Here is a 144,179-nt window from a genome sequence, read left to right as displayed (position 1 = left end):
ATCATTGACCAAAAGGAGAAAACTCCCAACACATCCACAACACTGAAGTACAATGCATCTGAAGTCAAAAAGGATAACCACACCCAGAACAAATAAAGAAGGAGAGACCGTTCAGTAATACAGAAACATGGGACACAGATGACAAGGCAGAAAAGCCAGATAGAGAGAGAACAGGAGATAGGAAAGAAGAAGGGGATATAGATGAAGAGGAAAAAGAAAAGAGTAAGCAGATCAAGACATAGAGGCCTGATCAGAGAAGAGAACAGCAACCAAGACAACAGGGGCGTAGGTACACCAAAGAGGGGACACATCCCCACGGGCTGCCAATGAAAGGACATATACATAAAGAAAAACATAAAAAGATGAAAAAGCGGAATCACAGAAAAGGAGGCAGAAACTAGGAGAAAAATTAAATAGAGACTAAAGTGGAGACAAGAAATGCTACAATGAAGACCATAGGAAGGGAGACACTAATTAGCAGTGTCCATGTTGGAAGAAGAGACACTCTGTAGAAACGTGTGCAGCTTTTGTGGATCATCAAAGGAGCTGGTACGGCCATTGTGCGTTATTTTGCAGAAGCACGGATGCAGAATTCCATATTGAATGTTCAACTGTCTCATCAGAGGACGAAGATTAAAAAATTCCTTACGTCGGGAATTCGTGGCAGACGAAAGATCCTGTGAGATAAAGATGTTGTGACCGGACCATTGGAGACGCCGTTTAAGCCTAGCTGCCTTCAAGACAGACATTAACTCTGTAAACTCAAGGAAAAGCATAATAATACCCCGAGGCTTGGAAGAGTTGGAATTCAAACGACCTAAACGGTGAGCTCTCTGTATGTTTAGGGGATGACTAGGAGGCTGGAGATCCAAAAGTTCCTGTAGGAATTTACGTATGAAAGACACCATGTCTGGACCCTCAACATTCTCCAGAATACCATAAACGCGTCGATTGTTCCTACGGTTACGATTTTCAAGGTCCTCAGTGTGCAGTTTCAATATGTGGATCTCTTGTTCCAACAAAGGAATTTTAACAGAGGCATCCTGGATATCGCTCACTCGCTGCTCCAAATTCAACACCTTGCCCTCCATAACAACCCAGCGCTCCTCAATCTGCTTAAGCTTTTCATTTGTGGCAGACATGAACGGTTGGAGACCACGAACCTCTTCCAAAATGGAGTCTAGGACAGGGTTAGAAGAAGGCTGAATGGGGGAGGGTGGGTCATTCTTGGGTCTCTTCGGTTTGGTGCCAGTATGAGACAGTTTTGGAGTAGGTGAGACGTTTGCCATTTTGCTATCAAGGTAATGTGCCAGGAAAAAAGTACAGTAATGGTAGATACTGTGTGATGTGCACTGCCCAAACACCACCGGAAACTATACTGCTTGAGTAGTCTTCACATCCGCGGAGAGACTAATACAGCAATAGGAGCACAAGACCCCAGCACAAGAAGTAGTGAGAAATGATGTAACTGCACGCAAAAAACACTTGAATGAATGTGAGAGCACGGGGTCGAGATATTTGGATTATTCGTCACAACATCTGTCGAAGAGGGACTAAAGAACCTTCAAGAGAGTCTCCTCCATAAGTCAAAACAATTTAAATGCACAACTTTGTAGTAAAATCCACATTTATCTTCATTGTAAAAGCATTGACAGGCTTAGAGCAAACAGTCTCGTCAGGTAAAGCATATCTAAAATGGCGGCTGTGTTGCTTCACATAGAGTCAGAGAGAGCTGCTTAAAACTTAATATCATCTTGAAACTAGCAGACAACAGCATTGGCTGTGGCACAAGAGGAAATATCAGCATCGCTACCAGTCTATGAAGCAATAGAGGCTGGAAGACGAAGCGGTAAAGCGCAAGGCAGGCTGAATGAGAGACGCGGGTACGGCGGCTCAAAATGGCGGCCACCCGCGTCTCCAGAGACAAAGAAATTACCGCTACTAATAAAAGGCGATGTACGGCATGGAATCAGCCACCGATAGTCTCAACATAATCCTCACACCTTCCAACGACGCTGTAGAGTTGAAGGCCGCTCAGAAATGCGACGAGAAAGGTTTTCAAGGCATCCGCGGGTCCGGTCCACCACGGAGCTCCTGGGGATTCCGTCCTCGCTCTCCGGCGCGGAAGCCACGCCCTCCCATTCCTCACACATTAGCCTGAAAATTCAGAGCCCAACTGTGTATACCAACATAGGCGTTTAGGCGCTAAACAGTGCATTGCGAAAAGGTACCATCTTTTAGAGTTTGCAGTGAGGCTGACTAAAAATTTTACATCTGGAGACATGCCAGGTCTGGTGGGTTAGTGGACTAATGTGTTTCACCTCATAGTCACAGATTCAAATCCTGGTGGGTCCACTCAGCATTTTATCCTTCTGAGGTCGATGAGTACCATCGAATTAGGTAACAATAAACATGTTATTCAGCACCAAGATACCTGTCATGGTGAAAGTGCGCTTTACAAATACACATGCTATGTTATGTTCACTCTTATGTGTTACAACCTGAAAAAAATATAATGCTCAAACCATATGTAACCCCTTGAAAACTCTCTTCCCACACTGTCCAAAAGGTAGGCTGCAGCTAAGCCTGTGCAAGGGATGATAAGTGACTTTAGAAAGTTGACTGAAAACACACTTTCATCTTTGTACTCAACTGCACGTTTACTTCACACAATTTGTATATCTCAGCAACTAGAAACAGGAGTTTAACACAAGGAAATGTGACCACTGAAAACATTCAAAATGAAGCCTGGAGGAAGGCATACAAATACTGAAATATTACAGATTGCTATTTTGCTACCCCTTTCGGTAAAATGAACAAAAAAACAGACATCGCTCATGGGTACAGCTTTGACATGTGTACTTTTGGGTTCAAGAAAGTAGTCCAGGAGGAACCTGCACAAGTAACTGAATTTCACTCCAATATGAAGATACGGCAAAGAGTGAAAAAGGCCTCAAGAGAATGGAAAAATGTCAAAAAAAAAGGAAATTCAACAGACACAACACAGTAGATGCTATTGTACAGCTACAACAACTCTTTGCCTAGCATAATAAACCACGTCAAGAACAAGAATACTTGTATTTGCTGACAGTGGTACTACACCCTGTCCTCTTTTCATAGCAGAAACATGTGCAACATGTTTTGTTCTTGTTAGTGCAGTACTGGGAGCATGTATATTCTTATAGGAGGGTAAGCTTAAGGACAATTGCGAGTTGAGTAAGTCATTCGGATATACCTACAGATTGTTGTGGTTTACTGAAAGGAGGAAGGCTTTAAACTGCAAACACATTAACAGGCTTAAGTTGTTGAGGTATCCGTTATTTGTATGATTGAAGAGTAAAAACAATAACACATCCAAAGTAAAAGGTATTATCATTTTTTTGCTAAGTAAATGAATACTGCTGTACAACTGAAGATCTGACAATGGAGCTTCCGCAGGAAAAAACTTGGCAAATTGATGTTTTGCCTTTTGGTACGGCGATAGTACAGCTGTACCATTAAACGTCACAATAAAATAAAAAAATATGAAACTGAACCATTTTTGAATAAATAAAGAACATTAAATATGGTAATTTGCCAACAACATACAGCAGTAAACAAATAAAATATAAGTCCTTCCTGCATTCAAAAGTGAAATCCAGAATCCACATCTCTACCACCTTCACTGGTAGTTTGTTTCTCATAGAAGTCTTTTTAAAGTATTATGTCTCTGTTATGAAGTGAGGTATAATGCTCAAGCTAACCATATATGTCCTCGCTATTTTAAAGGTACTCTTTATTTTTTGCCCTATGTTCCAACTCTCAATATTTGTTTACACTCCCTTAATACAAAATAAAACCAGAATGGGATCAACCTTTTTCACATCTAGATTCTTGAACTCTATACCCATGTCTTTACATGATTAATACAATCTTGACGCCATCAGGAAACAACTAAAGCCCTATTTGTGCAAAGTGACTGTCTAGTTGTTTTTAGTGCACATATTTTCCTTCTCTGTTCAGTTTGATTTGTCAGCTCCAGGACACTGCCTAACATTATTTTCAGGATATTTTTCAGTTTCATGATCATAATGTTTCCGCCTATCTATGTAAAATAATGAAAAATGTTAAGGTTGTTATCATTATATGGTTTCAAAGGTTTGTATGAGATTATATCAACATATGAATTTCTATACTCATGCAGATTCATTTTCAAATAGTATGCATTCCCATTTACAGCATAGAGGCAGAAATTGGTTGCATTGGTATCCACAGCAACCATGGTACAGTAGACAGTAACTTTATTATTCACGGAACACTGAACAGAGGTTACAGCAATTTCCACCAATTTTTGTTGTTCACAGTAATTTTAAAAAACAAAGCTTTACTCTCATTTGGTAATGGGCCATAAGTCTCAAGACATAACCCTTGTAAGATAAGTTCAACTCTGACAGGATTGATGGTGTATGAGTTCACTTCTTTTTTTTTTTTACATATTTTTATAAAGTTTTTCTTTACACAAAAGCCTCCCCCACCCCTACAGCACCCCCACACATTTTGAGCAAGTTCAAACAAAAAGACACATTTTTCATAATTACAATAAGATACATTGAGAATGTAAGAAAAACACAAACAAAACAAAAAGAAAACAAAAAAACATGAGGAGCGATTACAGACATCCATAATTTAGTACCCTTACATCAGAAGTTGCTCAAATCATATAATACAGACGACTTTCCCTCCCCCTATTCTCAACTATACATCCTAAGCATGATTATTCATCCAATGCAACAGGGGATCCCACATCATCATCTCTCTTCTGCAGTTATTTTGCCCTTTTCTTTTGTATATAGCCACCTCTGGACTACAGGTTGCTAGCAAACGGGCCCTCCATTGCTGGAATGCCGGTGGATTCGGATCCAACCAGACTGAGGCTATGCATAGCCTAGGAACGGCCATGGCCACAAAGATAAACCCTTGCATATAGTTTGGGCGATTACAATCCGCTATCCCCAGCACTATTTCCTCAGTTGAGATATTAACCGCTGTTCCTAGGATTTCTGATAAAAAGTTGGAGATCTCCCTTATTAAGCTCGTTAATACATTACATGAGGCAAATATATGTACACTATCAGCATCTAATAGTGAGCACCTTGGACATGTTGTACCCTTTCCGGTCCCCCATTTTGCTTCTTATTCGGGGTGTAATACAATGAAAAAAAGGTCTTATAATATTGGACTTGTAATTTAACTGACATAAAGCAAGTCTGTGACAAATCAAAGGAACGCAAAGGAGTTTGGGGCAATACAGCTAGTTTAGCCTGCCACCTCACTACCTGTTTCTCAATATCATCGGGACATAGGGAATTAAAAAATTCATAGATTTCCCCAATAGTTAAAATAGATTTTTTACAAATATTATCTATAATTTGAATCGCTTGGAATTTTACCCACCCCACCCCCACACTTTCTTTGTCAAGAAGTCTCTAACCTGTAGGAATTTAAAGAAATCCCTGTGGCTAAGATCAAATTCTGTATGGAATTCCTCAAAGGTCTGCAATCCGTTCCTTGTATAAAAGCAGCCCAACTGTAAGATCCCTGCCTGTATCCAACGGTCCATACACCTATCCCCAAATATCTCTGGAAGATTGTCATTGTTAAATAGGGGCGTATAATGGGAGTAGCGTCCAAGTCCGATAAATTTACGAGCATTACCCCAAAGCTTAAATATACCATAAATCGTCTTGATTTTCACTTTCTTAAAGTAGCTGTCATTAATATGTCGCCAGAGGCAGCCTTCTGCGTCTCTTCCCAAACTTAATTTCTGAGGAGTAGGTATGTTATTGCCGCTAGGCCCGGGAGATATAAGTGTTGAACAGTATCTTAATACTGTAGCCCAGTAATCCAACTTGAAGTTAGGCAGTGCTAATTCCCCTCTTTCCTTAGGTAGTGATAGAAATCTCAAAGCCCTACGGGGCTTTATATACCCCCATATAAATCTAGTGAACATGGAATCTATAGATCTAAACAATTGAGGTGGAAATTCCAGACAAATAGTCCTAAAAAAATATAGAAATCTAGGAAGGTAAAGCATTTTAATCACGTTACATCTTCCACCTATCGTTAAATGTAAATTATTTAGGCGGACTAGTTCTTTTTTTGTTTGTTGAATCAAGGGTTCCAGATTGTTACCAACTTTACTGTCCACCCTTGCCGATACACTAACCCCCAGATAGATGGCTTTGTCTGTAACTCTAATATCACTCATCTTAATCTGATCATTAAGAATGATTTGCGTTTTGCTTTGATTTAATTTACAGCCAGAGACTGCTGCAAAAATCAATGCCTCCTCTTCTATTGCTTCAATTGCGGAAAGAGGATCACTAGTGACTACTGCAATATCATCTGCGTAGGCTAGTGTTTTGGTGTCGTATTCTCGTGCCCATATTGGTAGAATTAATATATTTTTATCTAGCCTACGGATGAACGGGTCAATGTAAAGTGCAAATAGGAGAGGAGAGCACGGACAGCCCTGCCTTGTCCCCCTTTTAATGATTATTTCATTTGATAACACCCCATTTATTGATATACTAGCTATCTGATTCACATATAGCATTTGTATAGATTTAATACATCTCTGATTAATCCTACTATTTGCCATTGTGGCCCATAGGTAATCCCAGGAGACCCTATTGAAGGCTTTTTCAGCGTCGAGTAATAAAGTCCACATTTGTAAAGCGCACAATCACCCGTAAGGGTCTCTAGGCGCTGGGGGGCCGTCGGGAAGATTAAGCGAGCTATTGCCCAGAGTCACATGGTGCTGGGCTAACCTGCCGCCGGAGCCGGGGATCGAACCGTGGTCCCTAGATTCCAGCGTCAGTCGCCCTGGCCGCGGCGCCACACCTCTCCCGAGTAATATAAGTGCCATAGGGTCTCCTGTCACCTCGGTAAAATCAAAAAGGGAAAATACCCTTTGAACATGATCGATTGTAGATCTCCCGGGGATAAACCCGTGCTGGCGTCTGGATACGATCTTATGAATAATCGGTGCCAATCGATTTGCTAATAATTTAGAGTAGATCTTGGAATCTCCATTTATCAATGTAATTGGTCGATAAGACCCGAGTTCTGGTGGATCTTTATTTTTTGGGGGAAAAACTACAATTTTGGCAGATGACCATGAGGCTGGCGGCCTACCTCCCTGAAAAATGTGGATAAACAATTCCTGCATTATTTCTCTTAGTTGTGCTGAGACTTTTACATAGAACTCCATTGGGATTCCATCTGTGCCAGCAGCTTTCTCTACGGGGAGATTATTCATAGATAAAAGAATTTCCTCCCAGAATGGAATACTATCTAAGCTTTCTTAGTCCGTGTTCTCGAGTCGTACTGGGGTATTTAATTGTAGGTAGCCCTCGGGTCTGTCCTGGTGATTCTCTACTGTATCATAGAGATTCTGATAAAATCTCGGAAAAACAGTTCTGATTTCAGAGGCCTCGGTCTTCTTGAGGCTAGATTCTGGGTCCTTAATATCTTTGAGTAAATTAGTTAAATAATCTTCTCTAGTGCGTACTGCCATTCATAATTTTTTTCTTTCTGAGTTGTTGCTTTTGCCACTGCCTAGTTCTCCGTTAGAATGTCAATTATCTGGTTTTTAGTCACCGCCACTCGACTTCGTTCATTCCCCAATAATGCTCTTTCAAATGTCCATATCTTAGACTTGGATTTATTTAACCCATACTCCAGACTTAATACTAGGGGATTATGGTCCGATAAAATTCTTGGACTTTTATCTATTGTACTAGCAGACCTCAGGGTACTGGACATGAATATATAGTCCAAACATACATGTCGGGCATGTGGGTATGAATAAAACGTGAATCCCGGGTCCCCAGAATGCCCCGGTTGGCAACCATCAATTAACCCATGTAGAGCGCACATATTTTTCAGAGCCTGAAAAACTTTCGGTTTTCGCCCTAGATATTTAAAGACTGGATCTGAGAGCCACTCCACTGGTAGAGGTACATTAAGATCCCCACAAACAATTAGAGGAAGTGGCCAATGAGAGAGTTTGTTAGACATACTCAATAAGACCTAGGGGTCATCGCTGACATTACCATATAGTATGGATAGTCATTCTACTATCCCCAGAATCGTATTGACATTCTGCGATAGCCCAGAGCCCAAATCTATCAGCTTATGTGCGTGTAAATTGAACATCTCCCCCTTTTGCCAGAATAGCCACACCTCTTACCCTCACCCCCTGTGTTGAAGCAGTAATTTATCGATACCCTAATGTTTTCAACAAAAAATGTTGTGACCCCTCCACATGTGTCTCTTGAAGACATATGATGTTTGCCCCCATCGTTTGTAGCCCTACTGTTACTCTCTGTTTTTTCTTGATGTCATTAAGGCCACAGATATTAATAGTCTCAATTTTCAACTTAGCCATGATGCTGTTTGTTTACCGGGGCTATATTTAGCAGAGTAGTAACCCCTATTTTGAAACATACTGGCCCTACGTTAATATTTTTATCTTTAAGAAAACCGCTCCTCCCTACACCCATTGCATACTCCTTGTGTCTAAAGATTTGCCTGATTTCCCCCCTCCCACAAACCCACCACCATTGTTTAAGCCACCAGGCTCAATCCTGAGCCTGTGTGATAGCATCTGAACTGATCTCACCCACTCTCCACACCCCTCCAAGCCCCCTAGCTTTACAAACTTTCTCTCTTTTTGTCCCCTTTTTTTTATTTCCCCCCTCCTTTTATTTTCCTCTCCCCGCTCTATATGAAAAAAAACACCCTGCTAACAAAGAATCCTCCAATACAAAATGAAATAGCCTCAAGCATACGAGTGGAAAATAAATACTATTGATTGCTCTGATTGCTCTGAGCACGTCCCAACTTTCCTGTAACAATTTCCTTTAATGCCTGCTCGGCTTGAATTTCTGATGTAAAGAACCAGGTTCGTCCTTATGAGCCCACTTTCATTTTGCTGGGCCTTGGAGAAAGGCGGTTGCACCTGCATTTTGGAACGGCGTGATCAGCTGACGAAGCCGCCAACATCTCTCCACTGTGGCGTGTGCAAAATCCGGTTTAGCAAAGAAGGAAAAGCTATCCCAGGTCCGTTTTTTGTTAGGCCTGGCCAAATCATATACCGCCTGCCGGAGCAAACAATTTTCAAATTAAATCAAAATCACTCTGAGATATGATTGATTACCTTTCGGACGTTTAGTCATTGTCATTGGAAACCTATGCACACGTTGGATCTCTTTGTCCCAATCCCATTGTGCTAATTCTGGGAATGTGTTCTTAAACAGGTTGATAGAGAAGGCACGAATATCACTTCCTTCACTATTTTCCGGGATTCCTAAGGACCGAAGGTTATTTCGTTGTTGGCGATTTTCTGCCTCCTCAAGCTTCCACATGATGTCCTTCACTGTGGTCTCTTGTGAGGTTACCTGCGTTTTTAATACGTCAACAGTGTTTTCCAGCAGTTCTGTCCGGTTTTCTACCATACTCATCCTTTCTGCAATTTCTTTGCAAGTCTTACCAATTTTACGCACTGCCCCCTGTAGCTCTTTTGCAGCCACACGGGCATATTGGTTTTCTGTCTTGACCTCATTTTGAAAACTACTCAATGATTGTAAGATTGTAGCTAATGTAGGCTCCTGAAGCTGCTCCGCTATTCTAAGCTCCTCCTTACCTCTTTGAGCTCTCTTGTCGGTATTCATTGTTACAGGCAGGCCAACCAGGGAGTTTGGCTGTGTGTCTGAATAATCCCATCTGAGTTCGCCATCTTCCTCCATTCCATCCAACTTGCGGGTTTTCTTTTTTCATTCTGCCAACTTCTTTGATTTCCTGGGCATCTTTCTACCCCCTTGCTGGCTGCCATCACTCGATGAGGTGTCCGCACACCCATCGTCGCTACTACCATTTTGTGATTCCATGATTTCCGAGTCCCCAGACTCTTCATTTAAATAAAATAAATTCTCCATAATGTCAGGTGATAGATAGCCCATTTCTGTATTCTCTGCAAGGCTTTCTTCCTCAACATCCATCCCTGCATGTGGAACTTGTTTTCATTCCTGACCGATATTTACATCTTCCTCATTGTTTTCAGTAGCTGGAGGGGGGGCTGTGCGGGGGGCTGTGCGGAGGGCTTTTCCTTGCTACCCTCGTAATCTTGCTGGGTTGTCCCGGAAGATTCAGCCATATACAGTACAGTAGTCTCAGTGCTTGACCCCAAGGAGGCACGAGTATTATTAGCGTTTGCTGAGTCTTCTTGAGCCCGCATTTGTGTTTCACCAGTTTTATCAATATTATCGTCATTAGTGCCACCCTGGATTAGTTTGGTCTTCTGCCCTCTCTCCTTGCTCATTTTCTTTTTGGCAAATAAACTGGCAATTACCGTCTGTGTTTTGTCACCCGATCTCCCGACCAGTGCATTGCCCACAGTACATGATTTAGAAATTTTCCAGCAAGTAGATTTACTGCTCTTACCCGCAGTCGCAACTTGACTGCGCTTCTTAATCTCGGGATTCGCTTTTGAATCAGGGTTTTTTCCGGTAATGCGGAGCGCGTTTTACTGCGAGCTGCTCTCGCCGCCATTGCTTTCAACTTCCAAGACGCTTCCATGGAGTCCGCGTCCTCGTTGCTAGGCGACTCTGATCTCAACTTCGGCAAACGCCGAACAGGATTCCCCCAGCCTGGGTCACTGTCAGAAGAAGTCTGGCGAGTGTCTCCCAACGTTAACAACAATGCCTGTCGCCTACCCGCCTCACATTTGGCACCCGCACACCTTCCTGCCAGCGCGGCCAAACTCAAAAGCCAGGATGCATCGACTGGTAACGGTGTTCGTCTCCCGGGTATGCAGAGATGCAGAGGTGAGTTTCTGAGACCTCTCACTCAGCCGCCATCTTGGCTTCTTTCACATCTGTATAAGTTCACTTCTTCTGCATAGTCTGATCCTCAAAGCTGACATTACAATTTGGTGTGTTATATAGGTCTTCATTATCCCTATTTGTACCAACAGCTTCTATTACAAGTAAGAAAACCTATAGCAATACTGAAGAATATATGTGTGTTGTGAAGAGACAAGTACTATTGCATCATTATAAAATACAGGTATACATTTAAATGTATTTGGAGTTTAGTCACGCAAAAGGGTTGAGGCAACACAGATCTGAACCTGTTAACATCAGTGGCTAGTTATTCTTGTGATGGTGCTTGTGAAACCGGGGAATACAACCCTATCTATTCCCTCTTGGGCAAGCCCAAATTGCAAGACAAGTTAAATATGGAATCAGCACCCATCAAGAAAAATATCATAATCAGTCTTTTTTATGTTGAGTAAATCAGAAGAGAGTTTTCATAATGAACAGGTCCGGACTTTAGTGATGATCGTATTCAATTCTTTATTAGTCAATCCAAAACAGATAAAATCCAAATGTACATGTCATTTCTCTTTTAGCCAACGCGTTTCGTCTCGTAAACGAGACTTCTTCAGGGCAAAAATAAAAATTAGACTAATTACACACCCGGAGTATATATACACAAAACTATTTACAACATTAAAAACAAACACATCTCTCAATGTCATAGGGCATTTCCAGCCAGTCCAAGTTAGGTTGCATTTAAATTTCATTAAAAAAAATTCATTACAAGTTTATAAGAAAAAACAGAGCTGCATTTAGAGCGATTTAGGAGGAAGGCATACTTCTGCGAGTGAATTATCGGCATGTAGTAAGCATCATGAAAGAAAATCTCTAAAAAGGATTCCTTCTGGAAGCTATCACGATTCATTGTAACAACTGCTTGTAGAAACACTTGAACAGATATTTATACATATAAGTTTCATATTCTAAACATGGTAATTTACGTGATATAATGAACTGTGACACATACCTCAGTAAACTGTTCATGTTTTTTCTAGAATACTAAGAACTGTAAACCCATGTCACTGACACAAGAGTAACTATATCGTATTCAAACTAGTACAGACAGTTTACTGAGGACACAACACCATGTTATGTTATGTTATGTTATGTTATAACCCATTTGTAAAGCGCACGTAGACCAAGGTTTCATGGCGCTGTTCAGAGTAGGATGCGGGCAGGACTAATTTACTCATATGCCTGTGTGAACAGCCAGGTCTTAAGCTGCTTTCTGAATCGGAGTAACTCAGAGCAGGAGCCGATCTCTAATGGAAGTGTGTTCCAGAGTTGTGGTGCCAGGAACCCGAAGCGACGGCCGCCATGTCGCTTCCGTTTGAACCTGGCACTCACTAACAGATTTTGATATTTGGAATGGAGATCGCGAGTGGGAGTGTGCCTTAATATCAGGTTATTAATAAAGATGGGGCTATAGCAATTTAAGGACTTGAATGTTAGGCAAGCTGTTTTAAAAATGGACCGTTGGAGCAGTGGAAGCCAATGTAGCTTCTTTATTAGGGGTCTTACCGATTGCCATTTAGGCTGCTGATAGATCAATCTCGCAGCCTGGTTCTGTACCAGCTGGAGCCTCTTGATGTGATACAAAGGGAGTCCTAGATAGATTGAATTTGCATAGTCTAGGTGAGACAGGACCAATCCTATCACAACTTGTATCAGTGCTGCCTGGGTGAGCAGGTGGTGTATCTTCTGGATCTTTCGCAATTGAAAGAAGCATTTAGATATTACTGTACCCACCTGAGTATTCAGAGAGAGATCTCTATCAATAGTTACCCCTAGACTTTTTACAGAGGAGGAGGGTTTGGGAAAAGGCCCTAATTCTGTAGGCCAATAGTGGGGGCCCCAGGAGATGCAGCTGTCTGCTATCAATAGCACCTCCGTCTTCCCGGGGTTGAGCTTCAATTGATTATGATCCATTCAATGAGGGATAAACACCATAGTTTCCTGAAAATTAGTGATAGACTCAGTTGAATTATCTATGGTGAAAGAGAGCTGCAAGTCGTCCGCATAATTAAATGTGGATACTTTCCTCTGTTTTAAAGCTTTAATCAGGGGGAGAAGGTAGATATTGAACAAATGTGGGGACAAAGAAGATCCCTGTGGGACCCCACATGTGGTGTTTGACCTAGAAACAGTGAAATTTGCTAAGCGAACTGCCTGCGTACGATCTTCCAAAAAGGAGGCGATCCATTTCAAGGCCTTGCCCTGAAAGCCTGCCCATCCGACACGGTCCACCAAGATCTTGCGGTCCACCGTGTCGAACGCAGAAGACAGATCTAAAAGGACCGGCGCTTGGGGGATTCCAGCATCAGCCTTCCTTCGGAGCTCGCCCAGGACTGCCAAGATAACCACCTCCGTGGAGTGACCTGGCCGGAAGCCGGCTTGGTGGGAGTCCAGATATCCAGTGTGTTCCATAAAGTTGGACATACATTTTGCCACGTGTGCCTCCAGCACCTTAGCCAGGTAAGGGAGCAAGGAGATGGGGCAATAATTGGAAGGTTCCGAAGGATCGGCGCCGACCTTTTTTAACAGAGGAACCACTATGGCATCTTTAAACGATTTAGGGACACAGCCTTGAGTTAATGAGGAGTTGAGCAAGGACAAGGCAGGCTGAGGAGTGATGGAAAAAAACTCCCTCAGTATGTGCGGTGGACAACAATCCCGGGGGGAACCTGATTTTACTTTAGACAGTAGAGGAGAGAGTGATTCAGCATTAATTATAGGGAAGATGTCCATTGTAGAAGTATTCATGATAGTATCAGTCGGAGGCTCAGTTAATGGAGAGCATACAATGCTAGCTTTAATAGCTACAATCTTTTCCAGAAAGAAAGTGTTCAGCTTGTCGCATAGCTCCAATGAAGGAGTTGGTTTAAGTGACAGTCTACCTGGGTTAGATAGCTCATCCACAATCGAGAAGATCTCTCTCGATTTGTTGGAAGAGGTAAGGATCCTCGAGGAAAAGTGTTCTACCTTAGCTGTTTTAATGGCTTTATTATATTTTACCTGCTCTTGTTTATAAAGCATCCTGTCCCCTAAGTCATAACGAGCTCTCCATTTTCTCTCCCTCTGGCGGAGTAACAGTTTCATTTCTTTTAATTCCTTGGTAAACCACTTATGAGCTTCTGCCTTTCGATTAATCCTCATCTTTTTTAGTGGTGCAGAGTGGTCGCTCGCTGTTGTTAGCCACAGCGAGATCTGAGAATCGTAAATGTCCACATTCTGCACAGGACGTGGCATAGAGCTAGTTAGAATGTTCATAAATTCTGGCTTGTCAATAGTATTCCAGCATCTCACTGAGCCACCCTCAACTAGGGGGGGCTTGACTCTTATGGGCAGAGTTAGTTGGAATGTGACCAAAAAATGGTCAGACCATATGCATGAGAGTACCCTCAGGGCAGAAATAATCGGGTTTGTCGTCCAGAACTGGTCCAGTATATGGCCTTTCTGATGCGTTGGCGTTAAGAGATGTTGTGTAAGATTAAAATTTGTTAAGAGGTTAGTGAATTCGAGAGAATGAGGGCCGCCTAACGGATCGCCGAACCAGTAGTTAAAATCACCAATGAGCAAAATATTTGAGTATTTAGTTGCTAAGTTTGCTATCTGCTCGCTCAAGGTGAGGGGGAAGAGGGGCATAGGCTGAGGGGGCCTGTAGACAATGATGCAGATCAGAGAGGTGAGATCAAAATCTAACTTGATCACTACATTGTCTGCAGCAACCAAATTAAGGGGCGTAATAGTCGTAAAAGTATGTTTACGCTGAATAATAGCAGCCACTCCACCACCCGCTTTTCCTGGAGAGCGATCAGTGGGGAGTATATAGTAATCTGTAGGGAGAGCGGTCAGTATATCTGGAATGGAATCAGGAGTCAGCCATGTTTCGGTAAGAAACAGAATGTCCGGTGATTCATTCGAGAGTAGTGTAAAAATCTCCAGTTTATGTTTCACTAATGAGCGTGTGTTTAAGTAGGAGATCCGAAGAGTCACCTGTTTTGAGGGGATAGTTGTGGAGTTTTTCCCCTGGACACGCAATATGTCCCCCCAGTATCTTGGAGCCCGATAGTTCGGTTGTCATGATAGCAATAAGGAATGGCAGCGGTGCCACGGCATGCATGTCCATCGTGACTACATTCTCCCTTTCCAACAGCCTTTTCATGGCATGGTCCCTGCAATGAAATGTTATTCTGAAAGGGTGGAAGGGACCCCAAACAGGGCCTCCAGGTGTCAGAGGCAGGAAAAATGTGCTGGGGGCCCTCCTCCATGGCATGGTCTTGCATGCACTGTGTGCCATTCACGACATGGTGCATGGCATGCAGTGCACTGATATGCTGGAGGCACTGCCTCAGCTTTGGGATATGCTACAGGTTCTTCATATGAGCCTAGCATTACCCTGCTGTGGCACTGCCACTGCAAGACCCCCACAGCGACAGTCATGTCAAAATATGGTAGTCTTGCAGCACCTATTTTGTCATCCATAGAGTGGGCCTAGAAAACATTACTTCAGGCTTACCATGTGAAGCCTGACAGCATCAGCTTGAGGCCTGCTACCTAAACCTGTCAAAATCACCCTTTTAAAAGTTAGGAAACATGATTTCAAATATGAAATGTCACCCAAAACACACCTTAAGGCCCACAAGGTAGAATACAAAATATTCAAAAGAAAAACATATGTGACATTAGAAATGGACTGCTCCCCCAGGGAATCACCCCTAAATGACATTGTCACTTGTCAAGCTGTACAATCTTTAATCATTAACTTTGACCTGTACAAGCTACAGATTTCATTAAAATAAACATCTGATGTAATTGAGAAGTTAGATACTCATTAAATGTATGGGAAATGTAACTTTTGAAAAGTTACATTCACCAGGCTTGACGATGCTGAGGGCTAATTTGCTCTCCAACCACTGGTCAGTTGGCACTTGACTTGAATGAGGTACCAAAGAATTGTGAAAACTTCTCCCAGAGCAAAGGTAATGGCCTTGAAGTGGGGAGATGTTTTTTTCACCTGGCAGGAAGATTTTTTACGGTGGGATAAGGAGCTTAATTTACTTCAAAGGAGACCTGCACTGTCACAAGTAAATGTTAGTTTACACCTTGAAAGGCCATAGCCAATATGCTGCTATTAAGGCTAACAACAAATTCAATCCAAACAAAGCTATCCTCAGTACTAGTTTTGAGTGACTACAAAGATCACCTGCTTGTTATATGACTATACTTCTGGGTGGCCACATAAGTGCTGCACAATGAAATAAGGGTTTCCCATCTTGGAATGTTAGATCTAGGGGCACAGTGGTATTGTTTGCAATGGAGCAAATAAGACCATCTGGAAAAGTAGGTAGGGTTGCTCGGACAATGTTTACAAACTGGATAGGAAGTGCACATGGTCACCCCTACCCTCGAGCTGGTGCCAAGAATAAATATGAATCACATGGCACCACCCTTAGAATACTTTCTCAATCTACGGAAGATCAGAAGAGAACTGGGGCTGCTGTCTCTGATATTTAAGGAGCCCTGAAAGACTCGACCAGGTGCCTCTTGGACCCAGGACAAACACTTGGACACCCAGGGTCAGCTGGATAAACTCCTGTATGCCTACAGGGGCACAACAAGATGCAAGAAGTATCTTTCCTGAAGTACCCAGCTGACCAGTGGTAACTGAACCTAGACTGGACTTTGCTCTTGTCCTCTGCCTGATACCTTGAGAGTCTTCTAGTGCCTTCTCACAAGGTCTTGGAGCTCTAAGAAGTGTACTGGTTTGGTTGTTTCACCACAAGAAGAAAGTTTGTAAACTTTTGAAAACTTTACCTCCAGAACTTTACGGTGATCCGCCAGTAAAAAGTATCAGGCCGGCAGCCCCACAACACATTCATTTTTTTCCCCACCTTTCATTCCTGCAGTTTTCTCGACTATGTTAATCTTGCTCTTATTGGTTCATCTCCTCTGCGTTCTGATCACTACTTTATCCTACATTTTTCCCGAATATGATGTTATTGTTGTTATTGCTCTGCTATGTGCATACCTGTAAAGGGCTCTGATACCCGGAAAGGTCATGTTCGCTCTATTTAAAAAATAAAACATTCTCAAAGGTTCCTGAACCTATAAAAGAAGGCAAAGGGCCTGATTATGATCTTGGCAGATGGGATACCCCATCACAAATGTGACGGATAGCCCATCTGCCATATCACGAGTTTCAATATATTCTATGTAACTTGTAATATGGGAGACGTGATGTTTGTGAGACAGAATCCCATCCGCAAAGATTGTAATCAGGCAAATCCTTGCTTCTGGTCTCCAGTCTTCAGTTACATTGTGGCAGCATTGAGGAGGATTTTTCTTCTTAAAAAGTGACAGAGTCTTTTTCTGAAGTGGTACATAGAACTTTTTTTGGGATCTTTTTGATTTCCAGACTTTCACCGGGTCAAATATACTTGTGTTCAAACAGGGCTCTATCGCAGTCAGACTCAAATTGACTCTAGGTCCCTGTCAACCACTTCCATGACCATCATTACAATTTTGTGTTTTTTTGGGCTGTGGGAAATCACACTGCACTTAATTTTTTGTAGTAGTAGATATAATATGGAATGCTTTTATTAGCTTACTGAATTTTGTTCAACTAAGATATCACTGATGATAATGGTGTCAAACTTAAGTTAGTTAGAACATGTCCAATGTAGGTCCAAATTTATGGTGTATGCTCAGTCCTCTGTTTCCCACTTTTTCATTCATTTCCAAAATATTACTTTAACTCTTCTCTCTTCCCCTCCTTTCTATTTTCCCGTCCCTTCTAAAATCGTCTTCCCTTCCTTTCGTTTGTGGAAGTTAGATGCTTGTATGGCATTCTGAGACTGACATATACAACCAAGCTATTCTGTATGGTCAAGACGCTAAGCAGTAAAGGACAATATATTTAAACAATATGCTTATTAAATAGTGTACATCATACATTTTAATATGGAATGTTTCTGATTAGAAAACTTTGTATTTTACATTTAGAATATCACAGATAATAATATTATATTAAATAAAATAATTCTCTATACTTCCCATCTCTCTGCCTCTCCTGTGTTGTACTCGCCTCTCTTCTCCTGTCCTCTCTTCTTCCATCCTATTCTTTCCTCTCTTCCCTTCCCCTTTAAAATCCTGTGCTGTCCTCTTCTCTGCTCTCTTCTCTTTTACCCTTTAATTCCCTCAAGCCTTGTCTCTTCTCTTTGTTTCTGTCATCTCCAGTACTATGCTCTTTTCTAATCTTCTGTGCACTACACACTCCTGTTATCTGCCTCAATTCCTAATGGGTACCCTTCTCAAAATACCTTACATTCCTTTTGAAAACCATATGTCCTTGCATACCATTACCCTTGATTTCCTTCCCTTTCCTTTCTTTGTTTTCTTTTCTGTTTCCTTCTATACAATATCTATGTGTCCCTTCATATCTCCCCTGTTACCTTCCATGCCTTACAAGTATGCTCTGTGGAGCAAAAATCTTACTTGGATCTTCACTCAACGTTCTCATGTCCTTCGCTATAGATTTTCTCACTAGCAGGCTTTGATACTATACCTCAATTCAATATTGCTTCTGTTGGAAAATGGATTATTAGTAGCGATAAGTAGTGTCATACCACTAGTATTAAGGCCAGGATTACAATAAAAGATTCATTTAGGGTTTCAATAAATGAATCCCTCGCTCAACCTTGGTAGCTAGCAACAAGCAGGCAGACTTACGTTAGGAGACAGATGTGTAAAGCATTTAAAAACACCAATACATTAAATAAATAAGACAAAACACACAATAAAAATCCAACTCGAATGTATGAAATAGACGATATTTGTATGACCAAATAGACACCAAAATGACAAAAATCCAATGTAGGGAACTGGATATATGAATTTTTGAACAATAAACATTTTCTAGTGTTTAAAAACATATAGCGCCACTTTCGCACATCTGGTCGTGCTTGACCGGTACAAAGTCAAAGTTTGAGGCTGACAGGGATGGAACCCAGGTTGGATACACTAAGAGGGAGGTCTCGGTCCAAATTTTACCTTCACACTTTGCGTTTTTCTGGAGCTTTTTTCATGATGTTGAGCAATGGCACATCGTCAGGCCACATTTCGTTCTGGTTCATGGGATTGACTTTCTGTGAGGCCCTGGTCAAATCCTGGAAGCCTTCCCTGGTACATACATGTTAGGGGAGATAAACTTGCCACTCACTATAGAACATTCACTGAGATGTCCACAAACTCCTTCCAGGACTGTAGATGGCTCCTATCAATATTTGTATTTAAATAAAATATTGTAATAGCCAATGGAACCATTCACTACAATGGGTAAAAACAGAACTGGCAGTTTTTCCCTTACCAGGGCTTATAAAACATATTTTATAATGTCTCTGCTTATCGTTACCAGGCACCCTACCCATCGCGCACCTAGGGGGGACCTTAGAGGTGACTTATACGTAAGAATAAGGTAGATTAATACTTTGGAAATACCTTTAAATCCAAAATCCAATTAGCTTATATTTTCAAATAAAAATCAGCCTGCAAGGTAGGGCTTGCTTTAAAATGACAGCAGGCACCACCGTAGCGCAAATTCCAATGCAGGAAATCTACTGGGCCTCTAACCTTCCCTGCCCTATTATATAACAGTGACACATAGGTAGTTTGAATACCCCTTGCCTTATTATATACTAGGGATATTTAGGGATCTGTCATTGTCAATTGTAATTATACCAAATTACCATGTCATTTATTCACAGAGCAGAGGCCCTGGGTCTGGTCTGCAAAGACCAGGGCACAGTCAGAATGAGACAAGCAGCATCGAGTGGTCAAAATGGGGCAAAAAAGTAGGAGACACTGCAAACAGGTCCTGAAATATCACAGCTCCTGTCTCACATCTATTACCTTTTTTAGAGTACTACTTACCAAAATGTATGGTGTTGCAGCGCTTTATTTCAGTCACAAATGTGTTACAGAGACAATGTATAATAGAGGTATGTGAATCAATCAACAGAACATTTTACATAAGAGACCGAGGGCTAAAATGTTGGAGTCACATATCAGGTATACTGGTCAGCATTATATGTTAAGATTGGTTAGCCTGGCGAACTAGCAACCTAAGATTTGAAAATAACTGTGACTGGATGTATATAAAGTAGTAAGAGTTTATTACTGCTGAAAAACCTTCCTAGTAACTTTACAATCACAAAAGATTTTCAAATTGAAGAGTATAATGTTATAAATGCATGGCTTGAAGTTTGCATCGGAGGGATATGTCAGAAATATTGTAATGTATGGACTACAAGTAAATGAAAGAAAATATCTTTGAAATAAAAAGAGTACTATGCCTTTTCTCCTTTTAAAAATTAAAAAAAGTTAATAGGTAACTCACTCGTAATTTCTAATACTTCCATCTGAAGACCTATGGATGAACCCAGCAGACCCATAGAGGTTTAAGAGCCTAAACAGCACATTATTAAAAGACACTATAAATCGCTTATCAGCCAGTCTGTAAATTCAACATCTCGGCAAATGTTTATGTTCCTCTCATATATACAAGCAAATCCAAATACAGCAAATCACACCTCCAATGTGCTCAAAACCCCCTTCACATACTCACTGAAAATTAGGCTGTGCTTATACCCTCCAAAAAGTGAAAATCAGGTTCATAAGGTGACCTAAAAACTACCTGCCAGCATAGTTGTGTACGTGAAAACACTATGGAACAATCTTTACATTTCAGAAAATAGCTACAAGGCTTTAACACAGATAACACTACCTTCTGTGGAGAAGTGGGGCTCACTGGTTAGAGGAGGCAGACCTGGAAGCAGAGGTCAGCCCGGGACCAGGGTTCAATTCCCGGCTCGGCGGGGTCTTGAGTCCTAAAATGTCCATGGACTCAACAATTCTCGCTTCGGTGCCTACTCCATTCACGGGTTCACACTCTGCGACTCTGGGCAATAGCTTGCTTAATCTCCACAACGGCCCCTCGCGGCGGGATGCCTGGCTTTCACCTTGCGGATACCCTGCCGGGGTTATCTCACAGGGGAATACCAGGACGGGTTCCCTAAGCAAGCGCTTAGAAACCGCTTGGTGATTTGCGCTATAGAAATTCCTGTACATTTACATTTACATTTAACACTACATGCACTAGACTGCCACTCATAACTAAAAACATGCAAAGTGGAGCATCAAAGTAAGCCTGAAAAATACCTAAAAGTGAGTTTTTTGCGCAGTCCTTTAAGACACTCTTTATCTGAAGCAAACACAACATATCAGTCATACGTATGTGTTTCTCATGTCTGCAACTGTAAAAATAGAGCGAACAAGCAGTAACAGACTGCAATTTCACTCCAAAATTATGCATTGTGCTAGGAGCAACAGTAGGGCTCAATTGAGTTGAAACATGTTTGAGCATGTAATCCCACACCGAATTCAAGCAAAAAGCACACCTGCATCTAGATAAATTAAATGCCTCTGAATTCTAATGCAGTGCAAGACCTGAAGCAGAGTAGCAACTAGGAAAGAAGGTGGTATACACAGTAATCATTCAATGATAAAACTGGTTAACTCCTAAATTTAATGGTGAAGCTGCTCTTTCTAACACTGTCCTCTTTTTCACAGTAACATTTCTGCTGTGATCTTTTGCAGATATTCGCATGCGTGACAATTTTTGATTAGTTTCTCTGAAACTACTTCTGTTTAAACATCTGGCTTCGCATACAATTATCACAAGGCCTCGAACACCAAGTACAAGGCCTTTATGCACAAATGTTGTTCTATCTTCATATCCATAACATTGCTAATCTGTACGTACTTCACAAGGATGCTTTTTATTATAAATAATCAGCATCTCATGGGATTTTCAAAGGAGGCGCTTCAGCTGACAACTGAGACTTCACCACGCAGTGGTCTGACGTCTCCGTGAGGGCTGCCCAGTTCTTGACCAAGAAGGAGTCCTACATTTTCTCCCACCAGGTAACAGGTTTGGATTGTTCCTTGGGGGAATTCTTGGCTTCAGACCTACACACACTCGAGGTACACAAAGAGTAGGGTTACATAGTAGGAGTACACCTGATTTTTATCTTGAATACATGCCTGCACAGATACACTGATTTAGCACCATGGTTGAACTATGTATACTTTTTACTCTTTTGGTGCTTGTAATCACTTTCATCTGCTTCTGTCTACTGATTATCGCAGCACATGTGTTTTATACAAGAATAACGTTGTTTTAATAAATATATTGAAAATGTCCCAGTGTGTATTCTTTGTTTATTTCTCTGAGTGCACGTGAACACGAGTGAATGAGCGGGACGCATCTGATCTGTTAACCAAGATCCCTGAGGGGTCAGGTTTGTCATGTTCAGATGTTGCCAGAGCTATTCACCCCCTGGTTATGTTAGGAGGATTTATGTTGGCACTGTGAGCTAGATGGTCACTAGGCCAACATATCCTGTGAGGGTGCTCGGAATCAGTCTAGGTACCTCACCCAACATTTAGGTTGTCAAACAAACGTGCTGAACCTATGGATTAGTGGGAGCCACACGAAAATAGCACTGTGGAAGCAGTATTTATTTAATAATGGAAGGATGTGTTTAGAGATGTTATCCATCTTTTTTTTTTTTTAAATGTAATAGTTATCAAACAATATTCTTATATTTCATACCATTTTTCATTATATTCTCTCATCCATTTTGCTGCAGGTCCACAAGTTATTCAAGGCACTATACCTGCAAATCTAAAGAAAACAATAAGGAATGCCATCATTGTTTTAAAGGAAATCCTGCATGCATAATAGTCAAATATTTAGATAAAAGGGTAGATTAAGAAGATGTCATGGGAAAAGAAATAGAACATTTATAACAAATGTAGTGGATAAAAGAAAACTAAGAAATGAAGTTGATGGTGAGAAACAACTGAAAACAAAATCAGAAACACATTGAAATAAATAGATTTGAGACATCTAAGAATGTATCTAAATGTAGAAATGAGAACAGCAGCGTAATTAGGAAGACATTCAGTGAGCTTCACAATAATGAAATCAATGGAACAGACAAAGAGATGAATTGCTGGATGTAAACAGAACCAGTTTGTTGAACATCTTGTAAAATGCAATTTACTTTGTAAAGGAAGCTGTTCATTCTCATTATAAATAAAATAAAATCTTTAGGTAGGCTAGTTAGCTCATTATGAAAATAATGCGGACAAATGGCAAATATAAACAATTCCAGATTTTGTGCCATGACCAAGAAACACTGAAAACATGCTTCCAGCAGAGAATGGGACTGGAGAAAGTTACAGTCCCAAACGAGAAATTAGTGCCATTAAAAAAGAAGAAATATTTATAGATCAGATTTTTTAAGATTCCTCCAGCTCCTGTCCATAACTAGAATTACAGTATTTTTTGTAGCAGAAGACAACAGTCGGTTGATTAACTGAAATGTTTCTTAAACAAATACTGTTGCTGAATAGATGTACTTTGCTAAAATTAAAGGCATTGATATTCAAAACATTTTGGCCAACATATGTTTCTTGTCTAAGAAATTAATCGGTAGTTGTTGCTTCTGTAGGACCACATCATGATTAAGTTCATCTTGACTAATAAGTCCGATTGATTTGTTTTTTGAGGAACCGTGTATAATAAATTCAAAACACCTATTGTAAACCTTAACAACTTATTGATCAAGTCTTTCCAAAGAATGTTATATCTCAGTAAAGATTAATCATTATATTTGAGCTGCAAAGAAGCATGATAACGTATAGCAATACAGCTTCTGCTCTACAGCTATGGAAAAGTTTGAAAAAAAAATGTACATTCTCTTTAGTTGAAACCTCTTGACCTCAACATTCAGAACATCTACATTAAAATATACAGTGTCAAATGGTAAACAGTTTTTCCTTGAGGTACCCTCAGGATTAAATATAGTCATTTTCCCTAATTCTTTAATTGTGTTTACAGTAATATAACATTTAAGAAGAAACTTAGACTTTTACAAAAATCTGTGCAGAGTAAGGAAACTGTCATGTTTGAAGCGACATTCTTTAGTTTGTATGTCACAAAATGTGTGCAGCAGTACTTTCCAACACATCTCAAAGCTGTAAGTTCACCACAGTATGATACACAACCTAGTGAGGCGATTCTACTATGAGAAAGTCTCACTCTTCTTCAAGGAGAACTTAATAGTGCACTTCTATCTTTGAAACGATTCCTGATGTAACAAAATATTGTCATACAAAATTCAAATGAAATGATTTGGACTAGAGAAAGAGAGGAGAATGAAGTTAAAGTACAGGTGCTCAATGAAACAATAACTCCAAAGAATGAATTAGAGTGTTTTAGAAAAGAAATTGCTGAACCCGCAACTACCTCTGCAGGAATTCCTAAAAAGGTATGTGATTATTGTCGTGTGTGAACTATGAGGCACAGACTAAAAAGGTAGACATGAACCTAAAGACTGAAGGCAGAGATTTTTACTTATTAGATAAGAAACATTTTAATTTATTTCAAAATAAATGTATCTGCAAATTCTCTGTTATGAAACTGAATGATAATAGCATTCCTGCTAGAGGTATTTATAACTATTTAGAGATCACCCTGATTGCTGATGAACTCCAGCAGGTGAATGTTTATGATAATATTGTCATCCAATTTGTTTGTCCTTTACTTGCTATACATCTTCTGCAGCCAAAAAGTTCAAATTTACCTCTGAGTGAATTATTGAAGGACCTGAAAGGAAAAGATATTTATCCTCCTTTAGATTGGAAGGAGAATATTGGAACTCTTGTTGTAGATTGAGAAAGTGAAGAACCACTATTGGTTTTAGTGAATGGTATTATAAAAGCATTCTGTAAATATTGCGTGGTTGGTTGAATTGGAGGTGAACCCTGTTTCAACAACAGCCACAATCCCTGTCAGGGTCAACCACAAAAGTCACTACATTAATCAGTCCTTAATTGCGGAAGCTTGGCACAAAAAGCAGTCAAGCATAACCTAGAGTCAATGGTTAAAGTATTTATGCAGCACACAAATAGTAATACATTGAAAAATACACAACAAACATCCCACACCAATTTAGGAAAATTAAGTACATTTGAATAAATTATCTGATACCAAAACAACAACCATCCAATCAGTAGAATCGGAGTTATGAATTTTAAATTTAGGGTAAAAGCTAGTGCCCAAAAAATTGAAGCATCAACAGAGGATATCTAGTCGCCGGAGAATTAAAGTAAAAAAATGATGGCCTACTCCAACGGAGCATGGGTCGAATACAAGAAGTGGGCAGGACCTGGTCGGCACTTAATTTTGTAGAAAGTTTTCTGAGATGACAATTCAGAAGGACAAATCTGCAGATGGTGCCTGAGGAGTGAGCACCATCGTCAAGGAGCTGCTGGATGACGTAGTAGTCAAGATTTCTATGTTCATACAAAATCACATTTTTAAAAGTTGAAAACCTTCAGTGGGACACAGCTGGAGCCTGTATCTGACAAGAGCTCCATGAGGCTGGATACCCTCTAGCAACGGGACCGCTCAGCAGGACTTGCTACTGCAGAGAAGCATTTAGTGGGAACTAACTGCGACGTCAGGCCGACCAGCGATACATATGAGCAGGTTGGTCCTTGTCTTCCTTCAGTTCTCAGAGAAGTTTTTAGTCTGCATACCTTTAAAACTACAACCAAGAGTCCAGGACTGGAGGTGCACCATTTGGGGAGTCCAGACTCACTCAGGGTGGATACAGGTATGGATTCAAGATGGTGGGAGCATTTTATGTCCCTGCCTAAGGCTCTGATCAGGCCCTTAGAGTCACTGTGGTAGTCCTGGATTCAAGTGATGAAGCAGGGCTCAAGCAGAACAGCAACCCTCTAAGGGTTCAAGACAGGCTCAAGGAAGCAAAGCAGTCCATCCAGGTGTGGCAAAACAGTCTTGTGAAGTACACAGCAGGCCACAGAAGAAGGGAGTCCTGCAAAAGTCATTTCACAGGTCCTGAAAGGGTTCTGAAGAGTGGGTCTGAGGGTCTTATTTTAATACTTGGTAACTTATTTGACGAAGTAGATGTTTCTAGAGGTTTTCCTTCAAGCACTTAGAATATGTTTTGACTCTCCTGCCTCCAAGCTGGCTGTGGGGACAATGCACTGGTGACAAGTCATTTGTGTGAAGGCAGAGCACAGTATATTTAATTGCAATTGGGGCTGTACCTAGTTCTGCCCACCCATTCTGTCATTAAATTGCCCATTCAGGCCCAGTAAAGGACAGAAAATTGGCAACTTTCTAAAAGTGGCATTTTCAAAATTTTAATTTAAAATCTATCTTTACCATTAAAAATGATTTTTGAATAACATTTTACAGATGCCAAACATGAAATACTTATTTGTTCCCAATCAAAATTTAGCACTTAATCTGTAATATGTCAACCCTACACTATCCCATGGGCCAGGTAGGCCTCAAAGTAGTGAAACACAGATTTAGTAGTTTTTCACATCCAGAACATGTAAAATGTAAATGTACATGTCCAACCTTTTAATTATAATGCATCCTGCCCTATTGGCTACTTAGGGCTTAGCTCAGGGGGCCTAAATGCAATAAAAAGGTGAGTTAAGGCTTGGAGGGGGGTTATATTGTGAAGTCCAATTGGCAGTTTAAAACTGCAATCAGGTTACAATGGCAGATGGGACATGTTTTAGAAGGCTGTTTTAGTGGGGGGGGGGGGGACCATATGTGCTACAGGCTCTCTAGTAGCATTTAATTTACTGGCCCTGGATACATGGTATCCCACTTTACTAGGGATTTAACAGAAAATGATATATTCAAATTAGATGAAAGGCAATTGTATTATGTCTTACGGAGTGAGAAAAAGCACGTTAGCACTGGTTAGCAGTGGTAAAGTACACTGTCCTAAGGCCAACAAAAACGAATTCAACAAAAAATAGGAGTAGTGATAGCAAAAGGTTTATGGGTTACACTGCACAGAGGGCCAAGTCTATTATGACCTCCTCCAGCCAAAAGCCTTGGGAGGCTAATCAATAGTTTGATGGGCATCCATGCTTAGGCAATAGAACATGGACAATGATGAGCTACTGCAGAGGCCCTTGTTCGTTTAGGCCCCTCTGAATTTGGTTGGATCCCTCTGTCTACACTCACTTGAACCACTGAACTGACCCAAGGGGAACCCCTGTCCTGACATCTGTACAGCACCTAAACTTAGGTTTCTCACAGATGAAGGCAGATTGTACCACCATGAGAAACAAAGTGATGTGGCCCATTCCACCCCTTGGATCAGACTTTTGTACCCAACACAAGTTAAATCCGCAAATGAGGACAGTAACCAACACAAGTCACTCACAGCCAGCAGTTTCAAGATCCAGACCCCAGACAATCCAGGGATCTCAGACCTATGAGGTTTCTTAGAGTGGGGGGGCAACAGCAGCAGCTGTTAGGAACCCTTTGTATAATCTCCCTGCCACCAGTCCAGGGGTAGTAGGTTGAGACTGGTCATCCAGCCCATGAAATGTGCCCTCAGGCTGAACAGGGGCCATGGGTGAGTCCTTCATCCTCCTATCCTTCCATCATTGGCCTCTGTACCCTTGTATGGGAGTGAGACCACCATCTGATCTTTTAGTGTACCCTGTGTAGTTGCTACTCCAGAGGTGGCTGCCTCAGAACAGGGGTGGTGGGCAGAGGGGAATCGATAAGTATATGTAATAAACTTCCCTTTCCTTCACTGCAGCGACCCCCGCCACATGCCTCTCCTCTATCCTCTTCATCTGAACTGGCAGAACGGAAGAAAACTTTCCCAGCCAATCACAATGCTGCATGAGCAGCATCATGATTGGTGTGAGCGGCCTGTTTGACTGCTCAGGCAGTGACTAAGAGCCTGGGCATGTTCTCCATTGGTCTGTGCAACACAGCCAGGTGGAGAACATGCTAAGTGCACATGACTGTTTGGCCGACCCAACAGGGCTGGCCAAACAGTAATGCGACTTAGGGTGAGCAAACCACTCCTTACTCTGCTCTGGAAAGCTCAGCCTTGCCCCACCCTGACCTGTCTCCAGTCCCGCACAGAAACATAAAATGATAAAAATGTCTTATTATTATCATTTTATTTTTATTTTTGCACTGCTCAAATAGCAGTGGGGCGACACTCCTCAACCTTAGCACAGGAGCCACCACTGTGCCATTCCCAACTCTCCTGACTCTGCTGACAATTCATTTTCCAGAATGCAGTCAATGGACATCTCGGTTATACCAAGAATGCAAGGGACATAGGGTGGAAATGGTTCTGCACCTCTGCCTGAGTTACCCCACATACTTGAACGGTTTACTGCTCTAGGGAAGCCAGCCTTTCCAAAACCATGGTCTGGCTGGCAGTGATAGGGATGCCATTCACTTCAACCTGGTGGAGGGGACAACATTCTCCCTCAGTGATCACAAGGCACCCTCCCAATACCAACACCATGAAAAGGCGCTGGGCTAAACTCAACTCAGAGATATGGCGGAACATCTTAACCAATACAAATATATCTGACACTGAGACTCCGGCAATGGTGGAGGAAGCATACTCCAGATGGGAGACCTGGATTACTCAATCATTGGATGAAGTAACCCCTGAGGTTACCCCCAAACCAAAAGCTGGACCCAGGGCGGGCGGATGGTTTAATCCCCAACTCTTGCCGCTAAAGAAAAATTGCAAAAAAATCAAAAGGGACTGGCGAAAAATGTATGATCCAAAACTCAAAACCATGTATAAATCAGCCATCAGAAACTACCACAACAGTATCAAAATAACTCAGGCAACGTTCTTTGAGAAGAAAATTAGTGTGGCCCAGAACTCCTCAGGGGAACTGTTTGCGATAGTCAAGGCTTTAACTACTCCAGACTAGGACAGGACACCCTTCCAACAGAAGAGAGGTGTAATGAATTAGCCATCCTCTTTCTTTTGAAATTAACAGATATATAAAGCTCATTAAAGGTAAATGGGGAACTAACTTCACAGTGGGAAAGGGGTCAGGAAAAAGTTTCCCTACTAAACACCATCACCAATCTCCCACCAATGGAAGCAGAAGATGGAGAAGCTCTGCTGGCCAATGTGAAGACTGGCTCCCCTCTAAATCCATCCCCACTGCATGTCCTCAAAACAGTTATACGTGTCATCCTTCCTTTCCTAACTAAGGTCATGAACCAGTCTCTGGAGATGGGCATTGTCACAACCTCATGGAAACATGCCATTGTTAAACCTCTGCTAAAAAAGGGTAACGCAGATCCATTGCAACTGGGAAATTACCACCCTATCTCCCTGTTGCCTTTGTGTGGGCAAGCTACTGGAAAAGCATGTAAATAGATCACTGTCTGAATCCCTGTTGGTGTTGGTGGAGCAACTCACATCATCGCTAGAACGTCGAAACTCAGCTGCCCTGCTCCTCTTGGACCCGAGTGCTGCCTTCAACACTGTAGATCACCAGACATTATGAAGGAGACTATCAGCCATCGGGGTAGAATGTACCATGCTCAAGTGGTTCACGTAGTTTTTGGAGGGAAGAACATTCCAAGTATTGGAAGATACTACCATCTCGAAAACTGTGTCACTAAGATGTGGGATACCACAGGGGTCCTCATTAAGCCCCACACTATTTAACATATATATGGAACTACTCGCTAAGACTGTCCTAGAGTTCGATATCTCAATGACGTCCTATGTGGACGATACTCAGCTGGTGATTTCTTTGGACCCAAATAACAGTGAGCAATCAAGTAGTGGATGACAAAAATCTGCTTAAAATTAAATGGGCATAATTCAGATTAATGATCCTCGGGAACAAGATCAGTTCATGCCCTCCACAAGCTGGCCCGAAAGTTTGGGCAGCTGACCCATACCTAAAGAAATCATCAGGAATCTGGGGTTTTGGCTAGAAAAAGATCTCTCCATGGCCACACAGGCTGAGAAAGTCAAAGCCACCTGTTTTGAACTGCTTAGAAGTCTCAGAGAAATCCAAGATAGGACACCAATTCAGCTTAGAAAGACAGTAGTCCATTCCCTGGTGGCCTCGCGGCTGCTGAACAGGAGTTGCTGCTGCTAAGAAGAACATAGCTGGAGCTACAATGAATTCAAGTCAACCAGTGAAACACCCTGGGCTGATCAACAAGCAGGGTGGTGCCCGGTCTTCCTTTGATTCTCAGTGGAGTTTTTATCAAAATCCATTGAAGTCCAAGGTTTTCATTTTGGCTATCTTGCCTCCTTAAACACCACAACCAAGTGCCAATGATTGGAGGTGCACCACCTGTTGAGCACACCAGAAGGCAGTCCTCCGAGAGTCAAGCAGGCAGAGAAAAAGGGAGGGGTCCCATTATAGATTTTCCCCATGCAATTTCCATTGGGATGTTGATCATGCCTACAGCCCAGACCACTGAATGGATGACACCAAATGTGGCAGAATGCTAGCTTTTGGTCTAATAAATCTCCTATTGTAATATGGTGTAAATCCATTCAGTAGCTTTGGAGTTTTTGACGAAAGAAGATTTATAGATCTCTAGGGACACAAATCCTCAGTGAATTGGACAGATCTCATGGTGTGATCTGGCTGGCTGCCAATACTTCAACCAAGAAGTGTTGTTAGCCATCTTGGGACATGGGACTCAGCCAGAGTCCACAAAATAATCACCAAAAAAAACAAAAGGGGACAGAGGAGGAATAACCTCCCCCCCTTGGCCTGATGGTGTGATCCCACAGGGACCATGCTGGTGGCATAAAACATAATGTTTTTATTTAACTGCAAATTCATGGAGGAGCGGTAGATTTGTTGCAATTTTTTTTTTTTAAAACAGCACTGTCTCCCATGCTTGTTTTGTAACTGGCCCCAGGTGGGCCAGCTCCCTGGGGAAAATCTTTTGGGTGGGAGGGGGTGCACATGGTCCCCTTCATAGTGCCGCTTTCGGCCCCAGGGACTGTAAGCCACCGGGCCCTGGCAATAAGAAATAAGGGGAAGGTGGGCCATGTGGATCCCTTCCTCTGGCCGTTTTTGGCCCCGGGTACCACCACACCCAAGGCCCGTCCATCTCTTAATATATTGAGAGGGGGCATGTGGCCTCCCTCCCAGGCAGATTTTGGTCCCAGGGACTACCACCCCCCGGCCTGGCCATAACAATTAAGGGAGAAGGGGGCCATGCCACCCCTCTTCCTAAGCCATTAATTGCCCTAGTGACCCTATCCACCAAGGCTGGCTCCAGCTATGATCAGGGATGCCCACTCCCTGGACATAGTGGTTTCCCTGCTTGCACAAGTGCAGTCGAGGAAACCTGTATTGGCACTCGCTTGGCAGGAGCAATATCAAAGCTACCTCCAAGCAAGACCAAACTCATAGTGAGGGGAAGCATAAAAAATGCCCTACCCACTCGGAGAGGACTTTTCATCAGTTTCCCGGCTCACTATGAAGCAGGCAGGAAAACACATGGAAATCACAATAAGGCTAGGTCCCTGGAGCCAAAATACGACCCAGAGAGGGGGGCCACATGCCCCTACCATATGTGGCTATGCCTTAGGAGATTGGGTCCCCGTGGCCAGAGACCAGCCTGGAAAGGGGGGTGCATGCCCCCTCCCCATTTACAGTATGGTCGGTACCCAGGAGATGGAGTCCTTGGGGTCAAAATAAGGCCCATGGTCGGGTACTACATACCACCTCCCTAAAATAAATGTGGGGACCTCGTAGAACAGCTTGGCTGCCTTTGGGCGATTGGCCACAGGGACTGGCCGCAGGGCTGGTTGGGCTGGCTGAGTGCAGGAAGCTGGCCTTTGGCAAACACCCACTACATTAAAAAAATAGAAATTCACTGAAAAAACAAAGGTTACAGGGACATTATAGTTAGGAAATAAATTACAAACACTAGAAATTCACAAAAAAAAAAAAAGGTTACAGGGACATTAGTGTTAGGTTCAGAATTCACACACACACACAACCATAGAAATTCGGCAGTTATAGTTAGAGTTATCTCATAAAACTCCAACTCATGCCCTAATGTAATAACAGTACTGCAACATTTGCAGTAAAATTATTGATTTGAAACTATGCTTTAGTTTAAGAAAAGAACCTTTGGAATTCAATTTAAAAAAACTAATGGTTAACATATTGTTATGGTAGGATGAATGCTGTCAATGACAACAGTAAGGTTTTAAACTAAAAAAATACAGGAATTCACCAGTTATAGTTTGCAAAGCTAACTGTAACTTGTGCCCCACGTCCACAATGCACTGCTTATGACCTCACATATGACATCACTCATGACATCTTGAATGACATAATTTATGACATCACTGATGCCATCTCAAATGACATAATTGATGACATTACTGATGACACAATCTAATGAGTGTGTTAGTTTGAATACACATTATTCTCCCACAATGTAGCAAAATGGAGGGCACTTCACTGCAACTTATAACTTATACTTCGGAGTATGTTTACTACTTTTGACAATTTCCAAAGGGCCTGATTTACAAATGTAGCTTACACTGTTGGGTAATTCACAGATTTCACTATGTTTATTATGTTTTGCTTATTTTCGAAATTTGAACGTGAAAAAATGATTATAAATTCCCCCACCATACATGTCTACAACATCATCCCATAGAATAAATAGAGGTAGGGAATCACTGTGGAGTCTCCCTATAACGTAGGGTAGTGAAAAGTTAAAAAAAATATATCACAAAAAGAAATATGAAAAATATATGTATGTTCAATATTGATGAAATCAATTTTATATATGTTATTTAAACATAGAACAAAAAGAAATGGTTCAGCACTGTTAACCTAATTTTGAAATAAATCTTAAATTATTAGGAAATGCATTAAATTACATTTTATTTTCTTTCTTAAGTTTAAGTTAAAAAATTCCTGTTGAAGCAAAATAAATATTTACTATTATAAGTGATGTACATAATTAATTAATATTAATTTACTTATATTCAAGTGGCAATTGTTACATTATTCTAAAATCCACAATAGTGTATTCAAATATTTTACCACTAAATCTGTGCACTATTTCTATACATTTTTGTAACAAAAATTTATTTATATTTGTTACTATGCACATAATTTAATAGAATGTAACCCTTTTTCCTATTTTGTTTTATTTTAATTATCTACCTCTTCTATTTTTGACAGGACAGTGTTGCAGTATCAGTTGTTGTCCATGCAGTAGGTGCACTCTGATTTTGTGAATAAGCAAAAAGTAACACCCTTACTCAAAAGTGTACATTACTCAAAAGTGTTTCACCTTTGTGAATAAGGCCCATTGTTAGCAGACAACACATTTACCTTAAGGCATCTGGGAGAAAAATGTGCTGGTCTGTCAACCACTGCGCCCCATTCCCGTCCTCTAGCTGAAGATGCTGCTTCTGACCTCATGTCAATAAAGGGGCAAGCACACGTGGCGAGATGTTGTAATCTCATGCATAAACTGTGCTATTCTTTATACTTTATCAAGTGAAGTATTTGTCCTTTGCTGTGAGGCGGTTTAGGGGAGATTCATCACGTTACTGGATTAATTGATTGTATTTTTATTTATTGCTCATTTAAGGATCTTGGCATGTTGCAATTTATTACTTTAATACATTAAATACTGCTAAGATTCTCCCACTTTGATACATTTTTGGGGGAACGCTGTTACTACGTGGTCAGTTGTTGCAATGGCTTTATTAATCTGGTAAAAACGATTTTCACCTTCTCTTTCTTTCATTGTACATCACTAATGTAATTCATCAAGTCACGTTCCTTGCTGCAACAAAATAGTTATTTTACTAATTCAATTAATACAGCTGTTGGAGTTAAAACATCATAAGTAAAATCATCAAGAAACAATATAATTAAAGTCATTAAGAAAACAACTGTTTTGTGGTGATTGATGATACTTCAGTATAATCATGTTCTATTATTAAATTTTACTAGAAGTATGGCATAGAACTGACAGCATTTTGTGCTGTGTGAAAGAGAACTGGATTTTTTGCATTGCCTTTGGGAATAAAAAATGTTTTGCTAATTTAATTGAGGAAAGAAGCGCACACATTTTTCATGTAATACATAGTCATCTTGAATGCTTCATATGTTGTGCTGAAAATGTAAAATAGTAACGAAAATGTGCATCATTCAAACTGAGTTAACATCTTTCACATCATTTTCAATGAAATGCTCATTTAGAGGGTCTTCTGGTATTCTGCAGTTATAAAGTATTTGATTAATTTTATATAGAAATAATGATCTAATTAAAAATCTGAATAAGACTCTGACAAATGCCAAGACCGTAAAATGCAGTATTTTCTTGGTGTCCTACTACTGTAGCGTTACAAGATGTTCACTATGGAATGCTAGACTACCATTTAAACCAGTGTTTCCACGTCAAATTTCGCTTTCAATTCCCACATTCATGGTTGAGTCCAGTAAAACTTCATGCTGTAATAACACATATGTCGGAATAATAATATGGGTGAAAACCCCTGTTTCCATCTAAATAAGTAATTTGACGCTACCTAAAAGAGGGCCTAATTGAAAAAATAAGGACCAAATATCAGTCACGTGGAGTGGTATATTGGTATGGCATATCACCTTTCCAGATAAGGGGTGACCAAGTGCATTCTCACACTCTGTTAACTTGATTTCTTTTTATGCCTAGAATTGTCTTCCTCTGAAAGCAGAAGGAGTAATTGGCTGTGCAGAAGCAGGTTTGAATCACAGACTTCCTCTTCTATCTATTCATTGACTCGAAAGCCATCATACTCCTCAGCAAACTCAACTTCCACTTAGAAGACAGCACCAGCCCCTGCTAAAGCCTGAACAATAATGGAGTAACCCAGCTCATTACAGAACCAACACACATCACAGGACAGACACTGGACCCCATCTTCATGCCCATCAACTGCATGAAGTACAAGTTACTTCTCCGCTCACATGAACTGACTACTCCACCATCGACTTCCTAATCAACACACCATGAGTAAACCCTCCTACCAACATCAGGGGGCAAAATCTCTCAACCGGAGTGGCTCAACAGCCTCAGCATGGATCAACCTAAGCCCACAGATAACCTCAACAATAAAATAACCAACTTCAACAACTAGATCAAGAACTGTTTGGACACTGTTGCATCCATCAACACCAACCACCGAAGAAGAACCAAAAAACAGGGCAGCTGATACTCAGAGGCCCTTTGAGACTCCAAATGACACTGCAAGCAGCTAGAAAGAAAAAAAAAATCAGCAGCCGCTAAACCAATGATAGAACCACCTACAAGGTGGCACTCAGATGCTACCATCAGCTACTAAGGGACACCAAGACATGAGTGCTAGCTGAATGCATTGGCGGGAGCTCTATCAGATGCAAGGAGATGTTCTTGATTCTCAAGGACTTCGCCACACCCTGGCCTCTGCCAAGAGCATCACCTCCTCCTAAGTACTCTGCGATCACCTGTCAAAATAAGCAAAACTGCTAACATCTACAGCAACTTCATTCACCAACCAGACCCCAGCGATGTCATGGCAAAACTTCCTACCACAAACCAAGACGGCCACCTGAGTGAATTAAAAATATGCAAACATTCGTGACAATAATTTTCAATTCTATTAAGGACACGAAGGCGAGGATTATGCTTTCTCGATTTCTTTACTACCAACAGCAGCCAATAGGAACATAGTAAAGAAAAAAGCTAACTACAACTCCCATGAGCCCTTAGGCAACCATAGAGACTACATGCTATATAAACCACCATAGAGGACAACACTTCCTCTTTCTTTGTCCAGGAAATCATAACAGTCAAAAGTCATTGAAGAAAAATACCGCCGACCATCCTGAAGGAAGAAGACCGAAAGCAACTGCAAAGTGGGCCAACAGGAGACAGGCAACCAACCAAAGGCGAAGAGGCCGCAGCAGGAAATACAGCAGATCCAATATCCAAAGTGGCGGAAAACACTGCAGGAGAGACCATGATGAAGGATCACTTCTGGTCAGAACCTGAAAGAAAAAACAGAGCCGTAATACACAACCCCAAAACCTTGGAAAGGTAGCATCACATAGGGTGGGGAAAAAATAATCAACGCAAGAAACATTGCAGATCATAGCAAAGCAAAGATGCAACATAAACAATGCAGTAGAATACAAATGGGTGGGATAATCCTCGCCTCCGTGTCCTTAATAGAATTGAAAATTCTTGTCACGAATGTTTGCAAATTTTTAATTCTATGGCAGGACAGGAGGCTCAGATTATGCTTGTTCAAAGCTTGTCCACCACAACAGAGGCAATATCCACAATGGGTTTGAAATAATACGTCTTAAACACAGTATCAGAAGACCAATCAGCCGTCTTCACAATGTCTTGCAAACTTACACCAACATGGAAAGCCTTAGAGGCCATGGCACCCCTAGCGGAATGAGCTCCAAAAATGGAGACATCAATACCTGCCTCAGACATAAGCCAGCGCACCCAACGAGCAAGAGTAGCTGGCGCCACAGGCTTAAAAGGCTTTTGCAAAGCAATCAACAACTGTCCAGACAAATCTTGACGAAAAGGAGCAGTACTCACCTCATAATCTTTTATGCACCGGACCACACATAATTGTGGGTTCTGAGGAAAAGCTGGATAAGTAACAGTAGACAGATTAGTCTTTGTACGTCTGGAAACCGTAAAAGTAACGCCTTCCGGGGAAAAAGAACGGCCCGCGAGATCCAACGGGCGTACATCCAAGATACGCTTACAAGAATCCAAGCATAAAAGCATTGTCAATTTTTTAGACAATTATTTACGAGACAGAGAAGCGTTGGGAGGCCAAGCCTCCAGAAAACGTAAGACAACGGAGACATCCCAAAGAGCTACATACTTCGGACATGGCGGCTTAGCCATCCGAACACCACGAAGCAATTTAGAGATTAGATGATGTTCTCCAATAGGTTTCCCGTAGACAAAATCATGGCCCGCAGAGAGAGCGGAGCGAAAAGAGTTGACAGTCCTGTAAGCAGAGCCAGAAGAAGCGACGGAAGCAAGAAAATTAACCACTAAAGAGACATCAGCTGAAGCGGGATCCAGGTCTCGTTCAGAACACCAATCACGCCATCGTCGCCAAGCTGACGCAAAACGCTTGCGCGTGTTGGGGGCCCAAGCTTCAGTGATAAATCTCTCAGCGTCTCCAGATAAGCCAGGGACTTTCCAGCGTTCCCCGAAAGACGCCACGCCACCAGACGGAGCTGGCCCGACAGAATTAGAGGATGTGGATGGAGCAGAGGATCCAACAGCAGGTTCCACTTCGTTGGAAGCAGAAACGGAGTCGAGCAACTCATTTCCAGAAGGTCCGGAAACCACGCTTGAGCCCTCCAAAGAGGAGCTATCAGAATGATCTCCGATTGAAACTGCTTCGTCCTGGCCAAGACTCGCGGGATCATTGCGAACTGGGGAAAAGCATAGCAAAGATGAGGAGGCCAAGTCTGGAGAAAGGCATCCGTGGCAAGAGCCTCCGGATCCGGACGCCAGCTGTAAAACCTGGGCAGTTGAGCATTGAGGCGAGAGGCGAAGAGATCGATCCAAGGTCGACCCCAAAGGCGAGACAGAGTCCGAAAGACACGGGGGTGAAGCCGCCAGTCGCTGAAGTCCAGCAGATGGCGAGAATTCCAGTCGGCCACCTGATTCTGGCGACCTGGGAGATACTCTGCAATAAGAGTGATCTTCCTCCGAAGGCAGAAATGCCAGAAATCCTTCGCAATCTCCGCCAACAGTCTCAACCGTGTTCCCCCCAGTTTGTTCACATACCTCACCGCTGAGACGTTGTCCATGCGGAGCAAAATGCAACAGCTGGTGGCCTGAGGAGCAAGGCTGCGGATCGCAAAAGATCCCGCCAGAAGTTCCAGGCAGTTGATGTGAAGGGCTAGTTCGTCCTGAGACCAACGGTCGCCCGTCGTCATGTCTCCGCAACGGGCTCCCCAGCCCCACAGACTCGCATCCGATTCCAACACCAAATCCGGAGTCGAACCGAACAGGGCTTTCCCGTTCCAGGCTTCCATGTGATGGAGCCACCACAACATCTCCGACTTCGCGTCCTGTGACAGAGGAACGAGGTCGGAATAACGAAGACCTTTCTGCAAGTGTCGGATCTTGAGCCGTTGCAGGGCCCGATAATGCAAGGGACCTGGAAAGATCGCCTGAATGGAAGAGGCTAATAGTCCGACGATCCGAGCGATCGACCGCAAAGATACGTTCGGAGCGGACAACAGTAACTTCAATTCCCTCTTGATAGACCTGACCTTCTGGGCAGGCAAGAGAAGCTGGCAAGATATCGAGTCCACAAGGAAACCCAGAAACTCTATCGACTGAGTGGGTTGTAAATGAGATTTCTGAGGATTCACTAGAAATCCGAGAGACCGAAGCAGATCGATTGTCCACGATAAATGGGAACGTAGTTGCAGCGGGCACTGAGCCATCAAAAGAATGTCGTCCAGATACACGATTAGCCGCACCCCGCGTGCTCGCAGCGATTCCATAACTGGTCTCAGGAGCTTCGTGAAGCACCATGGAGCGGACGATAGGCCGAACGGGAGAACCGTGTACTCAAACCACTCCCCCGACCATTGGAACTGAAGAAAGCGGCGATGAGGCGGAAAGATGGGAACGGACAAGTAAGCGTCCTTCAAATCCAGGCGAACCATCCAATCGCCCTTGCGAAGAAGATCCCTGAGAAGATGGATGCCCTCCATCTTGAAGTGTCGATAGACCACCCCGTTGTTGAACTCCTTGAGATTGAGCACAAGGCGAGAACCTCCCCCTTTCTTCTCCACCAGAAACACATTGCTGACGAACCCCTGTGAATGCTGGGTTGTTCGCACAATGGCCCCTTTGAGAAGAAGAGAATCGATTTCCTTGGAGATCACCTCTCGATCTCGTTGGGAAAAAACAAGGGGAAAAGGGACGGGACCTTGAAGGGGTGGGTGATAAAATTCGATGTGGTACCCTTGAACTGTCTGCAATATCCATGCATCGTTTGAGATCGTGCGCCAATTCTCTAGAAAAAATTGCACCCTGCCCCCCAGAACAACACTGTCGTAAGGAATCAAGCTCACCTGTGGAGGAGAAATCTTGGCGAACTCCCTGGTTTCCACCGTAGCCTCCTTTGTTGCCTTGACCACGACCTTTACGGGAGGGGTAGAAGGTCGTCTTGGAACCTGAATAGGAAGACTGTTGTTGTTGACGTTGTCCGCCTCCTCCCTGGTGGGACTGTTGGCCACGCTGCTGACCAGAACCTCGGCCGAACGAACGTCCCCCAGAACGTCCGGCCCTGGCAAAAACCGGGCGGAACGCCCTGCGCAAGGAAGACTGCACCTTGTCAAGGCCACTAAAGGTCGCAACGAATTTAGTTAATTCCTTCAAAAATGGTTGGCCAAACAGGAGACCCTGAGCCTGGGGGCCCGACTCAGACGTTGCCAGTTCAGACAACCGGGGATCCATTTTCAACAGGATGGAATGTCTACGTTCGGTGGAAAGGGCACAGTTCGCGTTTCCCAGGAAACAGATAGCCCGCTGGGCCCAACCAATAAGCTCATCCGGGTCGATGCCAGATGCCGACCCTTGTGCCTGATAACCTAAATCCAAGATCTTCGTCAGGGGGCCAAGAAGATCAAGCAACTTATCCTGACACAGGCGCCAAGAGCGATCAATCCCCTTCTTTGGATCTTTAGTGAATTTTTTGAGGTATGTCAAAATAGTCGGATCGACCTCCGGGGTGTCAGCCAACTTATCTTCCAACTCCGGGCAAGGGCACTCGGCGCGTAACCGAGAGCGCACCTCCTGATCAAAGGATTCACGGATGTGAGCCTGTATGTAATCAGCAACCTCTGGTGCAGGGGACCAAGTTTTGGAGTTGGGATGGATGATATCCGTAGGCTCAAAGGTCAGGCCCGGAGGATGGGAAGAGGCGTCAACAAAATGTTCTTTGCGTGATTTCTTAGCAGGGGGAAGACCCGAGGGACCTGAAGACGAAGAGGAGGAGGTGTCCTCCGTGTCCGGGGGAGGGAATGGGATATTTTAGACACAGTAGGGGCAGACAAAGATTTAGCTAATTTCATAAAGTCAGACTTATGAGGATTCTTAGGCGACTTAGAGGAGTGCCTGGTAGAAGAGGACGGAATCCAGCCCTGCTGCTGAGCGTAATCTGTCAAATGGCGCTTCAGAGGTCCTATTGCGCGGACTAGCGCTGTATTAACTGACTGCTGGACCCCTTGGTCAAGGGCATCGACCAAGTCGTATTCAAAGGACTCCTCGGGCTCCTCACCGTAATAATATTCCTCAGTGTCCTCATATTCAGTCATGGTGGAAGAAAAGTGAATACACACCACTGAGGAAAGATATATATAAAAAATATATATATATACCAAGAAGCCCACTAAAATAATAAAGAAAGGTCTAGGCGTAAACCAAGCGACCCAGTCAGGGGGAGTGACAGCCCCAAGCAAGCCTAACAGGCAGAGCAACAAACTCGACCAAAGAAAGACAAAATTGAAAGTGGAGGGACAGGCTTGCAAATATAGTCACCCTAGGCAACGCCTCTACAGATTATTCAGCCCTAAACCCTATGCTGAGGTAAAGGGCGTCTTGAGGGGCTCTCCGGCAGGCAGTGGGCTGAGGCACAACAAAGCAACGCCGCCTCTGAGCGTGTCCGGGCTCCGTGTCACACACGGAACGTAAAGAAAGCCAATGCGCATGCGCGGAGGCTTGCCTGACACTCCGGAAGAGGAGCGACGCGCGACACCAGCGCGCGAGCCCCTGTCCCGCTCCACAAAGAAGAAAACACACGGGCACAAAGCGCCCGTAGTACATGAGAGGCGACACGCGCTCTCAGAAGCGAACAAGAAACAAACCACAATACGCCGAAGCAACGGACGCCAGAGGCGACAAACACACGGCAAAGCGGCAATAAGCAAAGGAATCAGCCGCAAAGCGGCGTACAACGTTTGAGGAAATGCACAATGCAATATACAATGCACTAAACAAACATGCAAGTAGTAACAAGTAAGAGAAAAGGACTTAACTGGCTGCGAAGCAGCAAAGAAAGAGGAAGTGTTGTCCTCTATGGTGGTTTATATAGCATGTAGTCTCTATGGTTGCCAAAGGGCTCATGGGAGTTGTAGTTTGCTTTTTTCTTTACTATGTTCCTATTGGCTGCTGTTGGTAGTAAAGAAATCGAGAAAGCATAATCTGAGCCTCCTGTCCTGCCATAGAATTGAGAACTATCACCAGCAAAGATACAGTGACCATCATGTAGACCATCTACTCAGGAACCTCAACCGACCTATCCCCCACCACGTCTACAACCTTGGAGTATCATCCTTCCGCATTGCCCTCCCGCAATTGATCAACACCTCCGTCACATCCGCCACATTCCTGGAAAACTGGCATGCAGCAGTCAATACCCTCCTCAAGAAGCTGTTAGTCGACCCAAGCCTTTGAGCAAATTATGTCCTACTTTCCTGCTCCTCTACCCAGCCAAAGTGATAGAGATGGTTATCTTCAAGCAACCCACAACCTACCTAGAACAACATCTCCAACTATACAACACTCAATCTGGATTTAGAAAGAATCACAGCACCGAAACAACACTCATCGCAGCCACCAACAACATCTGGACTGTCCTGGACTGAAGGGAAACAGCGACCTTTCTGCGGCTTTGGCAGGGTCTCCCAAAAATACAGTAATAAGAAGACTCTTAAAGGTTGGCACAAAAGTGCCAGCACTCAACTGGATGAGCTCCTTTCTCATGTGAAGAAACCAAAAAATCAGACTGCCATCATTTACATTGTATATCAATAGCCTGATTTGCAGAGTTTCCCAGGGATGATCTCTCAGCCCTTCGCTGTGCAACATCCACAAGACTCTGCTCACCAATATCATCCAATCTCAAGGCATCACCCTCATGTCTTACACCGATGACACCCAACTCATCCTCTCCCTGATGGGCAAGACAACCACCACCAGAATAATCATCACCAATTTCACAGCCAGAGTAGTAAAATGTCTGAGAACCAATTATTTTAAGCTCATCTCCAACAAGACGCAAGGACTGGCCTTTAGAAACAGAAGCTCCCTGTGGTACACCTCCTGATGGCTGAAAGAGCTAGAAACAACACCTACAAACATTCTCCATTTCATAAATCTGGGCTCATCCTAGATGACTAGCTCAACATGATGGCACTAGTCAATGCGGTGAGTGCTCCCTGATTCCACATCTTACATATGCTACGAAGAACTTCAGATTTCTGCCACAGAAAACCAGACACACCACCATAAAAGCACTATCCACAAGCAGATTCGACTGTAGCAACACACTTTAGGCTGAAATCTCCAAGTGGCGCCTACATAGACCTCAGACCATCCAGAATGCTGCCCCAAGACTCGTACTCATCCTCCCACACCAACCCACACCCACATCTCATCCCATTCAAGAGAGTTCCACTGGCTTGCCATGTATATACCGTGCCATTTCGAACTCCTCAGATATAGACACAGAGTCTTGCACAACACTGAGCCAGCATACCTGAAAGGCCACATACACTTTCGCCAGACTGCTAGATACCCATGTCCAGCCTCACTCTCACTAGCAAACACCCCCTGAAATTCACAGAAGCAGAGCAGGAGGTTGGTTGTTCTCTATATCACACCCATATCATGGAACAGCCTCCTGCATGACATCAGGGCCTCCTCCTCACTTCTGGAGTTCCGCAAGAAGTTGAAGACCTGACACTATGAATACCTCTAAGGGGGCCACATACCTACACACCTGCTCAAGCACCTGAATATCCTCATGGGTGACTAGTGAGCTATACAAACCGACATAACATAAGAAACCAAGCTAAACGCCAAGACTGGTAGGAGAGGTTGCTCGTTTGTGGACAATTAATGCATTATGATGCTGTGTTCTATAAAGAGGTACATCTTCTAACTGTTTTCTAAATTTGAGCAGAACTTGGATGGTCCTGATGGATATGGGGATACTGTTCTTGATCCTGGGTGCAGAGATTGAAAAGGTAGTAAGAGGTCAGACGGAATGTAGAATCTCCCTGAAGAGCCAGTTGTAAGAAGTGAGCCATGACACATCTTTGTTTCAAGCATTCCTCTCATCAATTTTGTGTGTTTGATCTTTGCCCTACGTAGCAAGTGAATAACCTTAAGTGGGACCTGTACTCAAAGTGCCACTGGATCCAAGCTATACCCGCATAAGGAGCCTTAAGCAGGGCAAAACCTGGATTGAATTACTCGTGTCCAGGTTCAGAGAGAGCCTAGTCTGGCATTTTGGGCTGGACTGTTCCTATTGGAGCAGGGTCAAGCCTGATTTGCATTTGGCTGCGTCCAAACTGAAATGGCATGGTGAGCAAAAGAATGATTGGTTGAGATACCACCCCAGAGGTTGCGAGTGGTTAGACAAATTACAGGCATTCTCCCATCATCTTTTTGTGTTTGATGTATGACCTAAGTGGCATGGGTATGCCCAAACATGGGGTCAGTGCTCACTGTTCCACTTGAACCAAGCTATACCCGACTCTAGAGCCCCAACCAGTGCAAAGCTGGTCTTTAGTTGTGTGTATTACTGTTCAGGGAGGATCTGGTCTGACAGTTCGGGATTGACTGTCCCTATTAGAGCAATGTAAAGACTGATTGCATATGGCTGTGTCCAAACTTAAATGGTGTCATGAGAAAAAAAAGATGTTGTGGGATGCTGACCGAGTGAATGCCAGTGCTTAGAAAAATGTACAAGAATTCCTCTCAACACCTTTTGTAAGTTTGATGTGCACCCTAAATGGCAAGGGTGTGCCCAGACATGGATCCGAGCTCCCTGTGCCATTGGAAACATGCAATTCCTGATTTGTGAGCTCAAATCAGAGTGAAACAGGCAGTGCTTAATTTGTAAAACGTAAGTGCCAGGAGGCCACTGCAGCCTACACCACACATTGTCCCTGACAGTGCTGCCAATGACAGTACCAAACCCGCTATTATCCATCACACACCTACAAGTGAGGCAATTCAGATTATTCTAGGCCCCCAAACCTATAAGATGAGCATGGGGAGTATGTAATAGCCATTTTTAACATTCATTGATATAGTAAATAACTGTTGTTGTTCTCACTCAAAATCAGACAATTTGGCAGACTATCATAACCACCGATGCTGCTTTTAAGTGCAGGTGGCGAGCACGGAAACCACTGGCTCAAATTAAGTACTGGAAACAGGGATCGGTTGTTTGTGTTCTGGTTCATATATGAACTGGCCTGGCAGTGCAGGCTTGCCTGCTCCTTCTGGGGCAGAGTCAAGACAGATTTGCATATGGGTGGGTTAAAATTGAAATAGCATGGTGAGCAAAAGATGGGTTGCGATGCTTCCCCGAGTGATTGCTATCGGTTAGACAAATTGCAAGCATTCCTCCGATCACTTTTTGAGCGTTTTTGAGTAAACCAACCTATGAGCTAGACATCCATAATTGGCTGGGGCCTGAGGGTTAGGCCCTTGAAAGTGATTTGCGTTTCACAGATGACTTGAATCTAGCGTTCCTTTGCAGAGGTTTTACAGTTGGTCTCCAATGAGAGGTTGGGCTACTATCAACGGTTTGTCACATTTCGACTTGCAGATTATCAGAATGTCTATCCAAATAAACTATCATTCTCTCAATACTACCTTTCAAAATGCAATTTGAAACTACTGCTTAATCGTTTGCAGTCCGTGTACCTGCTTACTAGAAACACTGCGAGGCTGGATCATTTCTATCTGGTATGATTGACAGTTATGAACTAAATTCAACCAACAGCTTGACAGTCACTGTGAACTTGAACAATGTGGGAGGCAGTCACATGAATGCACACACATTCTGAAGTGTTGCGTGTTGCTGCCATTGTTTGTAGCACAGTATGTGCAAGGAAGGGAAAGCTACTTGAACAGGCAACATTAATCAACTCCTGGTGACTCTAATATATGTTTCCAGTACGCATGTGTTTTAGACAATGTCCCTGTTGTGATTTGGTGCTTTATTCAAGGAGCTAAATACAATAGGCCTCGTCCTTAATGGAGAAAATCATAAATCAATGCTTGCCGTTTGATTTTATTGTAGCAGACATAAGGAGTAAACATAAATGAATGAATTGAAGCTATGCTCCCCACCTGTGTCCCCTGCATTTTTTTGTTTTGCTTTTGTCTTCATGTCATCACCGTTTGTCACCAATCGACTCACCCTTCGTAAGGGCCCGGAATCGGCTCTAAATCAATCAGATTTACTGGGTTATATCTAAACTCAACAGACATTATTATTATTATTATTATTATTATGCGTTCTTATATACCGCTCGATTACCCGTAGGCATCTCGGCGCTTGCCTTGGGAACCCGTCCTGGCTTTTCCCTGTGAGATACCCGTACTGGGTATCCCCCAAGGTTAAAGCCAGGCATCCCGCCGCGGGAGGGCCGTAGTGGAGATTAAGCAAGCTAATGCCCAGAGCTGCAGAGTGTGAACCCGTGATTCGAGTAGGCACCAAAACGAGAATTATCGAGTCCGTGGATATTTGGGCTCAAGACCCTGCCGCGTCGGGAATTGAACCCTGGTCCCCGGTCTGACCTCTGCTTCAGGTCTGCCTCCTCTAACCAGTGAGCCACACTTCTGCAGACATGCCAGTTTTGCTGAATTGAGAGGGTGTAATCATTGGACAAAAAGATCATCAGATCTTTAGCAAGTCCTAGAACCTACCCCTACTTCTATCAAGCTCCTTAAAGCATCCCACAGATCTCTTCCATCCCTGCCACAAAAGAGCCACTGCCTGAGTCCAAAGTTTACAGATTTCTTTCCTTGATAGTTATATTAAACAAAAGATCAAATGGTGAAAGTTTACCTGCAGGTCATGTATGTCTTTAACCAGCTGAGATTTCCCAAACATAAATAAATCAGTGCTTACCTCTATGTTGACTCCCACAGAGTGAGATATAGTCTTATCCACTGCTGACCAAAATGCTTCTAACTTTGGGCAAGTGGTAAAAATATGCACATCATCTGCCGCTCCGCTGCCACACTGTTTACACATTAGGTCAACACTTCCCCATAGGTTTTCCAGCTTTTTGGGGGTCCAGTAGATGCTAAGCAAGGTGCACACATTATTTTTTCTTAATGTAGCAGGTTTAACCACCAAATAAAGTATAGCACAAGATACTTGCCATAACTCTGCCAGCTCCGCTTCCGGCAAGTATCCATCTCATGCACTATATGGTGTTTTCATTTCAGTCAACTCTGCTGCCAGTAGATATTGATACCAGTTTGCCACTTCTCTTTTCCTTGCCGATGTATCCTGAAGTTCCAGCTCCATTTGTCCAGAATCTACATCCAACCAGTTTTGGCCCTTAAGCCATGCATTAACCTGATACATTTTAAATCTAGAGATAGTCCCGTTCGTCTTATTGTACCAGAAGCTCCATATTAGCTTTTGTCAATCATCCACCAACTGTCCCCATGCCTAACATCATGCTGTTTCAAAGGTTTTGCCAACATTGGTTAAACATTCTGGAGTACCTGGAGAGTTCCATATAGGGAAAACCTGCTATAGTAAGGTATACCCGGAATTAATCCTATCTTGTACCAAGTCCTTGCCGCTGTCTGGATACATTTCAGTCTGACCTATTTGAAAAGTTTTGGGGCCCCATATTTGTAAGAGAATCCTTCCTCAGGTATACCCGCCAAAATGGTTTTGAACATAACTCCTATTAGGGACTCACTGGGACGTTGAAGAAGCATTTTATTGTTTTTAAGTTGGAACGCTCAAAAGTAAAGCTGAAGCTCTGGGAGACCCAAACCTCCACATCCTGATTTCCGTCTCAACCTTTTGCATGGGAAACATATTCCTCTGCTAGCCCAGATAATGGATGTTATCTTCCCTTGCAATTTCAGGAGTGTTTTTTTTCAAAGCCTAATGGGATGTTATCAAAAAGAAAGGTAAGTTTGGGCAGGATAGACATTTTCACTATATGAATCTGGCCATGAATCAGGAGTGGAAGGTTCTGCCATTGGATAATAACCCATCTATCTCTTTTCCTACCCTCTCAAGATTAACAGCATCTATCTTCCCAAGGTCTTTAGTTATTTTTATCCCCAAGTATCTCAATTCCTCAACACAGTTTATCTCTCCACCATCTTGGTTCCAGATCATTATCTCAATTGTTTCTTCATTTGCTGCATATCCTGCCAGTGCACCCAATTTCCTCACCTCCGCCATGAGGTGTGGAAGGGCTGATACTAAATCCGTAGTGTAAACCATTAAGTCATCAGCATATAGTGAAATCTTCCTTGTGTATGATCCAATTTTTAAAGACGAACAGCCTGATTCATGTAGGTAAATTGCACTCGCAAAGGGCCAGATTCTGAGAATCTGGCCCTTTGCGAGTGCGATTTTTGCATTTGGTATTCACAATCCCAAATGCAAAAATCGCTATGTAAGAATTCGCATATTTGCGTGGAATGGCATTTAAGGAATCTCTAATAGAGATTCCTCAAATGCTATTCATGACACAAAACAAAATAGCGATTTTGGACTTTTGGGGCCGCTATTTACCGAGAGGTCAGACCTGTCGGTAAATAGCAGAAACTCAGAAAAATGCTTTTAAAAGCATTTTTCTAAGTTGCATGTTGCACACACACATGTCCTTTGGACACGTGTGCGCGCAACACCTGTTCAAATGTGCATTTTAGGGGTGCTACAGGGCGTCCTTTGGACACCCCTGGCACCCTTAAAATCGCTATCTCATTTGCGAGTAGCAAATTGCTACTCGCAAATGAGGGATACTCCCCATTCATTCCTATGGGCCTCTTGGCCCATAGGAATGAATGGGGAGTATTTGCGAGTCGCAAATTGCTACTCGCAAATAAAGAACATGTAGGAATCTCTATTTAAGTAGCAATTCCTACATGAATGCCGTTTTGCGTGTCCTCAATAGCGAATCGCTATGATTCGCTATTAGGGCCACGCAAATCGGATTGTACATGAATCAGGCTGTTACAGCCTGATTCATGTAGGTAAATTGCACTCGCAAAGGGCCAGATTCTGAGAATCTGGCCCTTTGCGAGTGCGATTTTTGCATTTGGTATTCACAATCCCAAATGCAAAAATCGCTATGTAAGAATTCGCATATTTGCGTGGAATGGCATTTAAGGAATCTCTAATAGAGATTCCTCAAATGCTATTCATGACACAAAACAAAATAGTGATTTTTGACTTTTGGGGCCGCTATTTACCGAGAGGTCAGACCTGTCGTAAATAGCAGAAACTCAGAAAAATGCTTTTAAAAGCATTTTTCTAAGTTGCATGTTGCACACACACATGTCCTTTGGACATGTGTGCGCGCAACACCTGTTCAAATGTGCATTTTAGGGGTGCTACAGGGCGTCCTTTGGACACCCCTGGCACCCTTAAAATCACTATCTCATTTGCGAGTAGCAAATTGCTACTCGCAAATGAGGGATACTCCCCATTCATTCCTATGGGCCTCTTGGCCCATAGGAATGAATGGGGAGTATTTGCGAGTAGCAAATTGCTACTCGCAAATAAAGAACATGTAGGAATCACTATTTAAGTAGCAATTCCTACATGAATGCCGTTTTGCGTGTCCTCAATAGCGAATCGCTATGATTCGCTATTAGGGCCACGCAAAACGGATTGTACATGAATCAGGCTGGAAATCCCTTCATCTAATCTCAAACTTTGAGCGAAAGGCTCCATACAAAGATCAACAAAAACTTGGGAGAGAGGGCATCCTTGTCTTGTCCCTCTCTCTATTCTTACTGGAGAAGACAGTCTATCATGCATCAAGATTGTTGCTGTTGAAGCCCTGTAGATTTCAAACATTGTATCTATCATGCTTTTCCTAGACCAAAATGTTCTAGTGTAGTCTTAAAATACCTCCAATTAGCACCGTTGAATGTTTTTGCTGCATCCAAGTAACAATCGCCTCCAACGATGTAGCTAGGTCTATAGAGCCTATCTAGGTGTGGCTAAACTCTTTCAGCTTCCTACCTGGAAGTAAACCCTTTCGGTTTTGATGTATCAGCTGCCCCACCCCCTTATTCAGATGGGCCACAAGAATGCTGCTGAAGATCTTATAATCACAAATAACTAAGGAGATTGGGTGAAATGGTTGACAATATACCGGGTTATTGCCTGGCTTCAGGATTAGGGGAAATTACTGCCTCATTCCATGATAAGGGAATTGACCCACCTCCTATCAAAATGGAGTTAAATAGCCTAACCTAAATGGGATTGATCTCTTCCTGTAATACAGAGTACAATTCACTGGGGATCCCACCTGGGTCTGCAGCTTTCCCTTTTTTTTTGCTTTTTCAGTATGTCAGTATGTAGATCTCCCTGCCACTAATTTATTGCCCTAGATAGAGTGATGGGTTCCTGTAAGGTTGGGGTGCTGTTTTTCTAGGAACCAATCTTGTATTTCTTGCTCTGTAACCTCTAAATCTTCTAAATAGAGCTCATGAAAAAAGTTGGTAAATGCGGCTCTGATTTTGTTGCTCTCCTCCACTATCAACTCTGACTTCCCTTCTATGATCTTCCCATTATAATTTTGGTTCCTATCCAACCTTGATTTCCAAGCCAAAAGTTCCCCACAACATCCCCCTTGTAAAATGTCTCTAGCTCTACTAACCTCCCATTGATGTATCACTTTCTCTTCCGTTTTTGTTCTAAACTTCAATTGCAGGTCTTCCAGCTTATCTGCCACCTCTTTTAATTCTATTTTCCTGTTGTATATTGCCTTTTAATAAACTCTCCGCATTACATATCTCCTCCTTTAGACTGGTGAGGTATTTTTCTCTTCTCTTACCCAATTCACTGTCAAATGTTTAATAATTCCCCTTAACCAGACCTTATATCCATCTCAAACCGATTTTAGGGGGGTTTTCTCCAAATTCCAGGAAATAAGTTACTCTCTCTGTATTACAGTGTATCTGGTCCATTATCTTGATCTGCCATGTTGTCCTTCTATCACCGTCCACCTCCTAATGCTATAGGTGTCCCTCCTATTGATTTTTAGAAGTAATGCTGCATGATCTGACAGATGTATAGGCAGATGGTCTATCCCCACTACCTGCTCCACTTCTTTCCTATCCATTAACATGTATCTATTCTAGAAACGTGCCCATTCTTCTTACAATGGAAATTATCATCTCTTTCTGTTCACGCTACGAAAAACATCACAGATGTTAAAGTTCTCTCTTGTATCCAGTAGGTATGCCCTCATCTTGGAGGAGGTGATCTGGGTCCTGACTGAGGATCTATCAAGATCATTATTCAATACAACATTAAAATCCCTACTAAGAGTAATGGGGTATTAAAAGTCTACGAGGTTAGAGAAGAGCTGAGTCAGAGGAGGTACATCATCTATATTTGGACCATAGAAGCTGGCTAATGTATGTGTTGTAGGATTTATTTTAATTTCGGCATTTATCCAACGACCACCCTCAACTGCTCTGTACCTAAGTAGCTTTATCCCTGCCTTTGCTTTTAATAGTATAGCTATTCCTTTGGTACAGTGCATTTGGTCTGTATAGACCATGGGCCCGATGTAGGTAATCTCAATTTACCGATTCTTAAATACTGATTTTTACCGATTCGGTATTCAGGAATCGGTAAATAGGATGTAGGTAAAAAAAATCGGTAAAATTGACCGATTCTGTAATATTCCTTATTACCGAACCGATAATACTGATTCAGTAATAAGGAATATCTTTCATTCATTTCTATGGGCCTGGAGGACATAGGAATGAATGGGAAGCCATTCACTATTACCGATTCGGTGTTACCGAATCGGTAATAGTGGGAGCATATTCAAGGGTGGCAGGGTGTCACATTGACACCCTGTTGCACCCCTGAATCGTGAATGTGTGCACATGTGGTGCACATATATGCCCTAAGGGCATGTATGTTTGCCACATGGCACTTTGAAAAAAGCTAATAATTGCTTTTTTAAAGGTATACGGTATTTACCACCAACTTGTAGTTGGTGATAAATAACGAATCCTTGAAGCAAAAATGCACTCACTTAAGTGCTACCTACATAGATTTTAAGGATTCGGTAATTTACAGATTGCTTAAAATAAGGAATCAGCATTTTACCGATTCCTTAAAATAAGGAATCGGTAAATTACCGAATCCTTATTTACAGCCTCCTACATTGGGAAGGGCTAAATACCGGTCGGTAACGGGAAATTCACAGATTTTTGGCCTTTACCAACCGATATTTAGCTACCTACATCTGGCCCCAAATTTCCTATCCATCTTTGTTTTAAGAAGAATTCCTTACATTCTTGTCTCAGGAGATGCGCCTCCTGAAGCATAAATATTTAGGCATTCTGATTTTTTAAATATTGTGCTATTACTGTCTGCCTTATTTTTACACGTAGCCCATTCACATACCATTATAGAATCGTCATTTTTTTCTTATTCATACTCCTTCATCTTCCTCTTTCAGCACTCCATTAATTTGACTGTCTTGTTTGGTGATTTCTGTCTAGCGTTTCTTCCTTAAATTGAGGACAACATATTGATTTTTTCCCCCATGCCCCCCCCCCCCACTAGTGCACCCTCCCATGGAAACCCACCCAGAAAATGTATTAGGCATCACTACTGCCTAATGAGCTCATGTCGGGGAGTGCATATATTGCCTTCCCTGCTCCGGTTCTCAGTTATCTGTTGCCTAGTTTTGCCTACACAATAAATGTATCCACCTCACCAGGGTCTGAGAAGTTATGCATCTTGTTCTGCCACATCACCTTTAGAAAGGCAGGGAATCACATTTGTACAGATGCTCCCAGTTTTTATTTAGCTCATCCATTCTGTTTCCCAATTACTGTCTACCCGATGTTTCCTTGGAAATATCTAATCTAATTCTGCAGGAGGCTACCAACGCTCCCAGAGACTTTTCTTTTAGAGCTAACCCCACAATTTTTTCTTTCACAGAGTATGTGAAAAGTTTACCAGGATCTTTCATGTTTTTTTTTTTACCAGGATGTAATTTAAAGGGGTCTCTGTGTATTCGCTGGATTTCTGTGTCTAGGTTTAACGATGAAAACTCCTGCATGAAGGAGTTTTTCAGCATGCTTATCACAAATGTGTTGATGTCTGAACCTTCCAACTCCTTGGCCACACCCAGGATGCTAGATTATTCCTCCTGGCATTATTTTTCAACATTTCAAGTCTTTACGATAGTACCCTTTCTCTCTACTTCAACTGTTCCACCTCTTGGGTATTCGTTTGAGCTTTAACCTGTAAATCCTGTACTCCACGCTCCAACTCTTGTTTTTGCAAGGTATTTTCTCTTCTAGGTTGAGCATGTTTCCTGAATTTCCTTTTGATTTGCCTCAGATGTATTAAAGCGTTCTTTAATTGCTCAGGATAGTTGGCTCAGCATCTCCTGCACCACATCCTTGTTGTTTGAGTTCCTGGTGCCCAGACCTGCTCCTTCAGAACTTGGTGATCTGTCAGCCCCATAATACTGCTCCATAGTGATTCCTCCTTCTCCTACTACCTCAGGGTTTACTTCCTCCATGTTCAGTCCCAAAAATCTGTTTTGTGTTGTAACCCCTGGGTGGACTAGGGAAGTTCCAGAGTCTACAGTCCTCACTTCAGTCATTACATTTGCTCAACTCTCCGAACATTCCTGGTCTGGGGAAAGCCCTTTACCTTCCATACTTTCCTCTGCACTTCTTACGTAGGTCCTGACTTTGAACTATGATCTGAGTGAAGGGGGAAATTACTTTGTTTCCCCTTTAGCGATGTTAGATTTGCCAGGTTTGTTTTGGTCTTTTTTTGAGGTGGATCTCTATTAGCACCAGTATTTGCTTACGTTTTTTTCTGTCTAACCTGCAATTTCACTGGGTATTAGGGAAAATTTTTACCAATACCTCCACCCTCTTCCAGCACCCACGAAGAACAGTTATGGAATCTTAACATATAGAGTTTATTGGGTCAGGTCTGTATTTTTCCTATATTTTCTGGCTCCAAGGGGTCTATTACTATAGCGGGCGGATCGCCACCGATCCGCCCGCCATTCCTGCCCGCCAGCCTACCATTTCCCTCCGCCATATTACGATGACGGGGGGACCTCGGCGGACGGAACGGAAAGACCGCCCGCCGGTTTTCCACCCGTCGACAAGTCAACCTGGGAGAAAAGGGGTATAATATGGATGCGGTGTCTGCAAGACACCGCCATCCATATTAAAATGCAGGTGGGGCTGTGCCTTTCTATGGCGGCGTTGCCGCCATGGAAAGGCATGCAGTGTCTGCATGTGGGGGCCCGTTGGGTGCTGGGGGGTGGGGAGTGCACATGAGGGGTACCCCCGCATTTGCATGCACAACGTGGCAGGCACCGCGCGGTGCCTGCCATGTTGTGCATGCAAATGCACAACATGCCTTTTTTACATTGCCACGTGTGCTGCCGACAGCACCAACTTTGTCTGCCGTCATCTTAAATGACCCCTTAGTTGCTTACACCCCTGTTGGAACTCCCACTGTGAACCTAACTGCTGGCCGTTAGGTTCCGTGTGAGCACTGTGGCTACCATCCTCTTCATGGCTCTGTTCTTTAGAAAACACAGCTTGCTGCTCACCTATGGCTACTGTCCCTGTTTCCACCAGCTCAGCCAGACTTGCCAGATCCTTCTCTGGGAACAGGCTGCTTGCGCTCACTCTGCGCCCTCCATTCATGTCTGCCCCTTGCAGCTGCAATACTCGCTGAGCAGCGTGGAGCTCTCTCAGTGTCCACGTTGCCGCGACCCAGGGTGGTGAAATTGGAGCCACCATTCACCATGCAAGGACTGCTACATCTGTACCGGCAAAAACAATGAGAATAGGGAGCAAACGGCAATAGCGGTGAATGTATTTTACATGGTTTAATGGCACTCCCCTGCTAAGCTCCCGACCAGCGTCTTCAGCCGGCCATCATGTTTCCCCCTGTCCCCTGCACTTTCACTACAACACAGCAGCCAAACCGTTGGGTGAATGTCCCGTCCAAAATGAGGAAATACTTGGTGAGATCAGAGGGTCCAAATCATATTGAGCCAAAAGTTTTTCACCCTCATAAGCACTGGTACCGCCAGGATTAGGTACTTCGAGGAAGGGCTACATTGAGGCATTTTCTTTGTCCAATCATGACTAAGGCCTATGTCTATTTCTGGGTTTCCTTCCAGATTTCCTTTAGGCTTAATTCCAATTAGACTGTAACTGCCTGTGTCAAAGATTAGGTTAGACCTTACCCATGCAACATGGATCTCTCCTCCCATTTGTTACTAAGTTGAAATCCCCTTCAGTGATCAAGTGATCATGTCCCTTTTGTGTAATTGATCCGCATAACATGCTTAACTCTAAAGCAGCCATTCAACCCGTGGATGATCTTGGTGCTAAATAACAGAAGCCTATTTCCACTCAGTGCAATGGTAATCCTTTTATTGGCCTCAGAAAGATGAAAAGCTGAGCAGACGCACCAGAATTCTAACCTGTGACCCTGAGGTTAAATGTTGTGCTCTAGTGTTTGACGCCAGCGGCGCTACTTACGCATAGCGTGGCACCATGTGATCCCTGTCAATAAATAGGGTCCAGCAACGGACGTATGCCAGTTGGCGGCGGCGTGCGGACCAGCAAAGTAGTCATCTGGTGTTCGAGTATTCATTGCCTATAGTGCATGCTGCCATGTGCTAGGCCCATAGTGTATGCTGTCCCCACTGCCCAGCCTACCTGTTCAGTGGTCACCTTTACCCCAACGACACAACAGCTGGCGACGAGGGTGGGCGTGCCCTCACTGTGTGTTGCACCTTTCCTCGTCGGGGCGGCCGCAAACTCGCCCATCTGCTCGCGGTGCTCGTGCCCCAGGGGTCTGCTCGCTGAGAAACTACGACCGTGCGAGCCCGGCTGGGAGTCCGATTCGGCAGCAGCGTCACTTGGAGGTGAGCCGCTCTGCCCCGGGACCTCGCAGGTCCCAACTGCATGCACGCACACACGCGTGCTGAGCCTCGTGCAGGGAGGGGCACTCTAAGCACGTATGCGAGCGGAAGATCGGCGGGCTTTCAGGGTTTGAGCCGAGCGCATGGAAGAGCTCCGCTCGTGTGCATAGCCACGCCCCCTTTTGCTCCGCGGCCACGTCCCCTTTTCATTGTGTGTGCCGCGAAGGGGGACAATATACTTGTGAGACTGGCAGACACTCATCCCCAGGCCCAAAAAAAAATGTGGTCATCCCCAGGCCCAAAAACACACGTGGCCAAGTGGAAACGCCCAGTGCTGGGCCAGGAGGACACTGAGTGCTCGCAGAGGAGCAAGTGGGTTGTGTGCCAGCCCCATATCATGACAAGGAGGCACTGGGATCATCCCTGCAAGTACACTATAATGAACAGGGCCCACAACACAGCGCCTTGAGAGCCAGGGACTCCTATCACAGGCCACCGCCCATCAACAAGCAGCGGCACAACCTACTGGTAGGCTAGCCAAGGGAGCAGAGAGAATCTCCCACGGGCACAGCTACGCCCATCGGAGCACAGGGACAGAGCATGGCCACCATACCCCCAATTGAGCCGTTCCTCGTGGAAGGGTCCCCTTCATCACTAGCTCCGAAGTGGAAGGACTAGGTGGATCGCCTCCTAATTTTCTTCGAGGCGACCAAAGTGCACAAAGATCAAAAACGCGCCATGGTCCTTCATCTAGGAGGAAAAGATGTCCACAACATAGCCAAAACGTTAGTGGAAGTACCCCCTAAAAATCACATCTCGCTGATCAATGCCCTGAATGCGCACTTTGAGCCCATGGCCAACCGGGACTACGAGAGATTCATATTCCGACAGGCCAACAGCTACCGGAGGAATCGCTAGACGCGTATCACGCCAGATTAAAGAATTTAGCGTTGACCTGCGGATTCGCGGATACCACGGAAGAAATACGTGGTCAAATTATCCAGGGCTGTGCCTCCGCCAAACTCAGGGAATGCATCCTGGAGGAATCGGGCAAGCCGCTAGCAGACATTTTGACCCTAGGACGCACCAAAGAGCTCTCGAAGGCCCAAGCAGCTCATATGGAAGCGGCGCTTCAGGCGTCGGTCAAAGCTGAACCGGTCAACAAGCTGACGGTGAGATCCCCGACAAAATGGAACAAGAAGAGTGCAGGAGCCACTGCGGGAACCACGCCAAAGACATGCGGATACTGCAGGGGACAACCTCATACTACTCCGACGGAATGCCCTGCCAGAGGAAAGCGGTGTTCCGGGTGTGGGCACATCAACCGCTTCAAGAAGGTCTGTCGCTGCAAAAAGTTTCGAAAACCCAGACAGGTGGTGAACACCGTGCCAGATGGGGACCCCGGACAGAGTGACATGGACGATGACGAGGAGGAGGAGAGGACTGTGCACAGAGTGCACATGATTGGTACCGCCATCTGAAGAGCCAGGCGGCTGTCCCAGTGTGGCATCCGGGTAGGTGCACAAGAAGTCATGGCTGTAGTGGACACCGGAGCAACCATCGCCCTCATGGCCTCCACCCTGCACCAAACACTGGATCCACTGCCGGTACTCAGCCCCTCTGCCATCACCTTGTTCGCATATGGACAGGACACGCCTCTCAAGATTCGAGGGAAGTTCAAAACATCCATCTCGCATGGGGACAAGTCCATCACCACCAACGTCTTTGTCTCGGAGGAGGGGCAAGGCATGCTGCTAGGGTGCCGAGCAGCGGAGGACCTGGGCGTGGTCTCATTCGCCTTCTGGGTGCACCAAGAGTCCATCCAACAACTGATAATGGAGTATGCCGACGTGTTCAAAGGAATCGGGAGGTTCACAGAGAAGCAAGTACACCTACACATTGATCCGACTGTTCAACCGGTGGCCCTGAGGCATCGTCGAATTGCATTCCACCTGAGGCCCTCCGTCGAAGAAGAACTCAAGAAACTGGAGGCGGCTGGAATAATAGAAAAGGTGACTGGCCCAATCCCATTGGTGTCCCCCATAGTGGTCACGAGGAAACCAAAGCAGCCAGGAGCAGTGCGGATCAGCGTCGATATGCGACTTCCCTACGCCGCTATCAAGCGAGAACGCCACATAACACCCACTATTGATGACCTAATAGGGGCAATGGCCGGAGCCAGCTGGTTCTCCAAACTAGACTTGCGGTCCGGGTACCACCAGCTGGTGCTTGATGAGGAGTCGCACAATATTGCGACATTCTCGACGCACGTGGGACTCCGCAGATACACCCGTCTCAGTTTTGGAGTGTCCAGTGCGGCAGAAGTTTTTCAAAATGTCATCCAAGAGCTCATCGCAGACATACCAGGCGTGGTCAACGTCAGTGATGATATCATGATCCATGCACAAACAATTCCTGAACACAACAACAGACTAACCCAGGTGCTTCGAAGACTGCGGGAGGCCGGCCTCACGCTGCATAGAGAGAAGTGCTAGTTCCTAAAATGGAAGCTACAATTCTTTGGATACACATTCTCAGTGGAGGGTGTCAATCCAGATCTGGAAAAGGTGAAGGACATCAAGGAGGCTGCGGCCCCCACCACCGTCACGGAAGTCCGAAGTTTTCTCGGAATGGTGAATTACTGTGGGAGATTCATCCAAAACCTGGCCAACCTGACGTTACCCCTGAGAGAACTTACCAAAGATGCCACGCCATGGCAATGGGGCCCCAGGCAGGCCAAAGCCTTCTGAGCAAACATGGAAGCCCTCTCCGATGCCACCACGCTGGCCTTCTTCGACCCCAGGAAACTGACGCTTGTGGCTGTGGATGCAGGTCCCGTGGGACTGGGGGCTGTACTGATGCAAAGACAGCGGGCCGATGAAGACTGGACCCCCGTAGCATTTGCCAGCCGGTCCCTCGCGGAAACTGAACAAAGATACTCTCAAATTGAAAAAGAGGCGATAGCCATCCATTGGGGGTGCCGACACTTCCACTTATATGTGTACGGAAAGCCCTTTGTAGTAATTACCGATCACAAGCCGTTGGTTGCCCTATTCTCGGGAACCTCCACGAAGCCTCCGCCATGCATTGAGAAATGGATGCTCCCACTCCAAGACTACAACTGCAGGGTTGAGTACCAGCCTGGGTCTAGAAACCCAGCCGACTACCTGTCTCGCCATCCGAGAGCGGCCACTCTGGAAGAAATGGAGGACGCGGCGGACACGGAGGCCTATGTGAGATGCGTCACTGCCAGATCATGTCCAATGCCCTTATACCTAGAGTCAATTGCCGGAGCCACTCGAGAAGATGACTGCCTGCAAAGGGCCCGGACCGCACTTCGGAGTCGGAACTGGCACAAGGCCAAGGAGGAATGGAAAGTGTTGACCCCGGAAGCGCAACACATAATCGAGAGTCTTCACCATGTACGAGAAGAACTTAACAAAGACGACACAGGGTGTCCACTACGAGGGCACCGGCTGGTGATACCATCCTCCCTAGTGTCTCAAGTGGTATAACTGGCTCATGTGGGCCAGCAAGGAATGGTTAAAACAAAATCCAGACTACGCACCAAAGTCTGGTTCCCACTAATGGATGACCTCGTGGAGGCCGCGGTGAAAACCTGTGCCGCCTGTCAGGTTGCGGGGGAAGGACCGCGAGCAGCACCATTCATAGTGGAGCCCCACCACAATCCCCCTGGTAGTGCGTCAGCCTTGACTTTGGCAGCCTCCCGGATGGTCGACACACCATGGTAGCCATTGATGACCACTTCCAATATCCGGAAGTCGAAATATTATCCACCACAAGTGCAAGTGAAGTATTCCCCAAACTGGAGAAGATTGTGGCTGCGCATGGGCTGATGCGTGAATTGAGGACGGACAATGGCCCTCCTTTCCAAGGACAAGAATTATCTAACTATCTCAGTGCGTTGGGCATCCAGCACTGCCGAATAACCCCCCGATGGTCACAAGCCAATGGCGAGGTGGAGCGATTCATGCGGACAATGAATAAAGTTATTCGGATCGCATAGAGGAAGGATGATGCACCAAAGAAAGTCCGTAGCAATGAAGTGATTTGAAAAAAGTTCCTTTATTATTAGAAATTGTTAAAAGGCCTCAGCCAACGCGTTTCGTCCCAAAAGGGACTTCGTCAGGGCTGAAAGGACAGAGATAAAAACACTTGAGCAAACAAATACATGAATATACAAAATATATACAACAAATATGACCAAAAATTTGACAGAAAAAAATGACAATAAAAATCACTAATGATTGAGTACATAAACACGACACAACCATACAAATCGGGAATAACAAGAAAACCACTAAACCATATTGGTGTTGTATTGACATGGGAAATGACAACACAACAACAGCCAAAGGAAAAATAATACAGACTAGACAAATTATTACAAAATTTGAAATACACCGTAATCACTGTAACAGTAATAAAAGAGCATGTAATCTAAATAACATTAGAGAAAAAATTAATCCACATATGTGTATCAGCAAAGAGTGTCAGAGAAAATGTCAGAAAAAAATGTCACAAAAAATAACCGAGAAAAGGTAAAAATATAAAAAAGGAAATTAAGACTAGATATAAAAATGGGTGAAGAGAAAGAAGCTAGTAAGAATAAGACATAGCTAGGCAAAATGAAAAGTATAAGTAAAGAAAAAGAAGAAGAAGGCAGGAGAGTCTGAATCAAAGAATAAATAACATCAAAAATCTAGCAAGGAGTAGCCATCTGTGGATATGGGCTCACAAAATAACATAATTCCAAGGAGGAGTATGACACAATTGAAAGAAACCGTAACGGCACTCACCAAAAACAGCAAGTATTTAGAGGTGTGCCCAGGACATGCTAATCCCAAATATTAGGCGTCCACATAATTTGACCACAAACTCAGTCTGTAGTGAGAAGAAAAATAATCTGGGTGACAGAAGAAGGTACATAAGAATAGGACATGCCTATTGTACACAGAAACCATGTATGAATACTAAATGGACCGGAAAAAAGAGAGAGAGGGGGAAGAGTGGTCACTCCTATAGATAGTACAACCGAAAAATTAGCTTACCTAATAAACATCACAATGTACGAATGTTCAGAAGTAGCAAGGTTAAATAATCATTCCTGTAATAGCGACTCGATCTATCTGTACTGTGCAAAAAATAATGATCTGAAAAGCAAAAATCAAAAAAAAAAAAATGAATTACACATTTTGTATTTAATTATTTGTTTGCGTACTGTCGCCGGCATTATATTGGTTTAGCTCTTGGTGGGGCCATACTATTGTCTACTTTATTTATGCCTTCAATTACTGGTTTTACAGTCCACTGTTTTTGTCCTTTCTATCCACCAGCATATTCCCTTATCATGGGGAGAATAATACTTAAGCCATGAACAGGATTGATACAAGCCCTATCACTTGCTGTCTTTTATATTCATTATAGGTATGTTTCTATGAGCGACTTTCTATACGTGGCGTCATTTTCAAAATGTGCTCTTTAAACACGGGTAAAACTGTGACAGTCATGCATTTCTTTTTATCTGACCTTTTGAATTTCTCTATTTTTATATCAGTTCCTGAATTCGGTTGCGCTGTGCGGTTGTTGGTATTTACAATATTGATCAAGTCTTGGCGTGACATCATTTTCACTAACCAGGTTGGTTGTTTACTGTATAAATTACGGGGGTATGTTCTGATTACCAATTACCACAAAGTGTATTATTAGGTGTGCAGTCTAAATATCGAGTTTTTATTTTCGACTGGACATAATATCGACTCCAGAATATCGAGATGGCATTAATGTCGAGGTAAGTAATATCGATGTATTTTTTATCGATTTTCATGTATGTTAAAAAATATCGATTGAAAAAATATCGAGTAAGTGATATCGACAGTAAAAAATATCGTTATTTCTAGTAGTTTAAAAATATCGAAAGTCAGAAAATCGGTTTTAAGAATATCGAAAGTTGTGTTATCGACAGTCATGATTAAATATGTTTTTTTAAATTTATTTATATTGAAAATAAATTTATGAAAAATTAATAAATATAAAGATGAATTCAAATAGTATAATAATTTCTAGGAGCGGGTAGTGGGTTTTTAGGGGAATAGGGTGGGAATTAATGTAATTATAATTAATTAAATATGTACATTTATTAATTGGTAGTAATATTTAATTAATTGTTAATTAAATAATATTTTTTATTTATATAAAATTTAATTGGTAATTAATTTAATTTAATGGATTAATTGCTAATTATGCTAATTTAAATAATTTATGTCATGTAGCGGGTTGTGGGTTTATAGGGGAATAGGGTGGGAAGTAATTTAATTATAATAAATAAAATATGTAAATTTATGATTTGGTAGTAAGATTTAATTAATTGTTAATTAAATAATATTTTTTAATTATATAAAAATTAATTTGTAAATAATTTAATTAAATTGATTAATTGGTAATTATGTTAATTTAAATAATTTATGTCATGTAGCGGGTTGTGGGTTTATAGGGGAATAGGGTGGGAAGTAATTTAATTGTAATTCATTAAATATGTAAATTTATTAATTGTTAGTAATATTTAATTAATTGTTAATTAAAAAATATTTGTTGATTATTTAAAATTTCATTGGTAATTAATTTAATTTAATTGATTACTTGCTAATTATGTTAAATTACATTTTTTATTTCCTGTAGCGGGTTGTGTGTTTATAGGGGAATAGAGTGGGAAGTAATTTAATAATAAAGAAGGAAATAATAATATTTATTAAAGGTATACAACGTTTACCACGCAACTTTTACAACGCACTACCATTACAACGAAACTTTTACAACGCAAATACCATTATAACGCATGTATTTACAACGAATGTTTTTACAACGCAGGTACTTTTACAACGCATACCATTACAACGTAAGTATTTGTAAGTATATAATTATATTTAAAATGTTATAGGTTTGGGTTTTTGGGTAAAGGGGTATTTTTAGGGTTCAGGGTCAGTTTTGGGTTTTTGGGTAAAGGGGTATTTTTAGGGTTCAGGGTCAGTTTTGGGTTTTTGGGTAAAGGGTAATTTTTAGGGTTCAGGGTCAGTTTTCAGATTTTGGGTAAAGGGGTATTTTTAGGGTTCAGGGTCAGTTTTCAGTTTTTGGGTAAAGGGGTATTTTTAGGGTTCAGGGTCAGTTTTCAGTTTTTGGGTAAAGGGGTATTTTTAGGGTTCAGGGTCAGTTTTCAGTTTTTGGGTAATTAGGTATTTTTAGGGTTCAGGGTCAGTTTTCAGTTTTTGGGTAAAGGGGTATTTTTAGGGTTCAGGGTCAGTTTTCAGTTTTTGGGTAAAGGGGTATTTTTAGGGTTCAGGGTCAGTTTTCAGTTTTTGGGTAAAGGGGTATTTTTAGGGTTCAGGGTCAGTTTTCAGTTTTTGGGTAAAGGGGTATTTTTAGGGTTCAGGGTCAGTTTTCAGTTTTTGGGTAATGGGGTATTTTTAGGGTTCAGGGTCAGTTTTCAGTTTTTGGATAAAGGGGTATTTTTAGGGTTCAGGGTCAGTTTTCAGTTTTTGGGTAAAGGGGTATTTTTAGGGTTCAGGTTCAGTTTTCAGTTTTTGGGTAAAGAGGTATTTTTAGGGTTCAGGGTAAGTTTTCAGTTTTTGGGTAAAGGGGTATTTTTAGAGTTCAGGGTCAGTTTGGGGTTTTTGGGTACAGGGGTACAGGGTAAAAATTACGTTTATACTTGGTGGAGTTGGAATAGTAATTTGTATGGGTTCAGTGTCCAGCTCCTTCCCTGATGTTATACTTGGTGGAGTGGGAAGAGCAATTAGTATGGGTTCAGTGTCCAGCACCTTCCATGAGTTTTCAATGTATCTATTTTTAGCTAGTTTCTATTTAGTTACCTATCTATTAAATGTCGAAGTTACATTTAAATTATATACTTACTTATTTATATTTAACTTTTGATGTCCAGGTGTTGTCTAGGTCTTCTGTATTTTCTTTTTGTCTGTAGGATAAATAGTAAAAAAAAACATATTTTAGGTATTTGGCTTTTAAACATAGGTGTGAGGTTTGAGAGTTACATTTTCGACGGAAAATAATGTAGTAGTACTTACTTTATATAGGTGTAGCTGTCTTTATGTTGAAGTCAATACGTTTTCTTTCAGAAATCCTGCAGAGTTTCGTCTTCCTTTAGTTAGGAGATTTAGGCTGCATTTTTTGTTTGCTGTAATCTTGTTTATATAGTATTAGTCTAATAGTTTCTGAAGTAGGATTGGTTGTTTTAAAATTGATAGTCTGTTTTAATTCGTGGATTTGAATTTTTTAACCTGTTATGCTAATTGCTTTCCTTATATGGGTGATGCCAATTAACGTTTATTTAATGTGTAAGGCCTTATTTTGTATAGGTAATGTTATCTTTATATTTTTAAAGTGGAGGAATATATATAATTTGCAGTAAGAAATGTTTAGTTGTTTGAAACATTGTTTATGTATTATAAAATGTATGTTTGTATTTATTTTGTGTTATAAATGTTAGGAAAATATATAGTATGTTTTTTAGCTTTTTAGAAACAATTAGTGAATAAATATGAATAGTATGACTAAATTTTAAGATAATACAGTGATTTATTCAAGGATGTAGTAATTTCGATATTTTAAAAAAACCATCAATTTGCAATCTATATTTTTGTATTCGATATTTTGTCAGTTTTTCATTTAAAGATGTGATAATCGATGTTTTAGAAATCGATAATGTTGTTAGTCGATATTGTTGTAGTCATTGTTTTTTTTAGTCGATAATGTGGTTTCGATATTTTTGTGTTTTGTTGTTTAAGTATAGGCAATCGATAATTTTGTAGTCGATAATTTTTCATCGATATTTTGTACAGTCGATATTCGGTCAGTCGAGGTTATGTCAGTGATCCGTATTATTAGTATTTTATTCTGTTTTTTCTCGGTCCATACAGGGATTGGTTTATTTAAATCTATGCCCCGATCTACTTATCTTCCATCTGCTTGACACGAGGACCGAGTTCCTAGGTGAGTAAGGTTCTGGGGTATTCCTAAGGAATTTAGGGTGCTTGGTACTCTTATTTTAGGAGATACTGGACGAGGAAGAGTGTTTACTCTTAGATGGTACACTGGGGGCTTTTTTGTCCCCTTTTCAGCCTTTAAATTTCATTGGCTTTATTACATCTGCCAGTGTTGAAGCATTTTTGGGCCTTCGGGCGCTGCGTTTGGTTAATATTGTGTTTAATCTGACCACTCACTCTCTACGTTTTCCAACCCCAATTTGACCTGGGCATTTTTCGTTTGTGTTTCACCCCCTTTTTTTAATTTTCCCCTGGATTAATTCATTTTTAAAATTATTTTATTTTTTATTTTTGCTTTTCAGATCTTTATTTTCTGCACAGTGCAGATAGATCGAGTCGCTATTACAGGATGAATATTTAACCTTGCTACTTCTGAACATTCGTACATTGTGACGTTTATTAGGTAAGCTAATTTTTCGGTTGTACTATCTATAGGAGTGACCAGTCTTCCCCCTCTCTCTCTTTTTTCCGTCCATACTTCCCACTTCTGACTTTTATGTTCTGCATTTAGTATTCATACATGGTTTCTGTGTACAATAGACATGTCCTATTATTATGTACCTTCTTCTGTCACCCAGATTATTTTTCTTCTCACTACAGACTGAGTTTGTCGTCAAATTATGTGGACGCCTAATGTTTGGGATTAGCATGTCCTGGGCACACCTCTAAAACCTGTCAAATTTTTGGTCATATTTGTTGTATATATTTTGTATATTCATGTATTTGTTTGCTCAAGTGTTTTTATCTCTGTCCTTTCAGCCCTGACAAAGTCCCTTTTGGGACGAAACGCGTTGGCTGAGGCCTTTTAACGATTTCTAATAATAAAGGAACTTTTTTCAAATCACTTCATTGCTACGGACTTTCTTTAGTGCACCATCCTTCATCTATGCAACGTGGTATCTGCCCAGACAGTGGAGCTTCTGTGCGGCTAGCTCCGGATGAGATTTGCACAACCATTTGAACTTTTTCCACTATGAAACTTGAGTGCGAACCTTGGTCAGCCGCATTTTTCTTTTCTTTTCAAAGTTATTAGGATCGCCCATGAGAAGGAACAGTCACTAGAAATGGCCATATTCACATTCTTGAGGAGCTATCGACAGACACCACACACCACAACTGGTGTAGCTCCGGGACACGTTCTCATGGGACGAGTATTCTCGGACTCCATACCTCACCACCCCCGGTGGCTGCCGAATTCATCCAATGAAGATCAGATTGAAACTCAACGTCAGAAATCCTATGCCCAGGTCAGCCAGCGTAGGAGGTCCCGAGTGTCACAGATCGTCAGAGGAGACCGTGTTTTACTCAAGAATCATGCGACTAGCGGTAAATTCTGTTTGCCCTATGAAACACGCCCATGGACGGTGATTAGTGTAAAAGGGACCTGAATCATCGCAGCTCGGGGCAGAGAAACGGTGACTCGCAACGTGTCCCATTTCAAGAAATACCATGACGACAAAGTTGCAGCCTATGCCCCCACATCTCCAGAAGTCCATGGGTCCCGAGGCCCAGAGCCAGGGTCATCAGCGTCCCCACCAAGAGCCCGGCCACAAGGTGATCAGGACCTGAACTCTGCCAGTGAGGATGGCCGCGGTCCAGACGGACCTGAAGGCACTGGCTTGGAGTGCAGCGAGAGCGATCCTGAGCCTCCCACCAGTGACGCAGCATCCCCGGCTGGGGGTGGCTGCACGCCGAGACGAGGGGCATCCCAGTATCAACTGAGAAGAAATCCGGTGCCATCCTGTCGTCTTCGAGATCATTTCCCCTAAGACTGTTCTGGTGTGTGTGCCATGATGTCTGCCACCCTAGCTGGCACTGAGCTGAAAGACTGGAATTGACTGTTTGATAGAAACCATTTTCCGTTGTGCTTATTGTTGTTTTCTTCTAGTTGGGGAGGAATGTTGTGTTCTAGTGTTTGACGCCAGCGGCGCCACTTACGCATAGCGTGGCACCACGTGATCCCTGTCAATAAACAGGGTCCAGCCACGGACGTACGCCAGTTGGCGGCGGCGTGCGGACCAGCAAAGTAGTCATCTGGTGTCCGAGTATTCATTGCCTATAGTGCATGCTGCCACGTGCTAGGCCCATAGTGTATGCTGTCCCCACTGCCCAGCCTACCTGTTCAGCGGTCACCTTTACTCCCACGACACAACAGTTAAACACTGATGCGTTGAGTGAATGCATTAGTCCACTGAGTCACAAGATCCTGCACAGAATGTTTTAATATTTTTGTTCTACATTTGAGGTATGTTCAAGTGCTATAGTCACACTTTATTTTATATTCTCACACATCATATTCTTCCCTCGTTTGTCTGCTTCAATCCTCAACACCTCAACATCAGAACCTGTAGATATCGATGTTGCCACCACATTTTCTAGCCTGCCTTAGTGAAAACTATTGTGAACAATGTGCCAGTCTTTTGAGTGGCATTAATTATTCATAAGTACATGACTTACCAGAAACAAACAGATATCTCCACAGTTATCTTTAATTAATTTGCGAATGTTGTTTGTCATTGATTCCTTCGCTTTGTATTGAGTTTATCATGGTAATGTACTCTTCCTCCACTCTTTAATAAAAGCTTTTCCTGCTCTTTCATTCTGAGACTTACGTTTTTCGTAGCAGTGATATTTCTGCCCACAGCCTAAGCGACCTTCAGATTCCCTGTGCACCTTACATGCTCACTTCATTCTCACAGAGATATGTATGCTTGATTGCGATTAGTGGGTGGACAGTACACTAGGTGAAATTGCCCGTTCTCCTAGCTCTGTAAGCAATCACCTGGGAAAGGAGCCCAGGTTACATTCAATTGCAATGTTAATTCCCTTCTGGGCCACTGAACACAAACTCCTGTCTCTACCTGGTCACATTCCATGATGCCTTTCATTTTTCTGCCCACCCATCAATGGTACAACTGTTCTGTTTCATACTCCTGAGCAACTGTCAGATTCATATTGCTTTCCTCGTGGTGTCTCCACACGCCCATATACCCCAGGCAGCCCTCTCTTCTCCACTCTATGCATGTTCCTTAACAACAAGGGGATGGTGCGAGAGTCTCCTTAGGGGGAAACCTCTCCTGCAATATTGTTCCAGTCTTCTATGATCTAGAGACTCAGGGGCATATTATCAAGGGGGTTTATCTCCGCTTTTTTGGCTTTAAAAGCCAAGAAAGCGGAGATAAAATTATCTCCCTATTACCTAGCTGTCGCTAACGCTAGTTAGCGACCGCTAGTAGGAGATAGTGACCATCTTGGGCCCCACTTTGCATGTCAGTGATATTTATCACTAATGACATGCAAAGTGGGCGTGCCAAGATGTTAGCGACTGGAAACAGTCGCTAACATCGCTATCTCCTATTACCAACTTTTGGGGATATTCGCGCTAAGCGCGAATATCTCCAAAAACTAACACCTGCCCTGAGCAGTTCTTAGCCATGTTATCCAATGGGAGGTGGATAACATGGCTAAGAGCATTAGCTCGGTAATGCATGAATATCGCTGACTTTTCAGCGATATTCATGCATTGCGGCCGTTTTTTATCGCATTTGCGATAAACCTTGATAATAGCAAGGTTTGTCTGCAATAATTTCTGACGATGCTTAGCGGTAAAAAATTTGTTGCTAAGCATCGTTAGCGATAAATATCGCTTAACGTTGGTAATATGCCCCTCAATTCCGTCCGTGATAAGTAGGCCCTTGGAGGACTGTGTATCTGTGGTATGGTTGTCTTTGCAGTCTCTCGAATACCTCTTGCCTGTCAGCACACTTATTGGCGGGCGCCCAGTTAGATAGCTATTCACATCTGTGTTCTTACCCGGTGTGGCGCCGCGGCCAGGGCGACTGACGCTGGAATCTGGGGACCACGGTTCGATCCCCGGCTCCGGCGCCAGGTTAGCCCAGCACCATGTGACTCTGGGCAATAGCTCGCTTAATCTTCCCGACGGCCCCCAGCGCCTAGAGACCCTTACGGGTGATTGTGCGCTTTACAAATGTGGACTTTTTTTTTTTTTTTTTACATGGGAGCACTTTTCTGCTGCTGTTGGATACAACTCCCGCTGATAAAGGCTAGTCTAATACCACATGTTTTGTAGCATTCTCAGTACCTACCTACCTACCTTCATGCACCTCAGTTTTCAGAACCATTCCTCCTACCTTTTGGTGGTATCCATGGCTTTGCAATAGTGATGTCTGCTTAAAAGTACTTTAATGTTCAGGCCGAATCGAACCTCTTGGATTCTACTCTCTACTCCACACTCAGACTCACTATTGCCTTTGATGAAACCTTATCAAGGAGATCCACATAGCTGGACCAAATCCTGCTCTCCTGCACATCAGTCATTCTTTATTTTGCAGTACCCACATTGTCTGTACTATTCTTCAATATCACCAAATATACATTACTGTGCAGTCTTCAAGTAGAAGTGAATAAATGCACTTCTCCACAACAAATATTGGGGTATATAACAATACTGTCACTGAGCTTGTCCACTCTTCTCTCCTCTCTTATCCCCCCTTCCATTCTGAATGCAACTTTATATCCCTTTTAACTGTTTTTCGCCTTTTTGTAAGTTTACCTTTCTTTTATTCCCCCCTTTTAAATGACGTATTGCAATACTGTATCACGTTGCTAATTTTGCACCTATTGTTATCCTATATTTTGTTGTTCTACCTCTGTTGTAAAGCGCTCTGATACTCGAGGGTCCAGCAGCGCTATATAAAACCCTCGAAATAAATAAATAAATAAAAATCTGAATGCACTTTGGCACAGGAGAAGCCTTTTCCCTTTTGCTCAGGACTGCATTAGCCACTACTGACCTTTCTGAAACAAGAACGTCTCCTGACACTATTCTCTCTGAGTGTAGCGACTTATTTTCTAATGTTTTACTAGGTGTACTCAATCTTTTAAATTGTTTAGGGGCATATTATCAAGACAGGCGATAAAATTATCGCCGTTTTAGCGGCAGAAAACTGCCGCTAAAACAGCGATAATGGGCTTGATAATATGCTCTATGGAATTCCAATTGAAGCCCATGTTAGATGTGAAGGACATCTAACATGGGCTTCAATTGGAAATCTATAGAGCATATTATCAAGCCCATTATCGACGTTTTAGCGGCAGTTTTCTGCTGCTAAAACTGCAATAATTTTATCGCCTGTCTTGATAATATGCCCCTTAGTGCTTTACCAACTTCTTTGGTGATGCATTTTTAATAAATCCGCAAAGAGAATTTAACAAGACTCTCTGGGAGCCTCCGATGTCCCACCTCTGCGCAGAAACTTTGGGGCATATTATCAAGCAGGGCGTTAAAATTATCGCCGTTTTAGCGGCAGAAAACTGCCGCTAAAGCGGCGATAATGGGCTTGATAATATGCCCTGGAAAATTCCAATAGAAGCCCATGTTCACACCAGAACATAGGTTTCTATCGGAATTAAAAAAATTTCTGCCGCTAAAACGGCGATAATTTTTAATGCCCTGCTTGATAACATGCCCCTTTTATTTGCAATGTAGATGACGATGGCCTACTCCATGTGCTTTTGATGTTAAAACCTAATGAATACTGCACACTTTCACCTTATGCCCCTACATCCGGAGTAAACAGCAAGGGGCATATTATCAAGAATGGCAATACAATTATCGCCGCTTTAGCCGCAGGAAACTGCCGCTAAAGCGGCGATAATGGGTTTGATAATATGCCCTTGTGAATTCCCATAGAAGCCCAGGCTAACACCAGAACCTGGGCTGCTATGGGAATTCACAAGGACATATTATCAAGCCCATTATCGCCGCTTTAGTGGCAGTTTCCTATCGCTAATCGCCGATTCTTGATAATATGCCCCCAAATTCTTATTTTACTAGCCCAGGCCTGTTGAAAAATACACAGCATAGTTGTCTTCAGGAGAGTCATTACATTTGTTTGCTTCAGTGTGATGCAAGGACATTCAGATTAAAAGTCGATCCCATTTGCTTTTGTTAAATTAATAGTTAGAATTTTGGAAGAACGACTCTGTATATATCATTCTTTATTAGCATTTTTATGTCTTAAGATATTTAAAGTAATAACGTTTAAAAACAATAGACTTCCCAGTTATGCAAGATATCTCAATAAAACCCATTACAACAATCCCAATTGGAATGGGGTATAGTTATTCAGTAGATGTAGTTAGGGCTCTCTGTGGCCTTCTTGTGATGAACCATGCTCCCATAATATAAGTGGACATAGGCTTGTGGATGGTGGCTAGTTCTTATCTGGTGCAAAGTGCAAGTGCTTCTGTGCAAGATGAGATTGAAAATTGTTCAAACAGTATGGAAGTGCTTAGTCTTGGTGCAAAATAGAATAAAGTGCGTTGTTGACTCCTTGCCACCCATTTTGCACTTGCAGAGCTCTGACCTGGTGCAACTGTTAGAGAATTTAGCAGTATACTTTTTAATGGGCAAAGTGCATAGGCGGAATTTTAGGTATAAAGTGCGATGTGCATCGGGGCTAATGTCGTTCAAATATTGCTCAATGCACAGGGTGTGCTTTGTGTCCAGGTAGTAGCAGGTTAAGATGTACGAGCATTGTTAGATTTGGGGGTCTCTAGTTGGCACAGGTAGGTACTTGTGACAAATAGGGACCCTTGCATCTAGTCAGGGTAAGGGGGTACACTATCAGCTACAGCGGTGACATCCAAGATGCAACGGCAGCAGCAGCAATGGCTACACGCTTCTTCCTCTTGAGTCGCGCTTCCAGCTCCGTGTGACACGCAGTCCCTCAGAAGGCCCAAAACAGCAGCAGGAAATTCCCAAGGAACTCTGGGGAGCTGGGGGTTGAAGTCTGTTGTCCCTGAGACTTCAGCAGGAGGCATGTTCTGTTCTTAAGCCCTTGGAGATCCTTACAAGTTGATGAAAGTACACAAAGTCCCTGTCTCCTTAATTTGGCAGTCAGGCAACCACTGCAGGCCAATCCCCCAATCAGCAGCACTTCAGCTTAGGGATAGTCTCTCCTCAGTTTCTTCAGGTTCCTCTCCTCAGCAAATGTTTCTTCTTGTTTGTCCAAAAGTGATCTAGTTTCTTGGGATCAGGATCCCAATACTTATACCCCAAAATCATTTGTCCTCTGAGGGCAGAGAGGCCTTTATTTATTTATTTATTTTTGAGATTTACAAAGCGTGCAAATACCCGTGGGTGTCTCGGCGCTAAGGACAGTGGACATGTGCCATATGACAGAGAGCTTACTGATTGAACAACCAGGTTTTTGTCTTTCTTCTAAAGACCAATAAAGACTGACTGGATCTAATCTCAGCTGGATGGGTTTTCCAGAGTTTTGCTGTGGCCACGGTAAAACGCCTATCACCCCAAGAAACAGTTCTTGTGCGAGGGACCATGAGAAGATTTGCTGTAGAGGAACGGAGGGCTCTAGAGGGAGCATAAGCTTCTAAAGCCTTGTTGAGGAAGAGAGGTCCAGATTTGCAAGATGTCTTATAGGCAATGCATAGAGCCTTAAACTTTATGTGGTTTCTCACAGGAAGCCAGTGATAATGTCGAATAATGTGAGAAATGGATTTTTGTTTTGAGGTTCCGGATAGCATTCTAGCTGCGGAGTTTTGAACAAGCTGAAGTCTACTAATTACTTTGTTTTGGGCATTCGTAAGAAGACCATTACAGTAGTCAATGGTAGACATTACTAGATTGCTAACTAATGTTTTCCCCGCATTTAGCGGTAAGAATGGTAGTAGTTTTTTTATTATTCGCAGCTTGTGGAATGAAGATGATACCACGGCATTGGCGTGGGGTACAAAAGACAGCCTGTCTTCAAACATGACGCCCATGTTTCTGAGCTTAGTAACTGGAACTGGTGGAGGACCCTGCGAGGAAGGCCACCAACTCGGAGACCATATTGGCAGTAATTTACCGAGTATCATTACCTCTGTTTTCTCAGAGATCAATTTGAGACAGTTTGTTGTCATCCAGCTACTGATGGTGAGCATGGCCTTCTGAAATTTAGCTGCTACTATGTCGCCATCATTGTGTACAGAGAACGCCAATTGGGTATCATCGGCATAGGATGTAAGGCCCTTCCCCTGTGATTTGATGACTTTGGCTACGTCCGACACATAGATGTTAAAAAGGGTCGGACTTAAGGATGATCCTTGAAGGACACCACGCGGGAGGGCCAATTGAGATGAATTGAAGGGGCCGATGTTTACTGATTGTGTACTGTCAGTTAGAAAGGATTACAGTAAGGCTAGATGGCGGCTGCTTAGGACGGCCGTGAGCAGCGAAGCAGTGGGGATGCGGTCAGAGCCCTGATCACGGATCGAATGCACCACAAAAGACGCCACACATCCAACTGAAAAGATAGTGTAATCGGTATATCGAATTTAACCGGCAGAGCAGAGGAACGGCGAGGAGAGATTCATGTTTCTGCCCCTTACCTGTCGCGGACCCATTGGACGGCTACTGCGCGAGCTAACGCTGGCCGTCAGAGCTCGTACGGAGGGGAGGAGTTCGGAGTCGCGGAGTCCGTGGAGTTTGAGGAGTAAGCCTGAGCTCTCAGCTGAACCAGGAAGAGCGGTTCGAGATGTTCGAGGCTCACGGAATTGGTGGCACAGCAACAGGGAAAGGAGGAGGGGGGCCATGGCTCCCAAAGTGAATGCAAGCTCCAAAGCTGCATCAAAGAGGAAAGAGCCGAAGCTGAGGAGGAGGGCAACCGGCAGAGGAAACAGACGCCCCCGGGAAGGAAACAGCACCAGCTGGCGGTTAAAGTTAAGCAGGTCGGCACTCCAATTGCCGATATTTTTGCTAAAATGGGCAAAGAAAAGGGTACAAAAACTAACGCTTTGCCAGAGGAGGGGGGCCAGGAAGAAGAAGCTGAAGGGGCCGCAGCAGTAGGAGGGGTTGAAGGGGGGGGCCTGTAGGAGCACCCTCTCCCTTGCCGGGATCAGCTGTTGACCCCCTCCAGAGCACTGGAGAGATTGATGGGCAATCCAACGGCACGAAAAAAAACTGTTGCAAGGAGTGGTAGTGACACAAGGAGGGGCAGCGAAAAACACAGAGCCAGCAAATGTCGTGGATACAGTAACATCAGGTCCAGAAGAACTAATGAACGATATGTACCAATCTAGGCAACAGAAACAGTAAACATAGGAAGGGACTGAGCTACAACATTAGTTTTTGGTAAAAAATATACAGTTTTATTCAAAGTTATCAACACATATATAATTTCAAGTTATACAATCAATATCAATGGTGGCAAATATAACACAATAAAAGTAAAAATTCAGAGTATCATTAAAAAAATCACATTCAATTAAGTATATGAATATACATGAGATAGAAACAGAGTAAAAAGGAAAATGTGGCAAGTTATATCTCTACGCGCGTTTCGGCGGACCAGCGCCTTCTTCTGGAGCAGCCACGATAATTTTTAAAAAATTGGAGTATAATGTGAGTGGATGGATCTGGTTCTTATATAAAAAATCTTTTCTCTCTTGATTTCTGACGTTAGTACTATTTTGATTTAGATCCAGGGATGGGTTTCCAAATGCAATCTATGCTGTCAGATGATTCCAGGTCTTAGTCTTTTTGGTTGTATATTTCCTGAGAGGTGTAAAAGAGTTTCATTTAAGCCCGCCAGAAGAACTATCCAATGCAGAGCTGGAACCAGCAGTAGCACAGGAGCTTGTGTTGGCGAATAATGATGCAAACCCTGACTCTGATAGACTGAGAGATAAAGAAAAGGCCCCAAGTGAGTGTTTTTTTTCTGTATCAGAAGGCGGCGAGTGGTCGGAGGAGGACGACAGCTCTGTACAGGAAGGGAGTAACTTGGACTCAGAAAGCGAACCAGAGCACGAGCATGAGTCACTAATAACTACGGCAAAACCGCCTGTTGGAATCAAAGCGCAGAAGCTCAGCTGGGATCACTCCTCAGCTATGCCACTACTTGGGAGCCCACACGGGGAAGCTGCACAGATGTCACTCCTAGAGGTGATCCACCAGGAGATCATCGCACACAGAGAAGAGACTCGACAGGACAGTCGTAAGCACAGGCCGCTGTTAGAAAGATGCAGGGTGCTGTGAGGAAACTGTCCAAAGTGTGTGTTAACTTGGGGGATCGAGTATCTAATCTCGAGGAGAGAGTAGTCTCAACAGAGACGGAGGCAGCTACTGCAACAAGAGCTTGAGGACGATATGGAAAAAACGGAAACTACCTTGGCTCAGAAAATTGGCGATCCTAGATCTCGCATTAGTTCTGAATAAAAAACTCTTTCGGTCCTCAAACCTGAGGGCTCAGCACTACAAGACCCTTTTTAATTTGTACTTTACTCCCTCCACACACTGTTTACTTGGGGCTTAAGAGATAATGACAGCTGCCCTAGGTGTAATATGAGTCCAGTAGATTTACTTCATATGTTTTATCACTGCCCGAATTTGACCCCAGTCCTTAGGGAGATACAGCTGTTTCTGGAGGGGCTGCTCGAACAAAACATAGTTCTATCCCCTACTGTGGTCTTATTAGGTACTGACGGCAAGCTGAAGGCAGAAGGGGGTGCGGAAGCCCTTGTTTTTATCTCAGTAGCTGTATTGCGCATACTAATCTCTGCTGGCTGGAGGGACACTACAGCACCCACATTCCAGCTGTGGCTCACTAGGCTTTTAGGATGCATAATATTGAGGAGTGCCTTTATGATTTTAAGGGAAAGAAAACACGGGAAATGGGCAGAAACATCTGGGACCCCCTCAGGAAATGGAGGGAATCTAGACGTTGAAAATGTAAGGTGAAGTGTGTATAGAGATAACTTGTTCCCATGTATATATTGATTGATCTGTCCTGGTATGAATTCTTAAAGTTATCTGACCTTCTATATCTGTTATTTATTGTTGTTAATGTATTCATTCTGATTGTGTAACTGTATTATATATATGCTGATTCTCGTTTTATACCTCAATTCATCGCAACATCTCAATAAAGAAATTATAAAAAAAAAAGAAAAAAAGGAAAACAGTAAGGCTCCGGCTGTCTGTTGAATGCCCATGTGTGAGACACGGTAGATCAAGATGGTGTGATTGACTGTGTCAAACGCTGCTGAAAGATCTAGCAGTATAAGGACAGCCGTTCCTCCCTGATCGAGGATGATTCTTATGTCCTCTGCTGCTTTAATTAGCACTGTTTCTGTGCCGTGGCCTTTACAGAAGCCAAACTGAGAATCATACAAAAGTTGGTGATCGTCGATATATTTGGAGAGCTGGGTATTAATCACTTTCTCAAAGATTTTGCCTGGGAAGGGAAGATTAGCTTTTGGTCTATACTTCTTTGGTTCGTTCAGGTCTAGATTAGGTTTGTTCAGTAGAGGTTTAATATTGGGTTTTTTCCACATCTTGGGGTATATACCAGATGAAAACATTGCATTACAGATGTTAGACAATGCTGGCGCGACAAAGTCAGCTAGTGGTTTAAGTACTGATGGGGGACAAGGGCCAGTGGCAGAGCCTGATTTAATAATAGTGATTACATTTGAGATCTGCTCAGGTGTAGTACTCTCGAATTTTGCTAAAGAGTGAGTGCATTCAGAGAGGTCCAGATTTAAAGGCTGGTTATCCCTTTGCGTTTGAGATGAGAAATTGGTGTAGATGTTGTTAACCTTTTCAAAGAAATAATCCACAAGGGAGTCGCATAGTGCCTGAGAGGGAACTGGATTACAGTTTGAGACTTGTCCTGATAATTTAGCAACTACCTGATACAGCTGTTTACTGGAGTTTTGTGCAGTCTCAATCTGAGCGATGTAGTATTTACTTTTCTCCTGAGTAATCATCAGTTTATATTTATTGAGTGACTCTTTATAGCAAATTTTTTCTTGAGTGTTATAATTTTTACGCCCTTGCCTTTCACAGTTTCTGCACACTTTCTTCTTTGCCCTCAGGGTTTCAGCAAACCAGGGGTCGATGGGGTGCAATGATTTTTCAAAAATGTCTTCTTTGGCACCAGCAAATCAAATGCATTAATTAACCATTTAGAGTAGTTTGATGCTGCTAAGACAGGATCTGAGGAGGCTTCTGGTTGAGTCAGAATTAGATGTACTTTAAGAAGCTCTGGATCTGTACTCTTCCAAGCTTTGGTGGGTATATGGGGATTTGGAAAAGTACTAGATATTGGTTTTCTAATAATACAAATATTGAATATGATAGAATAATGGTCTGTCCAGACCAGGGGAAGAATACTCTTTAAAGAGATTGTTTGAGAATTGGAAAAAAGGCCATCTAACATATGTCCAGCTATGTGTGTAGGGTCCTAGTCTAAACTAGTTCTGGAGAAGTCTATTGACAAGACTGCTTATTTCCTTTCACAGTACAGGAAACATCAGATGCCCCACTGGAGGTGGAGCCAGCATTGTGGAGGGAAAGCACAGCCCTGGAGCACTTTGTTGACATGATTCCTTCTCTTCTTTCACAGTGCAGGGCAGAGACATCAGTCGCACCACAGGAGGTGGAGCCAGCATTGTGGAAGGCAGGCAGAGCCCTATTCAGGTCCCAGGTGCAACTCCTCCCACCCATCTAGATGCAGATCTCTCTATTCACCACTGGGCTGACTCATTCTGTCTCCTGGAATCCCCCAGCCCTGTCACTCAAACTCCAGACAAGGAATAAACAACCTAGCAGAGGCAGGCTTGGATAGTTAGACAAGAAAATACCTACTTTCTAAAAGTGGTATTTTCAAACACAGAATGTTAAAACCAACTTCACTAAAAGATCTATATTATCATTCTGAGTTCAGGCATACTAAACTCGAAGTTCTACCTTGTTCCCTGAGTCAGTTAGGATTATAAGATGTAATAATCTTTCTGCACATTCTGGCCTATGGAGACCAGGTAGCCTTACAATAGCGAAAAACGAAAATGGCTGTAATTCACTATTAGGACATGCCACACACATCAGGGCTTGTCCTACCTTATACTTACAATGCACCCTGCCCTTGGGCCTACCATAGGGGTGTCTGATATGAAGAAAAGGGAAGGTTTAGGGACTGGCAAGTGGGTGCACATGCTCATTCAACATGGAAGTACAAGACATAGGCTCTGCAATGGCAGACCTTAGACACATTTTACAAGGCTGCTTCTGTGGGTGGAACAACCAGTGCTGCAAACCCACCAGCAGCATTCGGTTTACAAGCCCTGGGTACTCCTGGTGCACTGTACTAGGGTCTGACAGGTAAACCAAACCAACCAATCATGGAATCACTAATTCATACATTAATTCTTAATAGGGAGAGCATATGCACTTTAGCACTGATCAGAAGTGGTAAAGTGCCCAGAGTCATAGAATAGCCAACAACAGGTCAGAACAAATATAGGAGGAAGGCAAAAAGTTCAGGGATGACCCTGAAAAAAGGGCCAAGTCCGACAAGCATACTATGCCCATTCAAGCCTTGAGTTTAGTATGTATGAATGCTTCTTTGAGCGTGGCAACTATGGTTCTGATAATGTTGGTTGGCACTTGCCAAAGATGCTTGAGACCAAGAGTTTGGAGGTAGTATTTCACATAGCTTGCAGACAGGTTATTGTTTTTTGTTTTCAAAATATTGTATTTGTTTTTGTAATAGAAAGCAAACAATACATAACAAGAAAGCAAGAGGAGTAGAAACAAAATGAACAAATCAATAATCAATAAAATGTTCAAGATATGCACAACAGTGTGACATTATATCTGGTGATAAATACCTTCAATGCCTCACATCAGTTGTAGAAATATGAAGACAAGTGGTTATAGTTAGGAGTAGAATGAGAAAGATATAGGCTAAGGAGAGAAAAGCGCTAAAAACGTTCTTGAAGACGGGAAGTCAGCGGGTGTTTCTAGTGTGGAGTCTGATATGAGAGGGCATAAGGGGATAGGGCAGAGGGGAGAAGAGGAATCATGTGTATCAGGAAGGAGATTTAGCACTACCTAGATTGCAGTGGTGCTACCTGTGCCTGCTGGTGAGAGTAAAGGATTTCGCCCTAGGATGGTGAATTGCACATAAACAGGTCTAACCTGTCCCAAATACCTTTTAGAGGTTACAGGGCAACCTTTAGTATTAGTGAGGTTTATTTGTGTGCTTCTCAGATAGGTTGCCCAGGCCCACCGAATGTGATATGATACTATGTTGCTAGACTTTCAGTCGATAAGTATAACTTTGATGACATTGGTGAGTAATAGGTCAAGTAGGTAGACATCTGAGTCAAGAAGGTCTTTTGGGGGATCTGCCAGGTGTGGTCCTAGTAAAAAAAAATTACAGGACAGTGGAATATTCATTTTGAATATGTTTTGTAATTGTATGGTGATATTTTGCTAGTGTGAGTATAGGTGTGGTCAAAAATCCCCAGGTAGGGAGGAGGAAATTCATTTGTCCATTCTGTTTCCTCGTGTAAGTACTCATTAATCAAAAAGAAGGGGGGGAATGGACAACTTGTAACTGCGTTACTGGGGTTCTCTATCTCTCTTAATAAAAAACCCTCATACACGCATTGTAGGAACGTTGGCGGTATATCTTGATTCTCTGCCTACACTAATGCGTTATTGCATCATCATTGGGTTTTTTGAGTGTCGTATGCATGCCTGAGGCAACCACTGGAAAACGCAGTAGTGTCGAGGGATAGGTAGTAGACCATACTCATACGTGGAGTGAGTAAAAAACAAACACTCATCCCAAAAAAAAACTTTAATTCGGACGTGGATAAGGAAAGTTATTAAAAATTATAGTGTGTATATATGAGGACCCTGTTACAGGATCCACTATACATCTATTGATCATTTAGTCGACATGTTTCTGCCCCATTATGCCCAGCCGGGTCTATGGGGCATTCATCAGGACTATAAAAACGGTACTTACACTATTTGTGCAGTAACTACAGTGGGTCTTGCGTTCCACTTTATTCTGGGCGAGGTTATTTTGTGCCTGTAGTTTGGAAACACAAACAACAAATATGCATACAACATACAAATTAAACACTTATATATGCTACATTTTAGCTGTGTTTGCGAGCTTAATATTGGCCTCTTGCCAGACTGGGGTGTACTTAAAACGTTTCGAACAATTCTGGTTTTACTGAAAGTTGTGGTTTTTATAGCGCGTTCTTGATCTATATGAAAAGCGCTGCGCTCTTTTAATGCAAATCAGATTACTGACAAACATAATGGTGTATTTTAGTAAACAGTAGACACAGAAATATTATCAGTCAAATTGCCTCGCTTTCAATCCCTACGGTAAGAGGAACATACATTGTTAACATTATAAAATAGTGTCCTGCATTACATTTTAGCACCGGTCTTAAACTGAGTAACTAAATCCAATGCAAATCTCCTTCATATATTGTGACCAAACTAAACGAAAATACGGAGTTATGTTTCAGGCTCAGATAACAGTTCTAGTATTACCTCTTAAACCCTTCCCACTTTCTTCAGCGGGGGAGCGGAATAATATCCCGGAGCTATCTCAAAAGGGAACACGTTCTTGTTAGTTACATTACTCACGTGTCCCAGGTTTTGAGCTTGTTCATGCCAGTAGAATCGTTCTTACCCACTCTTCGCATATAGCTCCCTTGTGCTGACTCTGCTTCCGGAAGGTGTGAGCAGGAGAAGAACATGTGTTCTCCGTCTCCATGGGAAAAGTCACATGCCCAGCAGCTGTTGGCATCCTTTAGTATTAGGCAGAAATACTTAGGGGGAGGGGGGTCCAGTAAAGGAAGTGTGCAGAGAAGAACTTGGTATGGGTTAAGGAAGAGATCAGCTTGTGTTGTAGTAAGTGTGATCCAATTTTACTCAAAGTGCCTGTGTTCAGAGGGACCATGTTCTTAGATGAGAAGTAGGAGGCCCATTCCTGTGTGAGAGTTATGAATAAAATCATAGCGATCCATATTTGAGAGGCCATGTTTATGTTGGAGGAAGGCAAAGGAGAGTGGTTAAGTATTATCGTAGTAGGCAGATATTGTTGTATTCCTTTAGATGCCCAATTTGGCCCAATAATTGGAGCGTTAGGAATATATAGTTTCTTATTCTACCACAGAGATGTAAGGTTGGATTTATGGATTTTGGTATCCAAAATCATGTCTAATGTGAGTTTGCTGGATATAGTGTCCTGGAATATCAATGGCCTTCGCAGTAGCGTGACCTTCTGGACGTCCCTGCCCCTGTCTGTCATGGGGGCCGGGTGGCAATTTCAAAGATGGTCCTGCTTCCCCGAATATTGTACTATTTTGTGAACTTGCCGGTCCTCCTCCCACAACACATATTTACCACGCTAAACTCGTTACTGATCACCTTGATCTGGGGGTCAGGGAGGAGACGGATAAGCCTCAAGAAACTACAGCTATCCACCAGACAGGGGGGCCTGGGGGTACCAGACCTACAAAGCTTCTACTACGCTAGCCAGCTCCAGTGGCTGACAAGATGGGTGGCGGGTAGAAACCTCCACGAGATTGCTTTTACGTCACACAAGCTGGCACGTGGTGATCTCCATTCCCTTCTGCTGCCAGCGGCCAGAACCCCTAGGGATTGCCACCCCTTATTACTCGTGGCTTTGAAATGCTGGCGGAAGGCGCTGAAATACACGGCGAGGACCCCTCTCTATGCAGACAATATCCCCCTACTTGGCCTCCCAACTCCACAGGGGCACCTGTCGAGACGCAGACTACAACCCTGGACGGAAGCCGGAGTAGACAGGGTGGGGGACTTATTTGGAGACGATAACCTGTTAGATCATGCTACCTTCACACAATCCACGGGAGCCCCGCAACGGATGTACTTTCTACACGCCTCGGTGTCCCACTATGTGGGACGCACTTGGGCTCCATAACGCACCAAGCCGGAACAACACGAACTGGTCCATCTCCTCCACTATATGGGGTCGGGTGGACATTTAGTGAAATGGCTATATATGGGAATTAGAGAACACGCAGCTTGGTCCCTCACCGCACTTAGGGAGGCCTGGAGTACAGACACAGGGGAGGCAATTACAGACGGGGACTGGAAGACCATCATTGGACACCCTAGGAGAGTGTCCAGAAATGTTAAATTCAAATTTATACAGGCCATGGTGTTACACAGGGCTTATCTCACTCCCCAAAGATTACATAGGATGTGTCCCAACACCCCCCATTGCTGCCCTAGATGTCGTGAAGATGACGCTGATATTATTCACATGCTGTGGGCGTGCCCGAGACTGCGTATTTATTGGGGGACGATCCGTAACACACTCTGCACTGTAACTGGTCTACAGATCCCTGAGGGCGCCTTACCCTGCCTGATAGGTAACAGGAAGAGATCCAAAGCCTGTAAGGCACAATTGAAATTTATAGATTTGGCTCTCTTGTTAGCACTCCGAACCCTTACTATGAGGTGGAAGTCACTCAGACCCCCAGATGTAGTGGTATGGAGGACCGACATGTTGAAATGGGGAAAAGCGGAGGCAGCAGAACTGCGTAGCGAGGAGGAGAAGGGCCACCGCAAATACCCGGTTGCACAAGACTGGGACCGCATGCTAGCGGCAATGGAGGATGATGACCCAGAATTGCCCCAGGACGGAGTGGCTTGAATACACACCTGCTATGGGGAGGGACCACTTGCACGACCGCATAGCCTAGATACACTGGTGACCACGCCTATAAACTGCAACATCCATTCATGCAATCACACAATTGTTCTATACACATTCCGGAAGAGGTACATGGGAAGGACCAGAAGACGGGAAAAGGGTGGGTGGAGTTGGGAGGAATGGGGTAGGACTGGGCGATATAGTATCCTACTGACATGTAATAAGTGTTAACCTGATTTGCTATGTGGAAATTTACGAAACATGATAGCCGAACTGATGCAAGGATTACTATGGCAAAGTTAAGTTTCAGAAAAAGGAAAAGACTGATATTATGATGAATAATAATATGCACAATGTAATGCTTGATACAGTCACGAATAAAGAGTTTTAAAAAAAACAAATAGTGTCCTGGAATACTGTGGAGGAGTAGGGAAAAGGAAATTGAGCAATTGTTAGTATGGACAGAGTGAGAAGGGGTGGCAAATGTAGAGGTCCACGTTGATCCAGATAGGTTTCTTTTGTGGATTAGTTTCAAACTACAGAGAGCCTTGGGCTGCTAAGTAGACAGTCTGGTAGGTGATCCAGTTAGAAAAGTTATAAACCCCCTATTTCACAGTTTTTTAATGCTACTTCTAGGTTTTTGGTTTTCCCATAGGAAATAACACACAGCTTTGTCAACTTTAGTGAAGAATTTCGGGGAGAGTTGGTTAGATAGCATTCTAGATAGGAAATTAACTTGAATCTCCCCCTTCAGGATATGTGCTTTGGGGACCAAGCTGACAGAAGCTCTTTTTTAAAATTTGAGATTTACTCTCATAAGCGGTCACTGTTTTGGTGATGGTTTTACTGAATCGAATCCTGAGATATTTTACAGGAGATCTCCTTTCAAATTAGATGAACTACACACTGAAGGGTGGCAGTGGATATCTTAAAGGGAGGACCTTGGTCTTATCCTTATTTAGGAAGTATACTGAGAATTTAGAATTTGAGTGTTCTATATTGGAAAGGATTTCAGAGATTGTAAGCTCGGCGGATTCTGTAAAAATCTAAATATCATCTGCGTATACAGCTCTTTTATATGGGGTATCGCCAAATGAAATTACTGGAATATTTTGCGATACATTAATTAGTAGTAGTAGGGGATGTCAGTGGCAAGTAAATACAGTAATGAGGATAGGAGTCACCCTTGGCGAGTTCCTTGTTGGAGGGTAAAGGTTTGAGATAAGGACCCACTGATTATAATTCTTGCAGGGGGCTAGAGTATAAAGCCATGGTCATCATGATAAACTCTTTCCCCAGGACATGTCTGGAAACAACGACTTCAAGGTACTGCCAAGAGACCTCATTGAAGGCCTTCATCAAGTTTGGGCTATAGCCACGGATTGGAAAGAGAACATAATTGAGGGTTTCTCAATGATGTGGGAGTAGTGGTGAATGTTGTCAGTAGCTAGGTTTCCTTTAATGAATCCAGATTGAGTTGGATTAACAAGTTTAGGAATCAGTGGGGTGAGACAGGTAGGGAGGGCTTTAGCATACATTATTTCATCCATGTTGATTAGGAAATTAGGCCTAAAGGTTTCTTGGTCCAAGTGGTATTTTCCCTTTATAGAGTTGACTCCAATAGACGCCTCTGATGTCGACCCAAAAAGTGAACCAGAATCTGCAAAGTGGGAGAGGATCAACTCTAGAGTACTAATAAATGAGGGGGAAAATGTTTCATAGAATTCAATGGGAAAGCCATCTGGTCCCCGAGGTTTACCAGATAGAATGTTTTTGATGGCTTGGAGGATCTCTTCTCTGGACTGGCTAGGGCACTTCAGTAAGAGTCGGAGATTTGTTTTATTGGTAGCAAATTCTGAAATGTTAAGCAGGCATCAGTGGGCATGTTAACAGAGGCAGTGTAGAGTTTAGTGTAAAATCGCTGGAAAACCTTAAGTATCACTTCTGTTGATGTTTGGCTTTTTTATGTTAATTTTTTGTCAATTGATTTAAATTGTAGTTGTGCTTTACTTAGGTAGAATTTTTTTTGCCTTTTTGGTCATGGACCCAAAGATGCTCTTGTTCACTCACTATGGAATAGAATTTGCACTTAAGATGTTTTAGGAGTGCCAGTGTAGTCTATTTGTTATTTTGTTGGTAACTTAATTTTGCAGCTTTGATCTCTGTGGTTAACAGCTCCATGAATGACTTAGTTTATTTGTGTGTGACAGACAGTGTATACTTTGGTCTCTACACTACATTTCATGGTATCCCAGAGATTTACCGGGGAGTTCACTGAGTTTTAGTTAGTCTTAATGAATTGGGACAGCTCAGTATATAGGTCCCAGATCCCTCTGGGGTCATCTAATAAGTCTTGGTTCATGCACCGTGCTTTTAAATTCAGCGAGGGTGGGAGTAGTTTCAGTTGTATCGAGATGGAAGCATGAGGTGAGAAAATGATCTGCTCTATTTTTATCGAAATGGTGTGTGGGCGAGGGTGGGATCAACCAGGAGGTAGTGTATTTTTGAAAAAGTATTATGTGGGGGTGAGAAAAAGTTAAAGTTCCCTGGGGATTAGCGATTCTATCAGCCTCAGTTAGTTTGTGAGATGAGCACAGGGAATGAAGGGCTTTGTGGGATCTAGAGATTCTGTATCTGAATGCAGATTACCTATCTGGAATAGTGTCCATAGGGAGATTTAAATTGCTGCCAAGGGTGATTTGTGCCTCCTGGGAAAGAAGTGCTGAGTGTGCATTCCAAAATTTGGATCGTCTGAGGTAGGGGCATATATATATATTTACTACATAAATTTATGTGGCCCAGCATTGTAATTAGCCATCTACAATTGTTCTCTGGCTCAGCGAATGTGATAGACAGACCAGAGATCTTGGAGATATGTGTAACAACTCCATGTTTTTGGAGGTAGCAGGAGAGCAAGCAATTTTAAAGACCCAACCTGTACAGCGCAAGAGAGCTTCTTTGTAGCTGATTTTGGTTTGCTGCTGAAATACAAGGTTGCCCTTAAGAGAGTGGCTATATTCATGGAACTTTTTTTATTCTATGGGGTGCTGAATTCGTTTAGCATTTTAAGTATAGCAGCATTTGGGTTAGCCATAGGGAGGTGTTAAAATCAGAATTGGTAATGTATGTTGAGCAACCACAGCGTGTTTTAGTGCTGATAGGTGAACATTGATATCACATGACTCAAGTTGTTGTGGGAGTTGGAAGGGATAGTTGTTGTGGGGGTAGAGTTGAAGCACATGAGTAAAAATAACATCTCCCACTGGGAGAGGAGTCTGAAGAGAGGAGGTGTAGAGTGTGTGGTAGTGGGTGCCACATGCAGTACACAGGCTATAGGATGAACAAACAGGAGAGTGAAAGGAGAGCACCGGTCCATGCAGGGAATGCAAGCTACCAATGATACACTTTAAGTCCCCGGTAAACATTGAATGCAGATTAACCCTGGGCAGTGAATTCTGCTCAGCTTGCAGTGTTTGTAGAGTTTTCTGCACTCCGTGTTAGGTGGAGCCTGCAGGGTTCTGAAAAACTGTGCTCCGCAGAGCGGAGTTTTTTTTTCCTCGCTCTCATCTGTCAATGTCAATTTGTGGACCTCGAGTGAGGGAAATCAACCTCCCGGCAAGATTTTTCCTCATTCGCGATCGTCAACATCAAGTTGGCGAGTGGGAGCATGGAAAACCAATATTCCGCCGGCGAGATTTCTCAATGCTGGGGGATCAGGTTTCTCATTACGAGTGGTCGCGTATGCTCTCAAAAGCTCGCATTGAGTAACTGCCCGTTCCCGTTGAGGAAGCTGCCGCTCAGGTAAAAATCTTCTCGAGTGGCAGAAAAGGAAAGCAGGTACCTCTTGCACTGTGCATGGTGCCGTTCACAATGAGTGCACAGTGCGGACAAGGATCCGGCACTGTGCAATCACCACAAACAGCATTTTTCTATTGTACTCAGCCTCTTGCGGAGCTTCGCGTAGTGCAGTGGAGATTTTTTGCACTTTGAGGAGTTCCTCGTAGTGCAACTCCACAGACTCCGCCCAGGGTTAATGCTGATCAGTTATGTACAGTGCCTGGTACAGAACAACATAGTAATTTCAAGGAGCAGATATAACAAGGAGAGATATGGCCTAACAACTAGAGGGGTCGACCTCAAAGCTGGGGTACCAGGTTTAGGCATCAGCAGGGATGCTCAACATCATGTGATTCTGGGTAAAACACTTAGGGGCCGATTAGGATGGCGGTTTTTCCGCATCCTCCGGGCCGGCGGAAGTGTCCGCCGGCCTGGAGGATGCGGAAAAACCGCAGCGGAGACTCCAAAGACCCACCGCCAAATTAGGATGGCTGGTGGGTCTGATAATCTGTCCGCCGCTTTTCCGCCGCGGTCGGAAGGCGACCGCGGCGGAAAAGCACTAACATGTCTGGCGGTGTCTATCAGACACCGCCAGGCATATTAGGATGTCTGTAAATATATGCTTTTCCGCGGCGGCTTTACCGCCGTGGAAATGCATACGGACCTTCACTTCGGGGGCCCGTTGCGGGCCCCCTGGGTGAAGGTGGGGTGGGGGGTGCACATGGGGGGTACCTATGGTACCCCCCTGCAGTTGCGTGCACAATGCAGCAGGCACCGCGCGGTGCCTGCCGCTTTGTGCACGCAAATGCTGTGCATGGATTTTTTACATTGCGGCGGGTGCAGCTTGAAGCTGCACCCGCCGCAATGTTAGAGATAGAGGATGTGACCGCCACCCTGGCGGTCACATCCTAATTTGATCGGAGGGAACGCCGCAGCCCATGCGGACGTTCCCTCCTCCTCAGGGGTCGCGGACGGACTCAAGTCCGTCCGCGATCCTAATCGACCCCTAAATCTCCCCATGCCTAACAAAAATGAATGTGTTCATCTGTAATGTATCTGGTGCTCATGTAAAGCACTCTGATATCTTTGGGTCGTGGTCATGCTATATAAAACAACCAAAGAAACTATCAAACTTAAGGCAGTTGCACAGTTACAGAACAAAAGTAATAATACAGAGCAATGCTATTTGCACAATTGGATAATTGTAAACCACAAAATTATATCACTCTGTATCATGCAGGCACTTAGGTTCAGTTTATACTATGGTTATGTGACAGATAGGTCATGCGGTGGGGGTTGTAAAGAGAATAGGAAGGTCTCAAGGGGGTTGAGGGCTTAATGATGTGTCAGAATGTGAAAATATGTTATAATACAGTTGAATAGCTCGGATATCATGTATTTAATAGGTTAATACACACCTCTGCTGCCCGCCTCTGGTCATGTGATGGGTCGATAGATAAATACTGTGAAGGTACTGTGTTTTGGTACACGCAGGAATGTGGCCAAGACTAAGTAAAATTGATGAGTGCAGTTAAGGAACTGTGAGGCTATGGTTATTGGACCCATTAGGCAAGAGTATGGTCCTGACTATGCTTCATGTTGTATTGTGGCCTGCCCAGGGGTATTGTGTAGGAAGCACATTTGAGTTCAAGAGGGTCCTTTTATAACCCTGACTAAGTATCATGGTGTATAATGCTGTACCATGGTCCACTTGTAGGTATTGAGCTTTGAGTATGGTACTGAGTAGATATTAAGTAGAGATATTGAGTAGGGCGCATACTTAGTTAAAATTGGTCAACCAGGATGAGTACATATTGCCCTGGTGCAGATTTTAAGAGTTCAGACTGAGTAGGTGGGTAGAAGCATATGGTGTGCTAAGGGTACCTTTATTTTGAAGACCTACAATAGTAGACCCACATCAGTAGGGTTGTTAAAAGGTGATGTGTTAATATTTAAACACAACATTTTAGACATTTTGCCACATTCAAGACAATGTTCAATAAAGTTAGACAGGGTACAAGCAACAATACCCTGGGACAGGAAACTGAAGCAGGAATGGACCTATTTAAGCACTGTTACGGTGGTCTTGCTACCTCCAGGAACCTTTTTTCTATGAAGTCCTGGAGCCAAACAGTGTCCTCCCCGACAGTGCCCCTTATGTGCATTCTATCTACCTCACATTGGATGTCTCTAGGCTCAGTGAAGAGATACAGTGCCGCAGGGTTAGTCTCATGCCGAGTGATGTTTACTAGTGCCCTGCTGAGCCCTACTCTATGGGGTTCGATCTTTGTCCCGATTCTACATAGGGATAGGTGAATGGGGCATTTTGCTCTTTCACAGGCTATCTTCTGGATTAGGAATAGCCTGCTTGCACGTATGGCATGGGGTATCAGTGTACATATATATCATGACCTGCTGGTAGTTTGTGTGCCCACAGTGGTCATGTATTGATACCATGTGCTGTGTAGTGCGTATGGAATACTTGTGTTTGGTTCAGTGGGGGGTGTATGTAAGGTAAGGGAGGTTTCTGCAGATGCATTGCAAGAATGTAGAAACAGAATTATGACTTTAGGCATAATTCTAACTTCAGAGAGACAAGAGACCTTGTTAATAGAGCATGTACAGAAATACAAAATCACACAACTTAGAAAGCATTTAATAGGTTGTAGGGTCCTCTGACAGTGAGGTTTCTGTCGTCTGGGTTTCCATAGGTGTCTTGTATTAATGCAGAGAAAACAGTGACTTTCATGGGATTGTAGCAAAGGTCAATGTATCCTGCATTGCTTGAGTTATCCACCACGCAAATGAAAGTCTTTGAAAGCTTTGGTCAAAGGAATGGCAGGCTTTTTCATTTTGGGTGCACTGTCAGCTCGATCATGGACTTGCTGGATAAGTGCTGTGGTTTGTAGGTTAGCCTGCAAAAAAATTCAACATTAGGCTGGTGTCATGGAAAATAACTGTGTTTACATTTTACCGATGTGCTCAGTGGTTTAACTGTGTGCAATTTGGTTTTCCTTATAGGGCTCTGGAAAGGAAGTGCTAACATTTTAAGAGGATGGTGACTTTAAACTGTTTTAAGAGGTGCTACAATTTTAGGGGAATAGTGAGTGTTAAACTATTTTAATGGTCTTTGTATTTGGGTTCCCCGTCTCCTAGCTATGGTGGGAACAGTGCTCTTTTCCTGTGGGCTGCCCCGTCTAAAGGTGTGCTGTTTTAATCAGGGCAGTAGTGTCCTTTGCACCTGCATGTGCTGGGTGAAATTGTGAAGGGAAGTGGGCATTTGGATTTCATGTTAATGTTTCTGTTGACACATGCACGTCCCTTGGGTATAGGCACATGGTGTGGAGGAACCGTTTTCTCGAAATGGTTCCTGGGTTACAACCTTCTTCTGGTAGAATTGAGAATCTTTTGAATTACTTTTAGGTTACTTTGGACGGGTACCAGTGGGGGGTTACCTGATTTGTTGGGGCATTTCAAATTTTAACAAACAATTGGTTGTTGGAAGGTCATGTTCTGTCCCCCATTGAAAACTGCAGTAAAATGGCAGGACCGTGTTTGTTTGCAGTGCTTCCTCTGCAAGAGTCGGGGATTTTGTTAGATCTGGGGTCTCTAGTTGGCAATGGTATTCACCTTTGTCCAAATAGGGACCATTACTTCTAAGTCAGGATAAGGGGATTACACTCCTTAATAACCCCTGCTCACTCCCTTGGTAGCTTCGCACCAGCAGACAGGCTTATCTCAGAGGCAGTGTGTTAAGCATTTGTGAATATACACAGTAATACAGTGAAAACAATACAGATGGACACAACACAGGTTTTATAAAAATAAGTATTCTTTATATGGACTTAACACAAGCCCACAAACAACAAAAATCCCACGATACTACACTTAAGATTGCTGTCAAAATGATAAAAGTTACTTAGTTCAAGTTGATGATAAATGCGACAAAGTTCTCAAGAAAGTACCTGGATGCGTAACGCAAAGTAAACAAAAGGCACGCAAAAGGGGAGATGCGTAGGTTCCATGATCCGAGGGAGATGATGCGTCGTGCCTCAATATTTCTGCAGAGTAGGGGATGCGTCGTAATCCTTACTGGTGAGGAGGTGATGCATAGATTCTCAGCCTGCGGGCACATTGTGGTGTGCAAGATAGTGCCTTGATGCGATGCAATGATCCAGTAACGATGCGAGAAGATGGGGCCCTTGATGCGATGATGCGATGATGCTGCGGTGATGATGCATAGCCTTGCGACAACTATTTACTTTGGAGCCGTGACAGGCCCTGCGACACGCTTCTCCGGTGATGCGAAGGGGACTCTCTTGATGACGTCACGCTTCTCCGGTGATGCGACAGCAGGCAACTTCGATGAACACACACTTCAAGGGAGATGCGGCAAAGGCTCGCTTTCCCTGCGTTGCGACGATGTCAGCTGCGGCGGCGACACGCTTCCTCTCGATGCGTCGCTCTTCCAGCTCCCAGCGACACGCAAATGCCTGGAGTTGAGAAATCCCAGCAAGGAAATTCAGAGGGGAGCTGGAGATGAAGTCTTTTGTCCCTAAGACTTCAGCATCAGGCAAGCACAGTTCAAGCCCTTGGAGAATATTCTGTAAATGATGAAAGTCCTTAAAAAGTTCCTTCTCCTTTCATTGGCAATGAAGCAACCACTGCAGGCCAACCCAGCAAACAGCACATTGGCAGAGCGGCAGTAACATCTCCTGCAGCTTCCTTGGTTCTTCTCCTTGGCAAAAGGTTTCTTGTTCCAGAAGTAATCTAATTTCTTGGGATCAGGGTCCCAATATTTATACGCCAAAATCCTTTGTACTCTGAAGGCAGGGAGGCCTCTGCGCAGTCCAAACCAGTTCCTGAGCCTTCTGTTTACATGACTCTCTTCTTCTTTTCACTGTGCAGGGCAGATACATCAGACACCCCACAGGAGGTGGAGCCAGCAGAGGGGAGAGAAGATACAGCTCTGGAGCATTTTGTTGACAAGATTCCTTCTCTCCTTTCACAGTGCAGGGCACAGACATCAGACAAGCCACAGGAGGTGGAGCCAGCATTGTAGAGGGAAGGCCCAGCCCTATTCAGGTCTCAGGTGCAATTCCTCCCTCCCATCTAGATGCAGATCTCTCTATTCACCACTAGGCTGCCCCAGCCTGTCTCTTTGAATCCCCTAGCACTGTCATTCGCAAACCCCGACAAGCAATACACAACCGAGCAGAGGCAGGCCTGGACAGTTAGGCAAGAAAATACCTACTTTCTAAAAGTGGTATTTTCAAACACAGAATATTAAAACCAACTTCACTAAAAGATGTATTTTATTATTCTGAATTCAGGCATACTAAATTCAAATTTCTACCATGTTCCCTGAGTCAGTTAGTAATATAAGAATGAAAAAATCTAACTGCACATTCTAGCCTATGGAGAACAGATAGCCTTGCAATAGTGAAAAACGAAACTGGCTGTAGTTCTCTATTAGGACATGCTACACACACCAGAGCATGTCCTACCTTATACTTACAGGGCACCCTTCCCTTGAGCCTACCATACGGGTGTCTAATCTGAAGCAAAGGGAAGATTTAGGGACTTCCAAGTGGGTGCACTTGGCCAAGTCGACATGGAAGTACTAGACTACCCATAGGCCTTGCAATGGCAGGCCTAAGACACACTTTACAAGCTGCTTCTGTGGATGGCACAACCAGGGCCACAAGCCCACCAGCAACATTTGATTTACAGGCCCTGGGCACTCATTGTACACTGTACTAGGGGCTGACAGGTAAATCAAATAACCCAATCGTGGAATCACCAATTAGTACATTAATTTAACATAGGGAGCACTTGCACTGTGGCACTGAATGGCAGTGGCACAGTGCCCAAAGCATATACCCAGAAAATACATATCAAAACAGAGACGGCAATCTGTAAAAAATAGAAGGGAGACTCACGCCAATCATGCCAGGTCTAACACGTGTCCCTTCCAGCTGAAATTTGGGGAGAACTACCGTTCCCCTTGGGAGTTCTCTTTACTAAGGCGGAAAAATCTGGACAGTTCATCAGCGTTGGCATGTTCTGTACCAGGGCGGTGTTCCACTGTAAAGTCCACACCCCTTAGGGAAATGGACCACCTCAACATCTTTGGGTTCTCACCCCTCATCTGCATCAGCCATCTGAGGGGCCTTTGGTCGGTCAGAACCAGGAAGTGAGTCCCAAACAAGTATGGTCTCAATTTCTTCAGCGCCCAGCCCACAACAAATGCCTCACGCTCAATTGCACTCCACCTCTGTTCCGGTGGAAGTAACCTCCTACTGATAAAGGCTACTGGTTGGTCTGCGCCCTCTTTATTAATCTGTGATAGAACAGCCCCCCCCATGCTCTGAAGCGTCTGTTTGAACAATTAATTCCTTTGAGAAGTTGGGCGCCTGAAGCACGGGTGCTGTGCACATGGCAGTCTTCAGGGCGTCAAAAGCCTTCTGACAGGTGTCACTTCAGTTCAATTTCTTGGGCTGCTTCCTGGAAGTCAGCTCAGTCAAGCGTGCAACAATGTTGCCATACCCCTTGACAAACCTCCTGTAGCACCCCATGAGTCCTAAAAAGGCTCTCACCTGTGTCTGAGTCTTTGAGGGTTCCCATGCCAGGATGGTATCAATCTTGGTTGTAGGGGCGCCACCTGGCCGCTTCCTACCTGGTGACCCAAGTACATCACGGAACCCTGCCCGATCTGGCACTTACTCGCCTTGATCGTGAGGCCTGCCTTGCGCAGTGCCATCAACACTTCCCAGAGGTGGTGCAGATGTTCTTCCCAAATGGCGCTGAACACTGCAATGTCATCCAGTTAGGCAGCACTGAAATCCTCCAGTCCAGAATACCTGGTTGACCAACCTCTGAAAGGTAGCAGGGACATTCTTCATACCAAAGTGCATAACTCGGAAAAATTTTTGGTTGCGTGAGTATCAGAGAAAAAATTATCGCTGAATGGTCTGAGAGGTGGGGGGGTAAATACCGTAAACCCTTCACCATCTCTTGGATGCTGTAACTAAAAAGAGCATAATCGATCCTTGAACTGTGTTTGTATTTGAGGTTCCTGTACGAAACCCCAAGAGCATTCCCCGCCCTATCTCTCCATACATCTGCCAACCCCAGAGACGACATTATGGACAACATAACGGGTCTTGATTTGGACGCTATCAACGCTCTGGAGTTTGAGGACTTATCAAGCTTGGGGTTCAGGACGATATTAAAGTCCCCCACCCATATGATAGGATGATTCAAAGTAGCTAATGCCCCTAGGATTTTTTGGAGGTAGGATGGGTCGTCCTGGTTCGGACCGTAGTACCCTACGAGTGTATATTGTTGACCATCTAACGTTATTTTACAGACTAGCCACCTACCACTAAGATCTTCTTCATAAGCCAGAATTTGCGCTTTTGCTGATTTTTTAAACAGGATGAGAATCCCACGGATGTTGGCGGACTGGTTTGTACAAATACATTTATCCATCCACTTCTGTGTTTTCATTATTGTTTCCACTTCTTGTTTAAGTAGGTGAGTCTCTTGTAACACTATAATCTGGGCCGGGGAATCCCTGAAGTATTGTAGAATCCTATGTCTCCTCCCCTTCACTCGCAGCCCGTTGATGTTCCAGGATAAAAAATGTATTTCTGTCATGTTTTTTCTCCTCTTCTAACCCTCCACGACTCTTTATCTCCCCCTCCCTTTAGCAGAGTTTTTACTCTCTCGAAGTAGGATTGTGATGTTAGTTGATGTTGTTTGTGCGTGGACTTAAGAGTGTGATTGGAAAAGAAAAAATGAATACAGGCATCTGAGGATTTTTCATTGCTCCCCCCTACCCCCCCCCCCCTTGGAAAACCCCCCCTCACTTCTCCTGGCGTGTTGGTTTGCCAGGTTTGCGTAGGTGTGTTTGGTCTCTGACCCCGTCTACCCTCTTTCGGTGAGACTAATTACCTGCTATTCTTAGAAGTTGGTATCCTCCATATCTCCCACACTAAGTACAAGTGAGAGAGGAAGGGATTTTTTGTGAACATTCTTTTTTTTTTTTTTTTTTTGCTATTTTATAAGTTGTGTGTTTAGGTTATATTTGTGTTTTCTCCTCTATTACCTTTTCCCTCCCTTTTCTCCTTTTTGATAAGGAATTCGCCCTTTGAACTTTTTTTTTATTTTTTTTATATACTTTACTTTTTTCTTTACATTTTTTCGTCATGGTCTTTCGATCGGACGATACTCTTAGATCAGGTGGAGACCGACCTGTTGGCAGAGGAAGTATCAAACTTCTTGGAAATAAACCTGGATTCAGCGGAAATAAGTATTGTATGGGAAACCCTCAAAGCTTTTTTAAGAGGGCATATTACAAACCGTGCATCATTCAGAGGAAAAGTCTATAGGGAAAAAATCAGGAACCTAGAAAGAGATCTGGTTAGCCTAGATAGGAGCTGTGGTTCTTCTGGGGGTACCTCTGCAGAGCAGGAAGAGCGAAATAAAGTGAAGTGGGATTTGAATAAATTACTACAGGAAAGAGTAGAGAGGAGGTGGGAGGCAAGTAAGATCTCGAATTTCGAATATGGAGAGGCGGCCGGTAAGGTTTTAGCTTGGAAAGTCAAAACAGACAAATCTAAAACGTTTATAAAGGGCATCTGTAAGGAGGGAGACACTACTGTTAGGAGCACCAACATCGAGATTGGTAGGGCTTTTCAGGAGTTCTTTCAAAACATATATACCGAAGATATTGAAGATGACCCCCAGGCAAGAAATCTATGGCTACGTAGGATTCAACTACCCACCCTCTCAGGAGATCAGATCGACCGGCTCGATAGGGAGATATCAGAGGAGGAAGTGAGTAAGGTGATAGGTAAATTAAAGCAGGGGAAGGCGGCTGGGCCAGATGGCCTCCCAGGGGAATTATATCGGGTTTTGCGTTCAGAGCTAGTAACAACATTGACTCAGCTATTCAATAACATCTTCACAAAAGGGTTGGTGCCTCCTGAATCATGGAGTGAAGCAACCATAGTCCTTATACCGAAACCAGGTAAAGATCCAACTGACTGCGGGTCCTATAGGCCGATCTCGCTGCTGAACATAGATTATAATATCTTCGCAGCAGTTCTATCAGCACGTTTGGCAAGCGAGATCGGCTCGATAATCCATGAAGATCAAAAGGGTTTTATCAGGGGACGTCAGATGGCGGACCTAACTAGGGACTCGGTTGCGGCAATAGACATCGCCACAACTTTCTCCTTACCTCTGGCCACCCTAACATTAGATGCCACAAAGGCTTTTGATAGGGTCAATTGGTCCTATCTGATGGCAGTATTAAAGAAGTTCCAACTAAGCGAGAAGTTTTGCCAAACTATCCAGCTCCTATATAGAGCTCCTACCGCTAAGTTATTAGTAAATGACACACTTACTGAGCATTTCACGAAGAACTAGGCAGGGCTGTCCCCTTTCCCCGCTCCTGTTTAATCTTTATTTTGAGCCTTTTGCGCAGAAGAGAAGAACAGAATATTATTCCCTTTGAGTTCAGCGGATGGGTGAAACGTCTGGGTATGTATGCAGACGACATTCTTATATATACGTCAGACCCCATTCAGGCCTACCCAACAGTTGTCAGGAGAGCAGAAGCATTTGGTCAGATCTCGGGGTATGAGATAAATGCGGGGAAAACCGAAATAATGGAGTGGAATATTATTAACACACAACTGGACATAACCTCCTCAATGCGCTATCTGGGAATTACGATCACCCAGGAAAGTAGGAATATAGCGCAGGTAAATTTGGACCGGGTTTCCCAATAATGTTGGGCGCTTCTAAAGACATGGACCTTTCTCCCACTGACGATCTATGGGAGGGTAAGCCTTATAAAAATGTCAATTATACCGAAGCTTACATTTATATTTAATAGCATTCCACTAGCCTTTGACCCAAAACAAATCATGAAATGTCAACAGGACATCAACTCGTTTGTTTGGAATTATAAGGCAACTCGGATAGCATGGAAGAAACTGAGGAGGAGGAGGGAAAAGGGTGGGCTCTCCCTTCCAGACATACAATACTACGCCTGGGCCTTTCAGTTATCTTTCTCAAGAATGCTACTGAAAACCCCAACAGATTCATCAGTAGGGAGAATGTTCAAGGCCATGTTAACCGGAACGGGCCTGCCAATGGACGGGTTTTTATTTAAATTTGGAGAACAGAAGTTTTTCAAGAAGGTGAGGTTGAAGGTCTTGCAGTCGCTAGCCAGAGCCTGGACAAGGATTAAGAGGTCAATAAAGATGGCCTACTACTCAAATTTGGCCCCAATTTGGGATTCCCCGGGGCTCCCGCCGTGTCTGGGTGACAACCTCTCGATGCCATTAAGAGAAGGGGGGATTACGAGATGGGGAGACCTGTTAGCTGGTGGGGCATTAATATCATGGGACAATCTGTTTGAAAAAGTAGGCCCAGGGCTATCAAGGTTCAAATATATACAACTAGTAAGCTGGTCTAAAGAGCTCCTTAAAAAGAATCCCATGGTGGGGAGGTGTAGCATGTTAGAACAACAGCTGGTGGAGAAATCTCAGGGAAGCAAAGAAGTGGCACATTGGTACTGGGCAATATCGGAAGAGGTGGACGGAGACTTCGACCTTCCTGATGAAGTATGGGCGGAGAATACACTCCCTCGAGGAGAAGACTGGTGGATAAGATCATTCACTCTTTTATATAAAACTGTCAAACCGGCATGGTTGAGGCGAAACCATCTCTTCACACTCCACAGAGCCTATTGGTCACCACAAAAGCTTGCAAAGTTCCAAGCTGGTAAATGTTGTAATAAGTGCAGTCTTCAGGGTGCATCAGACGTTCACATGTTTATGGACTGCCCTCCAATCAAGACTTTCTGGGCGGAAGTCCTAGATACACTGGGCTCGATACTTAAAGTATCCTTAACCTGTTCATTAACACTGATAATCTCTGGAATGGTTGATAATGTGACTGGTACAGCAAGGCCGCTACTGTTTTATGCAATTTTACTTGCCAGGCGTCAGATATGTAAATTTTGGGTTGACTCCAAGGCGCCAACACATGCCAGCTGGCTATCATCTCTAATTGAAACATCAAAGGTAGATCTGGCTAGATCTTGTAGCAGTAAAAACCTCTCCTTTTGGAAACTATTGTCTTCTTGGTGTTAGGGTGCCGGGTTTTTTTTTTTGGTTTTTTTCCCCGGTCCTATGATTATGCTTTCAAACTTCAGAGTCCATTGTGGCGGTGCCGTTAGACAAGAAAAGGACCTCGCGGTAGTCTCTACCTTGATGGAGTCTGTGTCGGGTCTGGCTGGTCGTCACTCGTCACTAAATCCTCAGTAAACCCAGATTTGGTCTCCCACCAGGTCGGTCCCCAAGGATCTGGCGACAGTGAGTGCTTTCCACTCTGAGTCGCACGAACAGGTGGTTGGCCATATAGTCTGCGGTGCAAGAGGTACAGGCAAATGAGGACAAAGAAAAAAAAAAAAAAAAAAAAAGTGCATAACTCGGAATTGGTAGTACCCATCTGGTATGGAGAATGCTGACCTCTCCTTAGCCCCATCGGTCAAGGTGATCTGCCAGTACCCAGATGTCAAATTAAATGTGCTGAGGTACCGTGCAGCCCCTAACCGATCAATGAGCTCATCAGCTCTGGGGATGGGGTGCGCGTCAGTCCTGGTGACTGAATTGAGCCCTCTGTAGTCCACACAGAACCGGAGTTGAGGTGTGGCACCCCGCGAGGCAGCCTTTGGGACCAAGACCACTGGGCTGGCCCAAGGACTGTTTGAGGATTCAATGACCCCTAAAGCAAACATCTTGGAGAATTCCGCCTTAATGTAAGCCCTAACCTTGTCTGTCATTCTGTAAGAATTGTGCTTCACAGAAGGACTGTCTCCAGTGTCCACATCATGGACGCACCACTCTGTGACATCAGGAACCAAGGAAAATAGATCAGAGAATTTTCCCAACAGTTGGCGACAATCTTGCTGCTGATCAGGGGTCAGTGTGGCAGGGAGGCTGACACCAGCCACTGACTCATCTTGCTCTGTTGCAGACAGGAGGTCAGGAAGAGGCTCTGTCTCCTCCTCCATTCCATCATCTGTCACTAGGAGCATGCCCACTTCGGACCTTTCTAAGTGGGGCTTCAGGCGGTTAACATGCAGGACCCTCAAGGGGTTCCTGGAAAACTGCAAGTTCACTAGATAGGTGACATCACTCTTGCGCTCCACCACCTCATGTGGACCGGTCCACCTGTCCTGGAGCGCACAAGGCTGCACAGGGGCCATGACCCAAACTTTCTGTCCAGGCTAAAGCTCAATCAGAGTGGCATTCTGATCGTACCACCGCTTCATTTCCTCCTGGCTGGCTTCCAGATTCGCCTGAGCGAGGTCTCTGAATCGCCGAGTCAGGTTCCTGAAGGCCAGCATGTAACTATATACATCCTGGGGAGGTTTCCTGGGAGATTGCTCCCAGCCTCCCTTGACCAGACTCAAAGGTCCTCTTACCGGGTGTCCATATAAAAGTTTAAAGGGGCTGAAGCCTAGGGACATTTGTGGGACCTCACAGTAGGCAAACAGAAGGCATGGCAAGAAGACATCCCACTTACACCTCATTGGTTCCTCAAGACCCATGATCATGTCTTTAAGGGTCCGGTTGAATCTTTCAACCAGGCCATTACCTTGTGGGTGGTAAGGAGTGGTGAACTTGTAGGTAACACCACACTCCTTCCACAGAGACTTCACATAATTAGAAATTAAGTTTGTACCTCGGTCAGACACCACCTCTCTGGGGAACCCCACATGGGAGAAGATCCCCATCAGTGCACGTCCTACCACGGGGGCCGTCACTGTCCTGAACAGTATGGCTTCCGGGTACCGGGTAGCATGGTCCACCAAGACCAGGATTAACCTGTTGCCCATGGCTGTCTTGGGGTCCAGAGGCCCCACAATGTCAATGCCCACCCTTTTAAAGGGGGTAATGACTACAGGGAAAGGTTTATGAGGGGCCTTGTGCCTCCTCCCACTTTTCCTACTAGCCTGGCAAGTTTGACAGGACCTACAATGAGTACCTGAACTCTTCCACATCTGGGGCCAATAATAGTGGGAGACAAGCCTTTTAAAGGTCTTGTTCTGCCCCAGATGACCAGCTAAAGGAACATCATGAGCCAAACCGAGTAGGAAGGCGCTGAAGCGCTGGGGTACCACCAGCACACAGGCTGACCCAGGCTCAGCAACCTTAGGCTCGCTATACAGGAGACTGTTCTTCCAGTAGATCCAATGTGATGCAGACGGATCACCTGCTGCCTGGTTTGTGGCCTGTTGCCTCAAACCCACAAGAGAAGGGCACTTCTGCTGCTCTTCACAAAATTCCTCCCTTGAGGGACCCCATTCTTGCTGCCAATGGGTCAGCTCAGGTAGGTTCCTCAGTTCGGAAACTTGCTACTCTGTAGGTTCCAGTGCATCCCACTCAAGGTCTGCCTCCTTCTGGACCGTGGGAACAATGGGGGCTGGCTTCTTGTGCCCCTACCTCTTCTCTTTAGGCCAGGTCCCTGGGCCATACTTTAAGGCTCCATGGTCTGGTACACAGTCAAAATATCGAGTGTTTTATGTCGACTTGCAGTAATATCGAGTTCCAAATATCGAAGGTAAGACATGTCGATGTATTAAATATCATAGTTAAAAATATCGTTTTGATGTATTGTTTTTAATATCGAGGTAAGTAATGTCGAGATAAGAAATATCGACATATAAAATATCGAAATGTCAAAATATCGATGTTTTTAGTATTATGAAGTAGAAATTTTTAATAGTTTAAAAATAAATGTTTATAGTGAATTAAAAAAGTTTAGTAATGTATTATAAATTTTTAGGAGCGGGATGTTGGGTTTATAAGGGATAAGGGTGGGGAGTGTTTTAACATTTTTTAATAAAAATTAAAAATTGAAAATATTTATTAAATAGAAATCGGGATTTCAAATTTCAAATTTCAAAATAAATATCAAATTTTAGGAGCGGTATGTTGGGTTTATAGGGGATAAGGGTGGGGAGTGTCTTAAAAATATTTACATTTAATTGAAATTTTGTTAAAATTTAATAAATCTAATTAGGAATTTCAAATTTAAAAATACAAAATAAATATCCATTTTTAGGAGCGGGATGTTCATAGGGGATAAGGGTGGGGCGTGTTTTAAAAATATTTACATTAAATTGTAAACTTGAAAATATTTTTTAAATCTATTTCAGAATTTGAAATTTCAAATGTATAAAAAAAAGAAATTTTAGGAGCGGGATGTTGGGTTTATAGGGGATAAGGGTGGGAAGTATTTAATTAATATTAGAATAAAATTGAAAATGTTGAAAAAAAATTTAAATTGAATTTGGAATTTGGAATTTGAAATTTGAAATTTCAAATACATTTTTCGATTTTAGGAGCGGAATGTTGGGTTTTTAGGGGATAAGGGTGGGAATTGTTTTTTTAAAAAAATTAATTACATTGAAAATTAGTACAACATTTATGAATTAGTATTTAGAATTCCAAATTTCAAATTTCAAAATAAAATTTCAATTTTAGGAGTGCATTGTTGGGTTTTTAGGGGATAAGGGTGGGGATTGTTTTTTAAATATTTAAAATAAATTAAAATTTAGAAAAAAATCTAAAATTTAATTAGAATTTTGAAATTTGAAATTTCAAAATAATTTTTACATTTTCTGAGTGGAATGTTGGGTTTTTAGGGGATAAGGGTGAGGATTGTTTTTAAAATGTGTAAATAAAATTGAAAATTGGTACGAATTTTAAACAATTATTTTGGAATTTGAAATTTAAAATTGAAAATAAAATTATCAAATTTAGGAGTGCATGTTGGGTTTATAGGGGATAAGTGTGGGGAGTGTTATTAAAATATATATTTAGAAATAAAATGTTTGGAAAAAAAATATAATTTAAAAATGATTTTGAAAACTCCAATTGAAAGTGAATATTTTTATATTAAGAAGTGAGATGTGTTTATAGGGGATAATGTGGGGGGGTGGTTTTAAAAAATTTCACTTTGAAAATAATTTAACAAAAATGTAAACATTAATATATTTAATATTATAATATGTTAAATTTGATTTAAATATTTATGAGTGGAATGTTAGTGTTTTAGGGTATAAGGGTGGTGAGTTTATAGATCAATATTAAATCCTTTAAATGTACGCAGTATATTAATAATAAAATGTAAAAAACTCATTTGTTAAATGTTGTAATACTTTTTTTTAGTTCAATGGAATGATTATTTGTAAATATTTATTACAATATAACCAATTTATATAAATAAATTGATAAATTATTAAAATGTTTGAATTTCTGTTATAAATATTTATTCTATAGGTGTTTTATTTGTATTTAAAAATGACATAGGTTCAGTGTCCATCACCTACCCCAATTCAATGTACATTGGAGTTGGAATGGTAAATTAAATAGGTTCAGTGCCCAGCACCTACCTCAATTAAATGTAGATTGGAGTTGGAATAGTAAATTAAATAGTTTCAGTGTCCAGCACCTACCCCAATTAAATGTGGATTAGAGTTGGAATATTACATTAAATAGGTTCAGTGTCCAGCGCCTACTCCAATTAAATGTAAATTGGATTTGGTATTGCAAATTAAATTAAATAGGTTCAGTGTCCAGCACCTACCTCAATTAAATGTAGATTTTAGTTGGAATAGTAAATTAAATAGGTGTAGTGTCCAGCACCTACCTCAATTAAATGTAAATTGGAGTTGGAATGGTAAATTAAATACGTTCAGTGTCCAGCACCTACCCCAATTAAATGTGAATTGGATTTGGAATAGTAAATTAAAGAGGTTCAATGTCCAGCACCTACCCTAATTAAATGTAGATTGGAGTAGGAATAGTAAATTAAATAGGCTCAGTGTCCAGCATCTACCCCAATTAAATGTAGATTGGAGTTGGAATAGTAAATTAAATAGGTCTAGTGTCCAGCAACTACCTCAATTAAATGTAGATTGGAGTTGGAATAGTAAATTAAATAGGTCTAGTGTCCAGCACCTACCTCAATTAAATGTAGATTGGTGTTGGAATAGTAAATTAAATAGTTTCAGTGTCCAGCACCTACCTCAATTAAATGTAGGTTGGAGTTGGAATAGTAAGTTAAATAGGTCTAGTGTCCAGCCCCTACCTCAATTAAATGTAGATTGGAGTTGGAATAGTAAATTAAATAAGTTCAGTGCCCAGCACCTACCTCAATTAAATGTAGATTGGAGTTGGAATAGTAAATTAAATAGGTCTAGTGTCCAGCACCTACCTCAATTAAATGTAGATTGGAGTTGGAATAGTAAATTAAATAGGTCTAGTGTCCAGCACCTACCCTAATTAAATGTAGATTGGAGTTGGAATAGTAAATTCAATAGGTTCAATGTTCAGCACCTGCCCCAATTAAATGTAGATTGGAGTTGGAAGAATAAATTAAATAGGTTCAGTGTCCAGCACCTACCTCAATTAAATGTAGAATGGATTTGCAAAAGTAAATTAAATAGGTCTAGTGTCCAGCACCTTCCTCAATTAAATGTAAATTGGAGTTGGAATAGTAAATTAAATATGTTCACTGTCCAGCACCTACTTCAATTAAATGTAAATTGGAGTTGGAATAGTAAATTAAAAAATAATGTGTATAGTTATTTACATTTTATAATATCTCTATATATAAAGTTTTTAAAAAATAATGTTTTTTAGATTGGTAGTAATATTTTTTAATATGTAGTAGACAAGAATGACAGTTTTTGAAAAATAATTGTTTTTATTTGTTTATATATTAAATAAATCAAATAATAACTTTATTAGAAATGAATGTATACAAATTTAACAAATAAATATAAGTATAATTTTAATAAAGTATTTAGTTGTATAATTGTTGAATAAAGTACATTTTAGGTATATATGAACAATATAGCAAATGAAAATATAGTGAATATTAGAATATATTTAGTACATACAGTTGGAAAAAAATATTTTACATTTCAAACATTTTAATAATGTTTATTTATAACATTTTTAACATATAAATTTAGTGGTAAAATTATGTTATACATGTTGATATATTTATCAAAAATAACACTGATATTATATATTGTTTATATTAAACAATATAAGTATTTTTTAACATTTTAGAAATACGTGTTATGATATTTAATTTGAATAATATTAATTTTGTATTATTAATATTAATACATTTAAAATGTTACACTTATTTTTAACTAAATACATAAAAAGTATACATTTTGCTTGAGAAATTGTAACAGAAAAATATTTAATAAATATAAAAAAATATTAAATTTTATATATGTAAATATATGAATATAATATTATATTTCTTAAATAAACATACATACATTGCATACATTGTGAAAAATCATTTGATAAAGTTTTACGAAAATTTTAAATGTTAAAACCATTTTTTTGTCATTTATTTAACTATTTTTGTGGTTACATTATTATTTGGGACTTTCATTTTGTAACCGCTCTTAGTCTTTTTGTGTCATTTTTGAAGATTCAAGCTCGCGGTTGGAAGCTACTTCGCGTCTGAGAAGGTAAGAGTTATATTCTTTATATTTTAACTATTTTAAGTAAGTTTTGAAGGTAATAGTTTGTTATTTAGAGTTTGTGGACTTCTGTATTAGACTTTAGATTGTATGTAGTTCGTTATTTACGTTTTTATGTTTTCTCAGCATTTTCTCGATTTAAGGCCTTGTTGGAGTTATTGTGTTTGTGGATATTTATGTACTTTTCGTTTTAAATATGTATGTATTGGTGATTAATAATGTATGGTTTTAAGTTTATTGTGGGTGGGAAAGTTTATTTTTGTGTTCAAGGTTTTTGGATACAACGTTTACAGTTTCAGAACTTTTCCGTTTTTTTTTTCAAAAAGAGGTGTGTTTTAGTTGTTTCAACTAATATGTATTTTACACTTCCTTTATTTTTCGGGTTTCCAGGAGCGTTTCTTAATATTTTAAACCTTTTTCTGTTGTTTTATGGATTCTGGATTATCTATTTTTTTGGATATTCGAAGAATTTTTTACAGTTGTATTTTTTCATTTTATTGGGGTATTTTATTTTTAATTTTGGAATTTATTACTACCTGGATTATTATGGACATTTGGGTTTGCTAATTACGTTGCTGTGAAAGGTAAGTGGTTTTATATTAATATTTTTGTGGGTTGGGAAATGTACATTTGTTATACTGTTTTTGTTTATTTAGATATTTGTTTTGTCGACATATTTTTGAATATTTAAATATTGTCGATAAAATAAATATGTAATCATTGGTGAAGGAAATGTGTTTGTTTATATAGACGAAGTACAAATTGTAAAACCAAAAATGTTGTGTACGCCATTATTTGCCCGTGCCCTTTGGTTTACATAGGCAAGACCACACAAGAAGTAAGGAGCAGGATTACTCAGCATAAGTCCCGAATAAGGAGAAGCGTGGAAAACGCGCCATTAGTTAATCATTGGACCAATATGCAACACAAACAATCGGACCTAAGATGGACAGTACTGTCAAAAATTGAAAAAGATCCTAGGGGCGGAGATTTGGATGCCAAATTAGCCCAACGAGAAGCATTACTAATAATGAAGTTCAATACATCGATACAAGGACTGAATGAAATGTCTGAGATATATAAATCTAATACATGAATCACCCAAACTCGCAGACTTGCCTAAGATGTGAACTACAAATCCCAGAATTCCCTGAGGGCCCTAACAACCAGGAAGTATCAGTCCAAACAGCCCTGCAGCCTTGATTCACTCTGCAGCTAGACTCTGAGGACAAAGGACTCGCTGTTTCACCCGGTATGTAGCTCTCAGGCGGATCGCTATGCCTCGACCAAACAAGCGCTTTCGCAAAACTAATCACAGAATTCCATCTCTCCCACGCTTCGTTCACAGTGAAACTGAGACGGAAACCAAACCCGCTCCGCGCAGCATGGATCAAACGCGCCCAAACAGCTTCTGACGGCAGTGCAGGTAAACAACCACCATCGCGTTTCACAGCCAAACTAGACCCTGTAGGTTTTGAAACTAAGCGCGCGTGTTTTATTTATTTATTTCTTTTTATTCACAGCCCCTGAATGCGCACCTTGGTGAAAACCTTTGAATTTCCGACTTTTCATTGCAAACTTGGTTCAATTGCTAAAGGTAGGCTTGGGTTGGACACAGGGTGAGTGTCTCTCTCTCTGAATTAGTTTGTCAGACTAAGTATCCCTTTTTGATTATTTCCACAGAACCAATACAGGTCCTGAGGAGAACCCCACTATTCATACGGGTTCAAAACGCGTCTACCACCTTCCCACGTATCTGGTCTACATTTCTTGCGTTACGAATCAGCAGATGCATCAACTTCTTTAAAAAGAATATTTCCACTCAGAAATTCAGTTAAAAAGCCCTTTAAAAATTCACTATAAAAGCTCTAGGGATTCATCCTATTAATTCATGACTAATACGTGGTTTCATGTATTTTTTGCATTTGTGTTTTGAATTGTCTTTTGTTTTGTATTGTTCCACTGACTTCTGTGTTTGCAAGTATTTTGTATGATTGGAAGGCCACGAATGTTGAGAGTGTGTAAATAATTCGTTCACATGTAAATATTATTCACGGTACATACAGATTTACAAAATTGTTGCTCGTTCCATGCACTATAAATATTGTGTAATTGTTGAATTGAAATAATTGTTAAATTGAGGAATAAATTCTCAGCTGCTAAATGAACATGCAGGTAGTTTATGCTTTATTCTAAACACCGGTCAGATTCATTCATGTCTGTTAATAATTGTTCTCAGCATAGGCGCTTGTGCTGTTTTCTAGTTTAGTTTGGCTCAGCCGTGCTGAGTAAAGAGCCAAGACCCTTGTGTGTTTTTTGGTTTGTTTATATAGAGGCATTCTTAGGATTAGTTTACTTTTAGATGGTTAGTGTTTTTAGTTTAATGTTTTGGCAATCATTTTTAAGTACTCTAGTCCTCTTGTTGTAGGATAAAGTTGTACTTGTTGTTGTAAATATTGGTACATTTGGGCCGTTTGTCTTGATAGTTTAGGTTTTAATTGTAAGACAGATTGCTCCATTCTTAATTCCTGAAAACTTTGTTATTTTTGTATTGCTAGTAGGAGTTTTTGTAGTGTAGGAGTTGTTCGGCCAGTTGAAGATAGGAAGGCATTATGCCAACCCTCCACTGCGTTGTTTGTTTTGGCTTCTTGGTTTAGGGTTGGTAGATATACATTCCACCAAGGTATTAGGAATTTGGGTTGGCGTCTGTGGCCTGACCTGTGTAGTCTCCCCACCCAGGTGTCCTCAAAATAATCGAGAAGTGGAGCTAGTTTTTGTTCATTTTTTGTATAGAAAGGACTTTCTATTAAAAGGTTATAGTGCTCAGCCACATTGGTTATTGGCACGTATGCTAGGGCTATCAATTGTTTTATTTGGTATGCAAATGTAATATTGGTAGCATATTCAACACTAAGGGGCACATTATGATGGAGGATTTTCCGCATCCTCCGGGCCGGCGGAAGCTACCGCCGGCCCAGCGGATGCGGAAAATCCTCTGCGGACCCACCAAAGACCCACCGCCACATTAGGATGGCTGGTGGGTCCTGGATGCAGTCCGCCACTTTTCCGCCGCGACGGAAAAGCTCTAACATGGCTGGCGGTTTCTATCAGACACCGCCAGCCATATTAGGATGGTGTAAAATGTATGCTTTTCCGTGGCGGCTTTTCCGCCGTGGAAAAGCATACGGACCTTCACTTCGGGGGCCCGTTGCGGGCCCCCTGGGTGAAGGGGGGGTGGGGGGTGCACATGGGGGGTACCTATGGTACCCCCCTGCATTTGCGTGAACAAAGCAGCAGGCACCGCACGGTGCCTGCCACTTTGTGCACGCAAATGCGGTGCATGCATTTTTAACATTGCGGCAGGTGCAGCTTGAAGCTGCACCCGCCGCAATGTTAAATATAGAGGATGTGACTGCCACCCTGGTGGTCACATCCTAATCTGCACGGAGGGAACGCCGCAGCCCATGCGGACGTTCCCTCCTACTCTGGGGTTGCGGACGGATTCAAATCCGTCCGCGATCCTAATGACCACCTAAGTGTTATTTTTGAAAATGTCTCCATAGACATTGGTTAAAGTGGAAGTAACATCCTTGTATGGATGTGTGAGGATATATTTTAAGGATGGAATTTATCATTGTTTGTTCAACGTCTATTATAATTTTAGGGGAAAGAAGTCTGTTGTTTATTCTTTTATTTTGTTTAAGATTTCTGTTTAGGTTTGTTTGTTTGGTAAAAAAAAATAGATAAATGGTATGCATGTATTATGGTATTGCCCATGTATCGTATATAATTTATAGAATGGTTTAGGACATATGGTAAATGTGCCATCCATCATCCAGGTTTGGCTTTCTTTACATTTTTTAATGTTGTTGTTTGTAGCAAACATAATTATCCTTTTATCTTTATTGTTGTTATCGTAGAAGATAACAGGTTCATCTTTATGAGTAATGGTAAGGTCAGGTGGAATTATGACCTCTTCAAAAGTTTTAGGTGTTGGTATTGATGGTCTTGTTGATCTTTTTTGTCTTAGCTATTGTTATTTTTATAGCAGCTAATATTGGTAATTGACCTCTTGCTTCTCTAAGTACTTTAGGTAGTAATTCTTTCAGTATTACGCTTGTTGGTAGGTCTGAGGTGCTGCTTAATTATTTAATATTTTCTAGAGTAGATCTAACCTCTTTTTCTGAGATATTAGGTGGATGGTTGTGTTCAGTTGTGTTAATTACACTTGTTTCTCTAGTTGTTCCACGCCCATAGCATTTGTTAGAGTAATACTTAGTACATTTCCAGTTTACTTTAAGGTCTTTTTGTTTTTCCTGAGTATAAGTATACCCAATATAGCATAACAAAAATGTTCCTTTCTGAGATGTAATACATTTTGCTTCTTCAGTCATTGTTCTTTTCTTAAATCTAGAAAGTATGTATTAAATAATATAAGAAAATGTATTTTTAATATAAAAATACAGAATCGTATATGTTCTATAGTTAGGTACTTACCAATTTTAATGTAGTTGAGTTTGAATGTAGATGTTGTCTTTTTTCCTTGATGCTCTTCTGAATTTTAGTAGTCTGTGGAAAGGAAGTTAAGTATTTTGTAGTGAATGTTTACATGTGTATTTTGGTTAAACATTTTGTAGGGTGCTATATTTTATTCTAAAAAAGGTCAGTTTATTTTAGATAAAGTAAATACTTGTTAAAAAACATTTATCTAGATTTTTAGTTAGTGAAGTATTAACATTGTGGGTGTATACCATGAATAATAGGACATGTGCAAGTCTTCAATACTTACCAAGTGTTATTTATTTGTTGTTAAATGTAGATATTTTCTTGATATTTTGCTGCTTTTCCTGGTTAAGCTGTCTGTTGAAATAAATAAATGTATGTTTAATATTTTGTTTGTTATTTAAATGTGAAGTTGGTTTATTTAAACAAGCATTTTACATTTTATTCATTTTAAAACATGTGTTTACAATTTTAAATAAATTTGAAAGTTAAGTAGGATTTTTTTAGATGCTTATACAATTGGAGAATTTTATTTAGCTTTTCATTAGTGTTTAAAAAAAACATTTAGTATACTTACTTTTTTATTTGGTTGTTTTAGTTTGTAGAAAATGTTCTTATTTTTCTTAATGTTGATCTGTAGTGGAAATATGTTGAGATAGAAAGATAATTAATTATTTAAGTTCTGAGTATATATAGTAGGTTACATTTTATTTAACATTTTAATCAGAAAACTAAGATTACTTACTTTTTGTTGTTTGTACTTTGTTGGTTATCAGATGATTCTTTAAGGTTGTCGAGAAATTTGCAGGGTTTCTTCGAGCTGAATATTTTCTGCTGGTTTTAGAGTATAGAATGTAGTTCTTTATATAGTGTGTTTTTAATTTGTGTTTCTATGTGATTGGTTAGATACTTTGAAATGTGTTTCTATTGGTTAGTTTGATTTTTTTTTAGTTATTTAATTAAGTTAGTTGTATGTGAAATAGTTGTTTAGATATGTCATGTGTTTTTAAGTATTTTAAGTATAGTTTATCGATTTAGGATAGATTTTAAAAAAAGTATTATGTTAATTTAAAAATGTGTATATTTTACATGTGTTTGTTTAAATCGTTTTAATTTATGTAGTATTTTTGTAGCATTATTTTAGGGAGGTATCTTTTTTTAATTGTGTTTGGTATGTTTATATATTGTTATATGAAATTATTTTTAATACTTTGAATGTGTCGTGTGTTTAATAATATTTTTTGATTAGTTTAGGAATGTCGATATTTAGGTAACGCCGATATTATTGATGTCTATATTTTTGTTATCGATAAATTTGTAATGTTGTATATTTATATATAAGCGTCGATATTTTTAATTCCGATATGAGTGTTTTCGATTTTTTGGAGATCGATGTTTTAGTATAACGATATTGTTTGATCAATGTTTTAGTAGTTTTTTAAATAAATATAGGATGTCGATTTATTTGTAGTCGATATTTGAGACACGATATTAGTGTAGGTCGAATTTAGTGAAATCGATACTTTGACAGTGATTCCCATGGTCTCTTGAAGACCCTTAGCTGCCATAGACCGAGTGGTCACACACGCCCACTCAGGCTGACCCAACATCTCTAAATGAGTCTTCTTCTCTACCTTAACCCAAGGGGAGCTTTCCAAATCATTGCCTAACAGACAATCAACAGGCATGACTGGCCTCACAGCTACTTGAAGAGTACCAGAGACCCCCCCACACTCAAAGGAAACCTGAGCCACTTTGCAATGGCTGTCTGTGTTGGTAACAACTGGGAAGAATGCAGTGGGGAACACCTGCTCTTCAGACACCAAGTGACACTTGACAGCTGTCACACTGGCTCCGGTGTCTCCCAGAGCCTCCACTCTATGGCCATTGATGGTCACCCACTGCCTGTATTTCTTAGTGTTATCAGGCAGCTGAGTTCTAGGGACCATCTCAAAGTCTCCTAATGAGACAGGGGACGTTTCTGCTGGACCCCTTCCACCTTGGGCACCCATCTCCTCCCCAACCAGGGCAACACTGGCCATCTGATGTGGTGTGCACAGGGTGGCACATACTGACCCTTTTGTGGACACTGGGGATCATACCAACAGTGTCCCACCTGCTTAAACTGAAAGCAGGTAACAGGCCCCCTATGAACAGGTTTATCTGTCGGGAGTCCTGACTTCTTCTCAAGGGGAGGCTGGGAACCCTTACTTTGGTTCCCTTGGGAATTACTTTGGGGCCCTTTCTGGAACTCCCTCCGTTTACCCTTGTCCCCCCCTCCACTCTTCTGCTGGGGACCTTGCCCACCTTTGGCAGAGTCTCCCGCAAGACCCTTGTGGACCCTGGTACTGACTCAGTGGTCCGCTTCTTCTGCAGGCTTTCTAGGGTTAGTCAACTTGCTATCAATAAGGTGCTGGCGTAGCTCTGGAAAACAATTAGCAGACAAGTGCTCCCTAGCAATCAAATCATAGAGCGCTGTAAAATTATCAACATTGCTACCCCTCACCCAACCATCCATAGCTCTGCAAAAGAAATTCTATTCTACCCAAGTGGTTCCCTCCAACTTCTTACAATTCCTGAACCTCTGTCTATATAGTTCCGGAGTTAAACCATACCTTGTCATCAGTGCTTCTTTCATGTGGGCATAAGACATCCTATGATCACTGGGCAAGTCTAACAAAGTATCCCTACCTTCAGTTAAAAAGCAGCCCCACAACCCCGCTCCCCAATCCTTCCCAGGGACCCGGTGGGCCACACATTGCTATCTCATAGGCTGCAAAGATCTTCACTTTTGTGGAAATCTTTGATGACATCCTTGGGAATATGTACCCTGCCTTCTGAAGGCACAGATGGTGCGCTGCCACCAGAGAAATTGAGTTCGAAGCCCTTAGCCTTGATTTCTAACTCCCTCAACATCCTCACATGTTCCATTCTCATTCTCTATCTTTCCAAAGACAACCTGTTATTCTCTGTTTCCCTCTGACTCTCCATCTTAAGCTTAACTAACTCCAGTTTGAGTGCCCTATTTCTCTCCCTATCTTCCAACTCTCTGGGGGACAGGTCTTTGGAAGAGATACTGCTGCCAGGTGGAGAGAGCCCCCCTCCCCCAGCTGAAAACACTGGCCTCTCAAAGGGCCCATCTGCATCCACAACTGGCTCCACCACAAGATATGGGGCATTTCTGGCTTCTACCCAGGCCCTCTGCGCCTTTTGGTAGTCATCCTGGTATAGCAATTTTCAATTTCCTGCACAGATGTTTGAGCTGTTTCATAGTGTAGGTATCCAACCTCTCTTCCTCAAATTCAAGATCCATAGATGCCACAGATGCTGGTTTACTCATGGTAGTAGCAATTGGGAGTTTTCAGGAAAAACTAACAGTCCAAGGAAAAAGATTCTAAAAAACTGTATGTGGTCGCGTTTGGTCTGCACTCACTAGTAGTGTACACCAATCACTGTATATGAAACACAAATGCAAAGTCCAAATCCTCACCGCTGACCACCAATGTTAGATCTGGGGGTCTCAAGCTGGCAATGGTATTCACCTTTGTCCAAATAGGGACTCTTACTTCTAAGTCAGGAAAAGGGGATTACACTCCTTAATGACCCCTGCTCACCCCCTTGGTAGCTTGGCATGAGCAGACAGGCTTATCTCAGAGGCAGTGTGTTAAGCATTTGTGAATAAACACTGTAATACAGTGAAAACACTTCAGATGGACACAACACAGGTTTTATAAAAATAAGTATTCATTATATGGACTTAACACAAGACCACAAATGACAAAAATCCACGATACTACACTTAAGATTGCTGTCAAGATGATAAAAGTTACTTAGTTCAAGTTGATGATAAATGCGACAAAGTTCTCAACGAAGTACCTGGATGTGTAATGCAAATTAAACGAAAGGCTTGCAAAAGGGGAGATGAGGTGGTTACGTGATCTGGGGGAGATGATGCATCGTGCCTCAATGCTTGCGCAGCGTAGGGGATGCGTTGTAATCCTTACAGGTGCGGAGGTGATGCGTAGATTCTTGGCCTGCGGGCCCGTTGCGGTGCACAAGATGGTGCCTGGATGCGATGAGATGATCCAGTTACGATGCGAGAAGATGGCGCCCTTGATGCGACACTGCGATGACGCTGCAATGCAGATGCATAGGTGCCCTTTCAGCCTTGCAACGACTATGTACTTTGAAGCCGCAACAGGCCCTGTGACACTCTTCTCCGGTGATGCGATGGTGACTCTCTCGATGGCGTCACGCTTCTCTGGTGATGCGACAGCAGGCAGATTCGATAAACACACGCATCCAGGGTGATCCAGTGAAGGTTCACTTCTCCGGCGATGTGACGATTTCAGCTGCGGCTGCGACATGCTTCCTCTCGATGCATCGCGCTTCGAGCTCCCAGTGACACGCAAATGTCTGGAGTTGAGAACTCCCAGCAAGGACATTCAGAGGGGAACTGGAGATGAAGTCTTTTGTCCCTGACCCTTCAGCTGGAGGCAAGCAACGTTCAAGCCCTTGGAGAATATTCTGTAAATGATGAAAGTCCTTAAAAAGTTCCTTTTCCTTTCCTTGGCAATGAAGCAACCACTGCAGGCCAACCCAGCAAACAGCACACTGGCAGAGGGGCAGTGAAAACTCCTCAGCTTCCTTGGTTCTTCTCCTTGGCAAAAGGTTTCTTGTTCCAGAAGTGATCTATTTTCTTGGAATCAGGGTCCCAATATTTATACCCCAAAATCCTTTGTTCTCTGAAGGTAGAGAGGCCTCTGCCTAGTCCAAACCAGTTCCTGAGCACCCTGTTTACATGACTCTCTTCTTCCTTTCACTGTGCAGGGCAGAGACACATCCAATGTCAAAACAGGACATATCATTCCATGGGGTATTTCAAAGGATCTTGTACATCGAAGAACGTCTTAAGGAAAGTGATAATCCAATGAATGAAAAAGTATAGCACAAATATCAAATCCAGAGCGGTGTGTATCTGGTAAAGCACTCTCTTGTGAATGTTTCTCCAAGTAAAGTGCAAATACGAAGAAACCGGAGGTCTTGTAATTCAACTCCTAGATACGTAAGGCAACAAAGTCGGTAGATGGTGTCAGAGTCCCTGCATGATTTTGGAATCGCAAACGGAGGAATTTTCCGATTCGCACCGTTTGCGACTCCAAAATCGCTTGATGCATGTGGGTGATAGTTCAGATTCTTCTCCATCTCATATCATGAATATATCGTCTATGTAACAACACCAATACCCCATATTAGATTTAAAAGGGTTGGTGTCATCATAGATCCAGTTCTCCTCAAATTCAGACATGACCAGGTTCGCAATCTCAGGAGAGAAACTACAGCCATTGCAACTCCTGATACTTGCAAATATAAAGTGCCCTTAACATTGAAAAAGTTGTTTTTTAAGAATAACTGTGCTAGTGATATTATGAAGTTTGTAGGAACTTCATGGGGCCGTTCTCTTTTATCTACGGCTTATTTCATCACTGCCAATGCTTCTATAAATCTGCTGTATATAAATCTGTCCCCAACTTTGGGGACCTATCCTGACAACGTCCTATCACAATATATCCTGATATTAGTATAGGGCTGAGAGCACTCTGGAGCACTGACCATGAACATAGGCATCCCTCTGTGTTTTCTTCCCCTCAGTAAAAATCCGATTCCTGAATTCTCTGGCCCAGGGCAGCACGGCGTGTTTACATACTGTGTCTTCTCTCAGTGGACTGTAGAGGGCTAGCAGTGCCTGCACAATATCTGATGCACTTCTCCCGCCTGTAGAAGGCACAAAATCAAGACAGGTATACAGATACACTGACATAAAACATGCATACAGGAACAGTGGAAACACAGGCATTAGAGGTGCATGTGGAGTGTGCTACTTGCACTTCAAAACCCCATCAGGGGTAGCAAGCGCTATACAAATACAAACCTCTTTCCCTCTTCTATCCCGCCACCTACCCTTCTCTACCCAAATAACTGAATAACATATCCACTACTCAAATTACTTCATATTTCACTATACTAATTTTCAACACTAATCCTTTATGAGTTCCGGAGTGGCGTGCTACTCGCCAGAAAAGCTCTTCAACATCCATCAGGGGTAACAAGCGCTTTATGAATGCAAATCTTTCTTCCCATTTTGTCCCTCCGCTATCCTTCTCACTCCAAATAACTGACTAATTTCTACCACTAAAATGGCTTTCATATTTCACCATATTAGTTCACCACAGATCCTTTATGGGTTTCCAGAGTATCCCATCAGGGGTAACAAGCGCTATATAAATACAAACCTTTTTTCCTCCTCTATACTTCTGGTATCATTCCAAATCCAAATAACTGACTAACCTATCCACCACTTAAAATGTACTTGCATGTTTCACAATACTAATTCTACACTAACCCTCTATGGGTCCCTTAGTAGCATGCTACCCGCCGAAAAAGCGTTTTGACGCCTCGTCAGGGGTAGTAAGCGCTATATAAATGCAATTACGATACAATACAATGCAAAACCATGTAATGCATGCAGGCACAGAGGCATAAGGCATGCATACGGAAACACAAACTCGAGATATATACAGAGGCATATAACATACACTACCATTAGGCCAGAAGCAAGTCATGCATACAGAAAACACACAGGAACAAACAAAGACAAGATATGGACACTGAAGAGCAAACATAACACATGTAAAGAGATACACAGACATAAAAGAAGCATACAGACAAACATGTAGGCCAATGAATACAAAAAACAATGTACTCACGGAGCATGTCGACACAAAATATACAAACAGACAGCACCAACCTACGCATATATACACAATGTACACAGGCACAAGACAACACTTACACACGGAGAACGTGCAGTCAGACATACACATTAAGATGCTGGGTACATATACTGATGCTCAGACCTGGGATATACAAATACATAGTTAAACATACATCAAACGAGGAGCACAGAGGTGAGCACAGAAATGCCAACATTCCAGGAGGCCCCATTCATGTGTTTCTGTACACATTCACCACCAGCCAAAAAAACACCGTGGATTGGGGTACCGGTTATATCCCATTCAACATGATCTGCTCCCTTGGCTCTCCTCAGGGCTGCGAAGATCCTAGAGACAGAGACCCCCTCCCCCATGGGATCTGCAACCCTAAATCACCAAGCATGCACTTCGTACCCCAGTAGCATCTGTGGACCTGGTGGTATTACTTCTCACACCAACAACCGAGAGGATCAGAACACTGCAGTCTATTGTGCAGCTGCCACTGGCAGGTGACAGCAGACCCCCGGCTCAGCTCTTAACCCATCCCCTTCACCGGGATCTTTTCTGCATTGCCCGTGCCCCCAACACACACACATATACCCGTCCACGCCAGCCACCCAGGCCGTGGCAGGGCACCTCTGCTTTATTGTGCCTATCTGTGTTTTGTCATGACTCCATCAAGACCACCAAAGAGATGCTGCTAACGAATCAGCTGATTCACACATTATTATTATTTCCAATAAAATCAGATGTGTTACCCTCAATACATCCTTGTGTCTTGCAGAACATATAAATGATAGAGACAGCATGCTCCGATTGCTGTAGATATGAGTGAAAGGACTGTCAATAAAGTCTAGATCATTCAAGCTTGTAATGCCACAAAATTGTGGTTCCAGAATCAACTAGCGAGGCACTCGAGGACCAGCCAGCCACATTAGGGAAGAGAACATCACATTAAGTAAACAGAACCTGGGCTATTATGGCAGATTGGACAGTTTCATCAAACTGTTAGGCAAAGTGAGAGGATGTGGTCTGCCGGCTAGATTGCTGACTTTGGTGCCTAGAAACCCAGATCTGTGACTGGGGGTGAATGTTTTGCCATTGTGCAACATTCCGTCCCTCAATTGTTGTTTTTGCATTGTTCACCCCGAGTGGGACGGCTATGCTCAGACGTGAGTCCCGTGCTCTCCATGTCACTGGAATCAAGCTATCCTGGCTGATGAAGGCTTATAGCCAGAAACCGGTCCTAGGATGCTTGATTCCGGTCCAGGGAAGACATGGCTTGGCAGTTCGGGCAGGACTGTTCCCATGAGGCACAGAGTCAAGACTGATTTGCATATGGCCATGTCTGAACTGGGGTGGTGTGGTGAGCACAATAACGATGGATTAAATCCAGATCTGTGACTGGGGGTGAATGTTTTGCCATTGTGCAACATTCCATCCATCAATTGTCTTTTTTGCATTGGTCACCCCGAGTTGGCCGGGTATGCTTTGACGTGAGTCCCGTACTCTCCATGCCACTGGAATCAAGCTATCCTGGCTGATGAAGGTTGATAGCCAGAAACCGGTCCTAGGATGCTTGTTTCCAGTTCAGGGAAGACATGGCTTGGCAGTTCGGGCTGGACTGTTCCCAGGAGGCACAGGGTCAAGACTGATTTGCATATGGCCATGTCTGAACTGGGGTGGTGTGGTGAGCAAAATAACGATGGATTAAACCCAGATCTGTGACTGGGGGTGAATGTTTTGCCATTGTGCAACATTCCGTCCATCAATTGTTGTTTTTGCATTAGAAACCACGGTTGGAGCCTCGGGCCGCGTCCACATCCTGCGAATCTGCATTTAAAACAGGCACTGAAAAAAAAGGAAGCTCTTTCTAAAACCAGCGAGATGCAAGTACGAACAGAGGCATGCCGGGATATACAATCTCCCTCCTACGTGACACAAAGGACTTTATAGTGCTGCACACAGGGTTCATCTGCACAGAGGGCTGTACATTGGCACTGCTTGCAAGATGCTGTGGGTGGGGAGTCGTCCTTAGCCCCACTTTCTTTAACATTACTCTATAATTCTGCACAGGACATTAAAACAATGCTACTGAGATGCAAACATAAAGTAAAGTGTCCCTTGTGTTTAGACAAACATTGGTGTTACTTCCCAGTTAAGTGGCGGAGTTTTTATTGACCTCATAAGAATGAAGGGCTGAGTAGGCCCTGTTTTGGGATGCCCCATGGACCAGTAGTGTACTATAATATACCGACCACGTACTGGCTCCTGACCACTACTGCTCCAGTCTGTGAGGACACCCAGACTGCGGACACGCTTCGAGTTGTAGGAAGTGTAAATACAAAAGTCGATAACATAACATTAAACAACGTGACAATCTTATGAACCTGCAGATACCGGGGCCCGTCAAAAGGAGACAAAGCCCATAGGAATGTATTTGTCCAGGACAGTGCTACAATCAAACAGAGCAATGTCCAAGGGGTTATTCTCTGTTCCTCCATTCTAATGAGACGTCTGAGGTCCAAGGGGGTAAAAGAAGGGTCTGCATCTGCTGTAGGAAGCAATAGGGGTTCGGAGGCCCCCACCTCATTTCTGGTCTGACATGGATTTATAAAGGGTAAATAGTAGAGTTCGGCGGTGACATCCAATTCACAGCCCACTGGTTACGCACAATCATCTACAGCATGTGCATTGACCTTTGTTAGCAGGAATCGCGTCCACGAACCCTGTAGCGCTGCGAATCCCCAGGATGTCATGGCACCAGAGATGCCACTTCTACATTCCAGTCATAACAGTTTGACGAGATCGCCATATAATCCAAGCACTCAAACAAAAAAGTAGGTAGCTCTTTAAAAAACAAGCGCTGTTAAAATAGCTGATAGACACGTTTTATTGTTGACAGCGCTTAAAAAGGCAGAGGTGCATGGAGCACTACAGTGCCCTGCACAGGCTGCACTTACCTTGCCTTGTTTCCTTTGTCTGGAAGCTCAGGCTCCTGCCTGCCTTTGGTAAGGTGCACCGCGGGATGCTCATTTGCTTTACAGCCCCCATGCTGTGTATCGAGCGGCTTCCCTCTTCTGCTAATTAACCCCTTTGTGCCTAAGTTTTGTAAATTACTCGCTACTACATTCACATTACTGCACCAGAAACAGCAGCAATGAGACTTTTTTTTTATTCACTGCTCTATAATTGGGATGGCTGTACTGATACTACTGAAAGCTTAGTCTATGGTATTTGCTGACTCTCCATTCTTATTTTATCAGCCAACTTTAATTATTGAGAAGAACTGCTACCTTGTTCTTCATAGTTAGTTTATTTTTATTTTTATTCTTCTGCTACTTGTGCATTGCTTGGGCATTCTTTGATGTGCTCTGCTTTAATAATGAGATAAATAATTAATTCACACAACAGAGTTAATGTTTGATTAGTAACTCGACTTGCCCGCTTAGTCTCTTCTATTTATTGACAGAATAAAAAAAACAAAGTCTTCAGCGGCACCCTCTGCCCATAAATGTATAAATAACTCATCTTTTTTTCTTACAACTCGCAATAATAGAGGAGTCAGTGGTTCCTTTACATAAAGGCGCCTCTTTATCGGCTCCAAATGCCACCTTGGCTCCACTTGAAACTGGGAAAGCATCTACCAAATGCCTGAAGAAAGATCCACCATCCCCACAAAAATCACTTACGGTTATCTCTTTGGATATTCTTTCACAAGAGATACATGCTTTCTGACCTTTTATGTAAGAGACCAATGCAAAACTATAACACCTTACTGATAGATGGTTACAGATGGAAGAAAGACTTATTCATGCTGAACAAAACATTGCGTCATTTGGATCAACAACTCTTAAGTTGGATGCACTTCAAACTCAGGTTTTGTTTCTTCAGAAACAAGTTGAGGACCTTGAAAACAGAAATAGGAGGAACAACCTTTGCATATTTGGTTTACTTGGGGAAACGGAAGGCCCTGACCCTATTGCCTTCTTTAAATCATTTCTCCCAAAGATCTTAAACTGGCCTGATGGCACTCCTCTTAATATACAGTGTGCCCAGCGATTAGGTCATCAGCCTACGGTAATTCCTACATCGCAAAGACCAAGAGGAGTTAACTTATATTTTTGGGAATACACTGATCTTCTTAAGGTTCTGTCTGCAGTTAGATCTGTGAAACTAGTTTTATGGTCAGGCAATCCTCTGTACTTTTGTCAGGACTATGCAAACAGGGGCAGAGAATTTCTCGCTATGAGATCAGTTCTTCGCCCTCCTAGAGCATGCTCCTTGTCTGTTAAAAGTAACCTAAAACAATAAAACAACTACCTACGAGGATCCTGTCAAGCTGAAATTTTTCTTAATGCTTGCAAAATGGACACTATGGATACTTCTACAATGTCTACTTTTTAATTGGTTCTACGTTTGTTATTCTTTGTGCTATATCTGATGCCTTATTTCAATACTTATACATCCATATGTAACTATTAATAGCATATTGTTGTGTTATTAGAGATAATATATATTAACAATTTTATATTTTCTTACATGTACTTCCACCTCGTTTTATGTCTTTCCTATTTTTCATCTTGTGTGTGCTGCAGTCTCTCTCACCTTTCTTATGGAGATTGACGTGTCATCTGCTCCATGTGGTCTCACCCCCCCATCCCTTTCAGAATTTTGTTTAGGTATGTTCTGTTCTTTCATTGTATTCTTCTTATTATCCTCCTTCTTTTTTCAGTCTCAATCAAATCTTTTCCTAGAACATCTTTTATAATCTTTTTCTTGCTACATTTTCTTCATTCTCTATTCTCTTTCCCTCCACATCTCCTGTTTTATACTTTTTAACATCATTATGTATATATTAGTTGTCCTTTGGTCTATATTGTACATTATTCATATTGTGTCTGTTTTTTTCTGTTTCATTTCCCATACGATTGTTGTATGTCCCCGAAAATTGTCTGCTAGATTGTCAGAGGCATACATTCCCCCGATATTAAGAGGCAACATGTTTTACTGCATTTATTTAGACTAGATGTCAACATAGCTCTAAATCAGGAATCACATCTCACAGAATCTGAATCATTAAAAATTGAGAAAATTTGTGTAGGTGATGTTTTCTTCTCACCAGGTGATAGCAAGAGAAATGGGGTTATAACGTTGTCTTGTAAAATGCTCCGTATGAAGCTTATTTTTTCAATAATCTGATGATGAAGGCAGTTTGTTATTTACTACATTGTTGTTTGGGAAGATCCCGTTTTTTTGTTTAATGTACACGCTCCTACCAATGGTGATGTTCTTTTTTGGTCCAATTTAACCCAACACCTTGTAAACTACCCTTAGGATAATTTCATTCTTGCAGGTGATTGCAATCAAATTATTGATCCCTTTCTTGATCGCAATTTTGCAGTATCTTTTATTGATGCCTAGAGGCCTTGTAACCCTTCATTGAGAGAATACGTTTATTTTTCCCTGGCACATCAGACCCAATCCAGAATAGATCATGTTTTTATATGAGTGAATTAATGAGGAAGTTTTATAAAGCGCACACTACCCAAGGGTGTCTTAGTGCTGAGCAGATCCAGGCCGAGAGAAGGCGCTACAGGTTTATAGGAAACTCAAAACTAAGTTGATCCCGCTTCTTAAAAAGGAAACAGCCAAGTATTAAGCTGTTTTGTAAATAGCTGCATTGCTGGCTGTGAACAGAGAGCTAGGGGAAGAGAGTTCCATAACTTTCCTCCCTGATATGCTAGCGTTCTGCTTCCTCGGTATACTCTTTTGATTCTAGGGACCATGATCATGAATGCGGAACTAGATCTAAGACTTCTGATGGGCATTTACCATGAGAACCGTTCTTGAATACAAGACAGGCCTGTCTTGTGAAGAGCCTTGTGTATAAGGCATAATGCCTTAAAAGACACCCTCTTCCCCACTGGCAGCCAGTGCAGTCTATGCAGTAAGTGAGACACTGGCTTGAACTTGGGAATTTTGAAAAGAGTGTGAGCTACGGCGTTCTGAAGAAACTGAATTTTTTTAGCAGGTATTTGGGGCTGCTGAGATATAGTGAGTTGCAGTAATCAATTTTTTAGATTTGATGAGGGCCATCATCACAATCTTCTGAAAGTCAAATGGAATGTACAGGAGTATTTTTTAAAGAACTCACAAAATGAAAAAGCCCCCTGAAGTTATTGCATTAATTTGAACAGAGAAGCACAATTTAGTGTTAAAAATGACTCCCGGGTTTCTTACCTTCTCCACAGGCTCCGGAAGGTTGCCCAGATCAGCCGGCCACCAGGATGCATTCTAAAAGGAGGACTCTTTCCCAAAGAGTAATACCGCTGTTACATTCGAGTTTAATTTGAGGCAGTTGCTCTGCATCCAACACGCCACTGCCGTCATACATCTACATCTTTTTCAACCTGTGATGAGATGGATACCACTATCTGTGTATCGTCCACATAGGAAAGTACAGTCAGACCAAAACTGTGTATGAGCTGCACTAGGGGGTAACATACACGTTAAAAAGAGTGAGACTGAGGGGCCGATTCCGATCCTGGAAAAAGCGCTCCGAATCGTCGTACGGAGCATTTTTTTCCTTACGAATCGTACCCGTAACCATCTCCGTACGAACGACATAGTACGATCCACACCCGATGCAGCTATCCGTCCGAATCGTACGAGGGACCATACGAATGAAATCCCCGTACAAATTGCCCTCGGAAGCCACTGTACACGACGTCCATACTTTTCGCGGCTGCTTTTTACGACCCGGCAAGTACGATCCGTGTTGTGTACGCTCTGTACAACCCTTTTTTTACGGGAGCTGGAAACTGTCGTACAGTCAGAGTTCGCCCCGAAACAGATACGGAACGGCCCCCCCGGGTACGCCGCGTACACCCCATGATCGCAGGGGTACGCGCCGTACCCCTGCGATCATGGGGGTACGTGCCGTACACCCAGCATACATGGGGTACGTGCTGTACCCCATGTACGCTGGGTGTTCGGCACGTACCCCCATGTACGCTGGGTGTACGACATGTACCCCCATGATCGCTGGGGTACGGCGCGTACCCCTGCGATCATGGGGGGTACGCGCCGTACGGTGTGTAGGTGATCGTGCGCTTTTCCGTACGAATCGACGTGGACCGTACGAATCGCGTCCGGGTTGCCCAATCGGGATCGGAATCGTACGGTCGTACGGCGTCCGTACGAGTCGTATGGAAACGGCTCCGGATGCGATTCGTACGGACGGAGATTTTTAACGGATCGGAATCGACCCCTGTGTGTGGAGCCCTGCGCCACCTCACAGGGGAGTGAGAAAGGGTTTGACTTTGCAATTCCCATCTCCACCCACTGTGTCTGTCTGCCAGAAAGGACCTCAGCAATGCTAGTGCAGTATTCCTAAAACCTAATGAAGATGGTTAATAAGTAACGCATGGTGGACCTTATCAAAAGTGGCGTTGAAATCCAGTAGGATTAGTGCCGCTCTACTGTCTTTATCCACCCTGACTCTTACTTCCTCTGCTGCTGTTACCAGAGATGATTCTGTACAATGGCCTGATCTAAAACCATATGGGGCAGAATATAGCAGTTGATGCGTGTCCAGAAACGCTAGAATGTCTTCATTCATGGCCTTTTCTAGCAAATTGGCAGAGAAAAGAATTCAGGAGATTGGTCTGTAGCTTTCCACAAGCTTGGGGTCCAAGGAGGGTTTCTTCACCAAGGGAAGAATGGAAGCTTTTTCCCAGATATTTAGATAGTGCCCTGGGCTAAGCACCACATTTATTAGAACTCTCAGTGGTTCTTCCATCATGCTTGCTGCCTTATTGAAAATCAAAGAGGGACTAGGATCCAATGGGGCACCTGATTTGATGGAGCTCATGAGACTGATTGTTTCATCCTAGGAGAGAATTCCACAAATAATGGAGGCTTCCATCCCCTGAGGATGCCACCTGGGTCACGGCCTCAACCTGAGAAAGAGAGAGGTCAGAGCTACAAGCATTTAACGAAAAAGCTTGAAAAATAGAGTTAACCTAAGTTTGGATGAACTCCGCCAACTTGTTGCAGAACGATACATCCGGTACGAAGATATTACTGTTCTTCTAATTGGACAGATTTTTGACCATTTTAAAAAGTTCCCTAGTGGAGTTTGCAGCGAAGCGAATTGTTATCACACAACATCTCCCAGTCTTTACATTCTGCTGATATATGACCTATTTTTATATCTGATCGTGGCTCTGTTTTGATTCAATTGGATATTATTTCTCAATCTACATTGCCTAGACAATGGCGTTTCAATAACTCACTCCTTTTGGACCCTGCTTTTCCCCCCTCCTTCATTTCCTTTTTTCATTGATATTTTTCAATTAACTAAGCTGATATTCTGCTTTTCACACAATTTGGGATGCATGTAAACTTGCAACTCGTGATTTTATTAGTAGGTATACTTCTAATAAAGTAAAAGAATCCCATATTTTCACTGCAGAACTCCTAGCAAAGTTAAAGAAACTGGAACATTCCTTTTATACTTCTAAATGGAAGTATAAGAAATCTACAGACATTTCCTCATTGTACTTTTTTAAATCTAGTGAAATTTTTTTGCAGTGGTCAAAATAAATCAGGAAAACTGTTAGCAAATTACTTCAAAATTAGGTACAATACGCTTCACATGAGACCAATATGAATATACACCAAATGCCAAAATACAAAGATTCTGACATTTTAGAGGAATTTGAGCAGTTTTATAGGTCACTATACACACTGGAGGACATACCGTCACACTTTCTCATTATCTCGCTACTATTCGAAAGTTCTCTAATGTTTTAGTTGACTTTGACTAGTTGGAATCTAATGTGTCACAAACGGAATTGCACAATGTACTGAATGTCCTTAAAGAAGATGAAGCCCGGGTCCAGATGGTTTTACAGTTGAGTTTTACATTTTACTCATTTACTTCTCCCACAACTACATACTCTCATAACTTCTTTTTCAAAATTACACAGATCTTCTTGCTTCTTTTTAGATGCCGTAATTTGTCTCATCCCAAAGGAAGGGAGATATCTGCATTACTGTAAAAATTACAGACCTATCTTGTAAGTCAATGTTGATTGTAAATTGTTTTCTAAAGCTCTTGCCATGCAACTTGAATCCAACCTTCGTCAATTACTTGGTAAAGATCAGTCTGGTTTTGTTAAAGGACATTATATTTCTGATAGTACTCATTTATTTTTTTATATTTTATCAAAAATGTCACATTATTCTGATGCTCTTGCAGTAATTACTTTGGATGCTGGAAAGGCATTTGATTGAGTATATTAGCCTTTTTTTTCCTCACTCGGTTTGGGTTTTGTCTAAAAATGAGATCCCTTATTTCTCTTCTCCCTAAAGACCAAAAAGGCTGCTATTTTCGCAAATGTCCTACCTCTTCATATTTTACCTTATATAGAGGTGTTCACCAAGGTGGACCGTTATCCCCTTTTCTTTTCAACTTAGCGCAATAACCATTTTTATCCAAAATATAACAGAACCAACATATACATGGTTTCATGTTTAATACTCACCAGATTAAATTAGGAGCATGCACTGATGATGCTTTACTGTTCCTTTCTCAACCTCATTCCACACTACCAGCTTTTTTACGAAAAGTTGATTCATATGATCCAACGGTAAGTTCACAGTAATTTCACAATGCAAAATCTTATTACCTCTAGTTTACAGCTTAAAGGATTCTGACCTTTGCCACCTTGTATCATCATCAAGAGACTTTACATAAACATGAACAAATCAAATGCAATTCATATTCATGGCAATAATGAGTGTTGTGAATAGTTTTAAAGGGGTTTTATTTTTCTTGTCAAAAGTTAAAGTTCTCTGACCCTTCATTCATTGGTCAAATATCAATCATGATAGAGAATTGAAACATAGGAAAAATAGAATTATTATCACAGAAGGCACTCCATAAAGGAAGGGAAACCACTAATTCTATGTCAGTTAGAACTCTTTAACAAGTTTCAGGAAAAATATAATTTAAGAGTGAGTTTTGCAAGGCTAATAAATAATTAATAATTGGCAAACGTCTCCCATAAAGAGAAATAAATGCATAAGACAAAAACAATCCTAATCTCTCAGCTGCTCTCTCTACACTGGTCTGTTCATCTCTCTCTCTCTCTCTGTCTCTCTCTCTCTCTCTCTCTCTCTGTCAGACACAGAAGCTGGGTATGGCTCCCACCCTTCTCTGAGGCTTCACAGAACCTTAAAAAAAACACTGTCTGTTCTGCCTCGTGTCCTGCTAAAACAATATGTGCATCCCTGCTTCTTTCAGCTTAGCAACCAATATTTCAAGCAAAAATTCACATGATGGTTTTCGTATCTTGTCCAATCAGATTTTCAGGATACATTGAAATACTGTATCTACCCGTGCGTCAGCTGATATCTAGCAATTGCAATCTGCTCTGCAAGCGAAGAATCAGGAAGGCCAAAATGGGTGGGCGTGCCTTTTATCATCTAGCCCCCAGCTACTGGAACAATCTCCCTGATTAGATACGTGCCTGCTCCTACCTGTCTCGATTCAATGAAATGCTTAAGACCTGGCTGTTTGAAGATTATACTGCTTATTGGGTGTCCGCACCTCAGGCACCGAGAGATCCCCCTGGAGATGATTAATCACACCATACAAATGAGTATATTAATAAAATAATAATAACATTGACACCCATGGGCTGACTGGTCACCTCATCAATCAGGCAAATTCTTGTATCATATTTGTGTCTTGTAATAAATTACTAACATCCTGACATTTTTGCAACAAAAGTATTAATTATGTGGAAACAGGAAATGCATATTATAAGAAAAATGTATGCTTTGCACTTTTCACTCCATTTAATTAAATGAAGCAAGCTTTGTTTAAACAAAACTGTAACTGATAAAAGTATGCAACATGCTTTCATGAAGGGACAGAAACAGATGAATAAAGGTATTTTAATTTAAAGGAGACATGAGGAACCAGAGAGCAAACATTCCTCTGTATTCCCCAAGGCTAAATGCCACAGTAGGCCTGACACTGAGCTGTGTATTTCAGCCTTTTCTACCCTGTAAAATGCATGTTAATTCAGCAAAATTATATGATCCTCGAAAGTTCAAAGCACATTTTCTGAATTAGATATAAATTCTATAGTCAGGTTAAATAAAAAAAATAAACTTACTTAAACATTGGATATGAGTTGAATAATGAGAAATGCAAAATACTCCCCTTAACTAAATAGACTTTCAAAAAGGAATTCTCAATCTCCAATTTTATGTGTTGTCCTGAACATTTTAAATATCTTGGTTTATAGTTCACTCCATCCATCAAAACATCAATTTCTTTAAATTTCACTAAATATCTTCATAAATTAACTACCCTGGTTATGTAATGGCATCCACTATATCTCTCTTGGTGGGATCATCTTGACACCATTAAAATGATGTTAGCTCCTGTTGTAATTTATACTTTTTCTAACATTCCATTACCTAAACCCCTTAAGTCCTTTCAAAAGGTGAGTTCTATACTTACCTCATTCCTGTGGAATAACAAAAAATCTTGGATATTGTTGTCAAAATTATCACGCCCAAAATTGGAAGGAGTTGGACATTGTTTAAGTATCATAAGGTGTTTTTACTACATCAAACAACTAGATGGTTATCAGACTCCCTACTAGACTCTCTATTATGGGTAGATCTTGGAAAAAGTTTCCTGTCCCCTTTTTCTTTCCAAGAATACTTGTCTTTCACTCACAAACCACAAACTGTATCTACACCAGTTCTCAAGCATTTCTCTAAATTGCTTGATTCTGTAAATTACCTTGGTAATTTTCTTCCTTCCACTATTTGCATCAAAAAATCATAGTAATAAATAACAAGCCCAGTTATTGGAAATCATTTGGGTACATCAACTTTTTGATCAGGACACATTTCTCCAGTTCCCACACGCCTATTCCCTCTTTCATCTTCGCTTTTCCTTTCAAAGCAAATTTCCGGCTTTGGAAAAAGCATTATACACTACTTATACTCAATTTCAATTCCCCCTCCTTCTGCTTCTCGGTGGCACGACCTTTTACACACAAACCCAAAGTGTCTACTATATATTCACAACTACTCTCTTCCTCTACTAACAGAGTTAAACCAAAAGAGGAGATGTCTTGGGAAAATGGCTTAGGAGTGGAATGGTCCACCCCCCTCTGGAATAATATATGGACCAAACTTAGGAAATCCTCTTGAGTGGCAAACACCACACAAACTAATTTCTTTATATAAAATATACTTATTTTATCTCCTACAACCTTACATAAAATGCATCCTGCGGAGAGGGAGGAGCCTAGCTCGCGAGCGTGATGGTCGCCCTTTAGCTCGGCTCCCGCAGCCCTCCGTCCTGATTGCCTATCCTGTCTTCTATCCTGCCCGGGACGACACATTTTTGGGGAATTGGAAACATAACGGCTTGTTTGTACTTACCATCTGACCCAGGGGTCTCGATGTGCGGTGGCTCCGGAGTTGTGTCCTCTGAGAGATCGGGGCCTCCGCGAGACTTGGACCGGGACCTAGCCGGTGAGATCCGACGGCTCTCGGCCCCGGCCGAGAGCGAGAACCAGTGATGGGAGCCGATGTGCGAAGATCCCGGCGATCCTGACCCGGGCCTGCCCTGGTGGCCGTGCGGCCGAGGTGGGTGAGCAGCCCCGGGACCTGACTCAGTGAAGGGGTCCCCCCCCGCCGCTGCTTTGTCCGGCGGCCCCGGTTCTCGGTGCCCGGATCCGCTCGTTTGGGGCGCCGGTGCTGGTGCTGGCGGAGACCCGTCTTGGGCAGATATCCTTTAGGCATCGAGGCCGCCCTTGCTGGGACCCCCGGAGCTTGTAAAGTCCTACATTTGAGAACTGTTATTTCCGGGGGTCTTGGTGGGCGGCGACTGGGCTGATTCACGAAATGGCGGCCGGCCCTCTGGAACGAGAATCACCCTGTGGTGGCGGGCTCGTGTTGCCTAATTGTGTGGGGATCGGATCTGGTGCGCGTGAGCCTACGGTCAGAGACATCCTGGAAGCCCTGAGATCCCTGCACGCTTCCTTGGCCCCGGGTGTCTCGGTGGGTCCGCCACGATCTGCCGCCATTTTGGGCGGCCGTTTCTTCTTGTCGCCCTCTGGGTTTGATGACTCCATTGCCTCTCCCCCCTCGATTGCCTTGAGTGTCTCCAACACTGATCGAAGATCGTGTGGTGTGCCGGCGACTTTGGGGCGCCCTGCTTTTCGGGGTTCGGGCCCCGGGGACTTGGACGCTGTGCCGCGACCCTGTTCGACATTGCTGCCTGGAACTATTGATGGACTGCCTCCTGTGCCTGCTTCTATGACTTTGCCTGTGTCTATAATCGAGACCACCTCGCCCGCTCCAGTGGCGCAACTGTACTCCTGTTTTTCATTGTTCGTGCTGCGATTGTTGATTCATTTGCCCTTTCCGTTTCGACTTCTGCTCCCTTGTGGCTCTATCTGCCCCCAACGTGGCTATGCTAGTAGCCATTCCACTCGATTTTATGCTGAATTCGTATTTAGTATTTGGTTTTACATCGCTATGTGGTGGGTGGGGTTTGTCGCTCGAAAGGGTTGGGGGTGAAATGTATGACTTCTGGTTGATTCCTGGTTTACGATTTAGTAGTACAATTGTTTCTGATTGTGTAAAGGTGGGAGGTCCCCTTCTCATACAGTTCTGTGGCGCGTGATGGGGTGTCATCCTGGTCTGTTTTTGGCTGTGTTTGTCTGGTTGGGCGGGGGGCTGCGGCCGACCAATCTGATTATGGCTATCCTGCTCCTCCCTCCTGTTTTCTTCTTTCCGCTTTTGTTGTCTTTTTGTCTCGTTTTTCTTTCTTGCTTCTTGCTATATTTCGGGTTCTGGTTTAGGGCGACAGGCACGCTGTTTGAAGGGTAGGCCATAGCCTTCTACAGGGGTGCAAGGTGGGACGGGTGGGTTGGGTTCTATTTTTTGTTTGTCTTCTGGTTCTATGGCCCTTTTGTATCTCTTTTTCGTGAGGCCGCGCCTGTCCTGACCTCCTGTGGTGTGTTTCGGGTGGGGGGTGTGGCGTCGTTAATCCTCCTGATATGTTTCGGCTGCCTTTCTCCTCGAATGCTATACCCTCACTTGTGCCGCTACTCCTTTTGTCTCCTGTCTTTCCGCCACGGGGGACCTGTGTCGGCGTGTTTTCTTCCTTTCGTTTTTCATATTTCCTTAACCCCTCTTTTATTGCTTTATTTAGTCTTCCCTCCCTTCACCTTTCCCCTCCTCTTCCCTTCCCCACTTCGTCCCCCCCACCCCCCTTTTTCCTTCCTGTGTCCTAGAGGTTAATGTGACAGGCTGGTTTTGATGCATGGTTTTTCCGATCCCTCTGTTCTGGCTAGGTTATGTCTTGTGTGGTGGGCATGTTCCGATGATAATGCTTAGTGGCAGATTGTGTCTCACATATCCTACATTTCTCGAGTGCAGCGTATTGTCCCCCCGATATTTTGGTCCCATGGCCCCCCTTATTAATGTTGAAGCTGGTTACGGGATATTGGATGCCTCCATATTGAAAGTGAGCCTGTCATATGACTTCTCCCCATATTATAAAATTAAGCCTTAGTTACTCCTGTGTCTTAGCCCTTTGGGGTCTATATTTCTTTCCCCTTTTATGATTATATGGCCTCTGCTTTGTATTGACTGATTATGTACTAATTGCCTTGTGACTCCTGATTGCCTCATACATTGCGGCCGGCCGGCTTGGTTGTAGGCCTCGACTTGTCTCTCCTTTTGATGTCAATAAAGGTTTAAAAAAAAAAAAAAAAAATAAATGCATCCTGCACTTCGAAATACCTGTTGGTCATTTTCTCTAGTACATGCTGATTTAAAACATTTTCTTTTCAACTGTTCCTTTGTGTTTAATTTCTAGACACAAATTTGGAACTAGATTAATTAAATTTTTCATACCACAATTTCTTTTTCATTTGTTAACATTTTTTTAGGAAGTTTATCTACTGACTGGGACATGTGGTCATCAATGGTGCGAATCCTGTTATTAGCAGTTGCATTCTATCAAATCACAAGAAATTAGAAGGACTTGTCTATATGGCTGAGATACCCGCCACCCCCTCTCGACACAATCCCCAAGGATGGGAAACCGAAACGGTTCTGAACTTTTGGAAGGCGGGAGGGAGTGACCCTCCCGGCCGTATTTATTAAAATATGAAACAAAATCAAAACATTAAAATAACAGTTTCATATTATGTACAATTTCATTTCCACATTACGATGTTTGGCTAACCTTAGCAGATCTCTAATACAAAGATTCTCCTAGCCGATCCAACATCCTACAAAACATTTGACTTGAAATTGTACATCCTAACGTTAAGGGCCAACGGCAAGGTCGTAACCGGTGTCAGATCCCTAAACCAGAAATACAACCCTCACTTGTGAGAGGACCAACCGCACAGAGGCGTACCTCAAGTGCATCTACCAATTTCCCTTGGACTTGACGGGGGCCCCAATGAACTCGACGCCATTTAACGGTCGTCCGAGGACTCGTGTGAGGTGTCTAAGAGGTAGCGTAAACCCCCTCCCGAACTCCACACAACTTACCCATCTGCCGTCGCAGATGTCCTGGCCCCGGGAAATTCCCCAGGAGGGCCCGTAGCCCCTCCTATCCAGGAAGGGGCCTTGACCACCTTTCCTTTCCTTCCGGCGGCCTATCCTTAGACGGGACCGCCTCCCCGTTGAGGGGCCAATGGCCACCTCCCCCGAGCGCTCCCATCCGTAATGGGTGACGCCCCCCCATAGGGATCTTCCAATTACTGCTCACCGATCATGACCTTACCGCCCGACAATAAATACGACAAATTTACCTAAATTACTAAATCACGAAACAATTATAGCCTATTAAAGGCATGATTACTGATCAACACCACTGCAAAATCCTTTATTTGCACAACATACTGAAAGTGACCCTCTTTATTGCATACTCAAAAAATTATCACGACAATCGTCACAACCTGTAAGAAAATAGAGTTACCACATCAAAACTTTATTTCAAAACAACTAGCTGTCCTCAGGGGCTGGTGGGTGGGTCAAAATTGGCTCTTCGTTCCGTCTTGAGCTCACGTGCAGTGGGGAGGTGCAGCTTCAGAGCACAGGAACGAGAGGATGTTTTCTTGGCTTGTTGCTTCTTTTATCCGTCTTCGGGGCGGGCGTCAACCCGCCCCCGCCCGCCACTGAGGGCGTGGCCGAGTGCGTCAGTGTCTAGGACAACCCACTCCAGGGCGGAAAAAGGCGCGCCCCGGCTACGCCGCTTCGGGCATACCAGCCGAGACTCGCCTCCCGCCCAAGATGGCTTCCCGGGGGGATCGTGGTACTCCACCATACGTTCGGGGGGACCGAATGGTCGCCCCTTTCCATATGGCTGAGATACCCGCCACCCCCTCTCGACACAATCCCCACGGATGGGAAACAGAAACGGTTCTGAACTTTTGGAAGGCGGGAGGGAGTGACCCTCCCGGCCGTATTTATTAAAATATGAAACAAAATCAAAACATTAAAATAACAGTTTCATATTATGTACAATTTAATTTCCACATTACGATGTTTGGCTAACCTTAGCAGATCTCTAATACAAAGATTCTCCTAGCCGATCCAACATCCTACAAAACATTTGACTTGAAATTGTACATCCTAACGTTAAGGGCCAACGGCAAGGTCGTAACCGGTGTCAGATCCCTAAACCAGAAATACAACCCTCACTTGTGAGAGGACCAACCGCACAGAGGCGTACCTCAAGTGCATCTACCAATTTCCCTTGGACTTGACGGGGGCCCCAATGAACTCGACGCCATTTAACGGTCGTCCGAGGACTCGTGTGAGGTGTCTAAGAGGTAGCGTAAACCCCCTCCCGAACCCCACACAACTTACCCATCTGCCGTCGCAGATGTCCTGGCCCCGGGAAATTCCCCAGGAGGGCCCGTAGCCCCTCCTATCCAGGAAGGGGCCTTGACCACCTTTCCTTTCCTTCCGGCGGCCTATCCTTAGACGGGACCGCCTCCCTGTTGAGGGGCCAATGGCCACCTCCCCCGAGCGCTCCCATCCGTAATGGGTGACGCCCCCCCATAGGGATCTTCCAATTACTGCTCACCGATCATGACCTTACCGCCACAGGCCGGATAGTTGACCGGCTATCCGGACCCCCCACAACAACTCCTGCCTAAAGGTCATGTTATAAACTTTTTAACCAAGCTATGAGGTCTCCTATGAGTAACTCATTCCCCACCCGGGACAAATGAACACCGTCCCCCAAATACATACTGTCCCCTCTGATACAACCATGCGAGACAGAATGCAGAGTACTTGAACGAAACAATCTACTCACTTTGTTATTTATTTTCCTTACTGAATGATTCAGAGCAGAAACAGAAATAGCCCCCCGCCACTCTTTTCGTGGGATCATGTGGGACCATGCAATTGTGCACCCTGGAACTCTCCTTGCCAACCAACTTACTGTGGAAAGCATTGCCTCAAGAAGAAGTCGTCTACCAGTGGCCACCAAATCGTTGCCCCCAAGATGAACTATGATTATAGACGGCGGTGACCTTGTCCGCCCTAACAAATCCTCGAAAAAGGTCTGAAACTGGTCAATACAGAGCCCGCCCTTTCCGTAGAAGGACACACTGTACCCGTATTCCCCAGCCACGTGAATCATGTCACCTGCTTTGAATACGTCCGCGGCACGCCTCACGTATGAGTGGCCCACGACCCACACCTCCTTTTTCCCAGCCGGTGATGTCTGACCGCTGGTCCCCATGTGTCGGGTCGACTGCACAGTCCGCCCCGCCTCGTAGGCTTGCGCAACTGAAAACCAAACAAAACAAGAAGCGTGAGTACATCATTACAGCTTCATAACATGTGCAACCGCACATACCTTTTATAACAGTTCGAAGACCAACGCCCTACACGTTTTACTTCTTCTACACTCAGACCCCTGGCTGTAGCCTCTGTAGCAGCCCCTATCCGAAAAGAATGGGTCCCAAACTCGCCGGGGTTCAAGCCCGCGGCCGAAATCGACATCGCAAGCACCCGCTGGAACTGAAACCTTGTCAGTGGGGTGGTGTCAGCGTGTCTCAAAAAGGTCCCCCCCCATGATGCCACTCTCTGCGCTAAATATTCCTCTACGCAAACCACAGGGCACATGGGGGACCCGGGAATCCTCTGTATGATTATGCAGTCCCCAAACGCACCCTGATCGGTTTTGGACCTGACAAACGAGACAGTCATTGTCTCCCCCTTGACCTGAACGTGCTCTTGGCACAATCCCCCCATCGTATCCCGCTTGTTCCTCGCCACTAGTTCGCTTACCCGCATAGCCCCATGGAATGCTAGCGCAAAAGCGGCTCGGAATAACACTGTCTCATACTGTGATGAACACGTTGCCGGGAGTACGGAAAATAACAGGGCCAACCTATCCAGACCTATCGGGCGCCTCTCATCTGCTTTGCGACCCTCCAGGCGTTGCCACCCCCGTAGCGCTTTCTGGACTACGAAAGACGCTGTCGGGTCCTGGATCCCATGAGCCCTTGCCATAAAGGAAATGGCGGCCCGATGCCTCTGGGCCGTAGCTACTGATTTGCCTGCCTGATGTAAAGACAGCAAAAATTTAACGACAAGCTCCTCCTGGCCCCAAAGCTCCCCCCTAGCAGAACCCAAAAAGGACCAATAGGAACGGAACGCCCCTTCGTATGCCTTCCTTGTCCTGGGCGCTAAACTCTCTCCCACGAGGTTTTGTAGTTCGGGGCACCGAGAGACCAGAGAGCTTCGGGAAAGGGTGCTGCCACCGGGTCCGCTGCGGGCAGAAAACCCCAGAAGGCCTGCATATGGAAACGAGAAAGCGCATCAGCCGCTTGGTTCAATACCCCCGGGACATGTCTTGCCCTAAAGAGCACATTCAACTGCATGCACAATAACACAATTTCTTTAAGCAGTCTCAGCATCCATTTGCAACGTGCTGCCTGACTATTGATACACTCTACCACGGTCATGTTGTCAGACCAAAACACCACAGACTGATCCCGGAACCCCTCAGGCCAAGTTTTCAGGGCCACCAAAATAGGGAAAAGTTCGAGAAAAGCAATGTTCCTCGTCAATCCGCACTCATGCCACCATGACGGCCATTTTTGAGCCGTCCATTGTGTGCCGAATATGGCGCCAAAACCTATACTCCCCGCCGAATCTGTCCACAGCCCCAGCTCCTCAGAGGACACCGCCGGTTTTATCCAGACAATTCGACCATTGAAATCCGCAAGAAATGCCAACCAAATGCGCATGTCCTGGCGAACCTCTGCCGAGAGCCTCGTGCGGTGATGGCCCTCCTTCAGGCCGACCATGGCTTGTGCAATCGAGCGGGAAAAGGGGCGGGCCATCGGCATTACTCTCAGGGCAAAATTCAACTGGCCCACCACTTGTTGTAATTGATGCAGTTTTACTTTAGTCTCACTGATACATGTTTCAAGGGATGCCCTGAATTTCAAAACCTTATCTCTTGGTAGTCGAAAACAACCCTCTACCGAGTCGAGCTCGATCCCCAGAAACTCGAGGGAAGTCGAGGGACCCACGGTCTTACCTGGCGCCAATGGCACACCAAATTGGTTCATCAAGACACAAAATTCATTTAAAGCCTGTCCACATTCTGGATCCCCGGTTGCCCCCAAGAACAAAAAATCATCGAGATAATGCATAACATGTTGAAAACCCGTCTTGTTTGTGAAGACCCATTGCAAAAAACAACTGAACATTTCAAAATAGGCACAAGATATAGAACATCCCATTGGCATACATCTGTCCATGTAATAGCGACCCTGAAACCTAAAACCAAGGAGACGCTGATCGTCTGGGTGTACCGGGAGCAACCGGAACGCTGACTCGATATCTGATTTTGCCATCAGCGCCCCGGGCCCCAGGCGATGCAACATGGCGACGGCCTCATCGAAAGATGCGTACCGCACCGAACATACTTCCGGGTCTATCGCATCATTCACAGAAAGACCCCGTGGGGCTGACAAGTTATGTATCAGCCGAAACTCACCCGGGTCCTTCTTGGGGACCACCCCTAGAGGGGAACAAACAAAATTATCAACCGGTGGCAAGTCAAATGGACCGGCGACACGACCTCGAGTCACCTCCTTCCCAATCTTTGCCTGTACCACAGCCGAATGCTGTAGGACCGATAGTTGATTCGTACAGTTAGCTACACCCTGAAAATCCCCCACTGGGATGCGGAAACCATATGAAAACCGGTTCCGCAACACCCCAGCGGAAGCATGATCCGGGTATTCACTGAGCCAAGGAATCATTGCCATGGTATCAATCGGAGTAGGTAAAGTCGCCCCTCGGACTATTTCAGACCTGTTTGGCGCTTCCCTTACCACCGTTATCACCCGTTTTGGCTCTGCACATGGACTCAGGATGGGATGGCTGCCCACACCCCCCACATTCATGTCTGAACTTGCACGACCCCTGGGGCCTCGTACATTTACCTCTGTTAAAATTCCAACAGATTCCCCTTTTACCTGCGTTGCCACTCGTCTTCGAGTGGTACTCGCTACCTGCACCCGTCCGAAAGGGTGTCCCAGAGTATTGGCGGGAAGATTCACCCCCGCTACTCCCTGACAATGGTACTTTTAACATTCCAGTACTCTCCATTTTTTGCCATGACACGGAGTCGTAACAATCCCAAGTCAAAACTGGGTCATGTTCCTTAGCTTTTCTAAAAATATTGTCATAGCAGAACCACTGATTGCCCCCATACGCTACGGAGTACTCCATGATACGCGATTGATAAATAGGCAACTCGGTCAGCAACTCGGGCCTGCGCTCACCCATGATGGAGGTAAAAATGCCCCACGCTCTGCCCCAAGTACCAATGTTTTCGTCAACCTTAAAGGCGGCCATTTTTGTGCGCCAAACACTCGGATGCATGAGCTCCTTTTGGCTCTTAACATGCTCCATCTCGTAATGGTCGGTAAGCAAAGAAAAAATATTAACATACTTATTCGCCCAAATCTTTTCCTTAATTTCCAGTGGAACATGCTGAGCCACCTTCTCCCTTCGTGAAGGTACAGACCCTTCCCCCGCGATCGGCAATGGCCGCTTACCTGAACCAGAAGCTGCATTTGCCGCCGAAACTGGGCCCGTTGCATTTTCAGAAGCTGGTGTCTTCCCAGCCTCCCTAGATTCCCGCAGTTGTCTCATTACTGCCCGGGCGTCGTCAGCCGTGGTGCCCTCGTTTTCTTTTCCCAACCACGCTGCCAATTGTGCCGCTAACTCGGGAGGCATATCCTCCCTGGTCACGGGGGTGACCATCACGGGGATCGGATTTCCCCCCTTCGGCACCGGGGTTGGCTCCTCAAGTGGGGTGTCAGGGACCGGAGTTTCACCCCCAAGCGTCCCCTTTCTGGACCTCTTGCCTCTCCCACCGGGGACTACTCCCGGCAAAGGCCGTTTCGGTCCTCCCTCCCCGTTCGTAGCCGCCATCTGCTTCTTCAAATCGGCTACCTCCTTCATGAGCATGCGGAGCATCTGATCGGTACTGACCCGCTGTCCGACTTTCTTAGGCATTCCCAGACGGATATCTGTAAGACAAAAAGAAAGATTACAACGCTCAAAATTGGCTCTTCGTTCCGTCTTGAGCTCACGTGCAGTGGGGAGGTGCAGCTTCAGAGCACAGGAACGAGAGGATGTTTTCTTGGCTTGTTGCTTCTTTTATCCGTCTTCGGGGCGGGCGTCAACCCGCCCCCGCCCGCCACTGAGGGCGTGGCCGAGTGCGTCAGTGTCTAGGACAACCCACTCCAGGGCGGAAAAAGGCGCGCCCCGGCTACGCCGCTTCGGGCATACCAGCCGAGACTCGCCTCCCGCCCAAGATGGCTTCCCGGGGGGATCGTGGTACTCCACCATACGTTCGGGGGGACCGAATGGTCGCCCCTTTCCATTTTATCCTTTCAATTATCGTGGTACACGGTCTGTCATAATCAGAGACTGGATACCACATATGTATACCCTATGTCTCTTGCTCTGAAATGTCTACATTTATGGTCTCCTGTTACACGGTTCCTAGATGATAAACACATCGTTTCTTTGCTCCTACTCATATCCAATAAGAAGTTCCCCAGCCTCCTTGACTTCTCTTTTATTGATATTAGTATAGATTTAACTTGGTTATTTTTATTATTTCAATAATTTATGTCCATATTGTATCATGTTTCTTCATATACAAACCAGCCTTTTCTAAGTCCAGACCATGTATTTCTCCCTTTTTCAGATTGTTGTTTATGTAGCTCTTCCCATACTATTGCATGAGGTATTGCCGTTTTAATATTTCTTCAACAAACGTGCTTTTAAACGTAACTATTAATGAATGGTTACAGGCATGCATCTTTTCCTTATTTAGGGTTATCTGGGCTCATGCGTTTCTGGTGCCATCCTGTGATCACACTCTGGTTCAGGTGGAGGGGATACCAATATTAACAGACATTTTTTACAGATCCTGCTAATCTTAAGATGGTCTTTGTTAAGACTGGAACACTGCTGAATACGAAGACAGCACCCACCAAGGGTAAAACACACAACTCTCTCTGATAATGATAAGGTGTGTGTGAAGTTAATGTGTCTTTTCACTCAACTGCTTGCAACATAAGTTAACCTAAATGCTGTTAAATTACATATCCCCCTAAGCATCTATAATTTTTAAGTATCAACCTGGTAATCATTTGTAAACAGTTCCCGCCAAGAGTAATACCGACACTGCAGTCTGACAGTTATATGGTGTGTAGAGGTTTAATGTATTCTTCTGTCAATTGCTTGCATCGTAAGTTGATCTTGATGCTGCAGAATAACAACTCACACTCAGCCTATATACATATTTTTTCAAATAGAACAGTTTAGAAACCTAAGGGTATACTTCTAGCCTCTATTGCCACCCGAGTGTTACTTTTTCTGATGCTCCAGTGTCATAGCGGCATTCTCCATATTTTCAAGGTGGCACTAAGCTACCTAACATGGCTCAAAGCCACCTTGTAAATATGCCCCTTTCTTTTTGTGTTGAAATTTTTTATTAATAAAATTTGATAAAGCGTAAATGTAGATACATATGCAGAGGAAAAAATGAGACATAGCATAAATGAGGAAATGATTCATAAAAATATAACAAAGGAAGCATAAACAACAAATCCTCTAGAATTCATAAGGCAAAACTAAGGATAAAAGGGAAGAAAAAAGAGAAGAGAAAAAGAAAGAAGAGGAAGAGAGAAAGAAAGAGAAAAAGAAAAGAAAAAGGGAGCCCCAGAGTAACAAAACTAACTGTGAAATGAGATGGAAGCAAGAAGAGTGAGAAGGAACATAGGAGAGAGGAATACAAGAGAATGAACATGGTGCGAAAAAGGTGGAATTAAGAAGGAATTAAGAAGGAAGAGCAGCCGTAGAAGAAGAAGGAGTAGAAACAGAGTCATTACCCACTGTGGTTTCCAGGAATGGGGACCAAACTTGAAGAAAAATGGAAGCTTGATCTTGCAAATTATTAATTATACGTTCGTAAGAAGCTGTTTGTATCATTGCCACCAACCATTCCTCCTGAGAAGGAGGTAATGAGGACTTCCAATGACGCAATATACTAATTTTTTCCGTGGCTAGGGCAGTATGTAGGAGACAAGTCTGTGGTTTAGTAAATTTTGGAAGGCCACGAAGGTCGTATAAAATTATATTTGCAGAGGTAAGGGGCAAAGGCAATGACGTAGAGGAAGCCAAAGTCTTTCGCACAAAAAGCCAAAATGATCTAGTACGAGGGCATTCACAGATATTGTGCGTTATATCACAACTGGAAGCAGGACATCTCCAGCACAAAGAATGGGAAAGTAACTTAGCACGATGTAATTTGACCGGGGACCAGTGCCATTCATGGAGAATTTTAAAAATACAGAATTTAAGGCGAGCTTCTCGAACACCCTTATGTAATCCTTAATCCTTCCAAAATGAGATCCCACTGAGCATCTGCTTATATCACAGAAAGGCGTGATTGCCACTTCAATTGAAGAGCTTTTGAAAGGGGTTGCAAAAATAGAGGATGTAAGAAAGTCTTATAAAGGCCAGAAGTGACACCCTTAAAAGTTCCCCGTAAAATTCAAATAAGATAAAATAGGAGAAGTGGACAGTAGCTCAGGTGGGGAACCCAGACTTTTTGTGAGAGCTTGTTGAAGATGGGAATATTTACAGGATTGTGAGGGCGGAAGATGGAATTCCTCACTGAGTTGGGGAAAGGATTTAAAATTGTCACCATGGAACAGTTGTTCCAGGGAATGAATACCAGCCTCCTGCCACAGAGGCCAGGACACAGTACGACCCCGCACTCGAATAGCCGAGGTAGAACATATAGGAGCATTAAAGTGAAGCCGCGAGTTAGACTTAAAGATACGGTGACTTCTTTGCCAAGACTTATACATAGCGGATAATATAGGATTTTTGGGATCAAGAGAATTGGAACCCTTGCCATATAAAAGGGATAAACCAGGGCCAGAAGCCAATAAGTGACGTTCAAGTGGAACCCATTGGGGGATGTCTTTAGACTTAGGTAAAAATAAAGAAAGATGGGAAAGATGGAGGGCAAGGGAGTAATGCTGGATAGAGGGAAGACCTAAACCTCCATGCAATTGGTGGGACTTTAATTTGGCTAGGGTGAGACGCGGTTTATCTGTACCCCATATAAAAAGTTTAATTTTCGAATCAATGGACCGAAGAGTAGCCAAGGAATGGTCAAATGGAGCATACCCAGAACATATAGAAAACGTGGTAAGGTGACCATCTTGATCGCCTGAACCCATCCCCAAAGGGATAAACCTAGGGCCTTCCATTTATCGAAGTCTCTTTGCATTTGCGCAATTAAAGGAGTTAAATTGTCCGTGACAACATTATCCAATCCCCTATTGAGGAGTATACCTAAGTATTTAAGCCGAGAGGGTTGCCAATGAAATGCAAAACGAGAGATGGCGTCCTTCGTGGTACCAATGGACATAGGTAATGCTTCGCTCTTGTCCCAGTTTATCTTATATCCAGAGAAAGAAGAAAAATCATCAATGACACGGAGGAGAGCAGGGAGAAAGCGGGGAAGATCAGTAAGTGTAAGAAGAATGTCATCCGCATATAAATACATTTTGGAGTGACCAATTGGAAGAGGAGTCCCCACTACATCAGCCGATTGACGAATTGCAGCAGCCAGAGGTTCCATAGCCAAAGGAAAAGAAGAGGGGACAGTGGGCAACCCTGGTGGGTACCCCGTCGGATAGGAAATGGAGTAGAAAGAAAACCGCTACAGTTAACTTGAGCAGATGGGCTATCATAAAGTAGTCGTACTTTAGCTATGAACTGATCACCTAATCCAAATCTTTGCATGACGGTAAAAAGGTATTCCCATTCGATGCGGTCAAATGCTTTTTCAGAATCCAAAGAGAGAAGGAGGGCATCATCGGCAAGATGCTTAGCTGACCACAATTATTTACAACAAGGGGTGGTGATGGACAGAGTCTCTGAATTAAGCAGAGTACTCTCACCCAGTCAAGAGATCAGGGCTAGATCCAACACCGTTTTTTAGCTCATTGCACCATCCCAGTTTCAGAACCTGGCTGTATGCAAATTAGTCTGTCCCTGGCCCAGTGCATCATGGGAACAGGGCAGACCAGACTACAAAAGCCAATTCTTACACTGGGAAGGAAACAAGCTTCCGGGGACCGGTTTCTGGCATTACAGCCGTCTTCGGCCCGGCTTGCTTGAATCCTGATGGTGCAATGAGCAAGGGACTCACATCTGAGTATACCCTTCCACGCTTAGGGTGGACAAAATTATTTACAACAAGGGGTGGTGATGGACAGAGTCTCTGAATTAAGCAGAGTACTCTCACCCAGTCAAGAGATCAGGGCTAGATCCAACACCGTTTTTTAGCTCATTGCACCATCCCAGTTTCAGAACCTGGCTGTATGCAAATTAGTCTGTCCCTGGCCCAGTGCATCATGGGAACAGGGCAGACCAGACTACAAAAGCCAATTCTTACACTGGGAAGGAAACAAGCTTCCGACTAATTTGCATATAGCCAGGTTCTGAGCTGGGATGGGGCAGTGAGATAAATAACGGTGATGGATCAAGCCCTGATCTTTGGACTGGGTAAGAGTGGTCTGCTTAATTCAGACACTCTGTTCATCACCACCCCCTTTTCTGAATCGTAGCTGACCACAAGGCATGGGAGAGAGTACGCAAGTAATTGCGAGAGGAACGACCGGGAACAAAACCTACTTGGGAGTTATGAGTTAAAGAAGGTAAAATCTTGCGGAGTCGTGATGCAAGAATGCTAGCAAGGATCTTAACATCAGAATGCAAGAGAGATATAGGACGATAACTGCCACACAATAGAGGATCTTTGCCAGGTTTAGGCAGAACCGCTATGATGGCTTTGTTAGAGATAGAACCAAGAGAAGATTCCTCCACGGCCTCCCCAAAGGCAGCATGAAGAGTATCAATCTTGCTCTGACCAGTCCATTTAAAAAATTCAGGAGGAAAACCATCATCCCCCGGAGCTTTATGGCACGGCAAGGCAGATACAGCTGAGGAGATTTCATCCATCGTGATAGGTCCTTCCAGTAGAGCTCTTCCATCATCGGAGAGTCGTGGAAGATGTACTGCATCTAGAAATTTAGACATCGCTAGCGTATCTACCTGAGTGCCTGGAGAATAAAGAGATCTATAAAATGAGGCAAACTCCCCACCTATGTCTTGTGGTCGAGTAAGGACATCGCCACCACTTGATTTAATCGCTGGAATCGCCATAGCGGCCTCTCTTTGACGCAGCTGCGCAGCCAATAATCGACCAGCTTTCTCCCCTTGTTCATAATGACGACCTTTCATCTTTTGGTAGGCATATTCTGCCTTAGAAGTAAAAAGAGTATTGAGGGCCATGCGTGCTTGTTCCAATAACTTACGATTTTGGAGAGTCGGTTTCGAAATATATAGTTGAGAGAGTCGACGAATATCCTTTTCCAGATCAAGTTGTTTGGCAGCATTCTGTTTATGATAAAGAGCTGCATCCCGCATAGGTTGACCTCTGATAATCACGGAAGTGGGATTGCAAAAGAAGTTTACCCGCTGGCGTTTTATATTTGTTGATATTCAAACGCCATGGTTTGCGCCCCAGACTCATAAGATCCAAGTCTAGAGATAGAAGAACAGGGGAGTGATCAGATATAGCTGCTTCTAAAACCTGGAAATCAGTAACCAATCGGACTGAATGTTGCGAAAGAAGAAAATAATCAAGGCGCGAAAACGTACCGTGAGTAGAAGAAAAAAAAGTGTACTCCTTATCCTGTGGGTGACTTAGTCTCCAATGGTCAACAAGACCAGTGTCAATAAGGATGTCACAAGAAATGGCTCTGTCCGAAGCGTTGTTAATGTCAATGCAGCCTGTTCTGTCAAGAGCAGGATCCGGTGCCAAATTCCAATCACGACCGATGAGAAATTGAGAAGCATTTATTTCCGTAAGAAGACGATTAAGTCTAAGAAAAAATTGTTTTTGGAGCCTAGCGGAGCATATACAGAACCAAGACAAATGAAGGAATTGCCAAGCTTTAGTTTAACAAATACATATCGACCTTCTGGGTCAGACCATGACTTTAGAATTGTGAAAGGAAGTGACTTCCGAAAAAGGATGGCTACTCCGCATTTACGAATAGGATTAGGATTTGCGGGATCAGGTTTAGAGACTGAACTATGAATGACTTTACCAACCCAGTCCCTGCTGAGTTTACTAGACTCAATATCGTCCAAATGAGTCTCCTGTAAGAGAGCAACGTCCACATGTTTACAATGTAAATAGGAAAGAACTTTCTTGCGTTTTATGTAATGGGTGAGGCCATGAACATTCCAAGAAATCACAGACAACGGATGGGTAGAAGGCATGAGAATAGGATTAAGTAAACAAGAAGTGAGGAAGAGGAGAGATAGAAAAGAATAGCAATGCTACTCTGGGAAACAAAAAACAAAACAAAAAAAAAAGTAAGTAGGGAAATGAAGAAGGAAAGAAGGAAGAAGAAAAGGAAAAGGAAGAGTAGATAGGAAAGTAGAAGAGAAAAACAACCTGGACTGTAAACTGCGGGTCTGGGCGCACCTAGAGCAACGCCAAGGGAGACCGGGCCCTCTTCGAGCAAAGAAGAATGGGGTTCTAGAGGATAGATGGTAACATGAGATATATAAAGCACAATATAACAAAATAACATCATCAAAATCGGAATCAACTCCTCTTAATCCCCTCCAAGAAACTGTCATCAATAAACCCCCAACCCAAATATTACATGAGAGGAACATGAGGAGAGTAAATAAAAGCAAGGAGGATGAAGCAAAAGGAAGACAAGATATAGAAGAGAAAAAGCAGAAGAAAAATATATCAATGTATCGCATCAGGAACAGTAAAGTAGAAAGAATTATTAAAGGTATGATACAAGAACCAAACAAAAGGAGAGTAATGAAAGCAAGGAGGATGAAATAAAAGAAAACATATTATATAATAGAGGAGGTCTGGAAGATAGAGTGAAATAAATATGAAAGGTAAACGAGAGGATGAGAAATCCACATCTATATTAAGAAGAGTGGAAAGGAGATGGAAAGTATAAATGATAATGCATAGTAATAGGGGCAGACTATCCAAAGCGGAAAGTCCAACAAAGAAGATAAAGAATGTCATATGTAGCAACCAGCACAACATCGGAAAGAAAAAAATAGAAAAATGCATTGAAAAAGGAATCGCCATAGGAGAGGGTCAACTTGGAGAGAAGTCTGAAATCACCAAAATACTGTGAGGATATCAAATATCCAGTGTAAAAACATAGAAGAACAAGGAAACATAGGTCACAATACAAAACAGAGAACCAAAGTGATCACACCACAAAAGGAAAGCACAAGAAAATTAGATGAAGCAAAAGACTAAATAAAAACATGATATACCAGAAAAAAGAATATGAAAAATAGAGTGAGGGGAACACGAAAGAGGATGTACAAGGAGGAACCAAACCAACAATATCACATAAAAGGAGGTAGAAAGATAGTAGGTAGAAGGAGAGGAGGAAAAACCCAGAAAGTTATACAATAGAAGAGAAACAAAAGAAAATGACAAAAGACACTCTAAGCAAGGGGAGCAATAAGACACAAAGACATCATACAAAAGCAGGACAGGTAATAAATGTGGGAGAGATAAGAACCGTACAATACATAAGAAGCAAAACTTGAAAGTGATTAAAGAACTACAAATCTGAAAATCCCATACTAGCAGCGAGTAAAGGAAAACAATAGAGCATGAATCAACATATAAGAACAACAACAAACACTGCTATATGCCTTCAATCAGCATCAAAAAATTATACCAAGCAGTAAAATCTCAGTGAGCTAAGCGAGCAACAAGAGCATTGTGAACAATAAACACTGCTATAAGCTTATATAATAAGAAAAGGTAATAAAGCATTAAAGCATTAAAAGAATTCAGTCAGCATCAGATGGCATCTTAAGAGAAGCGATCTAGACTTGTCTCTTTGTTGCGTATTAGTGTGAGAAGAGACAGAGCGCAGAGCCGAATCCATGTCATCCTGAGAGCGAGGCAGACGAGTGAGATCTCTGCCACGCTGTCTAGATTCAGGAGAGGTATACAAATGAGATGATGGTAAATTCGCAGATGAGGACTTGGATTGAGAAGATTGGGCATTGGAAGAAGACTGAGTTTCCATATCATCGGACCTGATACCATCCAGAAACTGCTGTAGAAGTGCAGGATCGTAAAAGTCTTTGGACTCTCCATTCCTAGTAATACGGAAACGTGCAGGCTCAAATAATCCATATTTGAAGTCCAT

This window comes from Lissotriton helveticus, chromosome 2_1, assembly GCF_964261635.1.
Source record: "Lissotriton helveticus chromosome 2_1, aLisHel1.1, whole genome shotgun sequence".
NCBI lineage: Eukaryota > Metazoa > Chordata > Amphibia > Caudata > Salamandridae > Lissotriton > Lissotriton helveticus.
The sequence above is the reverse complement of the archived record's forward strand: the minus strand, read 5'-3'. Positions refer to the sequence as shown.